Source organism: Lissotriton vulgaris, chromosome 4_1 (assembly GCF_964263255.1).
Source record: "Lissotriton vulgaris chromosome 4_1, aLisVul1.2, whole genome shotgun sequence".
NCBI classification, from domain to species: Eukaryota; Metazoa; Chordata; class Amphibia; order Caudata; family Salamandridae; genus Lissotriton; species Lissotriton vulgaris.
The window spans coordinates 793,406,983-793,551,161 of record NC_141691.1 but is presented as its reverse complement, the minus strand read 5'-3'; positions in this window follow the sequence as shown (position 1 = coordinate 793,551,161).

Here is a 144,179-nt window from a genome sequence, read left to right as displayed (position 1 = left end):
ATACACTGCTTAATTAAAGGCCACCTACACATGACAAATCAGATGCAAAAGATGCACATTCAAAATGCAAAAATAAGTTACAAACGCTAAGCAAAAACCTCCAGGTACCGACACCACGCAAATAACCTGAAGACTGTGGTCCTTTGAAATACTCAATGTGCCTTGTAAACAGCATGATGCAGCATCGGACTAAACCTGTGCATTGTTTAGAACTAACGAGCAGAAGTGAATCTGGAAACCCTCCCCTCCTCACATGTCATAAGGTAAGTGAAATTATGCATGTTTTATTTATATATACGATATGGCTCCTGTTTGTTGATGCACAGGCCGTATCTAGTCAACAGTGTGGTTGGTACACTGGGGGTAGCACATAAATTAAGTGAAAATAAGTTCTTGCTGATGACGTTAGCAATGAAATACCTTGAAACCTTGCCAGTCTTGGCTGAAGTGTCCCAGGCAGTTTTATGGTATTTCAAGGTGCTCCGTGGTGTCCGAGAGTCTGTTGTTAACACAGACTTTAAAGGCATACGATTTACATTTGTATCAGGGTTTACGAACTACGCGTTTCCAGTATAGCGAACTGCACTCATAATGGGAGGCCATGGTGCCGGTAAGAGCGATCACGGGGGAATGCACACATAAATGATAAAGTGACTTACTTGTCTGTAGGACTGATCATAGGAGTACCGTTTGTCGTATGGAGCACACAGGCTGCAAACATTTTTCTGTGCTGTGTGTTCATTAGTCTTAGTATGTGTGTGTGTGTGTGTGTGTGTGTGTGTGCGTGCGTGTGTGCTTCCGTGAGTGTGATTGTGGAGCAAGAGATGTGCAGGCTCCAGGAGGCTCGGCGTGCGCGTCCACGATGTGCAATCGGCGCTTGTGCACCGCTCTGTCTCCGTTGAGAGCGAACTCCGTGACAATAGGTCTCGAAGCCGAGACCTAAAAAGGAAGGCTGCAATACGAGAGTGTGTTTTTCAGGCATGTCCACAATAAAGAATAAGGGAGATAACGTGGGGTGTCTAATTGTGAGCATGAATCACTGTATTCATCTGCGGAATGTTAAAGGGTAAAGAATAAGGGTCATCATAGCAACATGAATAGGGCTTACATGGGGCCTCATTTATGAGGCCGTGCGTCACTTTTACGCCACTGGTGCGTCACTTTTTGTGACGCACCAGTGGCGTAAAAAATGCGCCTTGTTGCGCCATATTTACAAAGTGACGCATATAGGTAGATGCGTCACTTTGTAAACCCCTGCGCCACATTATACCTGCGCCAGGTATAATGTATGAAAAGGGGGCGTATTGATGCAAGGAAGGGTCGTAGAAGTGACGCAGTGAAATCTATGAGATTTCACTGTGTCACTTTTAGGACGCTGTTGCGTCAAAATCTTGCGCCTGCCTCACAGCAGGCGTAAGACTGACGCAGGCGCTTTCACATGGGGCTTGCCCCATGTGAAAGGACACATTGCTGGAGTTGCGTCGCTTTTGTGACACACTCCAGCAATGCGTCACTTTTGCGCTTACAGATACGTCACTAATACTGACATATCTGTAACTCCTTGCGACATGATGCGTCATACATTAAAATGACGCATCGGGAATGTCGCAAGGAGTGCGCACTGAGAAGTGACGCATCGCTGCTTTCACACAGCGTTGCGTCATTTCTCATAAATGAGGCCCATGGTATATTCTGAACAATAGAAGAGGAAAGAAAGGGTGTTGCGTGTTAATCTAGGTTCCTGATCGATACTGTGACCGTATGCCCCTTTTCGGCTATAAATCCCTTTATTCCCTATATTGGCATAACCGTTCAAGTGCGATTTTCTGAAAAGTCATCTCTGGCCTCACACGAACAGAGCCACATTCCAGCATGACTCTCTGCTACTTCCTTTGCGACCAATTAGTGCAATGACAGAGCAGCAGTCACTATCTGATATTCCTAGATAACACTCAGAGTTCTTCAACAAGATAAAAACTTAGCAAACCTGGAAATCCCCGCTTGCTATGTTTTGATTAGTAATGGAACTCTAATGAGCAACTGATAACTATCACTTCCTAGTGACATCTTTAATTGACGTCTTATGTCCAGCAAACTTGCGTCAAACCCGGCACCTGTCAGGTATAAATATTACCAACGTTGCCTTAAGCAATGTTCGTTGCCTGTTGCTGATGCCAGCTGCCTGCATGACCCTGTGTTGGTAAATCTAGCACTCTGTCGCTGCAGCCTGCTATCCTGTGGTGGTGAAGCTGCTGATTACCATTATCGCCGCCAAAGAGCGACCTATGGTGCAGTACGCTTAAGGAGCTGAACAGCCGTCCTCTGCGAAGACATCCAGCAGATTCCAGCTGCCCGCGGACGCTGTCCCCCCTCCTTCCTCGACGCGCTGAAGAGAGCCGCTGCCTTTCTCGTGCAGAGAAATCCAGTCCCGGCGCTTCCGGTTTACCCTCGCGGGTGACTGGGATGTCGAGAGAGACCCCTGAAGGAGATACCAATCCTCCATCATTCTATTCAGAGGTATGGTGTTGACTAAACCCTTGAACGAGAATTCTTGAAACAAACCTTGGCAAAACCAACTTAACTTAAGCTACTTACTTACTCCCCTTTTCACGTGTTAGGCTTAGGTCAGGCACACTGGGGTAGGCTTAGTTAGAAGCACCAGTTGAGTATGTTAGCCTAATGTATATATGACTGTATATATGTTTTATTACTTTTAAACCATTGTATGGCTAAGAAACCATATCAATGCTTTTACAGTTCTATTTCGCAATACTTATCTTACTGTACGTACTTTTTATAATAACAATTATTGCAATTGTGGCAATACATTTCTCTTGTACAAGAAGAAAGACTGTTCAATAAATGTTAACCCTTTATTGACAAACGCCCGTCTCTCTATTCTCTACATCTCGTGAAAGTAAACTGCACTAGACTGACTGAGTGAAATACATGTCTATTGTTTCACACGACCCTAGAGATTGACTCTTGATCTGAGGAGCAAAGTTGTCATGTTGCACGGTTGTTGGAAAACTGAATCCCTTCTTGTCTGTGACAAGGAAGCTGATCACTTCCTATGCAGAGAAGAAAGTTTCCAGTGACCTCTGAGCTAGTTGGTAACACAACCCAATTAAGTTTAGCATAGTCAGTGGAGGCCTGGAATATAAGCAGTTCCACGTCGATACTACTGTTTATGTTATTCCAATGCGCAGGGCCTAGTGGGAAACTAGGAACTATACTACATGGCGCCCAACGTTTGGTAAGGCGATAAACTAACGCAAGACGTTAGAGTAACTCAGTCGTGCATATTTCACACAGACCCCTTTCTCCCGTAAATACTCCAATAGACGTCTGGAGTGGGTGAAAGGTTAAAAATCCGCCCGACCTTAGTAGGAAGAGATTCCTATGTAAAGCTCTGGTTTATTCAACGTTGAAGGATACAGTGTTCCAAAATATTGTGCACCTAATCTTTGTCTCCTTGGAGACCTACTCTGCAAACCTGCATTTTTAAAATGTCAGTAGAAAACAACGGAACCTCTGGGGCCGCAGTAGATGCGACTCAGCAAGGTCCTGAACAAGCAGACCCGGATGCTATAATCATCCCGGTCAACTTAAGAAAATCTATAACTTTAAAACTTATAGAAAACGGACTGACACCTCAAGGTGGTACAGTAATTTTCGTGATAGAGGCTCACGAGTATCGGCAGACAGAGGTATTCTATTCATGGATAAACTTTCCAGCGGCAAACGCTAGAACACAAGAGTTTCACTATTACAAAATAGAGGAACCTCCGGGAGAGTACGCTCCTTTCGAGGAGATTGAAATTCCACTTAAATTTCAAGAGCACCTGCTCTGGTTTAATGGCGCCCTAAAACACAATAATCACATAACTAGGCTCGGTCCACTAGGTAGACCAGGAGCCACGTGGCCGGTTCTAGCCAGCTACACACCACATCCTGACATTGCAAGAATGTCTAAGGAAGAGCTGTTAGTACAACTAAACACATTAATAAAAATACATAGGCAATTAGTCCAATATGTAATGCGGACTGCAACAGTCCAGCCAGCTGTTAATTCACACCAGCTAACCCCTCACCAGGGGAACACAAATAAAATTACACCACAGAACATACAGTCATGTCTTGGTAAAACACCCGTAAAACGGGAACAAATTCCTTTCTGGTTAACACAGAAAATCACTCAAATAGAGGCAGTATTTCCTGATACTACCCCTATAGAGAAACACAGAATCTTGACCATCTGCCTTCCTATGGGAATCGCACCACACGTGGAGGACTGCGACACTTGGGGTACAGTCTTTGCTTCCATTTATACAAAAACACACGGTGTTCCGTCTATGGCGGTAATACCAGAAGTGCTAAAACAGATTCAAAATGAATTCGGTCCAGAGCCCGCTTTAAATCTAGGTATGAAATTACTGAAAGACTTCAAGCAGGTCTCGGCTATATTATTAGCCAACATAAAAGGAGAAGCAGCATCTGTGGCGATTCGCCAGAAGTTGAGGGAAACAGATATAAAAGATCCTGTTGAGCTTGCAAAAATCATAGAAAAATGCTATGAAGAATTAGGTAGAGACAGCTTGGGTGGGAAACCAGTAAAGCCCCAACTGCTCGAAAATCCTGAGAAATTATTTATTAAAAATAATTTAAACACTCCTAAAAAGAGCTGGGATGGAAATAAACAATCCACTCCCAAGGAAAAAGTTTTCCAGTCCAGAGGAAGGTCTCCTCGACGGAGGGAAAGAACTCCGACTCGAGAACGCCAGTCTCCCCAGAGGGAGCCCTCTGAGAAAAGATATAACCTTAGAAATAGGGATAATCTGAAAAAACCTGATAGATATCAAAGTATTGATACACGTCCCTCTCGATCTCTTCCACAGAATTCGGAAAGAAGAGGACGGTCAGACCCAGGAGAGCACACCAGGTCCAAAGACAAGGAACCTGCTCAGAGTAAAAAATCTCAATTTCCTAAAAAGAAGGTAGCCAGTATTAGAGTAATCAACCATACCGAGAATACTGAGGACACAGTTGAAAAACGGGGAGTGGGCATTGACAATGTTGGACAGTGCAGCAGAAATCAGTATAGCGCGCAAGAACTTGATGAGTCATCTGGAGACAGTGGACACGAATGAATACATTCAGGTTGAAACTGCCGACGCCAGACTTAGCGAGCCCCATAAAATATACAAAATAACATTGCGTATGGAGGGTGATAAGACTAGGAAAATTAAGGGTCTATTTTGGGATAAGCTCTCAAAAGGCTATGATATTCTGTTAGCTGAAAAAGATTGGCCCCCGGAGTTTGTCAGGGAGTGCCCTCGTGGCGAAGAAGTGATTATGCCTGCCTTCTCGAATCACATACCGATTCACAAAAAATATACATATGCAAGGAAATGGGCAGTAACCCAGGCTCCGGCATTGTATAAAAATCATGTAGGATGGGATGAGGATTCACCTCCTCACAAAATCCAACTAAAAAGTGAACCAACTGCCCAACGGCAGTATCCCATAAAGCAAGAAGCTAAAAAACAGGTCAGGGAGATCTTAGATCAACTTGAGTACCAGGGGGTGATTGAAACATGCACCTCTCAAATGAACAATCCTTTGTTTCCTGTCTCCAAGCCAGACAATTCATATCGTCTAGTTTTGGACTACAGACATCTTAATACATGTTGCAAAACCTTTGCAGTACAAAACTCGCATAGTGCAGCCCTAATGAATAACATAGTTAGGAAAAAATATAAAACGACATTAGACATATCTAATGGTTTCTTTTGTCAAAACATTGCACCAGAAAGCAGATATTTGACCGCTTTCTCCGCATTTGGGTCGCAGAAAAAATTCTGTCGACTCCCACAGGGGTTCAAGAACAGCCCAGGACTATTCTCAGCTAGGGTAACAGAGTTACTACAAATCTATGATGATGAAGCATTATCTTACGTAGATGATATTTATCTCACAGACGACGACTTGGATACTCACTTGAAGAGAGTGAACACCATTATACTTGGGTTTGCAGCAGAGGGTTACAAATTCAACTTTAAAAAGTCCCGAATTGCCCATCTGACAGTACTATTTTTAGGGTACGAATTATCAAGTGAAGGGAAAAGCCTAGCGGACAAATTCTTAGAGAAGTGCGCTGTACTCCAAGCTCCAAAAACGCTGAAGAACTTACAATCCATACTAGGTTTTCTGAATTTCGGAAGAACTTACATACTAAATTACGCAGAGAGGGTTAAACCTCTCTACGAACTAATAAAACCTGATTTTAAACAAATCAATTGGACTCAAAAACACACAGAAATTTTGAGATCACTGCAAACAGACATGTTAGCAAAACAAAATTAGACACACGTGACAACACGATCGATCTTGTAATCCGAGTCATCCCAGGAAGATGCGGATTCACATACCTAACCTCTAATGAGGGAGAAAAGGTACCAATTTCAATTAAATCTCACTTGTACACACAAGCAGAAAAAACATTCAGTCACACAGAAAGAACTGTGAACGCAGTGCAAATCGCATTAGCAAATGAACAAGAACTAGCACACGGCAAACGGATTAATATCCTTACAGCGGATTCCGCCTTCGAGGCGCTATTCAGCCCAGTAAACCTGCCTACAGTGTCACTGGATCCGAAATGGATACAGTGTATAGATTCTCTAGGAGCGGAAGACGTGAAATACTATTTCGCCCCGCAATACGAAGAACTGAATGATTTAGAGTATGAAGAAGAATATCCTCTGCCAATCGAAATTCTGCCTCTCCCACAATATGCCTGTATAATCTATACAGATAGCTCTGTACAGCATTTCAACGTAGAGAAAAAATCCTACGATGCAGCATGTGCGATCATTAAATGTTGTTGGCTGTGCGGTAAAATCAAACCGAAAATAACAAAAACTGAATCAGTAAAGTACTGTTCGGCTCAAAGAACTGAAATCAGATGTTTAAAGATGGCGCTCGAAAATGCAGAACGCGAATTCCCCACACTTATAGTGTGCGATTCTCATTTTTGCGTCAATTCTTACAACAATAAACTGCAGAGTTGGATCAAAAACGACTACAAAGATGACACTGGTGCCACAATAAAGCATAAAATGCTCTGGAACGAGGTAGCTCTTTTAAGTAAAGAACTACAAAAGACTCACGTGATTCACGCACAGAGTCTTCAACGTGATGGCGTTCACGTTGCAGGGAATTCATTGGCCAATACAGCCACCGCGGAAGCAACTAAACCGGCTTCCGTAGCCACAAAAAAGCGTACAGATAAATACATAGACGGGGAAACCATGCTGGCAGTAAAAACGACCGTAAAAGGCGACTGTGCAGCACTACCCGTAAACTATCCACTCAATTATGCATACATAATCGATGCAAACTCCGTTCCTTTTGCTCGAATCCCTGGAGTGGGGGACAGAGTAATTCCAAACACGAACAGGAGAATATTTTTAATAGCAGACGCACATATGGGTTTGGGTCTGAGACACCAAACAATTAAGGTTTCTCTGACTGAATTACAATCAGTATACTGGTGGCCGGGAATGAGTGTAGAACACCAAATATATGCAAACAACTGTGAAAACTGCAATAGGGATCGCAGTAGCGAACCTTGCTACCGGCTACCAGTCAGAAAGAGCGTAACGCTGCCTGCACCCCAACCTGCGTCCTATTAATTAGTTAAGACGAAAAGCACTTAAAAAATGAGGCCTCCAGCGCTCGGCTGACGCTAGAACGGTTATAAAAGATTTGCGAGTCTTTATCGGCACATACGCAATTACCATGTTCCATTCTGACCAGGGTCCTGCTTTCAGCTCTCGAGCCTATAAGGAGGCCATGGCTAGCATGGGAATTGGGTTGCGGTATTCTTGTCCGTCGCACCCCGAAGGGAATAGTGTGGTAGAAAGAAAAAACCGGGACATAAAGCAATCTATAACAGCGAAGGTATTAGGTTCAGGCGCTGGGTGGGTCAAACATTTAATAAGTGTCCAGACTAGTCTTAACAACATGCCAAGAAATTCTCTAAAAGGTTTCAGCCCATACGAACTATTGTTCGGAATTAGAATGCGAGTTCAGGACCTCGATAGTCAGATGTCAGTGGTACAAGAAGAAACAAAGCACTTTGATGTAAAGGATCGTTTGGCTGTTTTACAGGAACTGAATGAAACAAGAAAATCATTAAGCAACATAAAGTTAAAGCAACAGCCAAGTACCACTGACGAGGCACCACCCGCAACAGCCCCAGCAAGGCCTGTCTGGATTCCAAAGATTGGGGATCTAGTCAGAGAAAAGATCGCGGTTAAGAAGGAATTTGGGCCTTCTTACAGAAAAGCAGTACCTGTCTTGGCAGTCACCGGAACAAGATCAGTTGTGCTACCGCCCCTTGCTGGTAAAAAGGAGAACAGAATCGTGTCTATCGATCTGGTAAAACCACAAGCATGTGGCCTATAATCAACAGTAGGCCCAGTGGGCTCCCAAGAAACAACAGAATACCCAAACTTGCAACAATCCAAGAGGTTCAAACTGAAAGACTAATCACATTCGATCAGCCTGCAGTGCACAATGAAGGACTATGCAATAATGCCATGGAACTCGTGCCTCTTGAAACACAGATTGAAACAGTTCGTCAAGAAACAACACCAGTCTACAATGATGTGGCATCAGAAAGTGCTACCGAGAGACAGATTGAAAGAACAATCCCATCAATTGACAGAACTGCCTCTGGTTATTTCATCAACTTCGACAACTTCTCTGAAGATCTAAACGACCCCGAAGTAATGCCAGAAACAAAAAAGTCTTTTAAAGAAAAAGCAACAGAACCCTTTCATCAACTGAAGGAAATCTACCTCATCTCCCCTTGGCTAGAGTTCTGGTTCGGTCTAGGTGTATTTTTCCTCCTGCTTTGGCTCATCATGGTACTGCGTTTGGGAAAATCCATTGAAGGAAAATATATTACAATGGACACAGCAAGTCAGGACATCAACCTAGTCCTGAAACCACACAGATCATCCCACGTGAAGAAAAGAGAACTGTCAACAGTAAATGTCACAGCAATTCCAATACCTGGTGGGGTAGTATGGGAGAAAACAGACTATGAGATCTATGGTCCGGTCGAAATCCTGAAGTATCCTCAACAACTAAAGGTTTCCTTAAGTGACTTTGTAAAACCGAGTACATTCTCTGATGATTGGGACTTTAACAGTATTAATGACATGATGTCTGATTTAGTAATGTCAGCTAGATTCACAGATCATGATTATTTACAAGGTTCATCTAGTTATGAGCAGTTATTCTGTTACACCCACTATGGGGATCATTACTTGCATAAATCTGCACAGCCTAGAAATGTTTTTATGTATAATCAATGGGAACATTGTTCTACACCACCTAAAAGCAGTTCTAAAGCATTTTTTGAGAAATTCAAATATTTTTCAGGGTTTAACACCAGTGATGCAGAAACGTTTTATTACAAACTGTTAGAAAAAACAGGAATGAAAACAATGCTGACAAATTCTAAATTGATATATTCAGAAGCATTTTATGACAAAATGATGACATTTGGTTTTGATTATTGGAAAAATAATATTGAAACGAAAACAATTTGGGGTACAAAAGATTGGCAGGTGCAGGGCATAGAAGCACTATTTAGGACCTGCATGATACCAGAACAAATGTTGTTTTTAAATGACACAGTACACCAAACATCTTGTCTTGGCCTAGCTAAGATCAAAGACCTTAAAACACCGTCTATACCAAAGCCAATAGCTGAGAATACAACCACAGATATTGAGTTAGACGTGTCACAAATTTTACATTTCAACAGAACACATCCTGATTGGAAAAAGTGGTTAATCTGGTCTACTGACACAAATAGCTGTCAAGATAGATTCCTGAATAAAACACAGGGTTTAAAAATGACCAGATTAGACTCTAGATACTCCCAGAGACAACATCCAGGGATTATAACAACATACAGTGTAGGGAAACTCTGCCTAGAATGGCTAACTACATCCACACTGGCTGAAATTAAGCAACACTTGTCTTTATTAAAAGATGGTGCTGATTTGCGCGATTTCATTCTTGGACCACGCAAACAGCGTCAAAAGCGTTTCATAGCGACCAGTATCTATGCTGCTTACAACGAGGCTTGGAAAGTAAAGCAAATTGAAACTGCTGAGAAAATACGAGAAATTGATCGTATTAATTTGGAGAAATCACTTTCTGTGGTAGACAATGGGTTAACGACTCTGTCTTCCAGAATATATTCGTTGGACAATATTGTATCCTCTGCCTTTGATGTGATAGACAGAGATTTGCTAATGTTACAACATGGCCAGTCTCAATTGCGTTCTATTATAGAATTAGGCTGGACGCTGCAAAATCTTCGTTCAGGCTATGTGCCTTGGCGTTTAATCAACACAACGTCATTATTTTCCAGTTTTAACCTTACTGATAAACAGATCAGTTTGGCACAGAAAGGAGCAGACTATACAATCCTGAGCATCGAAAAACTCGAGAGATTACCATTGACAATGTCAGAGAGTCCTGTCATTGAATGGATAATACACGGGATTATCACAATTCCGATAACAACTTTCCGATTTAAAAAGTGCCTTGAATACATACCTGCTGGCCAGTATGAACAATTGGGTAAAGGATATGTAAAATCCGAATGGAAATTACCATACACTCATTCTTGCTATAGTGACAGCGACAAAAATGTATTTCTTAGTGGTGAGAATTGTAAACATTCACTAAGCGGTATACTTTTGTGTCAAGGTATTAATTTACACGGAGCATGTGATGGAAATTCAAACAACCTTTCATGCCACCAGCTAGTCACACCTGCAACTCAGATAGAGCCCTTCTTTATGCAACTCGCAAACGGGAGTTACATTCTTAGAACGGATCACAGATGTTGTGGCCTGACGCCAGGGAAAAGTTATCTAATAGAAGTAACGTCCATGGTCAAATGTTGTATGCAAGCATTGTTCCCGAGCGGGCCTCCAGACATAGTGACTCCCCTCTGGCCTCGTCTGAATCTCTATTCTATACGAATTGATACATTAAGCAAAATGAAATCTGTACTTTTACAGACAACAGTGCCTATAACGTCATCTAAAGAGACGTATGATCTTCTAGTCGCAAGGACGGCTACTGAAGTTCATGACCTTTTATCAACAAATTGCCCCGTGCATTTCGTAGAAATATTCAGCCAACTCCTTAACATGTCTAGTGCAACAAGCATCCCAGGCATATTTAAGACAGTCTTTACGGGACTGCTAACACCCTTCCAGGCAATTTTGGGAATCTTTCCTAATTTTGTGCACTCCATTTTTGGCGGCATACCATTATTTTTGGGACTCATCGCAGGGATTCTATTTTTGACCCTCCTGCTACGTTATGGCAAGCCTCGGCTCAGACATATCTCCCATGGGAAATGGAAGAGACAATCCTAGCAATGCGCTACCGGGACAGGATAACTAACGTCCTCGGATTGGCCAGGCTGAGAGATCTAAACATGACCTGGTTCCTTTCAGTCAGACCAATATGGCAAAATTGCAATTTACCTGTGCTACGGTGTATGCTTTGCGGCAATGAATGCGTGTTGGACATCTGTCTTTCACTTCCATCAGCAGTACCAATGGACGTCGATACTTTGCTCAGTCCGATAACGGCTCACGCATTGTGTTTTCCCCAGCGGCTACCAATCCTGATGACGGCATTTGTGGAGACTCCTGTACTACAGCCAAGTGGTAACAGTGGAGCGAGTGACAAAAGCAACATCACCCAGGTACAGCGAGCTGTGAGCATTGCTGCTCCCGAATATGATGACAGCAATCATTCTCACACCTGCCAAGTTACAGCGCTATCTAATTTGGTTGAACTATCACCTGAATTTGTAGACCAATTCTTTGAGAGCCTGTCTGATACGATGTTCTCACCCACAGAGAAACAATAACTTTTAGAAGCTCTTCCGACACACAGCGTTCCATGAACTCTGAATTCGGCCTTCAGTTTTGATCAACAATAACTGCCAAGAGCTTTGGAAATCTATTTTTCCCCGTTCAAGCAATAATTCTTTGAATTGGACAATTTTTCTAATATTGACCTTTTTTGGCACAAACAATTCTTTGCTTAACGTAAAAACTATTCTTAGAGAACAGAAGCCTCACACTTCTATTTCTAAACACATCTAGAGACATAACAATACTACACCAGCCTCTAGCACACATGTTATTACAATGCATTTTTATGTGATGATTTATCTCGCATTTCTTCTGTCAGAGATACTTCATGTGTAATTCTTTATGCATAATCGTTCATTGATTTCATATGCAATAATTTTTGAATGATTACTATGCTTTAAAAAACGTACAGTACCTAAAATTCCATGTATTACAAGTACGCCTATTTCGAATGCATTTATGTATTTTGGGGTGGGCAATGTTACACATGCATCTAATTGCTTAGTTTTAGTAATTTTGATGGACATTAACCCGTGGAGTGGGTGTTGCGTGTTAATCTAGGTTCCTGATCGATACTGTGACCTTATGCCCCTATTCGGCTATAAATCCCTTTATTCCCTATATTGGCATAACCGTTCAAGTGCGATTTTCTGAAAAGTCATCTCTGGCCTCACACGAACAGAGCCACATTCCAGCATGACTCTCTGCTACTTCCTTTGCGACCAATTAGTGCAATGACAGAGCAGCAGTCACTATCTGATATTCCTAGATAACACTCCGAGTTCTTCAACAAGATAAAAACTTAGCAAACCTGGAAATCCCCGCTTGCTATGTTTTGATTAGTAATGGAACTCTAATGAGCAACTGATAACTATCACTTCCTAGTGACATCTTTAATTGACGTCTTATGTCCAGCAAACTTGCGTCAAACCCGGCACCTGTCAGGTATAAATATTACCAACGTTGCCTTAAGCAATGTTCGTTGCCTGTTGCTGATGCCAGCTGCCTGCATGACCCTGTGTTGGTAAATCTAGCACTCTGTCGCTGCAGCCTGCTATCCTGTGGTGGTGAAGCTGCTGATTACCATTATCGCCGCCAAAGCGCGACCTATGGTGCAGTACGCTTAAGGAGCTGAACAGCCGTCCTCTGCGAAGACATCCAGCAGATTCCAGCTGCCCGCGGACGCTGTCCCCCCTCCTTCCTCGACGCGCTGAAGAGAGCCGCTGCCTTTCTCGTGCAGAGAAATCCAGTCCCGGCGCTTCCGGTTTACCCTCGCGGGTGACTGGGATATCGAGAGAGACCCCTGAAGGAGATACCAATCCTCCATCATTCTATTCAGAGGTATGGTGTTGACTAAACCCTTAGACGAGAATTCTTAAAACAAACCTTGGCAAAACCAACTTAACTTAAGCTACTTACTTACTCCCCTTTTCACGTGTTAGGCTTAGGTCAGGCACACTGGGGTAGGCTTAGTTAGAAGCACCAGTTGAGTATGTTAGCCTAATGTATATATGACTGTATATACGTTTTATTACTTTTAAACCATTGTATGGTTAAGAAACCATATCAATGCTTTTACAGTTCTATTTCGCAATACTTATCTTACTGTACGTACTTTTTATAATAACAATTATTGCAATTGTGGCAATACATTTCTCTTGTACGAGAAGAAAGACTGTTCAATAAATGTTAACCCTTTATTGACAAACGCCCGTCTCTCTATTCTCTACATCTCGTGAAAGTAAACTGCACTAGACTGACTGAGTGAAATACATGTCTATTGTTTCACACGACCCTAGAGATTGACTCTTGATCTGAGGAGCAAAGTTGTCATGTTGCACGGTTGTTGGAAAACTGAATCCCTTCTTGTCTGTGCCAAGGAAGCTGATCACTTCCTATGCAGAGAAGAAAGTTTCCAGTGACCTCTGAGCTAGTTGGTAACACAACCCAATTAAGTTTAGCATAGTCAGTGGAGGCCTGGAATATAAGCAGTTCCACGTCGATACTACTGTTTATGTTATTCCAATGCGCAGGGCCTAGTGGGAAACTAGGAACTACACTACAATCAGCGGATCACAACCCCATTTATCTGTGCCATCATTCAGTACTTTATCCGGTTGGCCCACTCTTCACGTGGAGAACCCCACCTCCTTCAGTGGTGATTGGCCCTATACCATTGGTGTGACTGCAGTTAAGATGTTGTTTCTTGTTGTCCCCTTGATGCGCTGTCCAGTCTCTGATGAGGAGTCTCCCCGCTTCATCACATGGGCACAGTGCGGTTAATATGCAAGGAGTGAGTGGCCTCTGCTGTGGGAAAAAGTGGATGAGATCTGAGTCCAACCCCAATGCCACACAGCAGAAGTCTCCACAATGGTGGAGCTCCCTCAGTTTCAGTCAGATAATACGCTGGGCTGAGGGTGCTTAGATGTGTTTCATCTGACGTCTCTCCCTCGTTCAATTCAAGTGATGTGCCACCAATATTTGCCCGATCCCCTTTATCTCTGCCATCTGATGAGGACAGAAATATCCATCTCGCAAGCTCCCTTAGGCACACTCGCCTTTGATAACTAAGGGTTACACTGAGATTCACATAGGAGAGGCCATCCTGTCACTGGATAAGCCATTCATTCCCTGGACCAAAGTGGCTCTAAATAAAGTTTCGTAGTTTCACTGAGAGACTTCTCTTTATCAACATTCTTAGAGCAAATTAAATGCTTTTGTATTCAGCATCATTTTGAACGTTTTTGACTTTGAGTAAGGCTTGGTTAACATCCTATGTAGTATTCAAGCAGATTTTTTATACAAATATTTTACATTCCTGAGGTCTCAGAGATTGTTTATTCAAAAGTATCTTGATCCCATGTTACTGATCTTTTGTCACTGGCCTTTGTAGAGACAGACCCTAACACTAAAAACCGTGTAGAGAGAGGCAGTCACATATATTCACCTGATAAACAAAGGTAACACAGGGCTAGATTTAGAATTTGGTGGATGGTACTGCATTTGTCAGGATGACTAGAAGATTTTACGTCTGCCATCATGGTGAACTATTTCCGTGACATTTAGCATTAACCGATGGCCCACGGGTAATCTCTGTATTTTACTGGAACCGCTAGCACAGAAGATCCTGTCAAGGTGCAAAAGATTTGGCAGATGGTTGTTGTCAGTTTTGAGGACGATCAACCAAACGTGAAATAAAAACAAACTACCAAAGTGGGAGTTTGTTTCCGAAAAACAAACAAATAATGAACCCACGCTAGGCGAGTTTTTTTCCCTGCGTGTTGTGGTCATTTTTCGTTTTTTTCTACCCCTCATGCCAGGTTCTGACCTGAATTGAGGAGATCCCACTGATAAAAAAGTGGCACTAGCTTTTTCGTTCAACATGAGCAACACAGAGGATCCATCTTTAGCAGCTAGGTTTATTTTAAACAGTTAGGCTCTGTTATAAAATTATAAAGCCGATGAATTTAGTGGAATTCCAGCAGGAAAATGTATTTTTATAAAATAATACAATGGTATTTGTATTTGTCCAACTTGTGTGCGTCCCTGTCTTGAATTATTATCTATGCCAAAATGCAACTTTATTGAGAATACTTTGCTTCACTGCGGTCCTGAAACTACCACATCAGCCTGTCAAAAGACCAATTACTATTTTACTGCCAGACCTATCAGGCATACTAGACAATGCCCATTCATCAAAAATGAAAAACAAAATGCTGCTTAGGTGAACTGTCAGGACCGCGTTTCTGCCCTGAGCACTTTCATGGGATCTAATTAACCCACCTCATCGGTATGCATAAGCAATGAGTAATTAAGAGAAGCAGAAAGAATATTCACAATATAATTACTTTGACCTGAAGACCTTTTTCAAGCCAGTGGAATATTTTTAATTTTTGTCAAGTCTAATGGCAATGACATGCGTGTATTTTATTTATTTATTTACTGACATATTTGAGTGTATTGATTTAGAGCCTGGTGTACTATTCTTAAATACTACTTTTGTACAATATCTCTGGTACCACCTGTGATATTTCCGTGCTCAGAAGAAGGCAATACTCTGTTCTAGCATAAAAATGTCAATCACAAGAATCAGCTCCACTGATGCTAGTGAGGCCATATACCTTGGGTATAGTGGAATTAGAGAGTAGCAGACTTCCTTACCTATAATCACATTTCAAAACATTTGAACCTCTGTCCCTTACTGAGACAGGGTATCTATTGCAAAAAAAAAGAATTGGCATGATGTTTGGGGTATGAAGGAGAGCCAGCAGCAGGACCCTTGGCGTGCTGTCTGCTTCAGGGGTTAGAGGCGGCAGACCCGGAATCTGAGATCGGCCCTGGACCAGGGTTCAATTCCCCGCCTTGGCGGGTCTTGGGCTCAAAAATTCCACGGACTCGATAATTCTCGCTCCGGTGCCTTCTCGACTCACGGGTTCACACTCTGCGACTCTGGGCAATAGCTTGCTTAATCTCCACAACAGCCCCTCGCGGCGGGATGCCTGGCTTTCACCTTGTGGATACCCTGCCGGGGTTATCTCACAGGGGAATACCAGGACGGGTTCCCTAAGCAAACGCCGGGAAACCCACTGCGGGTAGCTGTGTGCTATATAAGCTCAAATACATTTACAGTTACATTCACCCGATGGCCACACCTGTCATTCATGGACAGCTTCCATTTTGCAAATGCATTATCACAATCATTTCATTTATGCAATGGTTTGCGACAGCATTAGTGGTTGCAAAGCATTGATACGTCCTTGTGAGTAGTAAGGAAGTGGCCACGCCCCTTTCACGCCCACCTTTTCATATAGAGGTACACAAGTGAGCCGCATAACGTCACTTCAGTACATTGAAAGTGATATTGGAAATCAAAAAGCCCGCATGTGTGCACACTGCAAAGGACTGGCAAGTGAAATACATCGGGCCCCAAGTTACCTAGCTTTTCCATTTGTGAGACCTATTCCTTTGTTACAAAAAAGCAGCACTCTCAATTATACACATGATGACGTCATAAACCATAACGGCGAGACCATGGTGTGAATTAGGCGATGAGCAGGGCAATTCACAACTTATCAATCTACATATGTGAACAGTCTCTTAGAGCGCAGCCAATGCGTACTGCCTAGTGCAGTGGGCTGAGTAGCTGTTGTTGATTTTTAACACTTTTATCTTGCAGAAGGTTTTTGAGATCTGCTGAGGTATCTGTTTTGCCTCTGTGTGAGAACGTTATTTTGGGAGGACCCTAGTGTAGAAAATTCACAGGCTCCCAGGAACTATCTGAGTGGCAGACCCGGCCACTCAGACCAATCCTGGTTCTGCTCTCATAACCTGAGAGCAGAGTCTAGATTGGGTGGTGAGCCTGTGCTTTCCCAGTGATTGCCGGAGAGAGAAGCAAAAATGTGTCAGTCGGCAGGGCGACGGGTAAGCTTTTTATTAAATTACAATTTTTCCCTCAAATTCCCCATATCCCCCATCCTCCCACTTTCATTTTGCAGTGGCTGCCACTGGGTAGAAAACCAATGTTAGGGGTAGTTAGGCATTTCTGTGGTGGGCACTGGAAGGACACCTTATCAGTGGTGGAGACAAATTGCTTGAATAAGATAGGTGAGGAGGCAGGGACACTGACTTAACTATTATGATGATGAATCTGTAAGTGGCATGTTGTGTACTCTGAGCTAACTTTTTGAGGTTTGAGGTAAAGTTATGTGTGCATGAATGTAGGTTGAGCAGAGAAAGTCACTTTTTCAGGTGTAGGGAGGAATAGAACGGGGGACAAGGAGAGTACTGCAGTTGTCTAGTTTGCTGAGGTGTGATACATCAATTGGGGACTAAGTGGGTCATGAGGTAGGTGAGCAACATTACATTTTCTGATCGAGTGCCTAGGTGGCAGTTGAAGTGACATGGGTGGAAAGGTGTAAGTGACTATTGACATGCACTTCCAGGTCTCTAGCAGAGGTTCTGAGGATGTTTCAGGAGGAAATTAGATGAAATAGGGCATTGGAATGAGAAATGTACTTTTTAGGAAGTAGCTCATTTCTGTTCGGGCTTTGTGCAGCAGACACAAGTGCACTGGCATCTGTTGATATATAATAGTAAGATAATTGTTCAGCCCTGTTAGAAATGGGGACTAGTGAAAAGGAAAATGTTTGTTGTCCTCAACAATAGGATGCTGCGGATGGTGGCATCATTTAGATCAGTTTGTATGATGCTGCATGTTCAGGGGGGCAGAATCTTTTACCATTTTCAAGGATATCTGTGTATGCAGGTTGTTCTAATCTGCATAACAGTAAAAACCTGCATACCAGTGGTGTCAGGGATTAGGGGTGAGTTGAAGTGTTGACGGTGTAAAGGGGGAAAGTGTGGGGAAGGTAGAACAAAGGGTGCTTTAGATGGATTGAAAGAGCCATTATGGGCAAAGCAGAAAGAGGAAGTAATGATAAACACTGTCCAGTGAACCCATTCTAAACTGAGGTAAGGAGGATTGAGGCTCGGAGGAGGGGTTTATGATTGCCTTGACAATAATGAAGTGATCAATGTCACGCAAACAGGAAAATAGATATTGGTCTGTCTGTATTTATCTGTACAAATCAGTAAAAACTGGAAACTGGAATCATTAACTATAATTAAGCAGGGCAAATAGAACAACTCATGATCAACAACTGTCTATTTTATTATAATGTAGATCATTGCTTTTGTAGTAACTCACACTTTCATAGTTAGTCCAGCACTCCACATAGTCAACCACTAGTACTGCATCACCCTCTCCCCAAAAAATTGAGCTAGAGACTTGCAATAAAACTTCATAAGAAATAATCTTAAATGAAATTAAATTATTTAAAATAGTTAAAAATGTAAATAAAAATAAAAGAATGTTAAAAACATATACAAATAGTACATATTTATCATGTGATTATAATATATTTAACCACTTATTTTTAATGTAAAACATAATTTAACATTACATGTTATTAAAAATAAATACATTCAATTTAATTAAATATTTATGTCACTTTTTACAATTATTTATGCGCATGTAACAATATGGTTTGTTCAGGTGGGAATTTATTTTTAATTTAAACTTCAGAAAAATAATTTTAATTCAATTTGGTATACTTCAATCAATTGAAATTTTAATTCAGAAGTAATTTAATAGGCCTGCACGTTTTTTTCTATTTCGTTCTACATTTAAAATAAATACATAAAATGAAATTCCATGGATATTTAACAAACAAATATTGTATATGTTTATTTTTGAGTCAGATACATTTAAAATATTTCCCTATACTTTAACAGAGGGATACTCCTCAGTCTGGGGGTGGTGTTCAAGAAGGGAAGATCTCCAAGACATGAACGAGGAGAAACATTTTAGCACCATGTTGCTGGAACCCTTTTACAAGGATATGACAAAAGGTTATTAGTGATGTATACTGTTGAATGCCATAGACTGATCAAGGAGATTGAGAGTCTCCATTATCTGTGCTTCATGAGCATAACTCGATCCCTGATTTGGCTTCCTTTAGGTGATGCTCCTGGGGCATAGCCCCTATTCCGAATTGAGAGTATAATGCAGTCTCTATAATAGGTATCAATAATTGTAATTAATTGGTTCGTTCTTAGGGCCTAATTACAATGTTGGCTGGAAAGCATACCGACCGACTCGGTCTAGGAATGGTTTCCGAACAAATTGGATTCGGGGAATCCGATCGACCAATGAGGATGATTCCGAACACCATTCGGTCAGACTCCCATTGACCTTAATCGGAGCCTGTATTTCGACCGACTCCCACTGAAAAAAAGGGGTGGGTGGGGAAAATCATGTACCCTGTGGCAGGCACCCCATGGTGCCTGTCACACTGTGCATGGTGCTGAAGAAGGGCCCCATGGGTACCCCCACGGGCCCCATTCAGAGAGGGCTCCACTCTTTGCTTGTAGGATACAGCACATATTCAATGGGTGGAATCCTCTGAGTTTGTTTAGGCTTAGACATTTGTATTGGAATGGTATGCTTCCAGTATAAACCCTATGCTGCACAGTGCATACTAACCTCTGCACCATGGTTTCTAGGTTCAAAAGTTGTGCAAAGCAGCCTGTTTGAGCTGCAGCAGTGGGGCTCACCCTAGCAGCAGGACATTCTTAGATGATATGGTTCTACACTGTGTTTGACCCTTTATGCAACACAGTGCAGCAAATGTGGTGGGTGTGCTGCATTGGCTGAAAAAATAAAAAAGCTGGCCTTTCAGATTCATCTGATAAGTGTCCGTTGAAGCTGGGTAAGTATTAGTATCAGATACCTAGCAAAGTTTGGGACAATCTGTCAGGAAGCAAAACAAGGCAAGATAACAGGGTTTTGTTTCTGTGTGCAGGGACAAAGACTTTCCAGAGAAGGGACTAAATATAAACAAGAGAGTACCTGAAGGCTGGGATGGAAGCAGAACTGAAGCTGAGGACTGAAGCAGATTGAAAGAGGCAATGAACAGGGACCTGGAAAGTCTGCAGTGAAACTATGAAGATAACATGAGTGCAAGTAACAGGAATGTGAAAGCAGGGAAACGACAAACTAACTACCATAAACTATAGTTTATCTGCTGGGATCTCTCTGTGAGGTTAAAAAGATCTTACAAGAAGGCAAGTAGCAGATGAATCTCACAGAGTTCAAGGAGACACCCAGCAGCTCCTATGGAAAAGATGCAATGGTTAGTTGACTGTGCCAGAGACACAACCCTTGGAGTCTAACTTGCAATCTTGGAAGCAATGGAAATCAGCATAATAAATAATCTAACACACAAGAAGACAAGGAGAACAGTGGAAGGTTCAGAGAAACAGGAAGTGGGCTCAGGGCAAAAGCTGGACTGGATAAGGGTCAAGGTCAGGAATGAAACACACAGAACAGTAAATACTGGAAATCTGCACAGTAACCAGGGCAGGACAGGAATATGCAGTCAGAACAGGAACATAGAATACAAGACCATGAATATGCATATGCAAGACAGGCCTAGATGTGTGCAGGCAGAACAAGAACATGGAATACAGGATTAGGAATCTGCATATGCAAGACAGGCCTGGTTGTGTGCAGTCAGAACTAGGAAGAAGGCACACACTGGAACCAAGAGGTAGGGTGAACAAGAGACAAGCAACAACAGACACAATTAACTAATGAGAACAGGAACCAAACAACTATGAAAACAGAAATCAAAAGGTTAGCCTATGATATAGTAGCAGCCTCAAATACAGTGCAGGGAGACTCTCCAGCAAAGTCATTTGTGAGCAGCTGCACTCTGGACTCAACTGGCAGAAATAGCAAGAAGCTCAAGAGAAGAGCACAGGTGCGGGGAGAGAGCCAGGTGCATGGGAGCAACCGGGTGCAAGGAATCCAAGAACTACCAATGAAGGGAAGGCAGAACTGGGATTTGAAAAGGAAAAGCGCAGCAAAACCAGGAGATACAAGACAAGACACAGGAAAGCCAGTAATGGTGTAAGGATTGGAACCAGGAGACAGAAAGAGTCAGAGCGCAGATATAAAGAGGTCGGAAAGGCAGTGGGATCCTGGAATCAGGATAGGGTATAGAGCACCACCACCAGGATGTGACTGGGCAAGGTTTGGTGACAGAAAGGACTACAAGGACCACGATGCATCAGGAAGGTGGGGTTGAAGCATGAATTGCAATGTAACGTGGAGCTGGAAATGTAAGGTGTTGGAAAAACCTGTCCTAATTTGGTTTTACAGCTGAATCCCCACACGACCCTTCTAATGCTACATGATGGCAGAATCCTGACATTTACTAAGGTAGTATGTAATTGTTTTTCTGAGTGTTTTTTAAGAAAAGAACCGTCAAGCATCAACAGAAATTTGTTAAAGAGGGGATGTAAATAAAGCATGTCTAGATGGTCCTATATATGACTGTGAGCTCACTACTTGTTTTGTGCATGGAGGTTAGTTATGATATGGTGTAGTCATCATGGATGAGCTAATCAGAGATGTGATCTCATGTATTGTGAAGGGGGAAATTGATGAAGTTGATTAATGTTCAGGTGCATTATTGTACTGATGCAAACAGAGGGCAGTGCTGAACTGCGATAGGCTACTCATTTATAGTGATGAGGCACATGATGGTAGTTCTTCGCGAGAGTAGTAAAGGTTTTGGCCCTTGGACCATGCCAGATCGTGAGAGGCACAAACAGGAGTTCTAACCAGGAACGAGTTTGCCGTTGACTGCCATTAGCTGTGGATGCCTTTGCACGTCCACCATGGTCTCACACTAAATCATTTGTAAGTAGTGAACCAAAGAGTCTTCTGCAAATGTTTCTGACCACTAATGCACTTTTGTCTCAGACCTATCTTCATTATTTCCACTAGCAGATACATTTCTAGTTCACAGGACACGGATGAATCATTTAAATTTGCCATATAAGGAATTAATGGTTTCCTTTCCATTTTCCCATTATACTTTTGGGGGCATATTATCAAGAACTGCAATAAAATTATTGCTGCTTTCGTGGCAGGAAACTGCCACTAAAACAGCGATAATGGGCTTGATAATATGCCCTTGTGAATTCCCATAGCATCCCAGGTAACACCAGAACCTGGGCTGCTATGGGAATTCACTTGAGCATCTTATCAAGCCCATTATTGCCGTTTAAGCTGTAGTTTTCTGCCACTATAGTGGCGATAATTTTATCATAGTTCTTGATAATATGCCCCTTAGTTAATAGCAGCAAAAACGTAAAGTAATGGGATGGACAACTGCAGCTAGTATTGTAGGTCATTTCTGCCATGCCCACATGAAGGTCATAGTTCAAATTAAGGACATAATCCTCAAAGACACATTTTCACAATATTTTGATTTATTTCAAGCTTCTCTCCTGCTATTGGTATCCTCAACACCTTCAAAATAACTCCATAGGCAGGCCACAAGAAGTGTTTCTGGTTGATCGTGGTTTCCCTATCTACAGAATGTTTGTTCATTGTTAGCCAAATTAACAATGCATTGAGACAGTATTATATTTGAACTTCTCACAAATTTGATGAGAAGAGACAGTTTCACTACTAACAGAGAAGATGCAAATCATCTAAGCATAAAAGTTGTAATTAATATACCTCACTAGTCTGTTTAATATTTAGTGGTTAAGAATTTTTTGCCAGAGACTGTCTGCAAGATAAATTCTTAGCTCAGTTTTTCAAGAGGAACTGGAATAATGCCTTGCTTCCATGGTTGGGACTGGATGTCTTCCTGGAGGGGACTACTGTGTGACTAAGGGGGACTGCTAAGTGAGCTGAATGTTCTCTAGTAGGACAAAGGTCTGAGAGAGAGAGAGAAACTTGTTTATTTAGACATTGGTCTTTTAAACAATACAGAACACACGCAATTAGGCTCAAAAAGTACGGACAGACAAAATTCTACTACATCTTAAATAGGTAAAATTCAGTACATGTTAAAAGTAAATTAAAAGAGGGTGACGCCCTCAGAAACACTAAATACAATACGCCCTATTTTACAGAAATTTCAAAATCACTAAAAGGATAAGATGAATATTTTCATTTTATAAAACTTTAAAACAATTTAAAATCAGTTCCCTTCTTTCGAAATCACCCTTCCATATTCTTTTAAACTCTTCAAGAATGTACCCAATCCAATTGCAATTTCTAACGTGGGCATATCGGTAAGTAAACATATCGCCTGGGCACGTGAAGTTATCTTATGTGATAGAAATATTGGACGTAAAAACAGTTTGCTTATATCATGTACAAATAAGCAATCAAGTAAAATATGTGACATATCATGTCTTAGTCCACGCCCACAGTTACAATTACCTTCTGGGCCGATCAGTGCAGATTTTAATTTTCCATCTATCTTCCATGGGTTAACCCCAACCCGAGTCCTAAGAATTTCATATCTCAGCACTCGATTGGGCAGAATGTCCAAATACGGGAACCAGCCATCATTAACCCATGACTTTTTTTAACCACTGGACCGATTTTTTCTCTGACAAATAATCTTGGTCCTGCGCCCTGGAGATCGACTGGCCTTGTTCCCTAAGGGTTTTCTTAGTAAACTCGGCTATCAAGGCGTCCTGAGAGAGTTTCACCTTAAGGCGCCCAGTTACTTTCTGGAGGGTTTTGTTCACATCCTTTGCCCAGGCAAGATTACTTATTTGGATCTCATCCCTACACCACTGTGAGACCTTTAGTGTCACTCCTGGTCTTGGCGCTTCCAGAATCTTACCAGGGCCATTTGAGATTGTACGGTCCATGAAGTAAGCCCAAGCTCCATTTTTATTGCTTGAACCATAGTACAGGTTGGTAAGGACAATAACATGTTTAAGATTTTTCCCTCTTCCTGGTCCCACTCATGTTTACCGCTCAGGTATAACAACTCTGCGCCACACAATACTTGGGGGGGGATCATTGCACCAAATGCCTTTAACATTGGTTTATGAGTCATGTCTCCATATTCTTTATTAAACTTTTTCAACCCACATGTGGATGAAAAAGCTTTGGCTCTTTGCGCCTCCAAATGAGTGCGCCAATTTAGCGCACTGTCAAACCATTTGTTATTACCCAAAAACCAATTAAAATTCTTCTTGCTCTTTCCAAATCATAAGACCTTGTTTTTTTTTCCATATTTACAGTCAAAAATGTTCTATCACAATAACCTTTAAAAGCATTTAGTTTCCTTTGAAGTCCTATTTCTGTTTGATCTAGGATCACTAAGTCATCTGCGTATAATAGGCAAGACACTTTGTTCCCGCTCATTCTAGGGCTTGCGCTTCTTTCTACTTCAAGTGTCGCAGGGAGATCTGCAAGAAAGATTGAAAATAACAGGGGTGCCAGAACGCACCCCTGTCTAAGGCCATTCCCTATCTATATCTTCTGGGTTAGTGACCCATGCAAATCTCTTATAACCTGGGCCCAGTTCCCTCTATGGAGATCTTTCAAGATCATCAACAAGCCAACCGGAATTCCGTATCCTATCAAATCCTCCCAGAGTTTGTTCCGGTCCACAGAGTCAAACGCCGCCCGAAAGTCAACAAAACAACAATGCAACTTCCCATTTTGTTCCGTGGACTTCTGGGCCAACGCCCATAGGGCAAAGCAGTGGTCTATTGTAGAATGGCCTTCCTTGAAGCCGCCCTGTTCCACTGGAATAATTGCTCTCTCCTCTACCCAAGTCTTTAGCCTACCTAATATAATTTTCACAAATATTTTTTCTCCTATATCGAGTAGGTTAATTAATCTATAGTTCCTTGGTGCGTTGATGTCCCCTTTTTTATGGATTGGTCGAATTATCGCACCCTTCCAGCTACTTGGAACTATCCCTGATTCTAGGATTACTAAGGACATTTGGGAGAAGAATTTGGCCCACCAAGATGTCCGTGTCTTAATTATCAGGGCAGGCAGGTTATCTGGGCCGGAGGCTCTTGTTAAATTTAAAGTTTTGATTGTATCAAGTACATTTCTTTCTGAGAAGTCTAGTTTTAGGTCATCTACTAGGCCACTCCAGTCCCTTTGTACTTCCTCTTCAGATTCACTCCCCGGCGCTTATAGCTCTTTCAAATAATCCACCCAGGCACCCTCTTCTACCACGCAAATCATTGACCCAGGTGAGGCGTCTGTTGCTGAGCGGACTAGATTCCAGAATAAACGTATATTCTTGGATTCTATTGCCTCCAGCAATTTCTTCCAGCAATTATCCTTATGGGCTCTTCTTGTGCTATCAAGAAGCATGGTATACTCTTTCTTTAATTTTACAAGATGTTCAGCTCTAGATTTATCAAATTTATTACGCAGACTGCGCTGTTCTTGCCTTAGTTCTCTTTTCTTGTTTAAACAGGCTATATTATACAAATTTCCATTCCTAACTTGGGTGGTTTGTATACTCTTGGTGTTCTTTACGTCTGTTCTAAGTTCGACCTTGATACTTTGTACCACTTGCTTTTAATTTTTCAATGTACCAGGCCAGATCTAGACCAACTATGCATCCTAGAACAATTTTATGTTGGAGCCTGGTTAATTTCTCTATATTTTCTTCGGTTAACCGTGTTGTGATGCGTCTGGGATAGTCCATCTGTGGTATAATTACTTTTTCAGCAATGAATTGATGGGAAAATGCCAGTTCCACTTCTAGAATATTGTGGGCACTTTCTTCTATATGGTTAACCATAAAGCCCTTTATTATATCAAAGTTCCATGCTGGGATAAAGACATAATCTATGGGGCAATTTTGTGTACCTTGTTCAAAGGTTTTTTTGCCGGACGATCTTGTGGGTACCTACCGTTCAAACAAAAGAGACATTTATTTGCTAGGTAATTCCCCGAGTTTACGTCATTCATTGTACACAGACTTTCTGGAAACTTTGCTTGAATTATATCATAAGATTCTAAAAAATCCTGATACATGAGATCCTGCCGCTTAGGATTAAGTTTATGGTTAAAATCTCCTACTAACAAAATCAAATCTGAAACGTACTTTTCACACAATAAATCCAAATCATTTTTAAAGTGACCCATTTCGACTTGATACTCCTCCTTGCCCCCCCATTGCATATATACATTTACAATCAGCACATTTTCTTTCTTGTTACTGGCTGTAATTAATGTTATTCTACAGCAGAGCAGCCATTTACATGTTACAGTGAGCCGGGAGAAGTTTTTCACCAAATTTGTAGATAGTAAAGTTAATAAACCCCCTGCCGGGCGTCCTGATCTAGATTTTACTGCCGGTCGATAGGCTTGACAGAAGCCATCCACCACAGGGCGTTACAAAAAGGGGGTTGAACCCATGCAGTCACGGGGACCTGGGCGCTATGTGGTACATATGTGAAGGGGTCCCCGTAAGGAGAGTGTATTGTGAATAACATACACAGGAATAAAATTAAAGGCAAACAGTAAAGCAAAAATTGGAAAAGGCAATTTTTCGATTGGTATTTGTGATTTATTACCAAACACTGCGTGATTGCGGGTGGCAATATATGAATTAAATTTGTAAATAGCAAGCCCCAAGTCGGGAGGAAAAAGGGGGGGAGGGGGTAGTGCTCAAGGGAGTGTTTAGGACAAGGAAAAATAACACAGTATCAAAAATGTAACCAATATATTACAAAGGTAGTGACAGTATAAAAACAGTTATAGTACACATGCCAAAATACAAGGCAAAATTTGAAGCATTGTCAATAGATCACATTCAACGGTCACATCTGAATACTAGATGAATCGGGGGTGTGCCGGAATTTCAACAAAAAGAAAACAGTCGACGTTTCGACCCCTATCAGCAGGCTATTTAAAGTCCTTTCACAGGGTCTTCATCAGGACGTCACACAGGGAGGGGGAAGGGGCAATTTTGTATGAATAGATAGAGCAAATGAACTTTAGTACATGGTAGGGAAGACGATTACTCATCCTATCTAATATATAGACCAAAGGATAAATTAAATTAAAGACAAAATTACCATGGGGTACGGCCCAGCCGGGCTCTGTACATGGAAGGGACGTCACGCTAAGAAGTCGTGGTCAATCAAATAAGGTGGAGATGTGTACTATAACTGTTTTTATACAGTCACTAACTTTGTAATATATCGGTTACCTTTTTGATACTGTGTTATTTTTCCTTGTCCTAAACACTCCCTTGAGCACTACCCCCTCCCCCCCTTTTTCCTCCCGACTTGGGGCTTGCTATTTACAAATTTAATCCACCACAGGGGGCTCGCCACATAGCCAGCTCTTCTGGATACAGATGATCACATTATTTTTTGCTAGATCTTTTAGCCGTTCACGTTTTATTTGGTTTCCTAGCCCATTTATATTCCAGAAGACCATTTTTAAGCCGTGTGGCTGCCCCTTTACCTATTCCACATCACTAAGGGGCCCAAACCTATTGGACTCCTCTAAGTACCGCTGTGAAGGACCTCGGAGGCTTGTATTAAGACTCCAATTCTTCCAAGAGTCTTCCGAAACAGAATTATTTATTATAATATTAAAGTTTCCCGGGCCTTGCCGTAAGCCTATTTCTATAAATCTTACTTGTATAATATTAAAGTTTCCCGGGCCTTGCCCTAAGCCTCTTTCTATAAATCTAACTTGACAAAGTTCTGAATGGCAGGTCATGACTTCTCATCCTGGCAAGGCTAACGCAGCCTCTATCCTCACAACCTTGCATAGAAAGATAAATTGAGTACCATGAGCGGGTAAAAGTAATATCTGTTATTTACAGCACCTAAAATCAGCAGCAGTGTGGTATGAAAATCTGTATTAAAAAACAAGTTACTATCTTTTCTTGACCTAAGCATGAACAGAGTCCCTGAAGCAGAATGCCAGTGAACAAACGTGGTCATGTATTCATATGTGACAATGTCCAATCCCAATTGGTCTGCCATGGATCATTTAAAGAAAGAAAAATAATCTACCATCTGGCTTCCTATCTGCAAGTCACACTGGTATCCTTCTCCTGAGCACAGTCTGAAATGCTCCAATGGTTTTAGAGTTACTGGCTGAGGCAAGGAATAAAAGTAGTAAACCTGAACATGTAATTTCTCTGCTACAAGGGCTCATGAGCTAAGGATGGTCAAAGGGATTGACTTTACCTGACACATTGCTTTAAAGTAGCAAAGCATGCTTCTTTTCCATGAAGGGTATCGCTACTCAAGCTTCAAGATGGAGGCAAAGAGGTATTGCCTCAAGAATGATGTATCCAAACTCTTATAATATGTCCTGGCTGCCACCAAAGCATCTAACGTTAAAGCCATACCTTGAAGATGACCAGATATGCTGATGACAAGAAACCAGTCCTGTTTATCCATATACAGGAAGGCAGCGCACTTTGAGTAATCTGGAAGTGCAGCAAACATTCATTGGAATCCTTCAACAGCACTGAGGCATAAATTCTGCATGATCTTCATGAAGAGACACAATCTTTGGAGCATGAGATTTCTTTCAAGCTTACGAAACATGTCCAAAGCATCCCTGAGGCGCACAACATAAGAGGACAGTGGGATGACACAAAAGAAATTAAATTAGGGAACTTTGATACACAGCCAATAGTGCCTCATACAGACCATACACTTGATCCAACTCCATCAATTTTTTTAAATACTGACATCCTTAATCACCTAGAAAAACTTGACCTTCATGTAGAGATCTGTAGATGCTGGCAGAACAAAACCATTCTACAATGGCGGAAAGAGAAGAGCCTGAAAAACAAAATGGCCACCGAAGTGAGGCAAATTGTGGTTGAGCACTCTTTGCAACCCATAGGAAGCTGTTTCCTGGGTTAACAGCTTAAACTATGAACACCTCAGATACCCATAAAAAAAGATTTTTTACTTGCAGGTTGTGTGAAACTTGTAGAATCAGCTTAAAGACAACGCAAAGATAAGGAAAAGCATTATTTGTATCGCCTTTAGGGCTTGTCGCAACAATCAAAGTAATAGGAGAAATGTTTGAATTAATCCCAGCCACTGGCAGACTGGTTGATATTAATCCTTGTGTTCTTTTTATCACTTTGTTGTCTGTTGCAGTAGATACCCTAAGTGCGACAGGTATGCCCAGATGTGGTCCCTTTGCTCATTGTACCGCAATATACAAGCTATATCATAATCTCACTGATGAGCCCCAAGTAGGCTGAAACCGGCCTGAGGCTGCTTGTGTTCCCTTTTGGAGGTTACCTGGCCTGGTGGTGTTTAAAGCTGGTCTCTGTCTAGAGTGCCATGATGAGTGAAAAAAATCGATTGGAGTGCGTCGCAAGTGACCTCCAGCGGCTGAGATGAATTCAATCATAACTTCCATCACTCTTGACTAATGCTTCCCGTCTTCCCTAAGCGATTGGTAGCTTGGAGGAAATCTAAAAAATACAAAATAAAAAATAAACACAATATTTGCCTTAAAAGATCTTCCTGCCCCAAGAAGGTGCAGATAATCCTATCTTGGCACTAGACTGCATACTTTCGAGCCTCATTTGGAATCACGAATATCTGCCTGGCTTTGGGGGTCACCCACATAGGATAATGACAAACACACAAGAATATGGAACAATATTGAATGAGCTATCAGTAGTCTCCCCTGTCCTCAGGTCTGGACACGAGCTGTTTACCTGAATTCCAAAACCAGCAGCATGCAGGGTGGTTTTGCTTCACCTGGATAAAAGAACCCTGTTGCCAGGGAAACTCCAGTTGGATTTATGCTCATAGGTCCTGGGACCTTGTACAATGTAGGGGCTACCTAACAAACCCACCAAAAGGGAAAAATTGCAAGAAATAAGAAAATTCCGACATACGGTAAACTAGTAGCGGGCTTAACTGCAGCAAATGACGGACCTAAAAATCTGTGTTTATGGTTGTGAATGGTCTTTAAAAGGGCATACTCATGGGACAGGGGTTTGTTATCAAAGATAAGCACTTGTGAGGACGTTGCAGAGTGCACTATGGGGCAGCCCAAGGAGAGAAGGAAAAAAAACCGGCGCGTGACGGTCATTAAGCATGTACGGCAGCGATGTTAAAGCTGGCTCTGATTTCTATTCTACTCCTAACAACACTAATCTATATCCAATTAGACATAAAACCATGCACACAGTGACCTTTGGAATTCATGGGAAATATGTTCGCTTGGGAGAAGAGGATACGCATACACGACTGAACCTACAGCTGCGCATTTTGACTGAAAAATGATTTTCCCGGCTCAAACCGAAAGTGGCCCTCACTGTTGCAGAAGGAACCTTATCTGAGCGGCATCTAGAAATAATTAACTGGCGTAAAAAGGCCTGCCTTAGGGACAAGGATGCTCGAGCCCGAACGTGATGTCTAGACTGAAATTACATTGTGAGGAAAAAAATGTTTATGCCGTTCAAGCTGCTAATCTTTCCTGTTTAAAATTGATGAACAGGGCCTTGGTGCTTTCTGACTGTGACACTCTCTTCAATTTTATGTTTTCATATTTTGATTTATGAAATGTTAATGTACCGTCAGGTACATTTCTCGCCTTCGCTATAATAAACTCTCGCGGCTGGGACTATAGAATACATCATTTGATTTAATCTCCTTCGTAAACGTTGACTGTACACGCATTTTCTTTTTCCTTAAATCAAGGAGCTGTTTTCCCAACCGGACTACTGGTGCTGTCACTCCTAATGGCACATGAATCTGGGATTTGGGCGGGAACTCTTGTTAATGCCTATCGGGAATCGTAGCAAACAGCAGTGTTTTGGAGCCTGCCTACATGAGAATAAGGAATGGCATGCAACATTAGCATGTTATTTCCAGTTACGAGGGGGCACATTTATGAGTCACTGGCGCCAGCGGAGCGTCACTTTTTGTGATGCTCCTGCGGCGCAAACTATAAAATCATTAACAGAATACAGTGGTCCCTAAAGGAACCATTTCAAATTAGTAATTTAAATTCAATGTCATGATCATTAGTTCGATGTATACAAGAGAAAAATATGTACATATACCAGAATATATCAAAAATAATTATTTTATTTCATTTGATGCCTGGCAACGGACACAATACTGCAATTCACAGACCAATTAACAGTAGCGTAAAAACACCTTTTGCTGAGGTTATGGACAACCAAGATACCATATCAAATGAAGATCAAACATAACATTTTATCGAATATACAGTCTAAATAATAGACATATAAGCAAAACGGTGCTGGGCTTCGACGTTTCGGTCCCCCGTTGGTCTAATAGATCCACAGGACCATCATCAGGACGATGTAGTTGCACATGTAAATTTGATCACAATACTTCCAAGGAAGTGTGAAAGGAAAGGAAAAATATCCTCTCCAGGATGTTAATCTGAAGGATATCTTCTTCAACAATGACATATCATCGCAAGGTAGTTAGTATACAAGCATCTATTAGCTTGAGATGAGGACCTGCTATGCTAAGTCCGTGTGCCCGACTTCAAAGACCGAGTCTTTGAGTCGGGCACACGGACGTAACGTAGCAGGTCCTTATTGTATTGTGAACAAATTTACATGTGCAACTACATCATCCTGATGATGGTCCTGTGGATCTATTAGACCTCCTTGAGCCGGGCATTGATGTCTCATGAGACAGAGTGCTCCCGGCTCTCCTTTAAGCAGATGACGGCATTTTAATTGTACATACTGCTAGAAGTTTTAAGAGGCTTTTAGAACCTTTTGTTGGTTTTTGGGGAAGCCTGGATTTACTCACTAATCTTAAAGAGTCACATGTTATGGTTTTGGGTCCAAAAAACCCCAAAAGTGCCACATTCTCTGTCCAAGGTCAGATTTTAAGCAAGGTCGAAAACTTTAATTATTTAGAAATTTTAATAGACTAGGCTCTGCTGGCAGCCCTAAATAAAGAAGAATATTGGGAACCTTATGAGGGCATGTGCTGGAGTCGATGACTTCTCTACATGCTTGGGACAAAAGCCCCCGAGAACTATGTTAGAGATCTATTAAGCTAAGTGTGTTCCTATTTCCACCAACATGAATTTAGACTAAATTGAGGTGGCAGAGAATAAATTTTTAAGGGGTCTCCTGGGGGTTTGGCTATGTATCCCCACTGAGATTCCGCATGAAGAGTTAGGAATGAGATCCATCGTAGATTACATCCGGCTCTGACCTCCTTTAATGTGGTGTGCAGTTCGTCTAAAGGAAGAATGAACTATTAATAGATTAGTTATCTATGATTTTATGCAGTTGGATAATATGTCCAATATTCTCTAGCTGGCCTACGTTAAAGAGAATTTTAAAACCATTGGAAGACCAGAGCTATTCACAACCCCCCAGGGAATTATTAAACAAGACGCTGTTTGGTTAATAGAGGAATTTCACCATAGAGTGGCTGTTGAGAAGGAAGCCTCAGCTCTGGCTAAGCCATTATTTCAAAGATATGCAATTGTGAAAACAGTTTTTGGGATAGAGCCATATCTCCTCCTTGAAATGCCTATTCACCAATATCATTTGTTGACCTATTTTAGGTTGGGTTTATTCAATCAGTTGATCTGTCCAGAGGGTTTCTGGTGTAAGCATTCAGAACCACCCACATGTATGTGTGATTTGTTCTCTAAACACAACACTTTACACATTGTTTTGATATGCCCTTAAATCTCTTCAGCATAAGATCTTAAAACCTCTTTTTATCTCCTTGGAGTTTTTACCAGGCTAGACCTGCTTTTTATATGTACAACTTTTAGCCACACATAAAGTTTGTTTTAATGTGTCAAAGTTTCTTATGGTGTTTTATAGTGCTGCACGATAGAGAATGATCTTAGGGATAAGTGGCCTTTGATTAGTTTTATATTTGTATACTATGTCATTTTTTTGTCTTTTTTTTAAGGTACAATTATGTTGGACCTTTTATCACATCACTTGTATGATTATATTACAAAATCGAATATAGTGATTATTGGTTGATTGATTGCTTGAATGGGGCCAAACTGTACACCCAGTAAATCCTAAATCCCTCTTTATCAATCTTTAGTTACTGGGTGAACAAAGGGGCATATTATCAAGGAGGTTTATCTCCGCTTTTTTGGCTTTAAAAGCCAAGAAAGCGGAGATAAAATTATCTCCCTATTACCTAGCTGTCGCTAACACCAGTTAGCGACAGCTGGTAGGAGATAGCGACCATCTTGGGCCCCACTTTGCATGTCAGTGATATTTATCACTAATGACATGCAAAGTGGGCGTGCCAAGATGTTAGCGACTGGAAACAGTCGCTAACATCGCTATCTCCTATAACCAACTTTTGGAGATATTCGCGCTAAGCGTGAATATCTCCAAAAGCCTACACCTGCCCTGAGCAGTTCTTAGCCATGTTATCCAATAGGAGGTGGATAACATGGCTAAGAGCATTAGCTCGGTAATGCATGAATATCGCTGACTTTTCAGCGATATTCATGCATTGCGGCCGATTTTTATCGCATTTGCGATAAACCTTGGTAATACCAAGGTTTATCTACGATAAAAATCGCCACAGCTCAGCGGTAAATTTTTGTCTCTAACCAAGCAATAGCGATAATTATCGCTATTGCTTGGTAATATGCCCCAAAATTCCTTCTTCTCCTTCTGGTAGATAGGAACTGCATACCTCTTTTTGACTAATTACTACATTTGGCACATAATTTGCCATAAAGGTTTGGGGTGTTGGAGGTACAAAATGCAACACAGTAAAGAGACATACGTTATGTTATGTTACAAGTTTTGTATAGCGCTCAGCTGCCCCAGCAAGGGGCGGCCCACCGCTAACAGATGGAAGATGGGAAGCTACTAACAAAAGCAAGGCCGAAAGCAAAGTGATAAGGTACGTTTTAATGGCCTTGTGGAATGACAGATAGTTGTCAATGCTGTGGATGTGCGCAGGAAGAGAATTTCACAGTTTTGCAACCAGGGTGTGGAAGGAGCGCCCTCCTGCAGGCACCCTCCTCACCCGAGTGACAACCTCCAGATGCTGGCCCCTAGAACGAAGTAGGCGAGTAATGGAGTAGAGTGAGAGTAAGTTCAACAAGATATCTGTGGATGATGAGTTCATGATTTTGAAGGCAATGCAGAGGGATTTGAACTCGATGCGCCTTGCCAACGGCAACTAATGTAGTCGATGGACTGTGTTGGTTGTTGGGCAAGTTCTAGGGAGGCCTAGAAGAGTTCTAGCAGCCGCATTTTGAACCCCCTGCAGGCAGAGGATTCCAGCCTTATTGACCCCCCAGATAGAGTGAACCGGCATAGTCCAGCTTAGACATGATGGAAGCCTGGATGATGACTTGACGGACTGTGGGATCAAAAAACCCCAACAGCGGTTTTAGCCCTCGCAAGAGTCCGAAGCAAGCCCCCGCAACTTTTTTAGTTTGGACCTGAAAGCTGAGTGTCGATTCAACTTATACACCCAGGTTTTTAACCACCTGTTTGGGGCACAAGCACAGCCCAGAGTTGCCGGCCCCCAGCTCTCACTCCACAGCTCAGGATCTCCCCTACTAGCAACATCTCAGATTTTCTAGCATTGAGCTGGGGACAGTTGGAAGTCAACCACTCCGCGACGACAGCAAGATCGCTCCTAAGCTTAGGAGCATCCTGGGTAGAGTCATCAGAGAGAGCTACTACCAACTGAGTATCATCAGCATATGCTACCACCGCTAGAACTCTGCTCCCGGACACTGCTGCTAAAGGTTGGACATACAAGTTAAATAGCTTAGGGCTCAATGCTGAGCCTAGAGGAACCCCTTGTTTAATAGCATGTATCCAGGAGGCGAAGTGAGGAGCCGTCACCTGGAAGGTTCTATCAAAGAGAAAAGAGGCGAACCAGGCCAGGGCCAGGTCCTCAATGCCCGCCTCCTCCAACTGTTGCAGCAGGATCTGATGTTATACCATGTCCAATGCGGTGTTGCGGTCTAGTAGTATCAACGCCGAAGTGAGTCCGACAACTAAGGCCTCCCTCAGATGTTCAGTTAGGGATAGGAGGGCCGTCTCCGTGCTATGACCCGGGGCGGAAACAATTCTGAGAGGAGTCAAGGATGTTGTTGTTTTCCAAGTGTCCTGTCAGAATGGATTTTATGTGAGCCTCGGTGATCTTGGACACCCACGGCAGAAGAAAGATGGGATGAAAATTTTCCAGTTTAGTGCCGTCCAATGCGGGTTTTTTTTAACAAAGGGACCACCATGGCCTGTTTCCTAACCCTAGGGACAGCCGCCGTGGACAGAGACAGATTGATCAACTGACACAGAGGTGTAAGGAGTAAAGGTAAAGATTTTAGAAATTGCTCAGGTTTACGATGATCTACAGGTGAACCTGATTCGACCCTACTGCATAACATACGCATCTCATCGTGAGAGATAAAAGGGAAGACAGCAAGTGTGGAAGTGGAGAGGGGTCTATTTGCAGGACCTGGTCTAATCACGGTGGGGGTGAAGGACCTATAGATGTTATCCACCTTCTTAATAAAGAAGGCGTCCAGATCCTCACATTGCTGGTCAGAGGAAAATGGTGGCGTTATAGGAGACCCTGCCGCTCTGAGATCTTTAAGTATTGAAAAAATAATTTTAGCAGGATTGCTGCTGCTTCTGATTTCATCATCAAAGTAGGCCACCCCTTCCTTCTGGATGGCCCTGTGATAGTTCTTAATGGCTGCTTGATAATGCCTCATCAAGATTGGGTGATAGTCCCGTCTCCATGCCTGTTCCAGTCTTTTGCATGTTTTCGGATATTAGCAAGCTTACTATTGTACCATGGGCTGGATTTACTTTTGTGACTCTTAGACCATTTCACCGGGATGAGTGTATCAAGAGGCAGCCGGATCCAGTCAGCTGAGCTTTATTAGCTGCGTCAGGGTCATCGGGCATGCTGAGGGTGTGTGTAGAGAGGAGAGCATGATATTGATCTGCGTCCAGCTTATGCCAAGGACATTTAAGAATCGACTTCTGGGCCACCCTCTGGGAAGACTCTACCCCCCCTCGACAGTTCCATGGAGACAAGATAATGATCAGACCAGCTCATCTGGATAGGAGTATTCACTATGAGGGCAGAATGATTAGAGAAGACTGGGTCAAGCAAGTGACCTGCAGAGTGGGTACATCCAGGAACAAGTTGAATCAGCTGAAGGGCACCAAGATCTTCTAAGAAATTATATTGTCCAAATGTAGGTTCAGATCACCGATAATGTTAAAGTTGGCAGAACTCATAGCTAGAGAACTGACCGCATCAATCAGTGTCACCCTAAACTCTTTAGAGGGCCCCGGCGGTCGTTAGACCAGCAACCCATACACTGTATAGCTGGCATTGAGGGAAATCCCAAAACGCAAGTACTCACATCCAGCCAAGACCACTTTAATGAAGGATTTAAAAATAACTACAATTCCACCCGCTCTCGTTTCTCTGTTAAGAGTCACAATACTGCAGATGGTTCAGATTATACCATACTTAGATGATGCCAACATGTTTCATCAGGTCGTCTGAATTGAGAAAAACAATAGCCGATTCTGAAACCCCGATTGTTGCCCTGACAAATTTGCTGAAGTAATAGCAATGAAACATGTTGGCATCATCTAAGTATGGTATAATCTGAACCATTTTTAATTGGGACTACTTACAGCAGCAGAATAAATTTATCACAGCCAGCAAGTGGTTCCTCATTTTAACAGCGGTGGCCAGTTTTTTCGCGCTCTGGCTATCGCAGGGGTTTTAGGTGCATACACTCACCTGTTACTTTCAGACATAGATGAGTGGGTGATTAGTTTGTTCACATACATGGCACTTGATATAAGTTGGTAATTTCATTTCCATAATTTGGGTGTTTTTCTCTGTTTCTTTTGTCACGACAAGGAGAGAGCGACCGATGATGAGAAGTTAGTAAACTGGCAATCTCAGGCCAGGAACCCCCTCTGGTGTTTCTACCGTGAGGCGCTCTCTCTGTGTCTCCACATTTTTTCGTACCTCTGTTCCACTTGTGGGAAGTAGATATGACCGTAGTGCATTTTTTTAGCATACACACCACGGCCTGTAGATGAGTGTTAAAATATACACTACGTGAGTGAGAGGTTGACCCTTTGTGCAAATCGACCCCAGGTCTGTTTGACTTATTGGTGTTTGTTAGCGGAGGCATTCCTTATTGGATACTGATTGAGTGGGGGGCTGCCTCCTCCTTCTTAGTGCCTCTCCCCCTCGAGCTCCTTTTGTTGGTTATAGCTGAAACATGTCGACCAGTTATTAGGGTATCAGGGTCATTTTATCCTTCCCCAGCACAAACCTTTTAGCCATACCTAAGCAACCACTATTATAGGGATACCTTTGTTGTTTAGGGTATTTTTATTATACTTCAAGACCCTGACTGAAGTAAAATCCATAGTACTCCCTGGAATAGGGTCTGCTGATCCTGGTTTTTAGGGACAAGGATAAGACCTGATGATGAAACATGTCTCTAATAGAGTGGGGAAGGGTCTAATTAAGAAAGCAATTTGTTTTCTTTCATCTCAGAGTGATAGCTAGAGAATCTAATAGATCCCTATCATGAAATAGTCCGGTATGGGATACTTTCTGTAATGTAACAGTTTACATGGGGAGAGTGTTTCCCCCCTCCCCTTCCATTCAAAATCTCTCTTCCCTTCCTGACGAACGGTGTTGAGATACCCTTCTCATTTTTTTGTTTACAGAATTCTGAGAAATGCCCTAAAGCTCCCCCCCAGAATGGAGGGCGATGCAGAGCGGGGAGTGCAAGACGGCGCTCTAGCTTATGAGAGATCCTTATGTTGGTACTGGCCCACCATATTCGAATACATGGAGCCTGTGCTGTGGGAGGTGGGATCTCGTGACTGCTGGGGGTGACGTTGGAAGTGGCCTCAGGGCAGCTGCAGGTTCAAAAGGTCTCACGCGAGGCTGGAAGTCTTCTTTGACCATCACTGCCAGCCACCAACAAACCTGTAAAGTACAAAAGCCATGTTTTGGAAGGTGCTGTGATGTTGTTAATCTGCAAGTGGCTCCATCCGCGGAGACCAGGAAAGATGGTGGCAGGCTATACTGGTATGTGAGCTTTAGTAGTGTGAAAACTGGTAACCTGCTAGTGTGGTTGGAGGTGCGTCACGTATTCGGGGGGCATTCATCAAATGGGTTCAAGTGGAGCAGTGGTAGCGCACCCGTCTAGCATCATCCCACCCAGGCAATCTTATGCAATTAATTGTTTGTTCTGTCAGACTGCATGCAAGTGGTGAGTAGCAAGACCTTTTTTACTGCGTGGGGGCAATCTTATCTAATCCATGGTTTATTCTGCAGGAGTGCATGCAGGCATTGAGTAGCAGGCATGTGTTAGCAGTATCGCGCTCTGAGGCAATCCAAGATGTAATTAATAGGCTCTAATAAGTTGTTCCCTAAGGAGTGGACTCCTGTCGAGTTAGACCTGGAGTGGGGAAAATGTTTGTATGGTTCATGGCCTAAAAGTATCAAAAAACTTTTTTTGATCTCAGGATCTGCCAGTCATTTTCCTCAAATATTTCCCCTCAGTCACAACAAGCTATTAGATCTCATAAAGGCAATGGGAGTGCTCAAAATCGAATGTACCATTCCATATTTGTACTCATATTGGCTTTAGCCACATCGAAGTTGTGTGAGATCCCCACGATTTTCAAGGACTAGTATGCTTGCACTACTACCGTCTCCATTGCAGCTTTTCTGGGTGTGTCTGTGTGTGTCTGCACAAGTTAGTACTGCACCATTGCTGACCTTGACTTAACAGTGTGTTTGGTGGACGCTTATACCGCTGCTTCCCAGTTTGTGCCCAATATATGTCTGTATGTCTGTGTCTCTGTGTGGGTGTGTTTGAATGCATGTATGTGGGAGTTAACATAGCACAATGGCTTAAATGCTGTTTCTGTTCAGTGTGTTTGGTTGAAGCTTTTAGTGCTGCCGGTAATTATGTGCTTGGAGTGTGTGTGCCACATGTCTGTGTTTTTCTTTGTGTGTGTGTTGGGGTGTGTGTGTGTCAAAGGGGTTAGAGATAGAGAGAATCTTGCATTATTGTTGTTTTCTTTGTTAAAATTGTTCACCCCTGTGCTATGTGTGTTAGTGAACCTTTGTCAAAACATATCACTCTGCAAACGATAAAACGATTGTGTTTTCAAGGCTTGTCTGAGCTGTCGCATTTCAAGAGGAGCTTGTGAATTAGTACATACTTTTGGCAATGTCTTTCAACACTGCTGATATAAATATTTCAGCAATAAAGTCAAATTAGGAAACATCAAATCTATTGTACATTTCAATTGATTACCTCCATAGTGTCAAATAAACCAAGGAAGGATGATTAATCAGGCAATATCCCTTCCCAGAAGTTAGGATGAAGCATAGCAAATATTTCCCTGGCTGTATTTCTACAGGGCACCCTTCCAGTAAGACTTAATTATCTCCAGCCTCTGCCGGTTACTATAAGATATTAGGACAGAGTGCCTGCCAATGAGAAGCTCGTTTAGATTTGTGCGGATTGAACTTGACTGTCATATTTTGTTAATGAACACCACTGAAGGAAACAGTGGTGGCGCCAGGTCTCAGGGCTGAAAACACTGGGGCCGTTTCACAAAGGCATGTTACAGAATTTAAAAGAATACTCAAGTAGTACCTTCCACATACTCTTAGGAGCCTGGAACAAAATGGCAATAAAATAGGAATAGTCCCGTACAATTTGCAATGACTGAAAGGACGGGTTTCTCTTTGCACTTTTATTAAATGTTGATGTTTCAGAGTAGATTCACAAAGGCGTTTAAGAGTATGCAAAATAATAGTCATGTAGTGCACCTTCATTTACTAGTAAATGATTTTGCGTTTGTTCCCCTGCTAAGCCACCAGATCAAAGTGGTGGCTCCTCCATAAGGCGGAGGAGCATCGCCCCACTCAACAAAAGGAAAAATAAAATGATAATAATAAATATTGTTATGATCATTTATTTTTTCATATGTGAACCTAGTAACTAGCAAATGAGTAGGTCAAGGAAAACTCTTCTCCAATATCTAAGACGTCTGTAGATCTAGACATGGTTTTAACATAATAAAAGCCCTTTCCAGAATTTATGGTTTAAAAGTCTTGAGAATTGAATTCAAGATCTTAGAGCTGATTACATTCACTTCTAATCAAGAAATAATTTTTCACTGAGTGGAAATCGATAGATTACTACACAAGAATTCCAGGCTGTACATGGGTCCAATCTGTTGTATTAAGCATGCACAACTGTCAAAGGGATTGATGTCTCTAATGTAAAATGTGTTTTTATTTACAGTTCTCCGATACCCTGGTGGGTCTGGTTAACGCTATACTATACCACTAATAAATTAATAAATAAATACATAAATAAATAATTAATTTGTGAATTTCGGTAAATTATTACATTTTTCTATGCTGCTCAAAATATTCTTTAATAATCAACCACATCAGTCAAAAAATAATGTTTATGACCCATATTCCATAAAGAGATCAAAAGTTATATAAAAAGAGCAACTACAAAAAAGCAACAACATGCTTAGAAGTAGAACCATATTATGAAAAGAATATGTCTTCTTTGAAAATCCCATTGTCTGTACATCTGTGATAAAGACAGGGCAAGACAGTCAAACCCAGGGAATAAGGAAGTGCAATTGAATGCAGCATCTTGGACTGGTGTTCCAGAAGCACACCCTTAAGGACCCCCCATCTGCATTTCCTTCTGGAAGACATGTCGGCATTGTGTTATCTCATGGTGAAAAAATGTAGGGGGATATTCTCAAGAACGTGTGTTAATTGTCGCAAAATTTGCTTAATGCAAATTTGCACATTGCAGTCTATCGTGGGAAAATAACACTGTGTTAATGTTGTCTTTTTAACACGGCGGCAAAATGTGATAGTCTCACGATAATGCGCAAATTGACTGCGTTAAAACTAATGCGATGTAGGAAAAATGTGAAACACGAGCACGAAAAAAGTTGCGATGTGGCCAATTGCGTTATAAAAATCAGCAATAACTAGCGACAGGCCTGCAATTACCCCACATCATGCGGGAAAATGCACTATAAAAGAAGAACAAAAAACAGGCACAAGAAAATAAACTGCGTAGCACCATGGATGCAGGCGGACCAAGTGCAGAGGACAACGCAAACCCCACAAGTCCCAGAGACGACCAGCAAGAAACCCCGGGCTCGGGAAAGGCCAAGGAGAAGAGGAAGAGGAAGATGCGGTTCAGTCGCAGGAAAACAGGATCATTGTTACGTAGGTGATAGGACACTACCAACAACTATTCGGCACCGCAAACGTGTAATTGGCAACACAAACGTAAATATGGCGGTCCATTGTGAACAATGTGAATGCAGTTAGAGTTTTGAGGGTGTCAATGAAGGAGGTCAAGAGGCGCTGGCAGGACGTCAAAAGCCAAACCAAGCCGAAAGTCGCTGCCAACAGGAAGGTAGCAACGGCGACTGGAGGTGGGAGTCCTGCGCCACAGGAGGAGCTGGATGATCTGGAGGAAATGGTGGGCACAGTAATCATTGTGGAGATGGTGGCAGGAGTCGGTGCGCCGGACACAGCTCTATATGACATGACCCAACAGCAACAGGGTGAGTAACGACCAGGGACTGGGGGGACGTGGGAGATGGGCACAATGGCACACGTGCACAATCATGTGTAGCACACTGCACACCACCCTTGGCACACTGCAGCACACATAGAAACACCAAGTAGGCTCCCATCCACTATGTGCACAAAGGGGCCCCCTCAATATCATCAATCACACAACCTACCCATGCACATGTGCTGAATCCCACTAAGCAGCGGCTTTGTGAGCCACACTGACATAGCAAGTGACACTGCATTACCAATAGCATGGCTGCAGTCAAAATGCATGACATGCTGCACGCCACAACACTGAGTTGGCCCAGTGTGGATCACATCCTCCAATGAGCAGGTCACACTCTGACACATCCATGTGCACATGCAACCCCTGACGTCAACAACAAAACTGCAGACAAAAAATGCACACGAGTACAAAAAACGTCCAAGAGCACAAATGACCCAAGTTGCCAACATCTCTGCATCTGCATCTCTTGGAGTATCTTACGCAGATGATACCCAGTTGGTGGTAGCTCTCAATGGTAACAACGGTCTGGAGGCCCATCACTTCAAGCAGACCCTTACTGACATCACCAACTGGATGACGGCCAATTTCCTCCAGCTCAATGCGGGGAAAACGGCGATACTGCTCTTGGGGAAAAACACCGCATCCTGGGGCGAAAATTGGTGGCCTGATACTTTAGGCCAACCTCCTGAGCCCAAGGAATGTGTAAAAAACTTGGGAGTCTGGGTCGACTCAGCATTGAAATTCACTCACCACACCAAAAACCTGGCGGAAACTACCAGACTTCAGAGAGTGCAGAATGCTGCCGCCAGAGCGTTAGTAGGTCTCCCCCGCCACTCCTCAGTAGCTGGAGCTCTGAAAAAACTACACTGGCTCCCGGTGAGAAAAAGGATTCAGTTCAAGGCACTCTGCCTTGCCTTCAAAATCCTTAAAACCGCCTCCCCCCCGATGTTGCGCCCCCACCTGACGGAATATATTCCTGGGAGGTCACTTGGTTCAGAAGTACAACATCTGGTGGTCATTCCCCGCACCAATCTAGCCAGAATGGGCGGGCGATCCTTTAGCCTGCTCGCTGCCAAGCTCTGGAACAGCCTCCCGGAAACAATCCGTGGCATGCAGGACCTTCTGGCTTTCAGGAAAGCCATCAAAACTCACCTCTTTCAGTAATCGCACCTCTTCCCTTCTGGTGCTTTCTTCTTTTTCTGTCTTTAGCTTTGCTCGCAGGGCCGGGACGCCCCTTTGCTGGGGCATCCGAGCGCTATACAAATCCCAATAACATTAACATTAACATAACATTATCATTAACAATGTAAAAGCACACAAGTCAAAGGCACACCTCCTCAAAGGGATAAGGGGACACTAAATTAGAGCTGCAGGGGCGACTCTCCCATAATGCAGCACACACACATAGCAATCACGGCACATCAACATTGACGACAATGTGGTACAAGGTGCAACACTTTCACTACAGAACAGAGGACAAAACTGGTGCCGCTTGTGCGTAGAAACTGGCCAATCACATCTGGCATAGCAGGACACTGTGAGATGAAAATGTAAGAGTACAACCTCACATCCGTCATGTAGTCGAAATGTCCACGGGCGCCTTTCAAATAGCATCTACGCCAAAATAGTCACAATGTACATTTACAAGCAGTCTGTATGTAAACATCTACAATGCGTCAACGTACATGGGGCACACTGTTAACCTGCATCTCCCCTTTACATTGCAGAGGGACAATCAACACCTCCTGCAGAGCAGACCAGACATCTTTCCAGTGATGATGAAGAGGACACCCTGGATATTTGCTCAGACACCCTCCAACGGCTCATGGACAGCCTCCGCACCCGACCCCCAGGAGCAGTGCAGCCCAGCTGCATCAAGGTGACCCCACCCCCTGTACAGATCACACAGCAGGAAGCACCTACCACCATGTCTGGCTCCCAGCACCTCACCGAAGAACACATGACATTCCAAAGCCGTGTGTTAGACTGGCAGAAGAAAGTGGCTGAACATGTGTGTCTGGGGTTCGAAATCATGGCAGCCAAACTCGATGCCATACGTGGGTGTATAAGTCCCACAGGGACCACTTCAAGTCCCTAACAGACACCCACAGTCCGTTTCATGCCCTACAACAATCCTTAGCTGACCTTGCAGAAGCCATTTCTTGGATACAAGTACTGTCTAGTCAGGCAGGCTCCAACGATGACAGCAGAGAGTTGGCACAGATGTGGAGAGCAATGGAGACTCCTAAACTAAGAACAATCCTAACATTAAGACTTTTGGTATTCACAGAAGGATATTTAGGAGTCCTAAAGTTAGGAGTCCTAACTTTACTACTCCTAAACTTAGAAAAATCCTAACTTTAAGACTTTTGGTATTCACAGAAGGCATTTAGGAGTCCTAAAGTTAGGACTCCTAACTTCTGTGAATACCAAAATGAGTAAGTGCCTTCTGTGAATACCAAAATGGTAGTAAGTTTAGGATTTTGTCTTAAGTTAGTTCTATGAATCGGGCCCCCAGTGTCAAAAAGGAGGTTGTAGCATTCTTCTCTGCCATATGGTCTGTTCGTGCTTGGTTCAGCCCTCTGCATCATGCCCTGGAACAACACCGTCCACTTTCCCCCCAAACACTCTGCGACATTCACCTTAACCCCAACATGGACTGCCGTATGTGCACTGGTTACCAATGACACAGCAATCAGGCTGCGGACTGGACTCTTCCTCTTCCGAATAACTAGTCATTCCCCAAAGGACTCTGGTTGGCACTCCACTGTGCAACCATGTAATGTGGGGTGTGCATGGCCATGTACTGCTCCAGCTCCGACACTCCACATAATGTGAATAAAACATTCCAAATCACACAGATGTGTCATGTCTATGTTCAGTCAAGAATAAAAGTATGGATGAATGTAGGGATATCGATTGCACAAAAAGATACACCCTGGGAAATTATATCTATGTGCATGTTTGACAGTGACACACATGGCCAATCATATGTCTGTGAAGGTGTGAACTAGCTGTGGCCTCATTGCTCATTAACAACAATCTCACAACCCCCCAGCGTAGCCTCATGTCCATGTATGAAATATGGCTGTGTGTGAAAATGTAAAAGTCGGTAGCAGATCCAAAGTAGTGTCCCCTATTACATGTGACAACAGTACATCTCTTCACATACCCAAACACACTCAACTGTGTGGACACAGTCTGTTTTGATGGATCATATTGATCCACATGGCAAGTCGTTGGATACCATACTCACATTGCTGAAGACACGTAAGTGCACAGGCCTACCAGCAACTTTCCCAAACACAATGTCTGGCTCACAAAGGTGGAGCTGCCAATGCAGACTCACCCCTAAGTGAAATGCGTCAGTCAGTTCCTTCCTGTGTATGGACAATGCTCATTGAGGCGCACAATTTGGTATTCTAATCAACACTCATCACCGTTGAACACTATTGAAGTTGCGTTCACTTCATTAGCATGTTCGTGTCAGTATGGGCAAGACAAGGGCCACAACATGCAGACCAATGCATTATAGACTAACAGGCAGCATAGGAACATGTAGAGGTGCAAGACATCGGGATGCAAACATGGATAGAAATCATCACAGATGGCAACGGTCGCGGCCCACCTGGCCTTGCTGGACGAGTCATGTGATGTTTGTGGTACGCTCATTGCACCGTTTCAGGGGACACCACTCACAGCCCATAGTCCTGTACCACCGGACTGCGCTTGCAGTCTGCTCTGCTGACAGTGAGCAGGTGACAGAGTCCAAAAGGGTCACATGTAGAACTACATTGCCATGTGTGTTCACTCCCTCCAACAGGGTGTCAGATCAAGAGCGTTGCCATGTGCCACTGTCCACTCATCTTGCACAGGTGTGTGTCAATCCGCAGTGTTGCACGCATATGCATTCTGAGTCCAGGCGAATGCAGCCATGTCCACTGTAATGGTGGGATATATAACCATTTCTTCAAGTTGCAAAAGGATGTTGGGACCTGTGCTAAGGGTTACAATCAGTTGTGGCTGCAGGAACATAGCTACTCGTCCATGAGAGCTAGCGCAGCTTCATAGGCAATCAGTTCCAAGAGTACGTCGTTGTCGACTTAAACGAACACGAGGGTGAGCTAATCGATTAGCTGGTCCAGACAGATGTGCTCCGTCCACGCAGTTTCACCAATCCACAACACAGCCCAACATGGGAGCGCCTTGATGTGGTCACTGCACACGAGGAATTGTGCAATCTCCCATGCCCAACTGCCAGCACATATGCCAAGAAATTTCAAGGCATCCCATGAACGGGTATCACGGTTACACTCCTGGTCATGGGCAAACAGTGAGTGCACACACACATGTCATAATTTAGTTCAGCTACCGTTGTGTTGGATAGGCAGAAATCTATGGGCCACTCGAATATGCATGATCGACAGTGGAACCAGGGCTGGACGCAGGTGACGTACGCAAGTTGGAAGCTCAAACGGTAATTGATCAGCAGCACTGCAAATGGCAGAGCCCCCAACAGACGCAGTATTCGATCTTGGTGCAATTCCACATGACACGGGTTGGGCATGTGCCCGGGATGTCCTGCCATTGCATTGTTGGGTCTTGGAGAACTGGACACTCTTCTGACCTGCGACTGTTGTGTTGATGATATGCCACAGCTCGGAGCAATGAGTCCTGTAGATGTGCAAAATTTGGACTTATGGGTTTTGCTGTTCTTAAGTGTCAAGGGCATTCCATGCAGGAGTATCTCGTGCAAGGTCTTCTGTGTGTGGGGTGTAGATAAGTTGTTCTTTCATTAGCGTTGTGTGGGAGTGTGGGAGTCGTCAGCTGCTATGGTGTATCTTTCAGGGGGTGCCCGCTGCATGCACTGCCAAGGTCATAGGTGCAGATGTCCTTCCGCATTCTGTATTTGGACCAAGGAGCTTTCATCCACAATGTCAGTCTGACTACTGCTTGCGTGCTTGAAATGTGATGTGGCTTTCGCTTTGCAAATGTGGCTTGGCCTGAGGCTTATGGTGCACCAAGGGCGATACACACAAAACAGTTGGTATGTATCAGCCAAGACCCAGAGCGGTCTTGCGCTCCTTGTACAATCCCTTTCTGAGCAGCTGCCCTCCGTGTGCATGCAACAGGGCGACATTGTCAGTTGAGGTCCGTGTGGCACCGACACTGCAACAGAGTAACATGCATCACTTTGGATTCCTGTCCAGCCCATTAATGAACCAAGCACAGGGCCCAGTGATGATTCTGTCCCTTTCTCTCTCCCCCTCTCTTCCTTTAACTGTCTCTCTTCCTCTGTGTCTCTTCCTCTGTTTCTCCCTCTATCCCCCTTTCTCTATCTTTCTCTCTCTTTCTGTCTCTCTCTGTCCTTTGATGTGCGCATGACACACCTTGTTATCTTGAATTATTTTGTCTTGCAGGCTGTGACTTACAGAATGTCTATGGGAGGCCCGCCATGACTCTTCCAAATAGTTGTATTGAGTTACATTTGGATGAATTATTCTTTTGGGGAAATTCAAAGGTGAATGAATGATTTACCTTTTGTTGGACAGGCCTCGTGGAAGGCCCGATCCCTCCCCGCATGGCGGGGCCCGGACCCCTGCTCCTACTGTGTCCTAGACAAGAACTATCCCGGCAACCCACCGGGGCAACCCACAGCCCGTCCCCGACGGAACCCCAGCTCCTGAACACCCCGGTATCGGCTGGCCCGGGCCCCTTCCAGGACCACTGCCCCCGGCCCAGCCGCCATTTTGGACACTACACGACAAGGCAGCGTGGCCTCGGATCAACCCCAACCCCGGGCCTGGCCAGGCCCCGACATCGAGACACCACCATCCACCCAGGGGGTGAAGAGACCACTTGGCAGGTCAATTGGAGAAGGAGTGTCGAGGGCTCCCCTCCGCCAGGTGTCGATCGCCCCCAGCCTCCCCGGGCGCTGGCTCCACCCCCTGCTGGGTGTCTGGACTCCCTCATCCCGGGCCTCCCGACCTCCAAGTGCGAGGGTCCGGACATCAAAAGGCGCCAGACCTATAACTGGGGCAGCTCCAGAGCAGGAAGGCAGTTGTATCCTGGAGTCGAGAGACACTGAGACGAACTCATCCTTGGAGGCCTGCTGGCGCTGCCGCGGCTCCTTCTCGTGAACCATCTTCGAAGCCTGCTGGCGCTGCCGCGGCCCTTCTCATCATGAACCCATCTTCAAAGCCTGCTGGCGCTGCCGCGGCGCTCCTCATCGTGAACCATCTTCGAAGCCTGCTGGCGCTGCCGCGGCCCAACCTTGCGAACCCTCAAGCTCGAGGATAGTGAGCTCCACCTCCTGCTGCTCCCGGACCGGACCGGTACTAAGACTGTCCCGCTACCCCTTTTCCCCAAAGAGACTAGAATTGGCAGGATCCTTGTATCCTGGTCCCGCTGTATCGTTTATCACCTTGCCTCAAGATTTCTATATAAAGTGTGCAGAACTCATCTTTGTGTGGTGTCCATCTGTGGGGGGGAAGTTACTTGTCTGTACGATCACCGGAGAGGGCCCTCACCGGAGGCCTCTCCCCCTGTACTCGGCCGACCCTCCGGGTCTCCGTCTAACACCTTTGTCCACACATGAATGTTAATTGTTGTTATTTGTGCAGCTTCATGTGAACTATCTTTGTCCGGTGAGGGGGGCCCCGGGTAGGGCCCATGGAGGGGGGGAGTTCCTGGGGTGGTGGCAGTGGGTTTTGTGGCCCTCTTGGGTGTCCGGGCAGCCTGATCAATGGCTCTGTGGCATCTGTTTTTCTTCTGGTGTGGCTGTGTGCTGGGCTCTCTTTCATGGTGCAGGTTGTCATTCGACTTAACACCAGGTGAGAGCAGCTGTTAAATTCATGCTGCTAAAGCACCTTATCTCATGTTTTGTGATCTTATCCCCAATCTGGTTGGTCGTTGAGAATGTTACGAAGTGGTGTTGTCACAGCTTTTTGCACGGGAACGCCTACTCTGCATCTCATTAGCGTTAGTTGCCGGTGTCATCCGTGGCATTGGTTTTTGCGGCTACTATCGCAGGAAAATTGGTGATATCAGCTGTTAGCACCAACTTGTGAATGGTGCGATTAATTTATCTCCACTTTGGTTGCGATAAATTGCTGCTAACTCGGCGATAGGTCCTTGAGAATATGCCCCTCAGAGTGGGTTGAAGTGCTTGCAAAGATCACAAAGGGTGAATTTTATGTAGAGAGATGACAGGTGCACCTCGATCTCATGATTATTCAGAAAAGGTCAATGTTTTTAAGCAGAAAATGTTTACCATTTAGGTACCAATTACAGATTAGGTAAATATATGGGCTGAGATTCCTGGTGGCTGTAGCTTGTTTCAACCTAGTATCCTTGCACATTTATCTGCCTATTTCATATTAAAATCCAGCAAAAGAGTAATAACTGTGTGGACCCAGATTTACCTGGCTGAATTCTGCACATAATTCACAGGGTTTAAGGCAAACAATTGGCACCTGCTCTGAGTAGGGAGTCAAAGAACTTCTTGTGAGAAGGTGTTAAATATCTGTATGGTAGCCCATGCAAGGTGGGCAAAGGGGGAAAGGGGTGGTAATGCTGGGTGAGAGAGCAGGATAATGTTAGTTGGCAGGGCAAAGTATTGCATATTCCTTGTGTGCCCTGATAGAGTGTCAGGTGGTACCGGGACCAGAAACAGGCTGCTCTGCAGCCAATTTCGAATGCAACTCAATCAGCTGGATTGGCTGCATGGTGTAATTGAATCTGGTTTACATGTACCTGAAAAATCGGGTGCAGGATCACTCGCCCACTTATAATTGAGGGGAGTAGAATTCCACGTGGAGATTCTGCACTGATCAACTCGTAATAAGGGCCTGATTGGAGCTGAAGATCGCTGCCTAGAGTTGAAATGTGCAGCCAAGACTTTGGTATTTGTCTGAAAGTAGGAACTTTCAGGCAAATACCTCCATCACTCCTTCTGTACTTAGCTAGGCAAGGACTTTGGAGCAGGCAGGTTTCCAGCTTCAAGTGGGGTCACTTTCAGGCCATTATGCCAAGGGACTCTACTCTCCCTGGACTCCATAGCTGTCAAGTTATTGAGTAATCATTGTGTTGGTTTCTCCAGGAGCTGGCAGACAAGCGTGACTCCACTGAAAGTGGTAGTATATCAGGAAATTGCCTCCTCTAGTTCTGATTGGTAGGTTCAGGCCAGCACCCACCCTGGATGCAGTGAAAAACAACTTTTCTGACCTTCTAGGTATAAGGAGTCACCTCGTATAGTGCTACTGGAACTAGGGATGCTCAGGGGTGTAGCAATATATAGTGCAGCATGAGCAGTGGAACCGGGGCATGGCAATGCAAGAGACCTACTTCACCACAAATTAGTGGCTGTTTTTTGCTGCAAAACCAATGTGTAGGGGTCCAATTTCCTTCATTGTGTAGCACAGTTGGTGGAAAACATGGGGTTATGGGGTGCTGTGCCCTCACCCCTCTCCCCTGTGACCAATAGGAAGTTTGGAGTATGGATGCAGACGACAAATGGTAGAAAAACATTACAATTGCAAATTGTTTTATAAATTAGGTTTGAATTCTTTGTCTACCTGCAAATTTGTGGCCTTAAGCACTTCAACTCAATGACCATCTGGCTGTGAACCAGAAAACTGTAAAATGTGAGAAGGGGGTCTAAACGTTTTGTAACATACACACACACACATATGAGAATGTGTTATTCATTTAGACTTTACGCATATTTAACATGTTTCATCTTCTTGAGAAGCTCAAACGAGACACATTACCTTTTAATGATAAAGTGTTAAAGAATCCGCTGTTTTCAGTCGAGTCATAAGAAACCTTTTACCTTCTGTGATGTACACCAGGCTTTTTAATATAGCTTCTTTTCAGTTAACATCGTCATGTAATATTATATTTGTACTCATGAGATTAGTATTTCCCAAATGTTAGGGTTTGGGGTAATGTGTGCATCAGCTGCTTGAAACCACACTCAGTGGTCGACATCCGGCCTTCCAATACTTGGTTTTTGTGGTCTGAGTTCTTCAGTATAAAAAAGGTATTACAAACATGAGGCCTACATCACAGAAAAAGTTGGACAAATGATTGATGCTTAGACTTAATGCCTCATCTTGTTGGCCAGGGACATCACGTAGTTGTCAATGCATGCGGGTGATGTAGAGGAAATAACATTTTATTTGTAAGGGTGCATTATAATCACATGTGTAGAGTGCACCCACATATAATCATTTGTTCTATTAGCATGAAGTGTCAGAATCTTGTAATGTAATAACATGAAAACGTGATGTGTTTAGGCCATTAAAGAATGACATGGAAAAGTAACGTAGAAGGTGAATGTAACTCATGTAACTAGCAGAAAACATTAATGGGGTGAAAGTTGTGTTGTGCAACTGACAATTATTCATTTATTAAATGTGTTCATTAATTAGTTGTTTGCATGTAGGGTGAACCATGAACTGAATGTGCCTTATTTCCCATGTAATTTCATAAAGCTCGCATATTATATTTTCCTATGTTAGCGGAATTTGGTTGGCCTGAAATGCATTTTCCATTAAGCTCTGGTTTTAGAATTACTAGTTTGAATTTCATGTGTGATGTGGAATTTTTCTTTCTCGAGTTTGTGTTGCAGATGATAGAAGCTTTCTTGTTAACTAGAATAATGTCTTTGTTATACTAGTCAGGCAAGGTGAGAAAAAGTTACATTGTACGGGTCGAATCGATAAAGGAAGGATGTTGCGTTCGGCACAGAAAAGGCCTTGGGAACCAAGGACGGATATATTGAAGGAAAAGAACACAGTTGTCCCATGGAAAACTACCTTTAGGACAGTATGAAGAGCAGATGGCGTGATCTCAAAGGGATTCTGTGAAATTTCTTCTCGATATTGAATTGTTGGGAATAGGAAATCGCCCACTTCTCTTGCTGCTTAGGAGGGCAGGCACCTTAGAACAAGCTCTGTCTCGATAGCTTAAGGGTATCTGACCCATTTATGGTGTAGAGATTTCTTAGGAAGACTCCACATACTGTCATCTTCTATCCTATTCCTAAAGATGCTTAAGTAGGGACGTCATCTTAGTGATAGTCTAGGGACAGATTAATGCTTTATATTCATCAATGCTTAATGCAAGGACATTTGGACTCATGCTTTCAGATTCTCTGCATTCTATTTCTTGAGTTAATTGTTATGTTAATGCTGCATCGACTCCACTGGATACATAGGTTTTGCTTCATGCTAAATCCGCTGTACTTTTTACACTCTCATCTTGAGGTGTCTTTATTTCTAGTTATTTTTGCCTTTGTAATAAATTAACTAACCTTACATAGTTGTCTGCGATTATCATGTTTCTAAAGAACTTCCTGTTGAACTAATTGGCAATAATAATGAGCTTTCTCCCATCTACACGTAAATGCTACTAAAAAAAGTCATCGGATTGTGATTCTAGAGTAGGCTCAGAACGTATGGGCCTGGCCCTTTCAGGGGTTTTGTTGTTTAAACTTGTAGCTGTAGATTATTTTAGACAATCGCAGCATGGACAATCAATAGACACACATTTAGGTAACATGTTTTTGGATTTCCCTGTGAAAGAATTTCTTCCTCTCCATCCCTTTAAAAATTGTGTCTGTCAGTGACACTGCCTGCTCAAGCTATTGAACCATTTATGCATCCATTATTTATGTGCACCTTAAAACTGTGAGGTCATTGCAAATGTTTGCCAGAACAGTGTGCCTCTTGGTATTTCCAAGATTACCAGTTACTATGTTTGTGAATTCTCAAGAGTCAAAAAGAAACAAACAGGGCAGAATGAGTTTAGGAACAGTGAAATTGTAGTGGTTTTTACCTTGAAATTCTCAACTGTGCTCTATTTTCCAGGCACACTTGCCTACTTTTCCTCTCCCTAATAGCTCCAACAGACACACTGCACTCATTCATTCATTCATTCCCTCAATCACTTGCTCACTCATTCACACTGCTCCACCTTTACAATCCTCCTCTGCTCCAGGGGCGGCTCCTCCATTAAGGCAGAGGACCGCCACCCACTACTCTCAGGGAAGACAAAAAATAAAATGACAATAACTTTGTCATTATCATTTTATTTTTCTTTGCTACCAGGCTGGGTTAGGGTGGGGGGGGGGGGGGGGGGGGGGGGGGGGGGGGGGGCTGGGGTCACAGGTTTTGGAGTGGCGTGCACACTCTAAATGCCAGTCAAACAGTCATGCGTATTTTGCTTGTTCCCCAGCCAGGCAACATTTCAGCTTGGGTGGAGAAGATGCCCAGCCTCCCAGTCCCCATCCAAGTGCCAGCTCTTAAACCAACCACAACGCTGCATTGCAGCATTGTGATTAGCTTAGGGGAGCCTGGGTGCTTCCTGATTCCGGGACTCACTGGAAGATAAGTAAGGGCGGCGGCAGTGAAACGCTGCCACTGCTCTGATCCCTCTTGTAGGGACCATTGCATTATTTTATGTGCTCTCTCAAGCAGGTGGTCAGAGGACTGAGCTCTACATCATTGAACGTATCCATAACATGCCCAAATGTGAACCGATGCTCCCATAGGGCCTCCAATATATCAGAATTATAGGCAACGCAGGATAAGATCCTATACTTTCCGGTCCTAGCCCAGGCTACCTTCAGCTAGGTATGTCCTAATGCATGCCCTTCACCATTTGCACTCCAATGGCTGAGCAGTTGCGTAGTATGGGGGGGGGGGGTCACAGGGGTGGTTGCCCCGGGTGCAAAATTCTTAGGAGGCAAAATTCTAAAAGAAAAATTATTTGTACTATTAATTATTTTTCCTTTAACATTTTGTGTCAGGAAGTGCTAACAGTCCCCTAGTTAGGGGGATGCAAATACTTGCCTTGCCCAGGTGCTGGCAACCCATGCTAAGCCGCTATGGCTGAGCCCTTAGTGAAATGAAGGACAAGTAACTTTCAACATCAGCTTTGACTTAGGCCATTGCCTTCTCCAACCTGTGGGCCTAACAGATACATTTATCAGCAGAAAGAAACAAAAGGGCTTATTTACAAGCCCCTTGCCCCACCAGTATGCAGTTTTTCCCAAAATTAAAAGTGATGCACCGGCGGAGCAAGGGGTATGTACATAAGCCCCTATGACTGTGGGCTAAGTGTCAAGAATGCCATTGTAGAGGAGGAGTGGGCATCTATTCCTCTGGAATTCTCCTAGACCTTGTAACTCTCTAACAAACTACATTTTTCTTTCTCTCCCTCTCATAATTACATCTACAAATTACTTTTCTCAAACAGTAAACACTGCACAATTTCCCTTACACCATGGTGTATACAACATGGCATCAAATCATTAATTGCAATGCACTGTCACCTCAAGAGCACTGCTCCAAATGTAAGATACTTTAAATACAAATCAGATAATGTTACCCTAAACACAATATTGCTCCATAGCTATTTACCAGGGTTGTGCTGCTATTTAGAAAGTAGTTGTCATTGGCTCAGCTATGGACAACCAACCACAAAGTAAAATAGTAAGCTCCTTTGGTACACTCTTTTATTTACATAAGAAACAACGAAGATCTTTAGCAGGATTGAAATGATTTTAACCAACACAAAGTATTAATAAAGTAGATAGCCAATAAACCAAGCATACATATGCAATCGATCGTTGAAAATACCATACCAGTATGAACAAGATGTCCAGATTAAAAGCGTGATCAGTGCTGTACTAAAGGTAGAAGGTGGTGTGCAAATTCTAATAAGGTAACATATCATGACATGAAACAGCATAACATATTATAACTTAACACGTTAACGTTTAACAGGAAAACCCACCCCCACCACTTGGCCACACATTTGACTGCTGTAAAGTGTTGATTTGGAGCAAGCACTATCTTGGCAAACACCTTTTTGCATATCCTGTTTCTGTGAATCAAGATCTTGGAGTTTCAGTTGAAGATTTTATTTTTAAGATCTCTAAGTTATACTTGAACTTCACAAAATATTTAGTGATTAGGACCCATAGTGCTTAACAAATTCCACAGACTTGAAGACTTTGATTCTAATCAAACATGCAAGCCTTCAAAAAAGGAAAATGTTGAAATATTGAAACAAGGAATAGAAGTAAGGTGCAGAGACTTTGGTTGTAAAACAAAAATAAAGTTGAAAATATAACTCATTATCCTAAGCGCTGCTGGCCAAAAAAACATGAATAAGAACAAGATGCCTTGAAATACAGAATTGTGGTCCTCTACTGCATCAACACATGTTTGCAAATCACTGCACCGTTAGTTGTCAATCAGTCCTAATTAAGGCCCTACAAAATAAGGACTTTGGCGTCGGAGACTGTTGCAAGGAATCTTGCTGCGCTGCCTTACAATCAAAACAAAAGGGCAGTAATGCTCTGTATCTATGTGATACTGTGCATTCCTGTCCTTTTCCTGAGGGCGGCGCATAATGGGCTGCAATGCGCCAACGCAGGCACCCGTTGCACCATGGTGCAAGGTTGCCAGCGTTGCAGGCCGATTGATTTTGTGCAGGAAGGGAGACGTTCCTGCACAAAATCAATCAATTCTGCAGCACACATAGAAAAAGAAAAACAACAAGGAGGGATGGAAACATTTCTCCTCGTTGTCCTTCACTAGCGCCACCCCAGTGGTGGCGTTAGATTCTGATGTATTCCCAGGTTTCCGATTTTTCATAAATCTGGGAATGCTTCAGATTCCATGGGTATTGCGTGGGAAAACCCACAGGAACACACATGGAACGCTCCTTTTACGCAGTGCTCTGCGTGAAAAGGGCACATATTTACAAGCCAATAAAAAGCCATGTAAAGTGGCTTTACGTGGTGTGTAAATATGCTGGGGCACATTGTACCACAAGGACGTCGAAAAAGTGATGTTCCGGTGCCGCACAGGGCCTCATAAATGAGGCCCTAAGTGTCATAGCAAGTTCAAAATGTGTTGACAAGAACATTAGCAAAATGCATATATATTAAAATAAGAAATTATTGTGACAAAAAAAAACAGGGGACATTGAGTGTAAGGTTGTTTGTATTTTATAAATTTCAGACATTACATTATAAATAATAGAGACCATTAAAAGCCTCCTTTTTTCTACATTACCTGAATGATTCGGTCCGTAGCCAAGAGGTCAAAAATGTATCATATAATTTGAGGAAATTGTGGCAGTACATGTTCTATGTTATGTTCAATTTATCACAATGTGAAGGGCACTCAATTTCACAAAGATGAAGGGTTCACTGCTAAATAGAGAAAGTGTTTTTGCATTAAATTTAATAAACTACAAATAAAATCAAATAAAAAACGTGACAACCACTGGTGTGTCATAATGTGATTTCAAATATATAAACAAGGCTTCGCATGGATATGATCAAATGCATGACAAGCATTCCAAGTGATGCATCCAGTTTGTTTTACAACATTGTAATATTGGGAGCGCCATGAACCACAAGCAAGTGTTAATAATAACCATTATAAGCATTCTGTTCCAACATTCCATCATTTATCTTTCTGGTTCTCATTTTTTAATTTATAACATTGCACCCTCAGTGGGCGAAATGCTCTAATAGCCTTATAGCACTTCTGCCTCGGGCAATATTGGTTGTTAAAGGCCATCTCCTCATTATAGGCCTTCGCCCGCAGCTCTGCCTGTAACTCGGAGTCAGGTCCTTTAACAACTGGAATAGGCTAGTATGTGTGCTATAAGGCTATAATTTAGTGGGAATGATACATTTTGACATATGTTTCTCCTTACCTGCGAATAGTATTTTTAAAAAAACAACACCACAAATTTGTGTCTACAATTGATTATAAAATTTGTAAAAATTGCACTAAAAATCAAACTCTTTAAATGTTCCTTTAAGAACTTTTTGATCTTATCCAGACATATTACTTCGTTAGTTACCAGTTTTATCACAAATATTTAATAGAAAAAGCTCGATGAAAGTTGCAATACACATGTCTCGAGAGCTCCTCCGAGCTGGCGAGGAACACCCTGAAAGCAAAAGTCTTCCTGGGTAAAGGGCTTGCTATGATCCCCATTAATAAATTATACTTGGACCTTGCAGTTCTCAACTACAGTCTATCATAGGAAGCCTCAGTGACTGCCCTTGCATTATGTAGGTTGTTTGTCAGAATATAATATATAGAAGTATTGTGCAACATAAATATTGTGCCCTAAATATAGTATACACAAATATTGTTCCATTTTGTGTGGTTTTTTTTGTTATTAAATCCAATAACTTAATATGTCTTTAAATAATAGTTGGCCAAAAACTTTTGTCAAATGATATTCTGAAAATCATATTCCTTTACCAGGCCTTTATATACAGGGTGTGCAAAAGTGTGCTTTTTGTGTGCAATTTTATGAAATTTCACCCCAAAAACATGCTGTAGCACCAATATTCATCGTGTGAGTTTATTTATTTGAAACTTGAAAACGAGGGTGTATCTCACTTTTATAAATCATGTGATATACCAGCAAAAAGACTAGCTTGAGACTGGCTGGGGAGGAAGTGACTCCCACATTACATTTTCTGCTCAGACTAGTCTGGCACTTGACATTCTCTGCTGAAGTTAATACCACACTGAAAATAACCCTGTGCGGTTTCACTCCCACAAAACTGGCAGAATTTCATGAATGTCAGATAATATGAAATTTGTAAATTCGAAGATACTATTCGAAGATAACACTTATACTTTTGCCCATCCTTAATTTTATGACTAGAGCCTGTGTGATTTGTTTCCTGTATTATGAAACTCAAAACTGTTTGTGAAAACAGGGTGTGATCAATACTTACATTTTGGGGCATATGTACAGGCCCCTATTGCCACAGGAACGTCATTTTTTGTGATGTTTCTGTGGCGATAGGGGCTTTGCCTTATTTACAAGGCAGCGTTAAGCCACTTAGCATGGCTTAACACTGTCTTGTATATAAGGCCCCCTTTTATGCCAAGCTTAGCATGAAAGGGGTGGGCAGTGGGTGTGGCAGTTGGTGTGGCAGTGGGTGTTGCAGTGGGTGTTGCACTGCAACACCCATTGATTTTGACTCTGCCCCCTATTTATAAATGCGTAAATAGTAGACAGCGCCAAAATTAGGACCAGGGAAAACTTGGCCTTAACTAAAACGAGGATAAATGCTTTATTTCTCCTCGATTTTGCTTTTTCCATGTGTGCTAAGGTAGCACACATGGAAAAAGCAAAACGCCTTGGATTGTTTATGTTCAGGAAGGTGACCCTTCCTGCACATAAACAATCCTTAAAAAACATGACATTTGATAACTTCCTTAGAAGTAACGCAATGGCATTTCAAGATTGTTTCTGTGCAGGAAGGGGAATATTCCTGTACAAAAGCAATCTTCCCCTGCACGCAGACACCCCTGCACTATGGTGCAAGAGTGCCTGCATTGGCGCTATACTGCTAAGTGTAGCACCAGTGCAGGGGGAAAGCAAGGCAGCATCATTTCCTTGTAATAAATATTGTGCAGCCTTGCATTTCTGAAGTGGTGGAGTGAGGCGTTAAGCCATGACCGCTAATGCCTCACTCAGCCACTTCTTTGTAAATATCCCTCTTTGTGTCATACATAAATCAAAAAGATGCAAGGAACCTTATTTGAATCTATCCCACATTACAAAATACATACAAGTGAAATATTTAAAAACTCTTATAGAATCTGCTTGTAAATAATACAAATGTATTTCCTTGAGCAGGTAACAAGGAAGATAGGTTTCTACTACTGCATGCTATGTGGAAACCATATTATGCTACACAAAATTGTATTTGCATGGTTTTAGCTAAATTTAGTGTGGAGCATAATTCTGGGCTACAATATTCTGAGGGGCATTTTTTTCAGTGTTCAGTCATAATTCAGAGCTTTTTTTCTGATGCCAGGATGTTTGCTGGTACAGTTATTGATGAATTTTTTTCTGGAGAAAACAGTTGTACAGATGATCCTTTTTTTTCTCAAGACACAGTACCTGTGGTAAGTTTTACTACTAATGTGGCTTAATGTTTTAGACCATCTACAATTTGTTACAAACACTGACCATACAAGGTTTCTTGGAGCGACCCTTGACCCTTCTTAGGCAGGTCACTCCCTACGCCGCACAGCACCACCTGTGTGTCCTGCCCTCTTGCCCCAGCTGCCGCTGCTGAGGAGAGTTCAGGGTCCTTCTCCACCTGCAAGCCACCACCTGTGTCTCATCCCTGGTGGCCAGTGGTAGACCGTAGGTTTGTCTTCTGCTGTTATTGTAGTGCTTCTGCCTTATTTGCCTATTTGTCTCTTGTTCCCTCTTTATTTTCTGTGCCCTTTTTGCCTTCTGTTTTCTCGTGCCGTCCCTGCCCCCATTTTCACTGTTATTGTAGTGCTTCTGTATTATTTGTCTATTTGGCTCGTGTTTCCTGTTATTTTCTGTGCCCTTTTGCCTTCTGTTTCCTTTTGCCGTTCCTGCCCCTGTTTTTCCCGCTGCTGCGTCCCCTGTTCGCCCATTCGACCGCCGCCTCCTCCCAGCTGCCTCCTCCCTCCCACCTCCCACCTTCCCTTCTTATGGCACCTAAGGCAAGCTCTTCTGCGCCCGTCCGTGCCCAGAGCCCGAACCCCTGGCCCCCGCGAATGCCACAACACCCACCTGTGTTACGATGCCAGCACCCTCCACGAACTCAACACCGGACGACCACACCCCTGTTTCCTGTCCACCCCACAGCGCCCCCAAGGGCCCTTCTCCTGCCGGAACTGCAGCTTCACCAGCATCCGATTCGCAAACCCACAAACTGTGAAAGAACGTAACCAACTCAGATGCATTCTTCTCAACACCAACTCCGCCAGCAAACACGCCGTCGATCTCTCTGACCTACTCGACTCAACCTCCCAGACATCGCCTTCTTGACGGAGACCTGGCTGAACCCCTCGTCAGCACCTGACATCGCCATAGCCATCCCAGATGGCTACAAGATCACCCGCAGGAACCGCACCAAAGGAGTAGGAGAAGTAATCTTGATCAACACAGACAACACCCTCAGCACTGCCAAACACACGCACTTCCAGATCCACACCGATCCCAACACTACCTTCAGAGGAACCCTCGTTTACAGACCCCCCCGGACCCCGACCACAGTTCAGCGACTCCATCGCCGGCTTCGTCAGTGCACACGCCCTCGCCTCCACAGACTACATCCTTCTCGGAGACCTGAACTTCCACCTCGAGAACAACAACGACCGCAACTCCACTACCCTGATCGCCAACCTCGCCAACCTCAGACTCAGACAACTCATCACTACACCCACCCACTCTGCCGGCCACACGCTTGACCCTATCTTCTCCGGAAGCTCCCACGTCTCCTTTAACCACATCACTGAACTCCATTGGACCGACTATTGCTGCATTCACTTCACCTTCAGGAAACCCACCAGCACCACCGCACACAACAGATCCCAAGCCGCTGCTGGAACAAAGTCACCGAAGACCAGCTAACCACCACCCTCGCCCGGAGCCCACCTGCCGACCCCACCACCCGACTCTGCCTCCCGCAATCTCAGACAATGGATAGACAACGGCACCAACACCCTCGCCCAGATCAAGAAACACTCAAACAGACACACCAGCAAGAGAGCCAGGTGGTTCACTGAAGACCTCCAGGCGAAGGTCATCGAGAAGACTGTCAACAGACAACTGACCCGCTACCTCGAGGAGAACTGCATCCTGGACCCAGTTCAGGTTCTGCAGCAACCACAGCACCAAAACTGCCCTCAGCTCTGCCACCGATGAAATCAGGGCCCTGCTGGACGACAGGGAAACAGCAGCCTTCATCCTCCTGGACCTGTCAGCCGCCTTTGACACTGTCTGCCACTGCACCCTATTTTTGCAGGTGGCAAAAATAGGCTGCCAGTTTGAGCTTCAGGGCATGAGCTGGCCCTAGGTGAAGCGTAGAATTTTTGTCAAAAAATTTTGTCAAAAATATTGACCTATTGCGGTCTTAGTTCGACAAATGTTGCTTGCCCCATGAGCTGGCAGGCGAAGGGTTTTCCACGCGGTAAAGTTTACCGCTTGTGTGCAATGCCTTATTCCTACCCTTGTGCCGCTCCAAGCTCATGCCCTGAAGCTCAAACGGGCAGCCTATTTTTGCCACCTGTTTGTAGGACTTTAAGCATATCACTTTAGAACTGAGCATTGTCTAGTAGGGACCACTAGAAGGTCCTGATGAGTAAGCAGTAGGGGACTACTTACGAAACATGTCGACCAGGTAGCCAGCTAATTGCTCTACCACAAAAAAACCCTTCTTAATGTTTCCAGCCAGAGAAGTGAATAAAATATATTTTTTCTACTAGCCAGGGAATTTTTTTATCCTTTTTTTAAACTTGCACTCACTTATTTAGGTCCCCACACCTCGCTGATATCACCTACACTGCACCAACACATAGCCTTCTGTCACAAAAATCAGTGCTCCCGCATAGTTCGTAGGTCGTAGCACGCCCCGCCCCGTAGAGGGACGGGAAGACCCCCATGATGAAGCATGACACTAAGGGATTCTTAGTGTGTGAGGGGTATTTTAAAAGCTCATTGTGCCCTCGTCATCCTAGGTGCCCCACAAGTACAAAACTTGGGCGCACCCGCTGAAGGAGGACCTTTACGGGCGCTCAAAGTACATCCCCGCCAGCCTGTGAATGGCTGTTGAAACGCCATACACAGGCTGGCGGGGATGCAGCTTCCTAATCTGGCAGACGGTGCCTGCTAGGCACCACCGCCATTTTAGAGATGCTTGGTGGGTCCGACAGGCAATCATAATGATTGCCGGTGGCAGACCAGTGGAGGACGGACTTTGCGTAATATGGCGAGTGGAGAAGTGCTTTACAATTGCGGGGAAAACGGAACCGGCAGTCTGCCGGTGGCGGTTTCTCCGCCATCGTAATCAGCCCTAACATGTCTTGGAGACAGCTATGCTGACAGAAAAAGGTTATTCACCAGAAGCTGAGCTGATGCAGTCATATTCATTTAGCACATACTTAGAACACCCATCTCCTATGGTCAGGATGTAAATGGTGCACCTATAGTTAAGAAGTCTTGTAGCACAAAGTCAATTCCTTGCTTTCTGATGTGCCCTCTCTACAGCAGAGTTTACGGAAGGTGGGACAGCTAGTTTACTATTCTAACTCAGTTTATGGACATTTGGGGGAAAGTGCACCTTCACCCCAAAATCGAAATGGGGGCTAATTTACGATTATATCTCCAGTATTGGAATATTTGCAGATATTCCCAATACATTGTAAGCAGGGTTAAAGAATTACAATGTAAGGTCTAAGCCCAATCCTACTGGCTGCTTCTGTTAGTGTACCGGAGAAGGCTAAACACCAGGTATACCACACATTCTCTAGTATACTAGTTTTTTTGTAGTTTTATCACCAGAACCCAACATTGCACATCTGCCCAACCAAGATTGAATACATTTTTTACATTTACGAAAGTTTTTCATAAAGTAAAATCTGTCTAAGTGTGTGATCATAAGGCACCACATCACATTTTATACTCATACTTGGTGAAAGGTGCTTAAAAATACACAGCCAGATCCTGTTTTTAAAAAAATGCCCCGAAAAGGATGCAAAATACCCTGTACTATGATGCTTTGTGGACCTCCCCATAGGTTTTATGGTAAACAAAAGTAAAATATGGAACATTGAGGTCTCATATAACAGGAGACAACAGATAAATAAAAAGTATTGAAGTATCGCAGAGGCCTAAAGTTATTTGTAGGTGCAGTAAGACGGGGTTGCAGAACACCAATGCTGCCTGGATAGTTGTATGATGGTACAAAGCATGCCTGAACAATGCATGCCTGTACCACATGGTCTCTACCACGATTGCATCTTTACTACGCATGCCTTTACCACTATGCAATTTTGTGGAAAAGACATGATTGGTGAAGGGACATGCGTGTTAAAGATCATACCCCTGCCCTGTAAACTGTCCCTTTTCCCCATGCCCTGAGCCCTAAAAAGTAAATAACGAAGAACACAGCCTAGCAGAATGCCCTGGCCAATCACAACGCTGCCTTAGCAGCGCTGTGATTGTTCTGAGTGCCATGGTATGGCGCTCAGACAGGATCTGGCAGGTTGTGAATGTTCTCCAACCTGACTGTAGTGCAGCATGACGCTTTGGCATGACATCCCGGGCAGCCAAAGCATCATGTGCACTTTTGGTGCTGCCAACACTTCTGCTCCTGGTGAGGTGTGGGGAGCCCAGAGCCCCGCCCCTTCAACTGCAAGATGAATACAAAAAGCAAAATGATAACATTATTAACAATTTGTTTTTTTTATTCAGCTTGCAGCTGAAGCAGTGGGGAGACGCTTGTCTGCCCTAGCGGAGGAGCCGCCATTGGAGTGGTGCCCACCAGGGTGGACTTGCGGGGCGAGATTTTGATCGATACCTTATCACTCTTGATCTAAAACCCCGTTCTGGTCGACTGGACCTTTGTTGCCTGTCATTGAGGGAAGAAAGTGCATCTCTTACCAAGTTAGTTCACCCATTAATGGACTCCGCTCTGAAGGATCACAAACAACTTCTAGCTTTCAAAGGTTTATTATAAGGTTAAGATCAGCTGCAAGTACAGGCATCTCAAGATGAGATTCACAAGATATACGGGCCCAACTACATACATGTGCTCTCTGAAAACCCTCAGACGAGCAAAGAAGACTACGAGTACAAGTTCTAGGAATAACAAAGCTATCAGCATAGACACGTATTGAGATCTCTCCGTCATTTAAGGCTGGAGGGAAGACACAGGTTAGGCTGTCCCTACCCTGTTCTGGATGGTATCCCTACTTAACAAAATCCCAACCTATCAAAAGGTGTCAGCGGTGAGTGACTTCCTAGGAAGGTCACCCACTCTTAGTCTCTTGGTGAAAACCTACAGTTCTCCAGTCATGGCCCCTCTCTGCCTACCCATCCGCTCTCTAAAGGGTCCTCAGGCATCTGCTCTAACTCCACCCAGGGGTGCTGTCCCTAATACAAAACAGTCAACAACATTTGAGACGCCCCTCGTGAGACGCCCCTCACGTGGTGTAGCTTCTGGCTTTTTCCATGCTGCTTTGTGTTGGGCCTCGTGCGTTAGAGTTGACCTTGCTTCTCAGACTCTTCTCCGGCCCGCTGATACCCCTTAAAACATTCCGGAACCCTCCTCCATGTCTGTGCCGGCTCCTGAACAACCCTCTATTCATTTCATTTATAATTGAATCCCCCCTTTCTCTTGCAGACAGACACCTGCAGCCAAGATCCCAATTCTCATAGACTTCCAGCCAAAGTTGCAACATTATTCTCAGCACAGACTAAATACGTGTAAATCAGTGGTTTTAAACGTTTCAGGCTTACAACATTTCTCATAGTGATTATATTCTTCAAATCCTTCATTGATTAATGGCATGTTAATACTCTACTCTATAATTAGGTAAACACATCTATAAAACATATCCTACTATTAGTTACTAAATGACATTAGTGCAATCCATGTCGTGAAAACGAACCCCTCTCCCGTTCCTTTCAGCTCTGGCCCTGAGGCCTACCGCGTTCTATGTTTAACCACATATTGTCCTTACATTTTAGCAGCTACACGACATGGATTCGAGATTAATCACGTCTAATAAAGTTATACATCTCACACATTTCTGCATTAGTTCCACTTCTACATAAATCTCTAGATTAGCTACATTTTCAGACTACAGATGCATATAATATCAGCACTCATGGCATTTCTCTTCATGACTTGTGCTTACTACGTGTAAGTGTGACATACTTATACATTCAGGTCAGTTTGCGCTCTCTCAGTTCCCCCCTTTGATGACCTCTCGGGGTCATCACTAACATTTAAACTGAAGTAATCGCCAATGGACCTCGTTTCCGCGTTTCCAGAGCCCTCAGGCTCCTGTACTGATTGTCTTGTATGGCAGCTAATCTCTGCAGCTGTTCCTCCCGAGCTCTTTCAATTCTCCTGGCTCTGTACCATTTGAATGCCCTCACCAATCCCCACAACATGATCACACAGATCAATATTATGATGATAGGTTTCAACACATACCACACAAGGCTGTTTCCTAAGTTGGCAAACCACCCTCCAGCTTCACTCATTCCATGGCCCACCTTCTCCCAAACATTTTCTCTACTCAGGTCTTCGATCTCTTTGTGAATATCAGTTATGTTCATAATAACTTTCTCAAGGGGCTTTGAATTGTCTGGAATGTAGGTACAACATTCCTGGACCTTCAAAGCCTTACAGACTCCGCCCTCTTTTGCTAGCAGGACGTCTAAGGCAAGACGGTTTTGAAGAACCATGGCCCTTATCGATTGCATCTCTTCCTCCACCAGCATTAAGGACTGAGCAGTGCTGGCAGACAACCTGTCTACGACTGTTGCCAGTCGTCTAATCTTGACATCAGTAAGGATTAGTCCCAACATAGGGAACACAGCTCCAAATACATCCCCGACCATTTCTGCGTCTCCTATATCTCTCCTTCCTCTTGCTGATGCCTTGCCCTCGATGATCTCTAAGTCTTGGGCATGATATATTTTGGGGAAGATAATTGCCAGGTAACATGATCCATACCAGTTATCAGGTAGCATCACGTAAGCATTCCTTCCACAAACAAAATATACATTTGGAATCACTTGCATTCCCTTCAGGAAATCTTTGGTATAGTACTCTAAATTGAAAGCATGTTCACAGCTGACTTCTCCCACGTATACATTTTCATAATACGTTTTGGCTCGGTGAAGACATAGCTTTCCTCTCTGCGTTCTATCCAAAGCTATTGGACCACTACTACCCTTTCTTTTATGTGCCTTCTCTTCCTCGGTCCAATCTGTTTTCCATTGTCCAGATTTTTTCAAAATCTTTTGTCTCCTGTATCGATCATCCACCTGCCCTATAAACTTCTTCTCTATTTCCGACACCTTGCACGTCAGATTATTTCTACGGGCATGTGAAGTATCTAAGGTAATCCAAGGAATGAAAAACTTAGCCAATCTGTCTTCACTCTTCCAGTAGTCCCATTTGTTCATTTGCTTATAATTTGGGACTTCTGGCAACACTGAGTCATAATTGGAGAAATAGTATTCAAAACTATCTCTCCCATAAAATATACTAAGCAATAAGCTACATGTGATGCCATATGTCAACGGGAGGTGATGATATCGAATGCCTTCATCAACAGACGCCGGCAACTGCATGCAGACATAGCAGTCCTTAACCTCCATGGCGTCCACGTATTCATACAGAAGTTTAGCATAAGCATTTGACCTAAAGTCGCCTTGGGACTCATCCACATGTAACCTGCGGGCTTCTGCAGCTAATAACGCTTTTTCCTGTATGTTTACCCCTTTCTCTCCTGCAACAGTGGGTTTAGGTGTCACTACAGATTTCACATTGGTTACCTTTGCCTCATCCTCCTGTCCCTTTACATAAGAAACTGTGACTACTAAAACTATTAATATTATCACTCCTACTATTAGTGTGCCTATTATACATTTAGCTCTGCGATTCGGGGTGCCGTCCTCCATTTCGTCAGACAGTATGGCTCTCTCCTTTTCTCCGTACAAAGTTCTTTTTCTCCTCGTTCCTTTACAGTCCTTGTTACTTTATTTGCACTTGGAACCACACATCTGGAATCTGGCAACCTCTTTGCAGAAAGTTCTTTAGCAATTCAATTTAGACAACCCTAGCCCTTCTCCGTCAACTCAAGGGAAGGTCCCTAAGATTTTCTGCTTCCTGGGCGCTAGGTAATCTTCTTTTTTCTTGCTTATTTACAAAGTCTCTAAGCATCTACAATCAGGCTCGTGCCTGCAGCTTTGACAGCATAGTTCAATATTTCCAAACGAAGAATGTGCTCTTCATGGCTTGTTATCTTTGTACCAAAGTCGGGGAACTGTAATTCTGTGAAAAACATGTGCTTTAGCTTGCTGAGGCGGGGAGGGCTGGGGAGCGTGAAAGTCAGTGACCCTTCTGCCTCGACTCCGGGTACTAACAGTTGCACTTCCACTGTGATGATGGGCTCAGAGCTGGACACCACCACCGCTCGTATCCTCCCTGTCTCCGGTTCCAAAGACATCTGTCGCCAGATATGTCCACTCAGGGGTGGCGTATCTTCTGCTAGGCACACGCACTCTTCTTGACCTTCTCAAGTCCGGTGCTTCAGCGCCCTGAGCACCTTCTTCTGTGTCCGAGTCCTCTGATATCGGAGGAAGGGTTCTCTCTGGAGTTGACCTCAGGCTAGAGCTCCTTCTTTGTGGCCAATGAGCTTCTCCTCGTACCCTTCTACTCCTTCTCCTTCTTGTCTGTTCACGCTCTCTGTCAGACTGGTCAGTCTCTGACTCGTACTCCCAGCTACTTTCTCCTTCAGTAGCGTTGTCTGTTTCGCTGTTGTACTGACCGTCTTCAGCTTGGTCAGACTCGTTCCCTGCTTCTGCTGGCACCTCTTCAGCTTGGATGGCCCCCTCTATGGCTTCTCGGTCCTCAGCTGGACGTCTATCCGAGAGAGGAGCTGATTCTTCCAGAGGTGCTGGTACCCTTCGCGTATGCGACGCGTGGATCCAATTGGGCAGGCCTCCCACCTTCACTGCGGTGTTCGTGATCAGGATGATCTGGAAGGGCCCACGCCAACGAACGTCCAGGCAGCTTCTCCTCACGTGCTTTCGCACAAGCACCCAGTCTCCAGGACACAGGTCGTGGCACAGGTCCTGGCACGACGGAACTTCGGCAGCCTGCACCTGAAGGGACACAGAATGAATGGCGTCAGATAGCCCCTTACAATAGTCCAGGATCATATCATCTGTGATGTCTAACAGTGCAGCAGTTGGGACTGATGGCAACCTCATTGCTCTCCCCATCAACACCTCATGAGGCGACAGCCCCGTTCTTCTGTCTGGGGTACTACGGAGGCTCATAAGGACCAATGGCAGAGCGTCAGGCCAACTCAAGGACGTTGATGAACACACTTTTGCAATTCTGGCCTTAATAGTGCTATTGATCTGCTCCACAATTCCTGAGGCTTCTGGTCGGTAACTGCAATGTAATTTCTGATCTATGTTCAGAGCCGCACAAATCATCTTCACGAGCTCGCTGTTGAAATGCGTTCCCCTATCTGATTCCAAAGAGGCCGGCACCCCGAAGCGCGGAATGAGCTCCCTAAGCAGTAACTTAGCTACGGTGAGGGTGTCGCACCTACGTGTAGGGTATGCCTCAACCCATCTGGAGAATACGCAAACAACTACCAGAACATAACGGAGGCGATTGCACCTCGGCAATTCGATGAAATCCAACTGCATGCGGTTGAATGGGCCCCCCGACCTCCCTATGTGACTCAGTGCAACTGGCGTTCTTTTCCCTACATTCAGCTGCTGACAGGTCACACAGCGCTGGCACACTGCTTCGGCTGCTACTCTGAATTTAGGATTGTACCACGTCTGTCTAAAAACTCTCAACATAGCGTCTCTCCCTAGGTGTACGGGACCATGGATTTGTCTTGCCATTGGGCTCACCATCTCATTTGGTAACACTGCTCTTCCGTCTGCTGAGACCCAGAAATGAGCCTCACCCACCACACATCCTGCCTTTTCCCATGTTTGCTTTTCAAAATCAGGAGCATTTTCTTGCATGCACTTTAGTTCATCCCAAGAGTCAACAGTTTCTAGTATCATAGCTAATTCAGTTCTTACATTTATTCCACCCACTTCCACCTCTGTGAAAGAGTACCCTTGTTCCGCGCAATACCGCGCGACTTCGTCGGCATATCTATTGCCTTGTGACACGAAGTCCATGTTTCTGGTATGTGCGGTGCATTTCACAACTGCGATACCTGCTGGACATTGCAGCGCCTCTAACAACAAGCGCACAAACTCTCCATTGCGAATGGGAGAGCCTGAAGAAGTCATGAAACCTCTTTGAGACCACAACTGCCCGTAATCGTGAACTACCCCGTAACCATATTGGCTGTCGGTGTATATGGTGACTCCAATCTGATTGCTTGCCAGGCAGGCACGCGTTAAGGCAATAATCTCGGCTACCTGAGCGGAGTGTACTCCTTCCAGGCACCCAGCTTCCACAACTCCAGTAATGGTACAAACAGCGTAGGCTGCTCTCAACTGCCCAACTTCGTCTCTTACACATGAGCCATCGACAAAGAAAATTTCATCTGGGTCAGTCAGTGGCTCATCCACGATGTCGGGTCTAGGTTTGGTGCATAGTTCAGTCACATCGAGGCAGTCATGGTCTGTACATTCATCATCGTCTATATCATTTGGGAGTGGCATCAGGGTGGCAGGGTTCAAAACAGAGCATCTCCTGAGTGTCACGTTCTCTGCAGCAAGTATGACTTGCTCATAGCGCGTGAGCCTACTGTTGGTCAGATGCTGTGTTTTGGTCCTGGTCATTAACAGTTCAACGGAATGGGGCACGTATACCTCTAACGGGTGCCCCATAACAATGTTCTCACATCTCTCAATACTGACACCTGTTGCGGCAACGGATTTGAGACATCCGGGCAACGCTGCAGCTACTGGATCTAACGTATCTGAGAAGTAGGCAACTGGTCTACGGGCATTCCCATGAATTTGGACCAACACAGACAGCGCACAACCCTCTCTCTCACAACAGTAGAGCAAGAATGGTTTATCGTAATCCGGCATTCCCAGAGCCGGAGCACGACACAAGTCCTCTCTCAGCTGTAGGAACGCCATCAAACAGTCTTTGTCCCATGGTACCGGATCGCTCACCTCCTTGTGCGTCAGTTTTTGTAGTGGTTTTGCTTTTAGTGAAAAGTTGGCTATCCACTGTCGGCAATAACCCACCATCCCTAGAAACATTCTGACTTCCCTCTGTGTCTTGGGCGCATTCATCTTCATGATTGCCTCTATTCTGTCTGGTGACACCTTTCGTTTGCCCTTCTCAATTCTGTGCCCCAAATACTGCACTTCTGTCAGGCAGTATTGTAACTTTCCCGGGGACACCTTGTGCCCATTTGCAGCTAGGTGATTTAGCAAAGCAATGGAGTCTTCCCTGCAAGCTTCTTCTGTTTCTGACGCCACAAGGAGGTCATCTATGTACTGGACCAGAACTGACCTCTGGGGCAGTACTAGACTTTCAAGATTTTTCTTCAGAAGCTGGTTGAAGATCGATGGGCTCTCTGTATACCCCTGAGGAATACGACACCATGTTAGGACGGGACCTTCCAGCTTAAATGCGAAAAGAAAATGGCTTTCTTCGTCCAGAGGGATCGAAAAGAAAGCCTGACAAAGATCAATCACAGTGAACCACTCAGCTTGGAATGGAATCTGAAACAGTATCACTGATGGATTCGGTACCACTGGACAACATGAAACAACAATGTTATTAATCTTTCGGAGGTCCTGCAATATCCGGAATTTCCCATTTGGTTTCTGCAGACCCATAATCGGGGAGTTACATGGACTACCCACGATTTCTTTCAGTATCCCCTGCTTAATCATGGACTCAATCACGGGCTTTATACCTGCAATTGTTTCTGGAGTCAATTTATATTGGGGTGTTCTCGGAAACTCAGCATGTGGTTTCACTACAATTTTCACTGGGTCTACTCCCTTGACCAGTCCAATCTCTTCCCCGGTAAAATCCCACACTTCTGGTGCCACTGTCTCTCTCAGATCCCAGGGGAGCTCGTCTACGGTCAGAGTGGGGTACAGCTCCACACAGATTCTTGAATTTGCGACTTTGAAGTCAGCATCGTCGTCATTGGTCAATACCTCCACTCTTTGCGGGGTGCAGTATATGGTGCAATTTAACTTGCACAAAAGATCTCTTCCTAGCAGACATACAGGACTAGAATCGTAAACCACAAACTGGTGCTCATCGCTGTATTTCCCTATTTTCACCTGCACTGGTTCAGTCAATGGGCTGGTAATTCTCCTGTTTGCGACCCCCACCACTTGTATTGTCTCTCCAGACATGGGCAGGCCTGGAACTGCGGCTGATCTGATCGTGGATCGAGTGGCTCCTGTGTCCACTAGGAATGTCGTGGGGCACCCTGCTACTTCGGCCTCAACATAGGGTCCCCTTTGATCCACCTCCAAGGCGGCCCGAGGGTACAGTCCTCCCTTTCCACTCTCTGTCCAGTTAGTGGGTCTACGTAATAGCACTCCTCTCCACCTACAAACAGGGGCATCTGTCTATATGTCTTACCCATAGTCCCTACTCTGGGTGGCTGTGGGAACTGGGCTCGTGGAGGAGGGGTCCCCCCTTTGAGCACCTTTCCCTGGTATTGCGTTACCCCTCTCACAGGTGTATTCTGGACCTCTTCCTCCTCTACCTCTTGTTCCCCTATCTCGACATTGTAGGGACACTCGCGTTTCCAATGCCCCACCTCGTTACACTGGTGGCACCGAGTCGTTTTCTTCAAGGCAGCTATGTCTATTCTGGGTCTGAAGGTGGAGTTCTCCTCATTGCCCTTGTTCTGGCTATACTGTTTCTTTCCCCCAGTACCGGTTCCTTGCTGCTGTTGCTGCTGTCCCCCCTTCCCGGCTGCCTGCATCTGTACCACCATTAGTTTCTCCTTTAGTTTCTTTGCCTTGGAGTCTATCTCATCGCAGCAGTACCTGGCATATCTCAGGATTTCATCTAAGGGTTTATTTTGCCAACAAATCAAGTGTTGCTGAATCATTAAACTAATATCCGGTCTCAGGCCCAGGACGAATTTGGACACGAATTGCCCTATGTCCTTTGGATCCATTACATCCAGACCGCTATACTGTTTAAACGCCTTCAGCAATCTCTCATAGTATTCGTGAACTGTCTCTTTGGGTTCCTGTCTAGTTCGATCTATTTTGACCCAATCTATGTCTTGCATTGGCACTTTGTCTTTTAGCCAAGTCATCACTCTCTCGTATTTTGCCATTACGGTCTCGGACGGCCCATTAGTCTTAGCATCCCTTTCTGGCTCTGTTGTGGACCACTCAGCGCTAACCTTGCATGCTGTCCACAAATCTCCTGGTACTACAATGTCAAACAGCGTGTTCAGATCTATCCATAGGACCTTTGAGATTTTTACGAATCTCTCAACTTGCTTGTACCACTCCACTGGGTTCTCCCGCAATTTGGGGAAGGAAGTGGTAAAAGCAGCTAAATCTCCCCTACTCCATGGGACGTGTACATAGTTCCCATTTGAAACTTCACGCAAAGGGTATGCCTCTATTCTCTGCAGTCCTCCTGGAGTCATACCAAGTATGCTTCTCCTTACGGTCCCCTTCTTGGACCACCTCTCTTCCCATTTATCTAGTGCCCTCCACGTCCTTATTCCAGTGATCAATTCCCTTATGTGTGTTTTCAATCCGATTGTTCGCCTCTCATCTAGGTCTCGATCAGAATAATGTAGCCTGTGGTTCCCCTGTAATGCCTTGGTCCTTGACATGTCCACCATATATTTGCCTGCTAGTTCGACTAACTTCTCATGGATTGTTCTCGCCTTTCGGGTAACGTCCTTTGCCATGAACAGTATTTCATCCTGCTCATACATTTCCATTCTTTCTAAAGGCAGGGTACCGTCTACCATGTCATCCAGATCTGACTTTAAGCTGGCGACATCGAGTCTCTTGGCTTTTATCTCAGCTCGCAATATGTCTTTCGAAGGGGGTTCACAAGTTTCTCTCCCATCCCAACTCCGGGCCCTACGTTTGGGTTCGGGAGAGTTAAGGAGTGTTCTCCCTTGCTCCCATCTCTCCAGGTCCCATGCTCGGCCATCCGATCTTGGAAGGTGATGGAACACGGGCCTGTTACCCCCAATCTTACTCTGCCCATTCTCTCTTTCTTCTCTCTTTTCACAGTAGGACTCTCTGCTATTCTCCCTCCGGTCGCCATCCTCTCTCTGTCTAGTATCACTCAGTATCTGATATGATCCTTCTTGGTTCCCCATATTCACTGGACTGCGCTCATGTCCGTCATCGCAGGGACTGTGGCGCGGCCTCTCACAACTCCCATTCTGTTCTCTGGTGCCGGGCACACAGTGGGTACACTTAAAGCTGTTTCTGTACTCTTGCGTTCTCCTCTCTCCTTCACTGAGTATTGGGCGGGACACCCCCCCACTCTCGGGACACCCGTTTTCCAGGTCTGTTCTACCCCCACTCCGGGCCCAGTGGGTGACTCCCCTACTGCCCTTCCCCCTCCCGTCCCACTCCGGGCTGCTCTCCCCAGCCCCGCAGTGAGTCCGGGTTCCGCTATCCTGGCTTTCCCTTTCCGCTTCCGCAGCTATGATGCTCTTGTGAGCCTCTACTGCCTCATCCCACTTCTTCATGTACTCATTTCGCTCCTGAAAGGATTTCCGTCCAGATCCCCTCATATCCACTGGCCATCTATGGCCCCCAGGATCCCCCACTGGATCCTCTGCTGTGTGTACCGGGGTGCTCCACTCTCTTGGTATCGGCATCTGACTTGGGGAATTGATCGTATCGTTTCTCCTTGCCATTTCTGCTCTTTCTCTGTCCCTCCGTACCCGTTCCTCCCCTCTAGCTCTTTCTGGGTCATAAATCGATACTATAGGACCTATGGTAACAGGTACTTGTAGGGCATCGGGCAGTGCGTAGGATGTGGCACACTCCGTTTCCGGCACTCTTTGTACCACAAACCTCCCAACTACCTGCTGCATCGGACTAGGCTGTGACAATTCTTTCTTTGCAGCGGGATCCCAATCTGAACTGGGAAGCAGTCCATTCTCTCCTATGTTGCCCCCCTCCCTTTCACTGTGCTCGACTTCTCCCCCTGCTCTGTTATACGGGGGTGGCCTATCTGTCAATAATCTGTTTATCAGGCTGTCCTCTGTTTCACTCTCATCATCTTCTTCTAGGGGGCTTTTGTTTCCGGGCACCTCTAACACTGGGTACAATTTATTTACTTCCATGTTATGCACTCTCCATCTTTTAGCATCTGCATCCCACTTGGCATCCTGCACTGCTCTTACCGATCTTTTCACCCTTTCCTGTCGTCTATTCAAGTTCTTCTCGTGCGCTGCCCTAATCCATGCATTGAGAGCTTCAAACTGGGTTGGTCTAGGCAAGGGTCTCGTTGCGGTCATAACTGCTTTTAATCGGTGTAGCACCTCTAATCTGAACGTCCCGTACTTCGGAAACGTCAGTTCCTCATTTCCTTCTGTAATCTTACTCCACTCTGTAATCCACAAAATTGTATGCAACCCAACATTTTCCGCCATATAACGAGCTGGCGTACCCTCCGGCGGGGCTTCTTCCCCTTCATAAGATCCCCGCCTCTCTTTCTTAAAAGCCGCTCTTAACCATTTAAAACACTTCATGATTATACGCACAAACTCCAGCCTCAATACTCTGTTTACTTCCTGATGACAATCCACCAATCCTAACGCGGCTTTGCTAGCTGGCCTATCGCAGCGCGGTCTTTCTCCGGCCGGCCAATCCCAGCGCGGCACTTTGTGACGTCACTCGTCTCCGCTTCGCAGCAGCACCCCTCCTTTCTCCGCTCTTCTCCCGGTCATGCATGCGTCCCATTCATACTCCGAAAAATGACTACTTCCGACCAAGCGGTCACTTCCCTCGACTGTACGTCCACAGTCTATCTGTAATTGCCAACGCAACTGACGAAATGTCTATCGTCTCTCTGATAGGTTGCTTATACACACAGTAACTTCCGACCAGCGTCCGTTACTCACGCACTCACTCTTACGTTCCCCCTATCTCGGTCCTGCGGGCGGTCAATGGTACCTCCTGACCCCCTTCACACTGGTTGACAATTACTCTGGATGTCCGATACACCCGAACCACTTAAGCTCTCCTTGAACTTAAGATTTCCACCGGTTGCGCGCGCTCACAACCTGTTCCACAGTCACTCTACAGGCATTCAACTCCGCCAGACATTACAACATAGATACAATACAAAAACACCGCAATCTAACACGCATGACCCTTTATACTCACTCTCGACCGATACTGCTGCTTTTCTGTCTCACGTCATCCGGACCTTCTTCAGCGGGCGGTTCTTCTGATCATCGGTCTCTAGGGGCCTTGGGGTAATCTAACCTGGCCTAGATCACCTTCCTCAAGAAGGCAACCATCCTCTATAGCTACCAACTGCGGGGGCGAGATTTTGATCGATACCTTATCACTCTTGATCTAAAACCCCGTTCTGGTCGACTGGACCTTTGTTGCCTGTCATTGAGGGAAGAAAGTGCATCTCTTACCAAGTTAGTTCACCCAATAATGGACTCCGCTCTGAAGGATCACAAACAACTTCTAGCTTTCAAAGGTTTATTATAAGGTTAAGATCAGCTGCAAGTACAGGCATCTCAAGATGAGATTCACCAGATATACGGGCCCAACTACATACATGTGCTCTCTGAAAACCCTCAGACGAGCAAAGAAGACTACGAGTACAAGTTCTAGGAATAACAAAGCTATCAGCATAGACACGTATTGAGATCTCTCCGTCATTTAAGGCTGGAGGGAAGACACAGGTTAGGCTGTCCCTACCCTGTTCTGGATGGTATCCCTACTTAACAAAATCCCAACCTATCAAAAGGTGTCAGCGGTGAGTGACTTCCTAGGAAGGTCACCCACTCTTAGTCTCTTGGTGAAAACCTACAGTTCTCCAGTCATGGCCCCTCTCTGCCTACCCATCCGCTCTCTAAAGGGTCCTCAGGCATCTGCTCTAACTCCACCCAGGGGTGCTGTCCCTAATACAAAACAGTCAACAACATTTGAGACGCCCCTCGTGAGATGCCCCTCACGTGGTGTAGCTTCTGGCTTTTTCCATGCTGCTTTGTGTTGGGCCTCGTGCGTTAGAGTTGACCTTGCTTCTCAGACTCTTCTCCGGCCCGCTGATACCCCTTAAAACATTCCGGAACCCTCCTCCATGTCTGTGCCGGCTCCTGAACAACCCTCTATTCATTTCATTTATAATTGAATCCCCCCTTTCTCTTGCAGACAGACACCTGCAGCCAAGATCCCAATTCTCATAGACTTCCAGCCAAAGTTGCAACATTATTCTCAGCACAGACTAAATACGTGTAAATCAGTGGTTTTAAACGTTTCAGGCTTACAACATTTCTCATAGTGATTATATTCTTCAAATCCTTCATTGATTAATGGCATGTTAATACTCTACTCTATAATTAGGTAAACACATCTATAAAACATATCCTACTATTAGTTACTAAATGACATTAGTGCAATCCATGTCGTGAAAACGAACCCCTCTCCCGTTCCTTTCAGCTCTGGCCCTGAGGCCTACCGCGTTCTATGTTTAACCACATATTGTCCTTACATTTTAGCAGCTACACGACATGGATTCGAGATTAATCACGTCTAATAAAGTTATACATCTCACACATTTCTGCATTAGTTCCACTTCTACATAAATCTCTAGATTAGCTACATTTTCAGACTACAGATGCATATAATATCAGCACTCATGGCATTTATCTTCATGACTTGTGCTTACTACGTGTAAGTGTGACATACTTATACATTCAGGTCAGTTTGCGCTCTCTCAGACTGGAAACAGAAAATCCGCTGAGGCGAAACTGCTCAAAGCCCCTGTCAGTGCTGAGGACTTGACGAGAAAGAAGCAATGGAGGGTTGGTTGCACAATGGAAGAACATCCCGCGGATAGCGGGTCACTAATTACTGCGTGTTCTTAGGTAAACTCTATGAGTCATATTAACAAGATGTGCGTTAATAAACGCACATCGCACATTTCCATATCACCGGCTATCGCCGGATTTAATCGCCATGATAGCGAGTAATTATCAACGCGCAACACGTAGGAGAAATTAAATCCGGCAATAGTTGGCAATAGGGAACATTAGCGCATGAAAACAAGTGTTGTTTTCACGCGCTAATTTGTGCCTTGATAATATGGGGGGTGGATTCAGCTTTATGATACACACCCCCATGTTATCAATGCCTAACACCTGATCAAAGCAGGCGTTGGGAGACCTGCGATAAACGAGTATATTGCAGGTCTCCTTCTCCCAACGCCTGCCTTGATAATAGGCTGTTACCACCTCCAACCACATTTTACATGTGGTTGGACGTCGAAACGCCCACCCTGCATCCCATTAGCGTTATCTATCGACCCCAGCGCGGGGCGATAGATGATGGCAAGAATACGCCTCTAACTCAGGTTAGAGACGTATTGGGAATAGTGCGATAAAAAAATGCGTTACCGACTTTAAAATGTCGCTAAAGCATTTATCGCGGGCTTGGTGATATGCCCCTATGATCGCTTTGTATGAAGCAATTCTGGCCCATGCTACCTGAGGCCTTCCAAACCAGTATATAACCTGTCAGGAGCCCTAATGCATATAACTGGACATATATTTGCCTGAGCAGTGTGAAGCATGCAGGATAGATCTCATCATATTGTCCTTAAACAGGTGAATTATTGCTTGCAATATAAAAAATCCAGAAATAATGTGGATTATATTTGTTAATTCAGCAGGCACATACCATCCATCTGAGTCACAATTGTTGACATTGGTGATGTCGCATTCACACATATAATTAGGGTGACATCTGCTATGATTCAAAATAGGAAGCACTAAATGTGTTTACATTTTCTGAGAAGCACAGACATGCTGTGCTGAGTTAAGAATGGAAATGAGTTCAACATATGACGTATTTTCGTGTTCGCATTTCTGAAGTATTTATGAGGTAGCCATTTTCTTCAGATTCTGTTGATGGCATATTAGACGACGGACAAGACAGCATGGACAACGATCCATCGTGCAAAATAAAACGTTTGGGTTACAAAAAAGGTTCTAGGCAGGTGTTTTGTCCTGCTTGTGTGCTAATAATATTACTAAACCTAAGATTGGTGTTTCAGAGCTTTTACTTGTGGCACCTGTTGGTGAGAAAATGAGTATAATTAATAGTATTGATACTGGATAATTTATAGTTGCAATTGAGTATTTAACTATGTGTTAGAGAACAGGAGCATTTGTAACCTAAATGCGGTTGGCAGCAAACAAAACATCAGTACAGTGGGGCATATTTACAAGCGCCTTTCGCCACTTTTGCGTCGCTTTTCCCATGTTAAAAGTGACGCAAACGTGGCGCAAGGGGCTTGTAAATCTTCCCCATTGAGTGTATACTTTTAGAGGAGGTGCGGTAACAAAAACTGAAGACCTAAATGCAGTTTTCCATTAAATAAAATCCACTATAGGAAGAATATGCAAATTTCCATCATGAATTTCTCAACATTGAACCGTAAAGAAGACAACAGCTACGGCCATGGAGTCCCACATTACGAAGCATGAGATTGTCACATATTTACGTTATGCAGTGACACTAAAGTATTAAGAAAGCAACTATCGAAATATTCAAGTATACTGCATGTAAATTAACAAGTAGAGTTAATAAAGCCAACAGAGTGTCTCGTTTCTAGGTTAAGAAAAAGGAGTCAACTATAAGGCCTCAGAAGAAACGTGTGCCACCTAGAATTAATAAAAATAGAATTAGAGAGAGAATTAACGGTGAAAAAAAGTGCAAAAACACAATCCAATAGTGTATACAAATTAAAAAAATATTCAGGCTTTCGAAACGGTGGAAAACATGACTTTCTGGAAAAATGTACAAAACGAAATCTGAAACAGATGAGAAAACACTACATGATGCCTCCAGGTAAACAATGAAATGTCAAAATTAACGTTTTACTCTTTTATTTTTTTTAATGGATTATTATATGCCTGACTGAAATATTAGACTATTAGCATGAATAGACAGATTGAAAACGTATATGTAAATGTTCTGATTTATTAAATGATATTAACAGGAGTACACATAGGTATTTCACATGTAGAGGTGACAATCAGACATGGCAGGTGAGTAGTGAGACAAGAGCAATGACATATGTCATATTTCAACACATCGTACAGGGAGCAGAGCTTGTGAGGGATCAGAGTGGCAGGTAGGTGGTGGGATCGGGTGCGTGGCAGATCAACTGTATCAGTCTTCTCGATGGCGGAGGTGTGCTTTGAGGGTGGTCTTGAATGAGCGAGGCAGGACACAACATGGAGTCACCAGGACACGTTTTCCACTCACAGGGCCTCATTTATGACAAGTGACGCATCGCTGTGTGAAAACAGCAATGCGTCCCTTTTCATTGCGCCCTCCCTTGAGACATACTGGATGCGTCATATTTACAGTATGACGCATCATGTCACAAGGAGTTACAGATTTGTAAGTGTTTCTGACGTATATGTAGGCATAAAAATGACGCATTGCTAGAGTGTGTCACAAAAGTGACGCAACTCCAGGAATGGATCATTAGACATGGGAAATGTGCCTGCTTCAGTCTTACGCCAGACATGAGGTAGGAGTAAGATATTGACGCATTTGCGTCCTAGAATTATAGATTTCACTGCATCACTTCTATGACCCTTTCTTGCGTTGGAACGTCCCCCTGCATACATTATACCTGGCGCAAGTATAATGTGGCACGGGGGTTTACAAAGTGACTCATCTACCTAAGTGCGTCACTTTCTAAATATGGTGCCACAAGGCTAAGTTTTTTACGCCGCTGTTGCGTCACAAAAAGTGACGCACCAGTGGCGCAAAAGTGGCACATGGGCTCATAAATAAGCCCCCCAGTATTCACTATTAATGGTGACCAGCAGAAACACATATTGCTCCCCCATGCTAGGGTGTCCTTTCAGCTTTCTCTTGGCATTCAGCCATTGGGCCTGAAAGTCGAGAACGTAAATCAGCTCAATGAAACCCTCAGCTGAGTATATCACTCAATTAATCTGATTAGTCCGATACACAATTGAAAGGGACCAGAAACTCAGTGAAAATAACAAATCGTCCAAAAATTAGTAAGAAAATAAATTATTAGAGGCCAGTGGCTAATTTAGTGTATAAGTGGCATGAACGTCAAACATGGGTAAAGGGGCACCAAGTGCAAAGTAGGGAATAGTATTGCAAGACATGGTGTTGATTTCTTCAGCTAAGAAAGGGATTGGTTGCATTTTTGGTAGCTGCATCCTCAGCAAAATAAATGACCGGCATATGAAAATAGACTGGGGACGGCATGAGAGGTGGATTTTGTACCCACACACAGAAATGATAGCAATGTGTGAGCTTTATTACATAGTTTGGTTCAGGTTTAAGGTTAAACAGAAGATTGGTAATAGTCTGATATGTATGCTAGAAGAGGGTAAGGTGAAATTGCATCAGAATTTGAAGGTATGCGACATTTACAACGCAACCGTTACAACGCCATTCCATTACGACGCGGTCATAAGAACGAAAGTTGTTACAACGAATTGCGCTGGGGGGGCGCTCAAGGATAGTAAATCATTTAATTTACTAACCCAACACCTTCCCTACTATCCACGGGGACTGGTGTTGGAATAGTAAATTAAATTTGTTTAATTTGCGCCTCCCCAACGCAAGTTGTTGTAACGACTTGTGTTGTTACAACCGCGTTGTAATGGAACGCGTTGTAAAAGTGTGCGTGGTAATGACGTACATCCAAATTTGAATGCTGTTTAATCTCGGCATGTGTTTTTTTGGTTAAAAATGATCCAACACAGGCAATGAAGTGGTAAATCTGAGGTGCTGATGAGTATAGTCTATACTAAAATAAATATTAGATCAATATCATTTATAAACAGTCAAGCCATCATTAATTATATTTCAAAACCAAACATATGGTGATTGATTAATGGCTTTCTTGGTACATTTGGGGCTGCAGGAAGCCTTTACATTGCGGACAGACTTGTATGCCAAATAGGGTATTCTGAAATGGGTGCCATTTTTTGTGAGGAGCATGTTTATTGAGGCAGAGTATCCGTGCAGGAGCACGCACAATACTTTGGAGAACCTGTTGCTAATATTTTCAGACACTCTTATGCAGATTACATATCGTTCAGCCTATAAATAAGGAATCTTGCACAGGTGTGTTCCTTTGCAACTTGGATACAACACTGCTGAATTCCCATTTGTTTGCTTCTGTATCACCTAGCAGAGTGCTTTGTCGCTGGATCCAATGGGAGTCTTTGCTGGAATTACAACCCACTAGAGATAGATTATTGGTTTAGAGAAATTTTATGAGGTTGAAGTAGATGGACAGCAGCCAGTCTTTCTGTATACGAATGTTCGAGTTAATATGGTCCAATCAGCTCGATCCTTAGTTACAGAAGCTCTCCCATTGGGCTACATATCAGTAGGCATGATTTGTTCTTCAGCATCACACTCTAAAAGCAGGTGCGCGCCAGTAAGGTATCTCTGTTTCTCGAAATTTCAGCTGGTAATGTGGTTATGAGAAATAAACCTGTATACTAAGGGGACAGATGGGATCTTCTGTCTACACCTTACGTTATTTATTATTTACAAGTCCAAAATACCTTTTGTAATATTGCAATGTATAATGTTACTTTAAGAGGGTCAAAAGTTTTTAATCTGTGAACATGAATCAATGTTCTTATTGTGGAACAAATGATCCAAGTTTTGTACTTAGTGTCTCAAAGATTCTCGACTAGAAATCTTCATAAAAGAGGGGAGATTACAGTTCGAATGGGAGGGTTTAAACCACCCAACCTCAAATGGCAATATAAAAACCCACATGAGTACAAGAAAAATACCACTATTAAGAATAATTATTTTGTATGATTAAGGATTCCTGATTATAGATACAAATAGTCAGACCTTTCCGGTGCAATCCTTCAAACCAGCTGTCATTGTAGAAAGAATCATAGTCCCCAACTCCCTAGCCTCAGGAGGCTTGCCCACTGCTCTCTATCCCTTCTTTATTAGAGCATCCATTAAAAAGGGAACCTTGATTTATGACATCCAACCAACTATCTACAGTCTTCATTGGTCCATTCTTAGGAACATGAAGTGGAAATATGTCTTAAAACAGATTTCAGACTTCATAAAAGAGCACAATACTCTCTTTGAGACCACCACATTGGCTTAACATAGGCAGGTCAATAAAATCCAGCACTTGGAACCTTCCCCACACCCACATACCACATGCAGAACCTCAGCATCATCCTCAACTCCTTGCTCACCATGAACAGCCAGATCAATGACATCTCATCATCAGCCTTCCACAAGCTATGCTTGCTCCGAAAGATCTTCAAATGGATCCACACCTAATCCAGAAAGACAGTCACCCACGCACTCGTCAGCAGCAGAATCGACTTATGGCATCGCATTCTATTCTGGCATCCTCCTCAAGAAACTGCAGAACATCCAGAATGTCACCCCTAGACTCATCCTCAACATCCCCCGCCGCATCCACATCACCTGCCATATAAGAGATCTCCACTTGGTCCCAGTAAACAAAAGAATCACCTTCAAGCTCCTCACACATGCCTACAAAGCCCTACACGACGCAGGACCTGCATACCTCAACCACTGCCTCGCATTCCACGTACCCACCAGAGACCTCTGCTCTTCCCAATTGGTCCTGTCAACAGTCCAACGTATCCGCAAGACCACATTCGGAGGAAGATCCTTCTCCTACCTCACAGCAAAGACCTGGAAGGCCCTGCCTCCCTACCTCAGGAAATCACTGCCTCAATTCAGGAAGGACCTCAAGACCTGGCTCTTCGGCTGAACCACAGCGCCTCGACAGACCTGCAGCTCTCCCTCCCAGCGCTTTGAGACCTTTACAGGTGAGTAGTTGCACTCTACAAGACACTGATTTATTCATTGAATTAACTCTAACAAAAGGACAGTGGGCAGAAGAGGAGTGGCAATGTCTTTACTGATGATACTGTCTGCTGCTTTTGACACTGTCCACCCCAGTCCCTACAATTGTGACTAGATAGTTCAGAATATGCAGAAGTAAGTAAACTGAATAACCTCCTATCTGTACGTTAGGCTACAGAATCCTCTTACTACCCCTATTCATATCACCTCCTTTCACCACACACTGTGGTGTACAAGCTTGATCTTCTCTCCAAACCTCTTCAAACTCTATAACACAGGGCTACCAGACTTAATAATCTCAATGTTCTAGTCACTCTAAAACTCACAAGAAGAGCTTTTCTGAAAACTTAGGGGCTCATTTCGATGGTGGTTGGACAGGCGTCTGACCACAATCGAAGCAGGATTGAGATCAGCCGACAACTAGACGGTGGTCCCACCCACCATATTTTGATCAGACCAACACGTAGGCAGTTGTAAAATGCCTTTTTCTACTGCGGCTTGTGCTGCAGTAGAAAAAGGGTCACAGCACAAGCTGCAGCAGAAAAAAGGATGTTTTCAAACATCCATGCGGTACCTGGCACACAGTGCATGAATGTTTGGGGGGGCACCACATGTGCCCCGCTGGCCACTTTAGTAGTGGGGCCCCTCAAGTCACTTTAAAACAGCCCTTTCATGGCAGTGAGACCACCATGAAAAAGCATTCGAAAAGGGACATTGTAATCCTGATGGCGGTGCCTGAGCAGGCACCGCCTCCTTTCAGGATCATGATTCCGACAGCTGCCCTATTGAGATCAGTAGATCCTGGCAGAGGTGGCGGTCTGTCCCCCGAGATTGAAAAGTCTGACCTTCTGCATTCTAATGCGACGGTCGGCCTGGAGGGCTGTCTGGAGGTTGGGCCGCCACGAGGGCTTGGTGGGACCGCCACCTTTGGCCTGTCAATGGCGGTCTCACCGACATCAAAATCAGCCCCTTAGTTTCTGTCCAAGTGGCAACATTATGGAACAACGTACTTGCTGAGTCAAGAAACATCTAAGACCATTAGAAATTCGGGAAGGAAGAAAAAGAAAGTGACACTGACTTGACTCATGATGCAAAATCATACCAAAATCTTTCCCCTGTTAAAGCTTAATAATGACGGAAATCCACTGCAACACTGACAAAAAAATACAGTAGTGCTACTTAAAAATTCCATGTACTTTGGCTGCCTGGACCCAGTGCATACTGGAGATTAAACATTTGTTGCTGTTGGGTGGACAATACAGAACATCTACCAGGCTTACTGTAACCAATAAACGCTCTTGGTTGCCCTTCTATTGCTTCTTGGCTAAACTTATACAGAATTCATCTTGGTTGCACATAACCATGTATACAATGGGCCGTCCTTTATATAGTCTGACTTGACTCTATCAGGCAAAGCTTGAAATCTTCCCTGTTCTGCTAATTATCAATGGCAAAGCAGGAATGATGTATGTAAGAGCAGCGAGATACCAAAGGGGATGATGGACAGAGCGCTTGAGCAAATCAAACACTCACCCCCAGTCAACTTATCTGGGTTTAATCCATCATCATTCTTTAGCTCACCCCACCACCCCAGTTCAAACATGGCCATATGCAAATCAGTCTGACCCTGTGCGTCATGGGAACAGTCCAGCCGAACTGCCAAGCCATGTCTTCCCTGGACCGGAAACAAGCATCCTGGGACCGTTTTTGGGTTCATAACCCTCATCAGCCAGGCTATCTTGAATCCAGTGGCAACGTGAGCAAGGGACCCACGTGGGGCATACCTTGCCAACTTAAGGCAAACAAAGCGATACAAAAGGGGATCATGGACGGAGCGCTTGAGCAAATTAAACACTCATCCCCGGTCAACTTATCTGGGTTTAATCCACCATCATTCTTTAGCTCACTCCACTACCCCAGTTCAGACATGGCCATATGCAAATCAGTCTGACCCTGTGCCTCATGGGAACAGTCCAGCCCGTACTGCCAAGACATTTCTTCCCTGGATCGGATACAAGCATCCTGGGACCGGTTTTGGGTTCATAACCCTCATCAGTCAGGTTATCTTGAATCCAGTGGCAGAGTGAGCAAGGGACCAACGTCTGGGCATACCCTGCCAACTCAGGGCGAACAAAGCGATACCAAAGGAGATGATGGATGGAGCGTTTGAGCAAATCAAACACTCACCCCCGGTCAACTGATCCGGGTTTAATCCACCATCATTCTTTAGCTCACTCCACCACCCCAGTTCAGACATGGCCATATGCAAATCAGTCTGATCCTGTGCCTCATGGGAACAGTCCAGTCCGAACTGCCAAGCCATGTCTTCCCTGGACCGGATATAAGCATCCTGGGACCGGTTTTGGGTTCATAACCCTCATCAGTCAGGTTATCTTGAATCCAGTGGCAGAGTGAGCAAGGGACCAACGTCTGGGCATACCCTGCCAACTCAGGGCGAACAAAGCGATACCAAAGGAGATGATGGACGGAGCGTTTGAGCAAATCAAACACTCACCCCCGGTCAACTGATCTGGGTTTAATCCATCATCATTCTTTAGCTCACCCCACCACCCCAGTTCAGACATGGCCATATGCAAATCAGTCTGACCCTGTGCCTCATGGGACCAGTCCAGCCAAAACTGCCAAACCATGTCTTCCCTGGACCAGAAACAAGCATCCTGGAACCGATTTTGGGTTCATAACCCTCACCAGCCAGGCTATCTTGAATCCAGTGGCAAAGTGAGCAAGGGACCCACGTCTGGACATATCCTGCCAACCTAGGGCGAACAAAGCGATACCAAAGGGGCTGATGAATGGAGCACTTGAGCAAATCAAACCCTCACTCCCAGTCAACTGATCTGGGTTTAATCCATCATCATATTTTAGCTCACTCCACCACCCCAGTTAAGACATGGCCATATGCAAATCAGTCTGACCCTGAGCCTCATGGGAACAGTCCAGCCCGAACTGCCAAGTCATGTCTTCCCTGGACTGGAAACAAGCCCCCTTGGACCGGTTTCGGGTTCATAACCCTCATCAGCCAGGTTATCTTGAATCCAGTGGCAAAGTGAGCAAGGGGCCCACGTCTGGGTTTACCCTGCCAACTTAGGGCGAACAAAGCAATACCAAAGGGGGATGATGGACGGAGCGCTTGAGCAAATCAAACACTCACCCCCAGTCAACTGATCTGGGTTTAATTCATCATCATTCTTTAGCTCACTCCACCACCCCAGTTCAGACATGGTGTTAGACCTGGCATCTTTGGCGTGGTTTCCCCTGTCATTTTGCCTCTACCTCCTGTATTTTTGAAGATGTGCTGGATTTTGTTTTTGTTGGTTTAGATGCTTTGGGCACTTTGCCACTTCTGACCAGTGTCAAAGTGCAAGTGTTCCATGTGTAAATTGTTATTGTAATTGGTTATCCATGATTGGCATATTTGTATCACCAAGAAGTCCCTAGTAAAGTGCACTAAGTGTGCCAGGGCTGGTGGTACAAATGCTACTAGTGGGCCTGCAGCACTGATTGTGCCACCCACATGAGTAGCCCTAAAATGGTGGCTCAGGCCTGCCACCGCAGTGCCTGTGTGCAGTCTGTGAACTGCCATGTCAGCCTAGTCAGTGTCCCCACTGACCAGGCCTAACCCTTCCCTTTCTGTACACATTGTCACCCCTATGGAAGGCCCAAGGTACCCCCTTGGGCAGGGTGCAGTGTTTGTGAAAGGCAGAGCATGTACTGGTGCAGGTGACATGCTCTGGTAGTGAAATACAGCCATTTTCGTTTTTCACTATTGTAAGGCTATCTTGCCCATATGCTATCATGGGGAATTCATATACAGTGGCTACCTGTATATCTTCCCATAGGAGCAAGATAGGACATAAAAGTTTAATATCCCTGAACTCAGAATTTAATAACACATCTTTTAGGAAAGGTGTTTTTTAAATCCTGTGTTTGAGAACAGCATTTTTAAAAAGTTGCTGTTCTCTTGTCTGACCTTTCTGTGTGCCTTGGCCTGTTTGTGAATTGACTGTCTGGTTTCTGAGTGGCAGGGGCTGCGTAGCTCCCAGAGGCTGAGTGGGCCATCCCTGGCAGAATAGCTCCATCTGTATCCAGAGCAGTGGGAGGGGGTAGCACCTGGGCCTGAATAGGGCTGTGCCTGCCTTCCACAATCCTGGCTCTACCTCCTACTGGGCTGCTGTCGACACTGCCCTTCTCTCTGAAAGGAAAGGAGAGGCTAGGAAAACAAAGTGCTCAAGGAACACCCAGAACTGTTTCAGACCAGGCTCAGAACCCTCCAGCACAAAGGGAACAAAGATTTTTGTGGTATAAGTGTAGGACCCCAGACTACAGAAAATTAGATCATCCTGGAATCAAGAAGGAAACTCTGCCAAGGAGAAAGCTGGAAGACTAAAGAAGGAAGACTGTCCTGCTGTTGCTTTGCTCGACTGACCTGCAGTTGCTTTGCTGCCAAGGAGTGGGGAAGGACTTTGCTTTGTGCTGTGTCCCCTTGCTTGAAGGAATCTCCAAGGGCCTGAAGAAGAGCTGGCTCCCTGTTAAGAGGTCACAGGAACAAAAGGACTTCACCGCCCATCTTCCCTGAACTCTACTGAGAGTGTACTGTCCTTCCTAGAGTGCTTGGGCCAGTTGTGGCGCCTCTGGAAGTGGTACCTGTGTTGTGAAGCTGGTAACCAAGATGTTTGAAGACTTTCTGCAAGTTTTAACGCATCGCTCGCTTGCGGTGCTCATCCTCGTCAGTGCGAAGAAATTCCCGCCGCCGCGAAGGCCGAGATCGTTGCAGCGCCTGTTGCTGCTGCCAGAGTCGGCGCATCCTTGGCTTGCGGGACGCACCAGTCCGGTGCGGGAAGATTACCATTGCTGCGAGTATCGTGGTAGAGCCTGTCATCACTGGGTGAGATCATTGCCCCGCTTGCTTGCGAACCGCATCACTTCGCTGCGAGAGTTGTCGCAGAGCCATCCCATTTAGGGGCCGCGAGAGAAGAAGATCGCCACTGAGCCGCACATTATCACCGCACCAGAGATCATCGCCGCCCCGAAGATCGTTGCATCGTACCTTTTGCGAGCTGCTTCCACCGAAACCTGAGCACAGGAATCCACGCAAGGTATCGCATCCTTCCCCTTACAGACCAAAGTCCCCGATGGAGGATTAAACCCAGATCATTTGACTGGGAGTGAGTGTTTGATTTGCTCAAACGCTCCGTCCATCATCTCCTTTGGTATCGCTTTGTTCGACCTGAGTTGGCAAGGTATGCCCAAACGTGAGTCCCTTGCTCACTGCCACTGGATTCAAGATAGCCTGGCTGATGAGAGTTATGAACCCGAAACCGGTCCCAGGATGCTTGTTTCCGGTCCAGGGAAGACATGGCTTGGCAGTTCGGACTGGACTGTTCCCATGAGGCACAGGATCAGACTGATTTGCATATGGCCATGTCTGAACTGGGGTGGTGGAGTGAGCTAAAGAATGATTGTGGATTAAACCCGGATCAGTTGACCGGGGGTGAGTGTTTGATTTGCTCAAACGCTCCGTCCATCATCTCCTTTGGTATCGCTTTGTTCGCCCTGAGTTGGCAGGGTATGCCCAGACGTTGGTCCCTTGCTCACTCTGCCACTGGATTCAAGATAACCTGACTGATGAGGGTTATGAACCCAAAACCGGTCCCAGGATGCTTATATCCGGTCCAGGGAAGACATGGCTTGGCAGTTCGGACTGGACTGTTCCCATGAGGCACAGGATCAGACTGATTTGCATATGGCCATGTCTGAACTGGGGTGGTGGAGTGAGCTAAAGAATGATGGTGGATTAAACCCGGATCAGTTGACCGGGGGTGAGTGTTTGATTTGCTCAAACGCTCCGTCCATCATCTCCTTTGGTATCGCTTTGTTCGCCCTGAGTTGGCAGGGTATGCCCAGACGTTGGTCCCTTGCTCACTCTGCCACTGGATTCAAGATAACCTGACTGATGAGGGTTATGAACCCAAAACCGGTCCCAGGATGCTTGTATCCGATCCAGGGAAGAAATGTCTTGGCAGTACGGGCTGGACTGTTCCCATGAGGCACAGGGTCAGACTGATTTGCATATGGCCATGTCTGAACTGGGGTAGTGGAGTGAGCTAAAGAATGATGGTGGATTAAACCCAGATAAGTTGACCGGGGATGAGTGTTTAATTTGCTCAAACGCTCCGTCCATCATCCCCTTTGGTATTGTATGTAAGAGCAGGGCATTAGGCCATTACCTCTCTGATTTGTATCGTGTCACAATTGTCTGTCTCCCTCTGTCTAGATTCCTTATTTGTGAGTGTGCAAGCCTAAATGCAGAAATGGGACCACAGTTTGTAGATCACCCCCTGTCAGTCTTGTGTGTCTGTGAAGAGCATTTACTATGTCTGTGCTTCCAATTTGCATCCACATTGGTTACTCTTCGTCGCTTTAGGGTGACTCTTTAGATCATTACTATGGCTGTCTGCATCATTGAATGCCAATGGTTCGCTTCCCTGTCAATTCTGGGTGTACGCTATATGGCACTTATTCAGTGGCGTAACACAAAATGATGGGAATGCACCTGCAGAAATTGATGAGGGGCCCCTGGTATCTCACAGATATTCATTAATTTTGGGCTCAATTAAGACCTGTGAAGGGCCCCTAGTGGGTTGGGGGCCCCCTGCACTACAGTGGCTGCAGGAGCCTGCGCATTCACTTATATTTATTGTGGCTGCTTGTGACATGTGCTATCCTGTGCCCTCCTCCATTGCTCCGAATTAGTGGTTAAAGAACATTACCCCTTCACATGCATGTTGCTTACTCTTCATTAACTGTGGGCCAAAAATCCGTTCCGCTCACGGAATTTGCGGATCAGGAAGCACTTACAGTTAAGGCAGGTGCTAGAGTTGAAGCTAACTTAAACTCTGGCAGCTTGCCAGCGCCATTCTAAAATGGTTACAAAGTTAGCTTCAACTCGGGCACCTGCCTTAACTCTGTAAGTGCTTCCTTTGGGCCAAAAACTAAACCTCAACAGGAAGCACTTACAGATATAAATAAAGCAGGTGCCCGAGTTGAAGCTCAAATTCAGTAACGTTTTAATCAGCCCAAAACATGAGTGAGCACGGTCGAGGCTGGGTAAGAGTGCTTTAAACCCATATCTGCCATCGAAAATTAGCTGTAATACTCGAGGGAGGCCTTTGAATCCATGAGTTCCTTGAGCGCAATCCCTGTGTAGTTCCTGTGACCAGGAGGCTGCTTTCTCCTCACCTGCTGCCCTGCTCGCTCTCTGACCCTTTATACACAAGAGGCATGGTGACACGCATAGAAGCCCCGTACCACACACTAGCGGTATCAAACGTCTTCCCGCCCTTTCCCAACTATGATGGACAGCTCACTCAAGGGACCTCGGCGCCTTTTGGCTTGGTGGAAAAGTTACAGGCACATATGGTCAGTGGAGACAAATCTTCTGGACCTTTACGCAGCTGCAGTGTAGGAAAAGCACTATACATTTACCCAACAAGGTAGCACTTACTGATTAGCCAGTAGAAAGCACTCCAGTGCAAATCGAAAAAAATCCGCGATTTTGCTGGAAAATCTGCAAATTTGCAGATTTATTTGCGAATTCGCATGAATTCGCGGACCGCAGATCCGCAAAATTCGCCCATACGAGTCCTCATAGCTCCAGCATTTACTCATGAGGTTATTCTCCATAGTCACCTGTATCCTCTAATTTCCCACTCCTTTTGATTCTGGGTGGATACAATACAGCTTTACCTTGGTTTCCTACAAACAGTGTACTCAGAGGACCTCTCCTCTGCTGCTCCAATTGCTCTGTGGAAATTGAATAACAGAGCATCTGCCATGACTATGTAAGTCCACTACATTAGATGGGTTGCTCTGTTGCTCTGGGATAAACACTATAGAGAGTTCAGGAACCAGGCATAACAAAAAATGTATACTAACCACTTGCATTCTGTACACTCCTCATCTCTCCACCACATGCCTTTGTGCTGCTACTGAAGACAGGATAAGAGTACCACTCTTGCCAATGACAAGAGATACTAAAATAATTTCTACATATTTTCTAAATTTCATTTACTGCAGTTCAGCAATCTTTCAACAGGGCCCCCCATGTGGTCTTTGATCTGCGATATAAGTTGTCTGACAGGAGGTGCTTCAGATGCACTCAGTTGTCTTCTCAGACATTCTTTGGTAAGGAGGTTGACGGATTTCTCACCTGTTGTTTTTTGTCTGGTAGGTGGTGAGCCTTAGATGTTTCTTTCATGATCAGCTTACTGTATCTGATTATCTATAGACATCTCAGTTTTTATCATCAATCAGGCTGGAATATTTTTTGAAGGTTCTCCTTCTGGTAGTTTCCCTGTGGAAATCATATTTAGCTGTCATGATGAGTTAAGTCATTCTGAATGTTAGATTTTGAAGTGCGTAAAGGAAATGATTTTTCAGACTTGCTTCTGCTTTCATTGTGGTTTTGTAATCAGAATTGACTGTATGTTTCATTCTGTTGAGTGGTTCACGCATAAGCAATCTAGTTTTGATTCTGTTGAGAGTCATGCAGAATAAGGCCACTTTCTTTGTATTAAATGGAGTAGCATAATTTTGGCTCCATCCTTGGATGTTTGGCCAGGCCAAATATATATTTACTTTTGGCCTTATGTACTCGTGTGGCTCAATAAATGAGATGTGGTGTACTACAGGTACAGACGGTGTATCTCTTTTGTATTTTCATAAATATATGTGTGCATGTTAAAGCTTTTTCCTTTTCAGAGATATCCGGACTGCTGACACAAATCTTCTATAGGTTTAGACTGTAAGGTGGTGCGCTACAATGCATTTAATGCAGTGCATTTGCCAGGTAATAGTGTGGGTGGATCATTGCTCTGTTTAATGTTTTTATAAATTGTGATCAGAATGTTGTGTTTGCTGAAAAAAAAGTGTTAGTTGTTGTGCCACATATAAGTGTACAAAAGCTAAAAAAAAAGAAATGATGGACAGAATGCTGAACAATGCAAATATTCACTCCCAGTCACAAAGATCTTTTGTTTTTTTTTGTTAGCTAACCACGCCATCCCAATTTGGACCAAGCCATTTGCAAAACTGTCTTGACCCTGATCTTCATGGCAACAGTCCAGCCCGAACTGCTAAACCAGGTCCTCCCTGAATTCGAAACAAGCAACCTGGGACCAGTTTCAGGATATCACCCCTCATCAGCTAGGCTAGCTTGAATCCAGTACCACATTGAGCACGAGACCAACGTCAGGGCATCTCACTTAAGGTAACAAAAGAAAAAGAACAAATGAGCAGAGTTTTTTTGGTTGGTGCTCTCAAAATGTCGTTTTGCACACATGGGAGCGACTTGCTGGACTCTTCTAATCTTCCACGAGATTCTCAGGGATGTTCGCGGGTGACACGAGATTTGCTAGCCGGCTGCATGTTCCAGTGAGATTTTGCGATCGCCAACATGTCATTCCGGCATGGCAGCGACTTCTGGCAGATGTTTTCTTCTGTACGCAATCCCAAACGCACAGGATCTACCGTGCCTGCAATCTGGGGAAGAATTCTCCTTGAGAAGCATCAAAATCTTCTAGACGATTTGGAGTAAAAAACCTCCTTAAATTGACATTTGGCGTTGTTTTTTTTTGTTGAAGGAGTTTTTTTTTCAACTGGAAAAACGTGCCCTAGAGTCTCCAACTTTCTGTTCCTGTACAGCAGACTCCTCCCAGTGCTCTGTCCATCTCCTGGTCGCTTCTCGTTTGGACTTGGAGCTGGAAGAATTACTCTTTGTGTTTGCTGCAAATTGAATTTAAGGACTTTGTATTTGAGATTTTACAAGTTGAAAAACTGGTGTTGTTTGTTTGAATGGGGACATGCACCTGGATTTATTTTTACTTTTAATGGATTTTTAAAATGTATTGTGGTGGGTGGCCTGTTTTCTCAGTAGGGGCCTAGTGATTTCTTTGCATTTAATTTTTCTTCTTTTGTAAAGGGAAAACATTCAGAGTTTCACTACATTTTCTATATGTTTTTTTAAGACATTTGAAATATTGATTTAATTCACTATCAGGCCTAGTCTTCCAATTGGCCTTCCAGCCAGTAGGCCCATTGCTAGTCATGGGTGTATAAAATTACTGTTTCTTCGGTGTCTGTTGAATTTGAAACAGAATTTCGGTCATAGATGGATTTGGATTGAAATACAATATGTTTTTTTTTTTACCACTAAGTGTATTTTTGTCTTCTATTTCTGCCATTTTCTCGAATTTGCTAGGAGTGGGTTACAGTAGCCAGCTCCTGATAGTTGGATATGGTAAGACCTTTTTAAAGTTTTTCTAGAAGGTGTTTGGTGTAGAGGGAACATGGATAGAACTAGTTCATGTAAGTTATAAGGTTATTTTTTATTTTGAGCATTAATTAGTTGAAGAATTATGTTCTACTGTTTAGTAGTGCCTACTTAGAGATTGGTGGTAGTCTAGTGTTCTTTTAGATTTTGTCATGTTATATTTTCTGTCTATTACATTTTTTATGTAATCTTTATGTTGAATTTGAATACAATGTTTTGTGTACATGAGTATTCAATGTTTGTTCACAGGTTTACGAAACTGAAACCATAATGAGACTCGGACAGCCTCCCGGTTGTGGTAGGAGGCTTTCCGACTCTCATCGTAATTAGGCCCTAGGAGTTGTGTTATTTGGATGTCTTTGTAACTTCTAGGGGCAGCTGGAGTGTCACTGGTGGCTTTTGTAGTTTATAGTGGTAAGTGTTTTAGAGTGGGTATAGCTGGTAGCAGACGTGATATGTTCAGGTACAAGTACTTTTTGGAGTTTATCTCATAGAATTTTAGTAGTGGGCTCTTGGAAACTAGTGTTTGCCTCATTCAAATCTTATAATACATGCCTTGCTTCAATTTCAAAGATATTTAACCCCTTCCACGCTGATGACGAGCTGGGCTCGTCATGGCGTAGCCTCCTCGCACGCTGATGACGAGCCCAGCTCGTCACATAAAGTGCGGTTTTAAAAAACTCAGCACAGGAGCGGAATTGCGCTAGCGCGCATGCGGTTAAGGGGTGGTTGTGTTCTCTCATATCAATAACATACACAATACTTTTTCATAGTAGCTCTCTCATAACATGCTTTAGAGTATTATTTTCCACATTTCCAACTAACGTTTTTGGCGCTTGTACTTTCTGGGCTGTCAGTTTAGCCCATGTGCGAGGGTAATTGTTTGCCTTTATGTAAGATATATCTTGCTCTTTTTGTCATTCTGTCTGGAAATAATTTGATAATACAGTTAAATACATTGTAATAATTTTACTTTTGCTTTGCAAATCTACATAAAATATTATGAGAATCATTGTGTACTTTTTACTTACATATGTGTTGATTATAATTGCAGTTTTTTCATGTTTTTGTTGGAGGTCTTCTAATATGGATCAGATGGATTATTTTTAATTGGGGAAAAAATGTTGTATTAGTTGTATTCTATTAATCCTTTGGGGTAACTGTTCCTGTAGTGTAGTAGTGTATAATTGCAGGGTTTTAGACTATTAAGAAAGCCTAATGGGCATATCCTTACTAGGAATTGGTGCCCTCAAACACCCGTGAGGGTGTCATGCTTCATCATTGTGCTCTTTTTCTCGTGGTGTCAGCGCTGCTATACCCCACAGGCCCCTTGAGAGGGGTCTTTGGCAGAGATCTTTTTAAAGTAAGCTGAGATGTGAGTTTAAGTGTGTGGCGAGTGGTAGATAGCGAGTTAAAATGACTTGCTGACTAAGTTAGATCTCAGAAGGCAATAGCATAAAATCACCTATAAATCTATGGCTCCTGCGCTCTCCCATACCCCCCCTCAGACGGTAGGAGACCATGTCTCTGACTCACTATACTTCAACTCCTGGCTCTCGTGTGCATTGGACAATGTTGCGCCCCTTAAACCCATTAAATCGGCTAGACTAAAACCTTCAGCCGCGTGGTTTACCCGTGAGCTGAGGGCCGAGAAGAGCCGCTGCAAGAAACTGGAACATCCGATGATCTAACAGGAAAATCAGCATACAACGTCACTCTAAAAACATTTCACAAACTAAAATGCTCCACGATGAGAGAGTACTTCATGAACAAAATCCAGACCACCGGCAATTCCCCTAAAATTCTTTTAAAAATTGTTAAAGATTTCACCAAGCCATTGGCCATTTCAAGTACAGTCCCTCCCCGTCATGACCTATGTAATGGGTTATCTAATGTCTTCCATGAAAAAATTCTGGATATCTATTCTACATTTACTCTGCTCCCCTGCACCTCCGTCCCGAATAGCTCAGTAACCAATTGCAAGGCTATGACCTCTTTTTCTCCCATTTCGTCTGACTACTCCCTTCAGAAACTACTCACCTGTGAATCTGGCTCTCCTAAGGACCCCTGTCCTGCTAAGCTCCTTAGCACCTTGGCCCCACTCATAAACCCTTTTTTAAATCAGATCTGGAATTCCTCCTTGGTACCGGCATCTTTCCCACTTCCTATGCCAACAGTCTTTATCTTGAAGCACCCGCTTTTTTGATTAGGCATCTGCAGATCATCCAGAATGCGGCTTCCAGGTTGATAAGTAAGATCCCCTTTCACCATTCGATCACTCCCCATCTTAGAAAACTTCACTGGCTTCCTGTGACAAAGCGCATTCAGTTCACGGCGCTCATTCTAACTTTTCGAGCTTTCCAAGGACGTGGTCCTACCTATCTTCAAACTCGCCTTAAACACTGTCAACACTACCGGAATCACAGATCTAATTTTCTCCATCTTCTGACAATGCCCCGTTTTAAATGCTCCAGGATGGGCGGCAGAGCTTTTGCAATGCTTACCGCAAAAGCTTCTAATGGCCTTCCTCTTTCCCTCCGTATGATTGAGTATGAAGCCCTCTTCCGACGTGCTCACAAGACCTGGCTCTTCACCAGCCCCTAGCCCTTCCCTTGGTTCTTCTGTTGCCGTCTGCTACGGCACCGGGACACCCCTGCTGGGGGTAGCTATTGCGCTTTACAAACCTCTAAATAAATAAATAAATATGGGATTCCCCAATGTCTTAATTTTATTCCGAGGTCCCCACGGTAGGGTTAAAAAGTGATGGACATAGATTGTGAATTTCTTGTGATGGAGGTAGACAATCTACTCATGTGTGTGAGATCTGGGTCTTATGTGTGGAAGATCTGGGTCGATATGTTTCACACCTTTGTGCTCCAGGAGGGAGCCACAGCGTTCCTTCAGGCCCATAAACTGGGAGAGACATATTCCCTACCCTTACTTTGGGCTGTGTACAGGAGTAGCTTGTCTCATAGGGTATTCATTGTTACCCCAGCATGAAAATCTACTGGTCATTTAAATACCTTGTGATCAGATGATCTAAATATGTCTTGGTTTCCAACCTGCAGGAAACCAGTACAAAAATAAACATTTTATCAAACAAGTAATGATAAAATAGAGTCAATAGCAACAAATCCCGGGCACACGTGATCAAGGTGTCAATCAAATTAAAGTCCATAAAAAGTTCCAAACACAAAAGTCTTAAAGTTTAATCTTCTCTATATTCTTGTTGTTTATTCAACGCAACACACGAAAACCAGCCGACACGTGTTTCGTCGCCAATGGGAGTTATCCCGCAACTTCCTCAGGGCCTTAAGAAAATGCTGATGGTATCGTAGAAATGCTCTGCCGGTGATATTTCCAACCCGGGTGGTCAAAGCTGATACCTACTTATCAATATCTGTGTAGCTTCAGGAAAAACTTAACGCAAGCAATGCCGTCCTCCTAAAACTCAGTGAGAAGATCACCCGTCTATGTTGCTAAGGTTAATAGTGAAAATATCCAAAAGAATCCATAAATACAGTCAAAACCATAATCTGTTGTAATCTGTATAAACAATATGTAGTCAACATAGTCTTTCTGGCGTAAAAGTTCAAAGAAAAAAGTCAAAACGTGATTGTGCAGGGTCAAAAAAAGTCAAAACGTGATTGCATAGAGACCTGGACACTGCACTACTGCTGGTTCAAGGTTAGAGCACACCCGCTTCTAGAACCACGTATTATCCTCCATTCTACTCATAGCTGCTAACAGCTTTCTATGCTTGGGCCGTCCAACATGATATTTTTCACACAGAGCCACAGCGTATCCGCTGAAGTTCTCTACAAATGAGGGATCTTGGCAACTGTTGAATGATTTTTCTTGGAAGACTTTGCCACATCTGAATTCCTTTGACCCTATACAATCACGTTTTGACTTTTTTCTTTGAACTTTGACGCCAGAAAGACTGTTTCCTTACACTTACAGAGGGGTTTTAGGGCAATTATCCTCTTGCCTGGTGGCACCATACACACGCCATCTCTTGACACTACCGTAGAGAGAGCAGTGCACCTTTTTTGTCCTGAATTACTAAAAAAACCTCCACATATATTGTTACAAAGATAAAAAAGAGTGTTGTGTTCCCAGATGCAATCACCTGGGTAAGCTGCAAATTATGACGTGCAAGGAGCAATACAAATATGTGGTGCTTCTATTGCGCAATGTGTCACATCACTAAGGCAATTAAGGTGATCGGCTAGCACCACTCTCGTGGCCAGTTAAGACATACATAAACATAGCTATTTACAAACCTATAGTAATGCCACTAAGTTAGTGACAGGTCAAGCATGAGGGTAGGGTTTCTGTCTCTTACCCTTAAATGAAATGTACAGGGCATCTTGGGTCAAGACAGGGGCCTACAACTTTATCTACGGTTCTAGTTACTGCTGTTGCGTTTATTTAGAAAAGGAAAAAGAAGAAAAGAAGACAATTAGAATCTTCTTGGTTGTCTCGTTATTGTGCTTGTTTCTAAATGTATTCAATCTCTAAATCTGTTCAGAGCATTTGGTGGTATCATTCCTCAGTTTTTACAGTAAAATAGAACCCTGAATCATGTGGTTGATTTTCAACTCAGGAAATCTATCTTAATTGAATAGGAGGGCTATATATTCTACTGTGATACACCAGTGTCGTCAAGATAGTCATGATGTGTTGGTGTATGTAGGGTCATTCTGAGAGTGATACAGTATTAGGTGCAGCTACACCTTGGAGGATAGATCTAAAATGATCGATCCTGATTTACTAATGGGGTAAACATACTCCCTGTGGTATTTCATGGCCTAGAGCATTCAATCCAGGGTATTTCATCATTCAAGCCTCCTATCTTTGTGTTCAAATGGAGCACCCAACGTTGTTCCCTGTTGAATAAGGTTTCGCTATTCCAGTTGTCATTAGCTTCAAGAATGGGCCACTTGATATCATCAGCTGTTGGATTCTTGGTGATGAAGTGGGCAGCCATTTTCGTTGTGGTTCTCCTACACTGGATGTTGCTTTGGTGCTCGACCACTCTTATTTTGATCATATGTGTTTTCATTCCTACATAGCGCAATGAGCATGGGCAAGTATTGAGGTAAATGCAGTTCCTCATGTTGCAGTTGGTGTGTCTCCTCTGTTGCCTTTGTCTGTTCTCTCCTATGTCAACCTCCTTTGTAGACTGTGTGAAAACACAGCTGGTGCAATTGCCACAAGGTTAAAGGCTTGTCAATGGTGGAAGCCCCCGCTGTGTCTGTTGTGTCTCCTTTTATATTGATTTGAGACAAGTATGTACCAGGTGAACCTTAAGATTCTGTGCTCATTTTAAGGAGAATAAAGGGTCTTGAACATCTAGTGATCCTGTCCTCAGAATATGCCAGTTCTTCTTTATGATCTTCTAGATCTGATTTGAAGATGGTGTGAAGGTTATTACACAGGTGAGATGGTGGATAGATGCCTTCACTCTGGGTTCCAGTACAGCTACGCTGTGATTATTCCTCACCCTCTTGTATGCTCCTTTGATGGCTCTTGGGGGGTAGTGGCATGCTGTTAAATTGTTCTTGAGTTCTCTTGCTTGTGAGTTGTATTCTCACATAGTGTCACAATACTGACGTAGTAGTAGGAATTGGCCTACCAGAAGATTATCCCTGAGGGATTTGTGGTGGTGACTTTCATACAGCAGAAGGCTTTTCCGGTCTGTTGTTTTTTTGCAGTTCAGTGTAGTGAGGGTGCCGGCTCCTCTCCGAATCACTAGATCCAAGAATGGTACTGGTTCCGAAGATTCCTGGGAACACAACACTCTATTTTATCTTTATTTGTTTGATAAAATGCTTCTTTTTGCTACTGTTTTCTTGCAGGTTGGAAACCAAGACATATTCAGTTCATCTGACCACTAGGTATTTACATGACCAGTGGATATTCATGTGGAGGTAAGAGTGAATACCCTGCGAGACACGATTCTCTTGCACACAGCCAGAGTAAGGGTATGGACTGCGTCTCCCCCTGTTTATGGACCTGAAGAAACGCTGCGGATCCCTCCTGAACCATAAAGGTGTGAAACATGTTGACCCATATATCGCACACATAAGACCCAGATCTCACACTCATGAGAAGATTGTCTTTCTCCATCACGAGAAATTCACAAGCTACGTTTATAACCTTTCAACCCTACCGTGGGGACCTCAGAATAAAAATATGACATTGAGGAATAAAAAAGTAGTTTTAAGCCATTATCTAACACTCCCCACACACCCGCACCCACCATCAAAGCTTACTATAAAAAGAGCTCTGCCAAAGAGCCCTCTCGCTGGGCCTCTCGGGTATTGCAGCGCCAGCCTCATGATGAAGCATGACACCCTCACAGTCGTGTGAAGGCACCAATTCTGAATAAAGATACGCCCATCAGGCTTTCCTAATAGTTTAAAAACCTGCAATTATACACTGCAGAAACAGCTACCATATAGGATTAATGAACTTATTCTTAGGAGCAAGGGTACTGGACCTCTTATTCGGCTCCCTGTCCCCCATCATTTCTTGAAACTGTTAGCTATATTTTAACAATTTATATACGGCTACGTTGTAGAGGGTTACGGCCTTTTAAATGTATTCAATTATTTTGAAGGGTTAGCTGATATTTAGAAGTGGCTTGCTTTTACTTACTTCTTGTGCCTTTATTTAGGTGTTTGATTGTTGACATTTATTGGAGGGTCTCTAGGTTGTAGATGGCGTTGTACTTTTTTTGTAATACCTAAAGTTTGGTAGAGAAATACAAATAGGGAGTTTGGTCAATTATTTCCATTTTTCATGTTTTCAATAAGTTACTTTCGACTATGCCGAAATAAATGTCTTATGACTTGTGAAGGTAGTTTTTATTTTTTGATTTTCTGTTGGCCATTCAGCAGAGAGTTGTCATTTTTCAGCTTTAGTTTTTTTGGTGTAGTAAGTGATTTTTATTGGTTAGTTTGCTTTGCTGTTCTTTTTATTGGTTAGTGTTTGTTTAGTGTGATTTATTTTTGTATCAGTTATTACCTTTTATGGTAGACTCTAATTAGTGTTTCTGATTTCATGTGAAATAATTTTCGTTTTTTATAGTTATTTTGAATGTCTTTGTCTAATTGTATGTATTATTATTTATTTTTATATTAAATTAATTGTTGAAAGTATTTTTTATTTGGTAAATATTTGATGATTTGAAATGTATTTTTATATATACTTAAAGTTTATTTTATTGGTATACAAAATTATAAATCATAAAATACACAGTATAATATTTTATAGGCATAAGATGTAAATAATGTAGTTAGATGATTTATTTATTTATGTAGAGATTAGTTGTAAATGTTGTTTTAATCAAAATTGTGCAATAAACGTTTGTAATATTTGGGTGTATTTTTTGCAATATTAGTGTAGTTCATATGTGGTTCAATCTTTTTGACTTTTTATATATTTGTTTATAGGTAACTGTATTTTTGTTTATAATATTTGTGGTTTTCATATTAGTAGAAACAGATCTTTTTTAACTACGACATTTTGATTGTTGTTAAGTATACAATGGCAATATTTTTGTAAACAATATTTTTTTCTTACATTTTTGTGAATCGATATTGTTTTCAGTGACATTATTTCATTGATCCTCTGGGCAGTCAAAGCTTGCAAAGTACTTGCAGAGTGTTTCAACTTTGCTGCTGAGTTTAATATTGCTCTAAGTAGCGTGATGGATGTCAAAGGGGCTCCCACTAGTATGCCTTTTCCAAAGTCTGTTCTTGAGATAACTAAAGAATGGGCAGTTGTTTCAAAATGGTTTTAGGAGATGAAGGTGGCAGATTTTCTTAAAATATGAAGATGAAAGGGTGCATAATTCGCCACCCGGTGCATATAAGGAATTATTGTGAGAGAAGCGTCTAGCGTGACTATGAAGGATCTGGGAGAGGGGGCTAGTATTGGAGAAAAACCCTCTAGTTTCAAAAAGTACAACAGTTTGGAGTTGAACTTGAGGAATGTTGCGAGGAAGAGGAATTCAGATTCCTGTGAGTTTAGTAATAGTAATAGAAATTCTCTTGTATCTATATCTGTAACTTGAATAAGCAATTTTTTAGATGCATATCAAAGCTTCCAGTTTCCACAAGCTTGAAGCAGGCTTTTGGATACTTGACAGCATGTCTATTTTATCTTTATTTGTTTGATAAAATGCTTCTTTTTGCTACTGTTTTCTTGCAGGTTGGAAACCAAGACATATTCAGTTCATCTGACCACTAGGTATTTACATGACCAGTGGATATTCATGTGGAGGTAAGAGTGAATACCCTGCGAGACACGATTCTCTTGCACACAGCCAGAGTAAGGGTATGGACTGCGTCTCCCCCTGTTTATGGACCTGAAGAAACGCTGCGGATCCCTCCTGAACCATAAAGGTGTGAAACATGTTGACCCATATATCGCACACATAAGACCCAGATCTCACACTCATGAGAAGATTGTCTTTCTCCATCACGAGAAATTCACAAGCTACGTTTATAACCTTTCAACCCTACCGTGGGGACCTCAGAATAAAAATATGACATTGAGGAATAAAAAAGTAGTTTTAAGCCATTATCTAACACTCCCCACACACCCGCACCCACCATCAAAGCTTACTATAAAAAGAGCTCTGCCAAAGAGCCCTCTCGCTGGGCCTCTCGGGTATTGCAGCGCCAGCCTCATGATGAAGCATGACACCCTCACAGTCGTGTGAAGGCACCAATTCTGAATAAAGATACGCCCATCAGGCTTTCCTAATAGTTTAAAAACCTGCAATTATACACTGCAGAAACAGCTACCATATAGGATTAATGAACTTATTCTTAGGAGCAAGGGTACTGGACCTCTTATTCGGCTCCCTGTCCCCCATCATTTCTTGAAACTGTTAGCTATATTTTAACAATTTATATACGGCTACGTTGTAGAGGGTTACGGCCTTTTAAATGTATTCAATTATTTTGAAGGGTTAGCTGATATTTAGAAGTGGCTTGCTTTTACTTACTTCTTGTGCCTTTATTTAGGTGTTTGATTGTTGACATTTATTGGAGGGTCTCTAGGTTGTAGATGGCGTTGTACTTTTTTTGTAATACCTAAAGTTTGGTAGAGAAATACAAATAGGGAGTTTGGTCAATTATTTCCATTTTTCATGTTTTCAATAAGTTACTTTCGACTATGCCGAAATAAATGTCTTATGACTTGTGAAGGTAGTTTTTGGAGAAAAACCCTCTAGTTTCAAAAAGTACAACAGTTTGGAGTTGAACTTGAGGAATGTTGCGAGGAAGAGGAATTCAGATTCCTGTGAGTTTAGTAATAGTAATAGAAATTCTCTTGTATCTATATCTGTAACTTGAATAAGCAATTTTTTAGATGCATATCAAAGCTTCCAGTTTCCACAAGCTTGAAGCAGGCTTTTGGATACTTGACAGCATGTCTTATAATAAGTTACTAACAGAACATAACATGACATAACATACCATAACAATACATAACATTACACTACATTCACAGGCTTTCACATCTGAAGTCTTGCAGATTGCAGTGCACAGTCGAAAGCTTCCTTAGGAAATTCCTTGTACTGAAGTTACCAAATACGAAGACTAGTCTTGATTAAACATCATGCCAATTTCTTCACCCACCCTAAACTTCATTTCTCTTATCTCGTGCTTGTTAGTTCTATTTCATCAGTGATTTCAACCTTTGTACGCCTCTTTTTCTCTGTATTTCTCTTTTTTCTGCCCCTCTATCTCTTCCTCTGTGACAAAATCTGATGATGAAAAATAAGTCTGGGATCCCAAAAATAAGTGCTGTGCCCACCACTGGCAATTACCGGCAGGAACTTAGTACTACCTCCTAGGGTTAACTATACGCTCACAGACGAGAAAGTACATTTTGCAAAATTGTGACATTTAATGTAGTCAAATTTTAAAATGCAGTTTGTTCCAAAACACTATGGGTATATTTCCTTTCAAAGATAATCACTTTTAACATTTGTTACAACTTCCTCAATGTCGATTCACATGTCCCTGAAGATCCAGAATGCAGTTTGTTTTTATTTGTCTATCGAGATCCAGATTGAAACAAAATTAAATACACTGAAAAAGCAATTAATTTCATACAATTTCATAAGGTTATCCGTGAATGACCTATATAAACATGACTTTACTAAGCAAAAACTTAAAGATTGCATACATCCTTTCACCTTTAAAAAAACGACTCCCATAAACCATACACAATTAAAAAATCTACCCTTTTCAACACACTCACCCCACCAAAACCAAGAATTTGCCTCACATTTTATTAAACCTTACAACCCCTCCACATTGGATAGCATAGTAGCTCTTTCACTCTTACTTGCTTCATTTTCCCAATCCACTCTCAAATGGAAGGGATTAATTGTGATTTCCACCTTTGCAACAACAGTGTTCAGGCCACCAGCATTAAAACATATTAAAACCTTTGGTATCTGGGTGTTAGTTTTAGAATTGGACCTTATCCCAATATTACGAGCGAAGCATTAGGAGCAAGCTGTGTTTGCCAAACCGGCTCCAAATGCTGAAAAATTGCGGGGCATATTATCAAGGGGGTTTATCTCCGCTTTTTTGGCTTTAAAAGCCATGAAAGCGGAGATAAAATTATCTCCCTATTACCTAGCTGCCGCTAACACCAGTTAGCGACAGCTAGTAGGAGATAGCGACCATCTTGGGCCCCACTTTGCATGTCAGTGATATTTATCACTAATGAGATGCAAAGTGGGCGTGCCAAGATGTTAGAGACTGAAAACAGTCGCTAACATCGCTATCTCCTATTACCAACTTTTGGAGATATTCGCGCTAAGCGGGAATATCTCCAAAAGCTAACACCTGCCCTGAGCAGTTCTTAGCCATGTTATCCAATGGGAGGTGGATAACATGGCTAAGAGCATTAGCTCGCTAATGCATGAATATCGCTGACTTTTCAGCGATATTCATGATTTGCGGCGATTTTTACCGCATTTGCGTTAAACCTTGGTAAAACCAAGGTTTATTTGCGGTAAAAATCGCCGCAGCGCTGCGGTAAACTTTTGTCTCTAACCAAGCAATAGCGATAATTATCGCTATTGCTTGGTAATATGCCCCTGCATTCCAAAAGTCTCGAAGAGCATGCAGTTCCAGATTACATGAGGCCAGTTTGATACTTTAGTTGATTTACATTTAAAACATTGGCCTAGCAAAATGAAATTGTAGAGTACGATAAATCAACCACTTCGCGTAGACCTGCATTCTATACCAATAAGCTCCTCTGAGTTCTGTGAAATTCTATTTTTTATTTTTACCTCAAACTTCCCTTAATAATACAAAAATGTATAATCTCCCCACTTATTTACACCTTTTTGATAGGTATCCGTCCCTCTACTTAAAGCAAGAATGTTTTTAAAGCCACCCACTCGCTTCAGGGTTAATGACTCAATTAAATTAACCTTCAAATGTTTGCTACTCAGTAGTGGACTTATATACTATTGTCTAATCTTAAGAATTAAATATTATAAGATGCACTGCAACAAATAATTTCCAACTATCTGATATGATATGAATAGGCTTTTATAGAGCGCAGCTTACACTCCATGGAGCATCTTGGCGCTAGTCATAACGTGTCACAGATGGGAAGAGGGAGAGTTACCTAAACGGACCAGGGGAGGGGGGAAAGGGGTGAGAGTCGGGTGTAGAGAGTGAAATTAAATTAGCGCTAGGCAGAGTGTGTCAGTGGCCTTGAAAATCCATGTTTTGAGGGCTTTTCGAAAAAGGTTCTCTGAATGGATCAGGCGCATCTGGGGTGGGAGTTTGTTCCAGGCTCTGGCTCCTAGCACTCCGATGGATTTTCCACCTTTTGTGGTCAGTCTGAATCTGGGAACTGTCAGTAGGTTTAGGTTGGATGATCTGAGTGACCGGGAGGGAATATGTCTTCCAAACCTTTGAGCTAGGTATGTGGGGCCCGATTGGTGGAAAGCTCTGAAAGTGATGAGCAGAATTTTGAAAAGTACTCTCTTGTGGATGGGTAGCCAATGCAGGGTTTTAAGTGCTGTTGAGGCAGATGATTTCCTAGGTAGTCTTAGCACTAGACGGGCGGCAGCGTTCTGAACCATCTGCAGTTTGTGCAGAACAGCTTTGTTGGAACCTGCATAGATGCTGTTGCAATAATCTAGACGGGATGTGATGAGGGCTACTGCTACCGTCTTTCTGGCTGTCACGGGGAGAAAGTCAAAGAACCTTCTGAGGCCTTTGATGATATTGAAGCAGGACCCTGCCACAGTGCCTGCTTGTTGTTTGAAGGATGGGGCTTCATCAAACCTTATCCCGAGGTTGCGGGCCGACGTGATGGTGTTGGGTGGTACTTCGGCGTCTTGGGGCCACCATTGATTAGGGGAAAAAAGGTTGTTTTGGCCAAAAGGGAGGATTTCAGTTTTTCCTGAATTACATTTTAGGTGGTGAGTTCTCATCCATTCAAAGGTTGCAGTGAGACAGTCTCTCAGATTTTCTTCTGCATTAGTTGAGTTGTTGTCCAATACCAGGATGAGTTGGGTGTCATCCGCGTAGGATATCGTACTGATGTTGAAGGATGTGAAGAGTTCAATCAAAGGGGTCATATAAAGGTTAAAGAGAACCGGGCTCAGGCTTGACCCTTGTGGTACTCCTGTTTTTAGTGTTTTTTCGTCTGAGCAGTGGCTTCCTAGTATGGTGACTTGTTTCCTATTGTTTAGGAAGTTTTTCAGCCATTTGAAGGCGGTTCCTGCTAGCCCCGATTCTGCCAGGCGGCCAATTAATACGGGGTGTGAGACCGTATCAAAGGCCGCCGACAGATCGAGCAAGATCAGGACGGCCTTTTTTCCTTGATCCAGTGCCATCTTAAGTGTCTCTACTGTATGTAGAAGGGCCGACTCCGTGGAGTGTTTTGCCCTGAAACCTGCCTGGTTGGGGTGTAGGAGGTGGTTTTCCTCCAGATGTTTAGTCAGCTGTTTGTTTACTGCTGCCTCAGTAAGTTTGAACAGCAGTGGAAGCAGTGAAATTGGGCGAAGGTTGGAGAGCGTGGTGGGATCAGCTAGGGGCTTTTTCTGCAGTGGTTTTACAGCAGCAAGCTTCCATTCAGATGGGATGGCGGCAGTGGTCAAGGATGAGTTTATGATGGAGTTTATAATTGGATTTACCGTGTCTACCAAAGTGTGGTACAGCAGTGGGGGGCACGGGTCAAAAGGGGAGCCTGATTTGCTAGAGAGGATGGCTTGTCGAGTTTCGTCGAGGCTGATGGGGGTAACGTTTTTTAGCTGAGGTTTGCTGTTGGTTAGTCCTAAATTATCATACGGGGAGGTTCTGGAGAGTCTGGGAAGTCTTTGGTGAGGTTCAGTATTTTCTGTTCGAAGTAGTTTGCTATGGAGTTACAGAGTGCCAGTGAAGGCGGTATCTGTTGCCTGAGGATTCTGGGGTTCATGAACTCATCCACTATTTTGAAAATTTCTTTCTGTTTGTTATTGGCCTGATTGATTCCTTCTAGGAAATGGTCTTTTTTGGCGCTTTTTATCATAGAATGATATTGTTTCCTAGCGGTTTTATAGGAAAGAACTTCCGTTGTATCATAGTTGTGGCGCCATTTCTTTTCAAGGGTTCTGACTTCTGTACGTTTGATTTTTAGAGCGGGTGAGAACCAGGGTGCCGACTTTTTATTCTGTTTTTTCCTTACTTTTTCTGCGTTAGCCGGACCACAGAAATCTGTGACCCAATTACAGAAGTTGTTATAGTCAGTTTCGGTACACCCGGTCAGGGGCGGTTTGGATTCCTCTGCAATGAGGTGTAGATTGGGTGAGTTGACCAGTTTTTTCCAGTCTTTCTGCATCGAAACATCGATTTTAAGGTTGACAGAAATAGGTCTTTTCTTTTTGGTGGATAGTTTGAAAGGGATTAAGCAATGGTCGGTCCAGGTTTGAATCAGGGGAGATTCGACGGTTAAAGTTTTGATGTTGGTACAGATGCAGTCTAATATATGGCCTGCTTTGTGTGTGGGCATTTTGGTCAGTATTTCCAGCCCCAGGATATCAGGTAAGTCGTTGAGCCATATTGCATTGGGGTCGTTTGGTTTATCTAGATGGAAATTTAGGTCGCCTAAAATTGTAAAGTTAGCGTATTTCAGGGTAAGAGTGCTGAGTGCATCTTCGAAGCTTTCGAAGAAGCCGTTCTGAGGTCCTGGGGGGCGATAGATTAGGGCTCCCGCAAAGGTATTTTCCTCATTTATCTGAAAGCAGAAATCCATGTTTTCTGCCCCTTTAACGTCCGTGAGTTCGAACGTCGAGCATTTCAGAGAGTCTCGGTGGATAATGGCTAAGCCACCTCCTCTCAGTTCCTGTCTATCGGTCCTCTGAATGTGGTAGCCTTGGGGGACCGTTTGGGCTATGATCGGGTTGCACCATGACTTTAGCCAAGTTTCCGTTACAAATAGCAGGTCAATGTCATTCTCTGTAATAAGGTCATGAATATGTTCCCCATTCTTACATATTGACCTAGCATTGATCAGAGCTCCTCGGAGAGAGGTCGCGTTTTCCATCATGGCTGACTGTTTTTCCGGGGTGAGGAGAGTTCTGCAGATGTAGCAGCATGCAGGTCCTAACCACTTCTCAGCGTCAATCCTGTTGTGGCAGTGATTTTTGTCATGATTTAGGGCGAGTATCTTATCTCTGGTGTATGTAGGTATTTTGTTTGTACATACCGTAGATTGGACGGTATGACAGGCCCTGTGGCCGGCCGAGGCGCGTACGGTAGAGACACATTTTTGTAGGGACAGGAAGCGAGGAACTGGGGGCGTGGCCTCGTCAAGGGGGCGTGTCCTTGCTTCGCGCCGGTGACGGCGGGGGAAGCCTCTCTGTGTTTTTGAAGTCCGAGTCAGCGCTAATATCCGCTGCGCGGGTACTTCTAAAACGTGGGTGGAGGTAGGCGAGTGAAAAGTAAGTGGTACAAGGTACAATTCAAGTGACTCTCAAATTTTAAAAAAAGTAGCTGGCCTAGCTCCCGGCTTCCGCCTCAGGAGCCACGCAATGTTTCTGGGGTCGCTTGTAATCAGCGGCGCTTTTGTAGCGCGTTTGTTGTGGGCGTGGCCTCGTCAAGGGGGCGTGTCCTTGCTTCGCACCGGTGACGGCGGGGGAAGCCTCTCTGTGTTTTTGAAGTCCGAGTCAGCGCTAATATCCGCTACGCGGGTACTTCTAAAACGTGGGTGGAGGTAGGCGAGTGAAAAGTAAGTGGTACAAGGTACAATTCAAGTGACTCTCAAATTTTTTAAAAAGTAGCTGGCCTAGCTCCCGGCTTCCGCCTCAGGAGACACGCAATGTTTCTGGGGTCGCTTGTAATCAGCGGCGCTTTTGTAGCGCGTTTGTTGTGGGCGTGGCCTCGTCAAGGGGGCGTGTCCTTGCTTTGCGCCGGTGACGGCGGGGGAAGCCTCTCTGTGTTTTTGAAGTCCGAGTCAGCGCTAATATCCGCTGCGCGGGTACTTCTAAAACGTAGGTGGAGGTAGGCGAGTGAAAAGTAAGTGGTACAAGGTACAATTCAAGTGACTCTCAAATTTTTAAAAAAGTAGCTGGCCTAGCTCCCGGCTTCCGCCTCAGGAGGCACGCAATGTTTCTGGGGTCGCTTGTAATCAGCGGCGCTTTTGTAGCGCGTTTGTTGTGGGCGTGGCCTCGTCAAGGGGGCGTGTCCTTGCTTCGCGCCGGTGACGGCGGGGGAAGCCTCTCTGTGTTTTTGAAGTCCGAGTCAGCGCTAATATCCGCTGCGCGGGTACTTCTAAAACGTGGGTGGAGGTAGGCGAGTGAAAAGTAAGTGGTACAAGGTACAATTCAAGTGACTCTCAAATTTTTAAAAAAGTAGCTGGCCTAGCTCCCGGCTTCCGCCTCAGGAGACACGCAATGTTTCTCTGTGCCTGTATTACAGTCCAAGATTCCACCTATCCCATATAATGCCATGGATGCAGATGCCTCAGTACTACTGAATATGTTAGAGGGGGTGTTAAGTGAGGTCAAAACAATTACAAATACTCAGAAAGAGATGGCGGACGAGTTGGTGAAGGTCTCTACCAGAATTGGCGAAATGGAGCACAGGGTGTTTGAGTGTGAGGATTAGGTACACTCACATGATAACATTATCAAGATACTAAGCCACTACTTTCAATGCAACATAATTAAGTCCCTGCCATATGATGTTTTCAATTGATGTATTGAGACACATTGTCTGTTAATAATCACTGTTTGATCATGGTCATTGATATGTATTGATGTCTATATATGGTGTATGACTGCTTGCTTGACTGAAGGTTGATTGTGTTATGTCATGACTTAAACTTGCCAGAAATTCTGATGTCATTCTGTGCATTAGTGTTTTTAGATTTTTGTAGAACTAACAATAAAGGACGGTCTTTTTTCATTGTATTGCTTGCTTGGCCCCTATATATCTGTATCATAAAGCTTGATTAATCATTTAGTTGCCAAGGGGTTATTTTCCAATTATTTATGTTTTTCCCTGCAATAGGAACTTTCAAAAATTCGCAGGGATCCCTCTTTTTGTATTGTGGTTAAACATAGGTAGGAACATGAGTGGGTCAGAAACCCAAGAAGTATATTGAAGATTATTACATACAATGTTAAGGACTCAATAACAAAAGGAAACTGCACATAACTGAAGCTTGGATTGTGGAGCATAATCCATCAGTAGTATTTTACAGGAAACCCATATCGCATCGACTGAGCTGGCTAAGTTTTCAATGTATAAGAAATGAGGGGAGTTTTAGAGCCTTTTCAGCAGCCGCCTCGGCTCATCGAGGTGCCTCGGTTAATTGTTCCATCTGTTCAGCGTGGCTTACCTTAATCAGTTTCTATGCCCCAGTTGAGGATAATATTATCCCGGATGCAGTTTTGGCTTCAAGATTCATCAATGATAATTCAGCGGTGAGAAAGAAAAAAATAAGATAAAAGAGAAAGCCAGTGATGGAATGCTCAGCTGTGGCCAGTGGTGGGAATACCTGCCGGGCGGTGACGTGGGGAGGGGAGGGGCAGGGTGGGGGGTAGTAATGTATGGATTTCGGAGTTTAACAGGTAAGTAAACATATAAATAAATAAAACGAATTTCGTTACGTGCACTGCTTCCCATTTGGTGATGTAGTGCACATACCGAAATTCGTTACGTGCACTGCATCGTATTTGGTGATGCAGTGCACGTAACAAAATGTGTTTTATTTATTTATATGTTTACTTACCTGTTAAACTCCGTAATCCATACATTACTACCCCCCACATTGCCCCTCCCCCTCCCCACGTCACCGCCCGGCAGGTACTCCCACCACCGGCCGCGGCTGGGAATGCTGCCCGTGGCAGAAACAGTTATATTACAGAAGTAGTTAAAGAGTATACAGCCAGCAAGTGTAGTAAGGTTACTGGTGGGTCTGAGTGACACTTTGCTTCACACAGAAATGTAAAGGCTCAAACTGGTATCAGTCCTTCTACATGATATGAAGCTAGTCACCACTTTCAATGTCATATGGTAGGCATGACAGTAATGCCATTACCAGGAGTCATTTCCTCAGTATTTACCATCAAGCTGATGTTTTGCTGAATAGCCAGCAGAAACATAATTTGAGCATAAATGTCTGCTCCATTTGAGTGGGACTACTGGGTTATCTGCTAGCATTACCACTGCATCATGCAGAAGATATTTGTAACTATGCACATGGAAAAGTGTCCGGTAACCTAAATACTATACATTTTTTCTGTCATGCTTGTTAGAAGTGGGGTTTCTGGTTGACTATGGTATGGTTAGAACGAGACGAGGTGCTCGACGTACGATTTCACAATTGCTACAAGCTAAGTGAAGGCGGAGACTCACGTTAGGAGTACTTCTGCATCCCCTTTGATTCCCAGGCAGCGGGTATGAGCAGTCAGGCTGTTTCTGGTTAACACAGAACAAGTGTCCAAGAGTGAAGTGGCAGCATATAGTGCAGCCCTGATGAATCTGCCAAAATTGTTGTGGCAGAGAAACATGTCGGCATTGGCAATAGGTAATGGTATGCATGAATAGCTACCAGCCTTTTTATCTCAACAGCAGACATTCATTCCTCTTGAATAAAGTTATTGAAGAGAATTGGATGCTGTGTTTTATGCACTAATTTATGTTATTGTTTGTCACTAGCAGATGCTTTCTGCTTCCACTGTTTGTTGCACGTTTTCGTTGTTTGTTTTGGACACTTTCCTTCTTCTTTCTTTGAGAATCGGATGACAACCGATGATGAGACAGGGGCCTGTCTGGAGATTACATACCAGTTACCCCGTTAGTGGTGTTTCCGTGAGGTGTCCTTCGTTTCTTGCACATTTTTTCTAAGTAGAACTTGGTCTAACACTGATGGTGTGGATGTCAGGTACTGATTAGAGGTGTCAGACATTATTTATATGGTGTTCTGTGTATCTGTCAAGGAAGATTGGCCTTTTAGTTTGAGTTTAGAAACCTATGGGCGAGGTGAAGTGACCTTTCCCTTACGAGTATAAAAATATGTAGGGGAAGATAATAGTTATCAGTAGGCACAGACTGTTCTAATATTTAAATAACTGACACAATTAACGTCCTGTGGACAGGGTCTTTTGTTGTTGGTTTATGTCTGAGTGGAGGGCGACCCAGTCTAATTTTTCCCTCTGAGCTCCCATTTAGAGTTGACTATGGTATGCACCTAAGCCAGGCAGAACCCAAGGTAAGGGAGTTACACACCCAAGATAACATCTGCCCACCCCCTTGGTAGCTTGGCACGATCAGTCAACGTGTAGAGCATTTGCTCAACACACACCCACCAGTGACACAATAAATACACAGCAAAGGAAACTCCACACAAAATTATATAAAAATATAATGTGTCTTGTATATAAATATAGACAAAAAAAACAATAATCGCTTTGCCGATGAGGAAATTGTCATAACATCCGTCATCACTGTGCCCATTTATGTAGCTCCTGAAAGCGTATTCATTATCCTGTCAGAATAAGGCATAAGCACAATGTATATCTTCAAATCAGGGCATGAATATGAGGCAATTTATGACCAGTTATAGGAATCACAACCTGTCATAAGAAACTTCATAAAAAACCATGTTACTATGCATTTTTATGCAGACCCATGATATTATTGTCATTATCCTCACCTGTATAGGGTATAAAAAATGACACATCCCAATATCAGGGCATGAAATGCAGCAAAAACATAGGACAGTGCTCCTGCGCTCTTTTTACAAGTCATACGGTAACCAACACAAAGATCTCAGGATCAGTATCACCTGCGCGCCTATAACAGGGAATGTCGTAAAACTCACAGGGAATCAGGGGCCTCTGTTGAAGTTTCTTCTCATCGCGACAATCGAGCAACAGTGCCCAAGGTATATGCCCGAAAGGGGGGGGGCACCAGCACTTCCCACGTTGGCAGCGAGACCTTTACTCACACAAGGCTGGCTGCCCAAGACCTCGCGGTGCACCTTCTGCAACATAATATCCTCCTGCCGTTAGGGCACCGACATTGGCCTCACGGGGCTCGTTGAAGGGCCACGCTACCCTTTATGGCAGGCTACCTGGGGAGAAGGGCCCGCACCGAGGATACCACAGGGAGACCTCGCCAGGTCCTTTCCTCTCCAACCGAAGTAGAAGCAACTTTCTCTCCCCGAGGCTTTTGTTGCTGGCTGTGAAGAGTGGGTTTGGCCTTCCTCACCCCGGCCATGCCTACAGCTAGACAAAAGCAAAACATAATTCAATGGGGCTTTGTCAGACACCCTTCGCTGCCACCATGTCCCTCGCTCCTTCTGGGGATACAGCAGCAGTAGGATCAAGAGGACCCTGGTCCACCCCACCATGAGGCAGTTTAAGTGGGCCTGTCAAGGTGATTCGGGTGTGCCCAGTGTGCCGCACTGATCTCTGTTGTACATGCCTTCCCTCACCCAAAGCTCTCAGCACAGTAAACTTCAGGGCCAGGCACCAAATGAAATAAAGTGCTCACCAGGCACTAATTTGCAGAGACAAGGGGCAGAAACAGCACTCCTTGGAGAGCACTGGGGGCACCAAAGCAAGAGTGCAGGCAGTAGTCCATCACACAGGGTATTTTTGGGCAGGTCAGCACAACAAGCAAAGTCTCATGGTGGTTCTTCTGGGCAGCATAACAGTTCCTCCTGAAAATGTGCAGTATGTAGAGCCAATAGCTTCTGGTTACAAGTTCATGCAGAGTCACAAATCATGGGGTCACAGTCACAAATCATGGGGTCACAGTCTTTGTCTTTGTTCTGGGGGTGCAACGAACAAACTTTAGAAGTGCACAATACCCCCATTCAATCCCCAGCCCTGCCTCCAGACAAACTACAGGTAGGCGGTGACAACATTGTGAAAGGCAGGCACATCCATATTCAGGTGTAGGTGACAACTCCTCCCAGCCCTCTAGCCCAGGAAGCCTCATCAGGATATGCAGGACAGCTCCCTCTGTGACTCTGTAGAGTGAATGCATAAAACAGGCGACTGGCAGTCTAAACCAGACATTAATTGGAGTCAGGCTGCAAAGCACAAAGAGTCATAAGCACACAGAAATCCCCACCTCTAAAAGTAAAAAGAACAATTGATGGACAGAATGCAGACCAATGTCATACATTCACCCCAGTAGGGAGATCTGGGCTAAATCCATAATTTTTTTTCTCACCATGCCATTCCAGTTTGGACCCAGCCATATGCAAATCAGTCTTGACCCTGCGCCCAATGGGAACAGTCCAGCCCGAACTGCCAGGCCAGGTCCTACCTGGACTGGAAACAAGAATTTTCGGAATGGTTTCAGGCTTTCCGCCCTCATCAGCCAGGATAGCTTGACTCCAGTGGCATGGAGAGTATGGGACCCACGTCTGGGCATACCCGTCCCACTTTGGGTGACAAATGCAAAAAGAACAATTGATGGACAGAATGCAGAACAATGTCATACATTCATCCCAGTACAGAGATCTCTGCCTAAATCCATAGTTTTTTTGCTCACCATGCCATTCCAGTTTGGACCAAGCCATATGCAAATTAGTCTTGACCCTGCGCCCAATGGGAATAGTCCAGCCCGAACTGCCAGGCCAGGTCCACCCTGGACTTGAAACAAGCATCCTAGGACTGGTTTCGGGCTTTCAGCCCTCATCAGCCAGGATAGCTTGACTCCAGTGGCACGGAGAGCATGGGACCTACGTCTGGGTATACCTCTCACAACCGGGCGCCGCAGAAGGACGACAGGTCCAAGGAGGAACCAGATCGACAGTTTCGGTCTTTTTCTCTGCCAGGCAACCCAAGGAGGCTTTGAACAGCAAAATACTGTCAAAGCGAGAGGGAATCCCCTTCTCACCCATATAGCACTTTAGGGAGTGCTACACATAAAAACAAAAAACACTCACTGTAAATTAACCTTTTCAACTCCACACATACTCACTTGGTCCTGAGGAAAGCCTGTTTTAAATTAAGAAAGGCCAGGCTGAAACATGTAGACCACACAGGACACTGGAGGTCATAATCCATACTCCACCGTGTCCGTCTGCCTTTTAATATGCCAACAGAGACCCAGTTTATTAAAATAGTTTTTTTACCCTCGGGTGCTGGGATTTTTGTATGGCTTTTTAATCTTCACCTTCACACTCACCACACTGCACACTCAGTAAATATACCAGCTCCGCAGTAATCTGGCGTCGTAGCACACCCGGGGCACGCTAGGTGCCACTGTGGTGGGCCCGATGATGAAGCATGCCACCAACTAGGTTGGTGGGTGAGGGCTTTCTAAAAACCTACTGGTTTTCCTTGACATACGTACTCCATTGAGTCTTCCCTGTAAAAAACCTAGCTAGTCTTTCTTGATTTTTGATATATAAAAGCGAGGATTCAGACTAGCTTTCCTAGTCCTCCCTCTCTCCTTTGATTCAGTGAAATGCAGACACACTACAGGTGGGCGGTGACAACATGGGAAAGGCAGGCGCATCCATATTCAGGTGTAGGTGACAACTCCTCCCACCACTATAGCCTAGCAAGCCTCATCAGGATATGCGGGGCAAACCTCAGCTCCCTCTGTGACTGTGTAGAGAGAATGCACAAAACAGGCCACTGGCAATCTAAACCAGACATTGGTTGGAGTCATGCTGCAAAGCACAAAGAGTCATAAGCACACAGAAATTCCCACCCTATAAAAGTGGCATTTCTAAAACAGGAAAACAAAATCTGCTTTCACCAATAAGCAGGATTTATCACCACTGTTCCAAACATACCAAACATGGGAACTTCATGGGAATTTCATATCCGAAATTACCACTGAAACACAAATCAGGGAATTCCCAATCCAAACCTATGAGAGGAGCTGCCTGATAGCAGTGATAAACCAAATAGGGTGTTTGTCACCACTAGGACATGTCACAAAACAAATGCACATGTCTTACCTTTTACCAACACAGCACCCTGCCAAAGGGCTACCTAGGGCCTACCTTAGGGGTGAACTATATGTAATAAAAGGGATGTTTTCTGGCTTTGCAAGCACTTTAAATGCCTGCAGTTGCAGAGGCCTGAGACAGGTACTTCTGTTAGTGGCGCAAACAGCGCTGCAGGCCCACTTATAGCATTTAATTTACAGGCCCTGGGTATAAGGGCTTCCACTGTACATGGGACTAACAGGTAAATTAAATATGTCAAACAGGTGTAGACCGATCTTACCAAGTTTACAGGAGAGAGCACATGAACTTTAGCACTGATCAGTAGCGGTAAAGTGCCCAGAGTCATAGAACCAACAAAAACAGGTCAGAAAAAATACAGAGGAAGCCAAAAAGTTTGGAAATAACCCTGTATAAAAGGACCAGGTCCAACAATGCAGGTACCACCCACATAATGAGGGGGCAAATCACTAGCTGTGCCTTCCTTCTCTCAGGTAGGAAGAGATTCGCTCCCACATTGCATTAAAGGCAATACGATAAAGTCAAAGTAAAACAGGTCAAAACTTTTGGGTCAAATTACCTCTCATTATTCAGTGGCGCATATAGCAATTTTGTGAGCAAGGCAGCAAGTTGCTGCACTGCATTGCGATAGGGAAGAGAGCTTTGCAGGCCCTTATCTACAAAAATATTGTACTGCCGAACATGCCTGCACAATTAGGCTGCCTAATACCATGCGCATACCTATACACCATAGTGTGAAGGTAATGTGAAGGGGTGTGTGTGTGCTGTCTGATGTAAGCCTTTTACTGGAAAGTTAGCCCCCCGGAACAAAATACTATGCCTAGAAAAAATGTTTAAAGCATTTCCCACATGGGAAGTTTTGTGTACAGTGCAGAACACATATAGGGCCTCATTACGATAAGACTCCGAAGGCCTCCGACCGCAGTTCGGAGGCTTTCCGAGTCTCATCAAGGGTTTCACTTTCGACCGCTACATTACGATGCAGGTGGTCGAAAGTGAAACAGGCCAGTCATTCCAGCTGGATTCAGATGGGCTCAATGAGCCCATCGTTGGAGGCCTGACCATAGTCCCTATGGATGGCGTTTCCATTTTAGGGATTATGATGTCGATTTCCGACAGGCTTTCCATTTCAGGCTTTCCAACATAAAAAGCCTGTCCAAAAGTGCCTTTGGGGCCACTAGCAGGGCCCCGTCACCCTGCGGCCTCAGGTTGAAGGCTGAGGGGGTACGTATGGTTCCCACCTCCTAATCCCTGCATCGTGTGGCAGGCACCTTGAGTCACGTGATGCAGTGATGAACAGATTCTCCTGTTTCTCAATGGGAGTTTGTGCTACCGCCGGTTTACGGCCACAGCACAAGTTCCCATAGAGAAATGCGAATATCCGACTGCAAGATGTGCGGTCTCATTGTAATGCTGCGGTTGGGACCGCTGAACGGAGGTCGGTCGATCCGATTCCGCAACAGTGTTTGGTGGACGTGAGTCTGTCCGCCATCGTAATAAGGCCCATAGTGTTTGAAAACCTTTGAAAAATGTTCAGATTTCTCAAATATAACACCTGAACCAAGAAGGCTTTATTTTTTGGTGCAGAGCCTGGCCTACCAATGTTATTAGATAGGGCTTTGCTTCAGAAGCCAAGGGTGGTAGTGGAGAAACGTTCATGTGTGACCCATTGGATGACCTTTTGAAGCAAAGTAGCAAAAAAGTGCTCTTTGCAGTACTCTGTAGACTACATTCCAGTGCAGATTTGTGCTGGGCAGTAAATAGTGCATCAACACTTTGCACATGTTTGTGTTATTTTTAATGACTTTGCACTGGCGCAAGTTTTGATAAAATATCCCCTGAGTGTATTGAAATATATATTCTAATGAAAAATATAAAGAAAAATAAACTATGACATCTATGAATTTCTGTCTAGGCTTTTCCAATTTGTTTTGATGTGACATGTACTTTGCATCACTTCCATCTTACACACAACTCGTTCTTTAGAAGACAGCCCCACACTGAAGCTGCAAGGTTGCATTTTAGTACCGTTTCAATGCAATATACATTCATGCAAATATGGAGTATTTTGGTTTCTGCAAGTATTTCAAATTTCAACATGTACTGTGCAAGAAACATTTTGGCTGTTGTTCCATACTTTCTACAGGAATCCAATTATTTTCAAGTGCCTATTACTCCATGCCAATTAGAGCACTAAGGTCTACTTGCTTGTACATCACAAGGTTGGTGGGGGGAGTTAGCAGACAACACAGTATAAAAGTTTTACATCTGAGATTCCAGAATAAATCCTTAGTGGTGTTGGGAAAGTATTAGAAGGCAATGTATTGCAAGGCTTCCGAATTCCTAGCACATAGCCAGCATTGAGTTTGTGACCTAGCTTTGATGCCTTCAGTCTGTGGTTGAATCCTGACCCTCAAGATAAAGAAACTTAACAGGCACATGAGGACGCCTAGTTTTTATCTGGTTTGTGGTTCGTGTCAGAGCTTAATTTGTGCAAGTGGTCAGCACTGGAACTCATTTTTGGTAACCAGAACTTAAGTTTCATCATTAGACTTTGACCCACAGCAAGAGAGAGAAAGGCAGAAACAGGGGAAAGATGGAGGAATAGAAAGAAAGGGGCACAGAGGTAAGAGAGAAACCATAGATAATAACATAACTTGCAACAAGAGATATAGAGTCTGGTAGTGCAGGGTGTTGAAAGTAAGAGACCCTATGCATTCAGCAAATCCAGAAACCAGCATCACAGGCTGTGAGCGCTTAACAAGAACTCTAGGCCCATCCACTTCCTTTGCTTCACAAATGTGCCCATGCCAAGGTGCTTGTTTTGTTTTGGAGGGTTGTAACCATGACTTTTTGCATCTTTTATGTAATATTTGTTCAACAGATGGGATATAGATGAAAATTGTATTTTATGAGTGTTATGATGGGTCAGCTTGGTTTATTAGCAGCGTCAGCTCCTCCACTATGGCAGAAGAGCGTCGCCCCCACATAAAAGTCAGGAAAGGAGAGAAAAAACGGTACTCGTTCTATTTCTCCTTTCCTGCTGAGTCTTGGGGGCGGGGCAGTGGGGGTGACAGCACTGAGGGGAGTGGTAGTGCACTCCCTTCATTGCGCATGATGGTTTGGCCGGCCGTCTTAGCATTGTACCTGCTTGTCCACTGTGTAGTCACATGTTGATGTTTTAATTGCAATTAACATTTATTTCCAAATTCAGAATAATGTAATTCCATACTTTTCTAGCGTTTCACTATTAATCTCTAATATGCCTTTCAATGCCATTTATTGAATGTATACAAATAATAAGTCTGTATTTTAATTGGAAAGTAAACCATGAGTAATGCAGAATTTACAATTTTTATTCGAATCAAACTAGATTTCCTCTTTCTTCTTTCAGTGAATACGAGAATTGTTGGAAGTGTTTGAGCTGGTGCTCTTCTAACACTCTTTTTATGTAGGCGGTTCGCGTGTTAAACCCCATCTATTGCAGGTCAATGGCGAGGCAATCACTGTGGAAGCAAGTGCCTGCTCCAGACATACAGGCTGATTGATCTACAATGTCATGTCTGTCTTGAAGATTTAGAGAGGCAGGTAAACTAATCTGATCAGTTAATCCCCGAATGGATGCCGCCAGTTCGCCTGAACATTAGGTGTGCATCTTGTCTGCTAACCAGTTAGTTCAAGTATTGAATGGTTGTGAAACAGTCCACTTGCATCCTTTAGCAACATCTTATTATCTTGACAAAAAGCAAGTAATTTAAGTAGACAAAGAAGAAAAACTGGGGCCCTGTTGCATATTGGAAGTGTACTCGCGTTTTGCACCTCGCTTTGTGTGCACTAGGTGCAGACCAGCATTGTGCGCCCAATTACAAAAAACACTGCTCCCAGTGCTGGCCTAATCTCGAGCCTCAGTTGGGAACAATGCACCAGTGTCCTCTATGGCCCCCTCAAGGGCACCTGCAGGGACTGAGGGTGCTCCTTCCATATAGTGCACCTCCCGACATCTTGTTAGCTCCTGCTCCCAGCGCAAGCTCAGGGGCAAAGGCATTCCTTCATTTGCATGGGGCCACCCCAGACGTGTATTTATTTCTTTATTAACAGCATGAATCCTTATGCAGGAATTGTCTTTACTGCTCTACTCATAGTATAGAAATTAATGTATGTATGTATGAAGCTGTAAGTAAATGCAACAGAGCACTATAATAGACGAAGGGAGGGAGGGCTAGAGCAGTATGCAAGTACAACTTGGTTCTTGGTGATGAGGACATGCTGTTACTTTGCATTAAATGTATAGCAGTCATGCCAGTAGTACCAAGTTAAACATATAGTACCATGACTAAAATGTCCTGTTCTAGTGTATGAAAAGTAGACCGTCCCTGCTATGAATGGCCAACATTAAATCACTTAAAATAGCGCATCTTGGTTGAGCTATGCCGAAATTGTTAATTAAATTCAGGGTTCTGGAAATAAGTGGGATAGGAAGATTAAATTATGCGGCTGGGGTGATTAAATTATGCAAGAGAAATGACAAATGATATGGCATAATGCAGCACAACCTGAAACGGTACTGTATCATTATGTTGGCGTTTTTCACAACTATGTATACTGTTGGTGCTAATCCACAATCTAATCAGTACCAGTTTAACCACTGAATTTGCAAATGAAAGGTAAACAGCTAATTTTCCCATCGTGTCTGCCTCTGCGCACTAAAACGTGTGACTTTATTAGTAACTTTGGAGCTGTTTGAGCTTTATTTTTGGTGAAACCTGTGCATTATGCAGCAGATGGTTAATTACGCCTCAAATACAGCAAATCCATAATCATGTGGAAAATGCTGCACCTGAAGTGGGGAACAACCTTTACAACGAAGGTTTTACAACGCAGTACTGTTACCACTCAACTTTTACAACGCGGGCGCTCCAGGATAGTAAATACTTTAATTTACTATCCAACTCCTTCCCTACTATCCAAGGGGACGGAAGTTGGAATAGTAAATTGAAATATTTACTATCCAGCACCCCCCAACGCAAGTCGTTGTAACGACTTGCGTTGTAAAAGTTGCGTAGTAACGGCACGCGTTGTAAAAGTACGCGTTGTAACATCGTTCATCCTCCTGAAGTATCATATATGTCCTTTGGCCCTGATGAAAGTCTGACAGCTCTGCTGGTAAGTGCCTCTGATGACCCAATAAAAGAATGGCAGACCTGTTAAGAAATCCCAGTAGTCTTCCAATAAAAATTTAGAAAGCCTTCTGATCATTGTTGGCCCGTCAAGAGAAGTACAGCAAGCCTGAAGAGTGATACATGCTGACAACCTTGTGCTACCTTGCTAGATTGCTGAAGCATATAGCACTCAGGCATCCCTATCATCTGTTAATATTATATTACTCTGCAGCCCTTTCCATAGCCCATGACTTACCACCCTCTCCACATGCAACCTGTGTAAACTATTGACAGTGCTTATTTGCATGCTGTGTTGAGGTGGGTCAATTTTCGTGAAATTTCATGAAATGTACTTGTCAGTTTCATGTGTGAACAAAATTAATGTAATGGCAACTCCCAAACACAGTCCAGCGAGATGCCGTTTAGAGACTGGTTCGAGTGAAAATTATTCTCAGCTGCCGTCTAACTGTTCTTGCAAGATATTTTCTGCTCACACCAGGCCCAACCACAAGAAATTGTTGTGTTGAAATCTTTAAAACTTTTGGGAAATTCACATAACGTGAAAGTAGAGAATTTCATGAGATTAGCATAAATTCTCCTAACCACACGCATCAGTCAACTCACTTTGCCCTGATTTATTTTTGGCCGATCAGCCCGCTGTCTATCCAGGGCAATGGAGTAAACTGACTAGTCGGAGGTACTGGCATGTCCAGTAGCCCAGCAGACATTTCTAGCAGTGGCAAGAGCAGCCAGCACTGCAGGGTCAATGTATTGTAACATGGCGGAGCCATATGGCAAACCTACCAAGATTTTTTTCAAAAGAAAATCCTAAGTGGGATTTTCTTTAAAAAAAAATAAAAGAACTATGCGCGCCTCGACATGGGAGTTTCCTCTATTGGCACTGGGATATAGAGCGCTTACAGTGCCCCTTACTCAGAGGTTTTTCTTGCCATTGATGGGCATTGAGAAAAAGTTAAATGTCCAATCATCTACATTAGGTGGTGAGACATGTAGCCAAACCTCCAACGGTCTGAAGGAGTAGTCTACGCTGTCCTCCAACTATGGTCCCGCCAGCATTTACGTCGAGCGGGCATGCCAATGTCTTGGCCTCTCCAAAAAGATGTAAATCAGGCCTTTGTTTTGGGATATTAACACTTGTTTCCCCAACCTCACCTAAGATTAATAAGCCAGGTCTGAATTCAAGAAACACGCTGAAATCAGTATCACAGAGGTCGATCTGCAGCAGATATATTGATCTACAGAGTAACCTTGCCAGATGCTTTACTTTATTTAGAAATTTGGTATTTACTGATGACAATTTCACACTGATACTCGGGCACTTCACAAAGTACGGGAAAATCTCACCAAGGTAGTAGTGTTGGTGTGACGATTGTTATCAGGTGCTATGAAAGAGAAGGGTAATAAAGGGAGAACGAAGGGCATTTGAGATAGGAAAACATTAAGTAAAGAAGAAAATGTGAAAAGGGACAAACAAGAGTGAGCTGAAGATACAAGAAGTGTAGAGTGGTGGTATAAAATAGAAATGAGAAGTGATCAAGATAGAAAGTCTTGGTATTGGGCAAACCCGGCATTCAGCAGCCGATGCCCAGCTCACAAGTAAAAGTGGCCCATGCACTTTTTTTTTTTTTTTTACAAATCAAGGCCTATATTGGGGCCTCTGGAATTCAATTTCCAAAAGAACAAAACACCGTAATCATTGTTATTGCTAACGTCCTTGCATGGTAATGTCACAAATGCATGAACTCATGGGTGCACGAGTGCACATACTCATGAACACTCGCGCATACACACACACAGTGCACATACTCATTCACTCTTGCAAACACAGACACTTGTGTACACAAACATAACTTGAAGCAGTTACCTTCTTTAAATATTTTTAAAAATCTGTTGGAAACTCTTTTCTCCCACTCATTTATGAAGGATAAAAAGGTAGGATTCGTTTTCCACCAAGTTTTCATATAATTTTGCACATGACACTTTATACACCATGGGGCCGATGTATCAAGTCTTTTGCGACTCGCAAAGGCCGAAATTCTGCGAATTTCGGCCTTTGCCAATCGCAAAGGGTATTTTTGCATGTTTTGGCGTGCATCAAAAATTTGCAAAATAAGAAATAGCAAAAATTTGCGATTTCTTATTTTGCCATAGCATTTAAGGAATCACAATTTTGCGATTCCTTAAATGCTATGTATGAAGCATTTTGGAATTGCAATTAATGTGTAAGAATTCGCAAATTACCACCAAGTTGTAGTTGATGCACAATTTAGCATTTATGATGGTGGCATGTGACGCACATACATGCCCATAGGGCATGTATGTGCGCCATATGCACACACATGTACATTTCAGGGGTGCAGCAGGGTGTCTTTGAGACACCCCTGCACCCTTGAAATAATTCTCAAATTGCGATTAGCAAATTGCGAATTCGCAATTTGAGAATTACTTCACAATCATTCCTATGGGCCTCCTGGCCCATAGGAATGCATGGGAAATTATTCCTTATTTGCGAATTCGCAAAATGCGAATTCGCAAATAATGAAGATTAAGGAATCGCTAAAAAACTGCGATTTTCTTCATACATTCCATTTTGCGATTTCTAAATACCGATTCCTCACTAATCGCTATTTAGGAATCGCAAAATGGAATCTTGATACATCCGCCCCCATGTTTTTTAATAAGGGTGCCCGTATATAGTGTTTGCTACGGTTTTGAAAAAGGAATCCCAAACAATGTTAGCAGTTTAAAACAAGCATTGGAAATGCAATAGGTCTCGCAGCATTAGAGTTAGTGCTTTTAGAATTGTTTATGGGTTTTTTTTGTAAATCTTTAGCATTTTTGTTTCCTGTAGCCAATGCTAAAGAATTACAAATAAAAAAAGCCATAAACAATTCTAAAAGCTCTAACTCAAATGAGGGTGAGGGGTTGAGGGTGAGTGAGGGTGAGTGAGGGTGAGGGTGAGGGTGAGTGAGGGTGAGTGAGGGTGAGGGGTTGAGGGTGAGGGTGAGTGAGGGTGAGTGAGGGTGAGTGAGGGTGAGTGTGGGTGAGTGAGGGTGAGTGAGGGTGAGTGAGGGTGAGTGAGGGTGAGTGAGGGTGAGGGGTTGAGGGTGAGGTGTTGAGGGTGAGTGAGGGTGAGTGAGGGTGAGGGTGAGTGAGGGAGAGGGTGAGTGAGGTGTTGAGGGTGAGTGAGGGTGAGGGTGAGTGAGGGGTTTTGGGTGAGTGAGGGTGAGGGGGAGTAGTTGAGGCTGAGTGAGGGTGAGTCAGAGTGAGGGTGAGTGAGGGGTTGAAGGTGAGGGGTTGAGGGTGAGTGAGGGTGAAGGGTTGAGGGTGAGTGAGGGTGAGGGTGAGTGAGGGTGAGGGGTTGAGGGTGAGTGAGGATGAGTGAGAGTGAGGGTGAGTGAGGGGTTGAGGGTGAGGGGTTGAGGGTGAGTGAGGGGTTGAGGGTGAGTGAGGGGTTGAGGGGGAGGGGTCGAGGGGGAGGGGTTGAGGGTGAGTGAGGGTGAGTGAGTGAGAGTGAGGGGTTGAGGGTGAGTGAGTGAGGGTGAGGGGTTGAGGGTGGGTGAGTGAGGGTGAGGGTTTGAGGGTGAGGGGTTGAGGGTGAGTGAGTGAGGGTGAGGGGTTGAGGGTGAGGGGTTGAGGGTGAGTGAGGTTGAGGGTGGTTGAGTGAGGATGAGTGAGAGTGAGGGTGAGTGAGGGGTTGAGGGTGAGGGGTTGAGGGTGAGTGAGTGAGGGGTTGAGGGTGAGTGAGGGTGAGTGAGGGTGAGGGGTTGAGGGTGAGTGAGGATGAGTGAGAGTGAGGGTGAGTGAGGGGTTGAGGGTGAGTGAGGTGTCCTGCAACATGGAACCCTGTGGCAACTCCAAGATATGTTAAAAGCAAGTGTCAGCAGCATTGGCAGAACGTCCCATTACCAGTCACAATTCAGCAGTTCTGTGTTAAGCTCTAGTACAGTGGGAGTGAAAAAGGGGGCTGGGGAACTACATCCCTACTCTCAGTCTCAAGGGCCAAATAAAGTGCAACATTCAAGGACATTGATAGGTTCAGGCTGCACCCTAAATGGAAAGAGATTAAAACATGTAACTGGCAACTGATACAGCCAATAAGTAACATTACACCTTTCAGAAAACAAATACCAACAGTGATTTTCTGATTAAAAACAAATCTCTCTCCGTGCTAACGAAAAGACAGCAGGTGATTGACGGCAAGTTGACTGGACTTTAACAAGTACTGAGCTTCCCAAAATATGGAAGATATTGTATCGCACGGGGCCCAACCACCTACTACAGTCCCCATGCTCAAAAGCCAAGACGCTGCACTGCAGTGATTTACGTCTGAATCTAAAAATAGTGGACATATAGACTCATAAAGCACAAACAAAGGAGAGAGATTTCACTCAAATCTTTCTGCTTTCCCTTTCAACAGGATACATAAAACCCAAGCAGCAGTACGTGGACATCTCACCAACAACAGTGACTTCGTTCAAACAGCATCACCAGCTCTGGTTAAGATCACAAGCTTTCAAGAATGAGAAAAAAACATTAAGTGGGCTGTACGTTATTCGAATCCAATTAAACCAGAAAGCAGTTAGCTTAGGATCATGGCCAAGGTTCAGTTTGTAGGACTAGACTAGACTACACCCATTCAAGTACACACATACAAGCATTAAAAAAAAGATATCCCCTACTATTCACAAAAGCTCAATGTACAGACAGTATTTTCAAGTGGGTTGATCTTTCTGTTTCAAAGAATAAACTTCCTCAAAGAGAAAAAGTCATAAAAAGTCAATAATGTCTGCATAATGACAGTGCAGTTACTTCACTGCACAAGGCCATGTTTTAGAAAAAAACAATGAATTCATATGGTACATGTTTTCAGACAGCTTATTGAACAAAATCGAAATCGTACAAAGGGTGCTCTGTTTTACCAGGAATACGGATGAAACAACCGGTAAAAAGGCGCCACACTGTCTATAAACATCAGAAAACAGAAATGCGGTTCCGCACTCCCTTGAAACTCGACCAAATGTTTCTATTAGCATTCTGGTCGTAGTGGTTACCTCTATGATCAAAATCAATCATTAAACACGCAAACTCAAGGCCGGTCTGCGGAAGAGGTGAAGAGCGTGCTACCACCCAAAATCGGAGACGCGCAATGCGAACAGGCGAACAGCAGCAAGGACTCAGACAGAAACACTAGACCGTAATCTTGAATTCGGCGGACATGTTAGGTGAGGAGAACTTTCCAATGGACTTTAGGAGGCTGGGCGGTGCTTTCTTTAGAGGATGTAATTATCTTTCCAGACCCATATTAACAGTAGTTGAAGTGGGCGGTCCCATACTTTTTTAATGTAAGGAAAATATTTTCCCTACTTTCAGTGAAAAGATAAACGTTCTTAAAATTCCGAGAGCTAAAGTGCTTCTGCAGTGTAAGGCAGGTGATGCCGGTCATAACGTTGATTAGTTGTCTCTCCTTGTCTTTTAACATTCAAAACATTGTAAATAGCAACAAGACGGACGGACGGAGGAGAGGGGAGGGGGGAGGAGAAATGCGACACGGCGGGAAGGGGAGGGGGCGGAGCGGGTAAACAAAGACGGACGGAACAAAATCAAAATCGTACAAAGGGTGCTCTGTTTTACCAGGAATACGGATGAAACAACCGGTAAAAAGGCGCCACACTGTCTATAAACATCAGAAAACAGAAATGCGGTTCCGCACTCCCTTGAAACTCGACCAAATGTTTCTATTAGCATTCTGGTCGTAGTGGTTACCTCTATGATCAAAATCAATCATTAAACACGCAAACTCAAGGCCGGTCTGCGGAAGAGGTGAAGAGCGTGCTACCACCCAAAATCGGAGACGCGCAATGCGAACAGGCGAACAGCAGCAAGGACTCAGACAGAAACACTAGACCGTAATCTTGAATTCGGCGGACATGTTAGGTGAGGAGAACTTTCCAATGGACTTTAGGAGGCTGGGCGGTGCTTTCTTTAGAGGATGTAATTATCTTTCCAGACCCATATTAACAGTAGTTGAAGTGGGCGGTCCCATACTTTTTTAATGTAAGGAAAATATTTTCCCTACTTTCAGTGAAAAGATAAACGTTCTTAAAATTCCGAGAGCTAAAGTGCTTCTGCAGTGTAAGGCAGGTGATGCCGGTCATAACGTTGATTAGTTGTCTCTCCCTGTCTTTTAACATTCAAAACATTGTAAATAGCAACAAGACGGACGGACAGAGGAGAGGGGAGGGGGGAGGAGAAATGCGACACAGCGGGACGGGGAGGGGGCGGAGCGGGTAAACAAAGACGGACGTGCACGCGCTTTTAAGCTCAATGCGCATGCGCATTGAGCTTAAAAGTCACGGGCACTGCAAGGAATCGCCACGATTCCTTGCAGTGTGGATAAAGAGTGGATAAGTCCCAATACTCTCGCCTTGCTCGATGCGCATGCGCATCGACAGTCGAGACCTAAAAAGATATATATAGTGTGGTGAAATAGGCATATCAAAAGCTATAAGAAATGGTTAAATCTATTCTTCAGATGTTTCAATCTTCACTGTATACACAGTTCTATAATGTAATTTCTTGTAAGGCACAGTCAAATTTAAATCGGCAATGACATTCAAAAGGAGCTTAACAATTCTAGTTTAGACTAACATGTCTCTGTAGCAAGACAGGATCGTTTCTCACTGTAAATGCTTGACATAAAGTGCTTGTGCTGTCACAGTTTCATTAATATCCTATGGCATTCATGCTTCTTTCTCACCTCTACATCTCAACAAATACTCAAAAGCGTGTGCTCTGTCACTCAACCCAGCATGCACCGATGTGGACCTAAACCTTTCTTTGATAGGCTCTTCAAGGGAAGTGGTAAGGCATGATGAAATATATTAGATTTTCATTGTAGCTGTTTTATATTGGCCATAGATCTAAAGGGCTTACAGCATTCACGTGGGCAAGACCGATTTGCATATGGCTGGGTTTAAACTGGAGTGACATGTTGAGCAAAAGAACAATGGATTTTACCCAGATTTCTTGACTGGAGGTAAATGTTTTGATTTGTTCTGCATTCGGTCCATCACTTGTGTGTCTTTAGCATTCACATGGTCTGAGGTTCGCACAAACTCCTGTTTGCTCAGTGATCAAAATTTCAACCACTGTAGGGTATTCTGCAAGCGGTAACTGCATGGTGTGATTAACGCTACGTTTGGCGCACATCAGTTTTGGCAGGACACCCTAACGAAATTTGCAGGGGTAAATGCTGTAGGTTACAGACACATATAGAATTATATAGGGTAGGTGCCATATTCCACAAGTTAATGCTTATTTGTAAGTTAAAACTAGGAATAGGAGGTATTTATGGGACCCACTGAATATCTCATTTATTTAACTCTCCTCTGCATAAATTCATGACCAAATTGACAAAAAATGTAATCTTAAGTCTGGCAGATTTATACAATAAAATATACATACAATTGAGAAGGTATGATGTGGTCCTTCCACAAACATGCAGGTGGGAAGTAATCATAGAACATTTGGTGACAATCCAGGCAACACAGTGACTTGAAGTGCTCACAAACAACAAAGTCAACATAAGTTCACATTGTCATTCTGCTGCTTCCAGTGCAAGACATTGGGAGGACCTAAAAGGTAGGTGTTATGAAGTTCAGGCTTGCTTGGTTCTATTGCTGCATAAGGCTATAATTTGACGAAGGACACCATAAATGAAGACCATATGAGAGAATAGAAAATCTGATAAAGAGGTGCACTCACATATTCATATAAGAATTCAATACTTTCAGTACGAGAGGGTCAAATATTTGGGCTGTTTTTGTTAGATATATATAAGGAGATATACAGAGGTGGTGGTTCAACAAATGGAGGCGACTTGACATTGTAGCAGGTGACCCGATGTGAAGCAGTACAAAGGAGGATAACGTGGAATTCTTATAAGATCTTATGATGGCACTTCAATCATTGCCCTGTGGTCTGCACCCTCAGTATGACACCTTTTGAGATTACCATGCAAGTGGTGGAGGAAGACACTCTGCCCAGAGTAACATCAGACTCTTGCTGGTGTTGATTTGGCCAGTGCTTTAAGTAGCAACAAGAGGTCAGTCTGATACCTGCTGGGGTGTGAGACCAACATAGGACAAGCATCTGTCAAGAGATGACCCCACAGCCACTCATCTGCTTTTTGGCCGGCAGAACTCAGGAGTGATTGGTCATTTACGTTAGGTTATGTTATGTTATGTTAAAATTTATTTATTAAGCGCGCGTTCGCCAGTAGGCTTCAAGGCGCTATCGGAAGAGAACATAACACAAAATAATACTCTAAAAGTAGGCCTGTTTAAAAAGCCAAGTTTTGAGAGAGTGTCTGAAAGTAAGAAGATCAGGACTCTGCCTTAAAGGCAGGGGAAGAGAATTCCAAAAGGTGGCTGCAAGATGATCAAAACAGTTGACCCCCAGACGTTTTTTCTTGAAGGTAGGGACAACCAAAAAACTTTTATGCGCAGAGCGAAGGTTTAATGAAGGGTTGTACCTAGAGACGAGTTTCTTGATGAATTTTGGACCTGTATCCTGTAAAGCTTTAAAAATAATACATCCAGTCTTGAACGGAACCCTTTGTTTTTCAGGTAGCCAATGTAATCTTTCCAGGCCAGGTCTGATAGGCTGCCATTTAGATTGTCTGCAAATCAGCCTAGCTGCTTGATTTTGAACAAGCTGAAGTCTTTTCAACTGGCCTGCTGGGAGTCCCAAATAGAGACTGTTGGAAAAATCCAGTCGGGAAAGAACAAGGGCAATGATTACCTGAATAAGAGCAGATTGTGTCAGGAACTGGGCTATTTTTATTTTCTTAAGTTGGAAAAAACTAGCAGAGACTACTGTTCCAACTTGTCCTTTCAAAGAAAGATCTGCGCTCAGCGTGACCCCCAGACTTTTAACAGAGAGGGATATTGTGGGTGGGGCTCTCATGTCAGATGGCCAGAAACGTGGGCCCCAACTCAATTCACTTTTCCCAGGCAAGATCAACTCTGTCTTGCCTGGGTCACGTTTTACCTGGTTAAGGTTCATCCACCTCTGTATATGTGTCATAGTATTCTGAAAATCTGTCACAGAATCTGCAGTGTTAAGAGGGAAGACAAGTTGGAGATCATCCGCATAGTTGTAGATAGTAACTTTGGAGTTCCTTAAAGAGTATATTAATGAGTGGAGGTAAAGATTAAATAGTAAAGGTGATAATGAGGATCCTTGAAAGACCCCACATGTAGCAGGAGTTTTGGGAGCTGTGAAGGTGCCAAGTCTCAATCATTGCGAACGTCCTGTTATAAAAGAGGTGATCCAGTTTAAGGCAGGTCCCCTGAGACCGGCCTGTTCGACACGGTTGACAAGAATGGTATAATCAACTGTGTCGCACGCGGCCGAAAGGTCAAGGAGTACAAGAGCCTGATGTATGCCTCTATCAGCATTAGATCTTAAAGTATTTTGGACAGCCAGGATCACGGCCTCCGTCGAATGACAGGGACGGAAACCAGCCTGATTTGGTTCCAAGTATTCAGATTTTTCGATAAACTTGGACAGGCAGGAGGAGACATGGGCTTCCAAAATTTTAGACGCATAGGGTAAAAGGGATATTGGCCTATAATTTATCAGATCAAGTGGATCTGCTCCTGGTTTTTTAATCAGTGGGATAAGCAGGGCGTTCTTAAAACTACTAGGAACCTTACTTTGTATAAGTGATTCATTCAGCAGTGAAAGCACAACTTGAGGAATGGCTAGCCACACCTCTCTAAATATGTGTGGGGGACAGGTGTCGTCGGGTGATCCAGATTTAACATGTACACAAAGATCAGACAATGTTTTTGCATCAATGGGAGGAAGAGTATCTAATGTAGTAGAGTTGTAATAGCTGTCATCCAAAGGAACAGGGACAGGGAGATTAAGTATACTCTGTTTTATAGTAGTAATTTTGTCTATAAAAAAAGAGGTTTAAGGAATCGCAGAGCTCTTGTGCAGGAGTGACAGAGGGAGTTGTTCTGTCATTGTTACAAAGATCATTCACTATATTGAATACATCTTTTGATTTGTTCTGTGAGTTTAAAAAAAATTCTGAAAAGTAAGTAGTTTTATGTTTTAAAATAGTTTTTTGATAATTCTTCCGGGCCAAGCAATAGATCGCTTTGTCATGTGGTAGATACCTAGTCCTCCACTTCCTTTCTTTTTGGCGGACTTCAAGTTTTCAGTCTTCAATTGTGAAGTAAACCATTTATGTGCGTCATTAGAACGTGAGCGAGAGAAGTTCACGCGAGGAGCATGAATATCCGCTGCCGTTTGAATCCAGTGAGAAAAGGTCTCCTCCATGACATCAATGTCTTTGGTCAGTGAGGGCAGGGTACTGGCCAAGGTGTCAAGAAAAGCCGGTGTATCAATACCCGTCCATTTCCTAATTTTCCCACCAGCCTGAGATAACTGTTTCATGCTCGTATCGACAGTGATTGTAAAATAAATAAAAAAGTGATCAGACCAGATGCAAGGCTTTATGGCAGGGGTGGTTAGTGATATGTTATAGGACCATATTTGATCTAGACTATGGCCTTTCTCATGAGTGGGAGAGTGAATATGTTGAAATAAATTCAGGTCAGAGAGTAGATCCTTCAGTTCTGAGGCCTGTGGGTCTGCCTCAATGTCATCAAACCAGAGGTTAAAGTCCCCAATTAGGACAATTTTAGAATAGTTTGTTACAAGGGGGGCCATTTGTTCGGCCAGTAATACTGGAAAGCTGGGCATAGATTGAGGGGGCAGATAAATCAAAACTAATAATAGTGCTCCACTATCTGTGTCAGTCTTTAAAACAATATTATCTGTGGTGGTCAAAAAAAGAGAGTGGAATGTTGTAAATTTATGTGTGTTATGGATGATAACAGCCACTCCTCCACCCTTTTTTCCAACAGATCTATTAACGGTCAAAATATAATAGTCAGCTGGGAGAGAGGCTAGGATATCTGGCAATGAATCCTGGGTAAGCCAGGTTTCAGTTAGAAACACAATATCAGGTTTCTCAGATGTTAATAATAAAAATATATCAACTTGATGTTTAGCCATAGAGCGTGTATTAAGGTAGATACAACGAAGTTTGACCTGGGGTTTTTGGGGTAACTGACTAAAAGTATGTAAGTGTTGATTAGGAGTAAAATTGGAAGCAGAGTATTTAGTTTTTGAGAGGCCGTATGAAGAGGTACGTTTTAATACGGGCAAGGGTAGGGTGGGGCAGAGGTGTTCGGGAGGCCTTAATGTAAGTAAATCATCTGTAGTATAAGTAAAATTTTGAGCACTGTTATTGGCCCCTGACCCCGGCAGGCCGCGGACGGGCACAGACGGGCTTACCTTAGGCGCACCTTCGGCGCGCCATCGTCGCGCCCGCTGCGCTCCCGGATACACATTTCGTTTTAACCCTGCCTCCCCAGAAGAGCTAGACCGCTAGCTCCGGTCCGGCCCGATCCAAGATGTCGCCTCGCCCTCCACACAAACGGCATAGTCAGCCGCGGTGGAACGGTGCAAGGTACAATGCTATAGAAGCTTTCCAAACAATACAGTGCACAAAATGGTAAGTGGTGTCTTAAAATTATTTGTAAAATTGGCGAAGAGGCACCGGCATCTTAAATCATGCCCGCGCTACCTAAGGCTTTTCAAAGAGTAATGTGCGCGATGTAGCGCAGAGTATTGCGATCAGTTCTCCAATCGGACCCCAGGAGCTGCCACCAACCTGAGAGTCCTCCTATGATTTTATACTCAAAGCCAGGTTTTACTGCCCTTGAGGAGGGCGATTTGTTTATGTGATGCTTCTATGCTTGAGATTAACTGCTGGTTTGGGCAAGTGATATTTTTATGCATTTTATGATGGGCCCCTTCATCTGCTTTCAACTATGATTTATACACATTTAGTGCCTGTTGAAAATAGTATTAATTCTTTACAAATCATACAAAGAGCATCTTAAAAAGTACAGTACACATTGATTCATCACATGGACATATAAGTGGCTTCCTCCACCTAGAAATAATTGAAGAGAGAGGTGGGCGAGTCCCTAAAAGGTCGAGCCAGTCTGGAGCCAAAAGTTCATCTCAAGTTTTTGGACCCTTGACCCTGTATCAACTTGAGATTAAATGTGGCTTTTGTCTGCCACCACACTCTAACCTAAAGTATATATAATGATAAATAAATAAATATGTGTATGCACAAATACACACAGATTTAGAGATATGTATGGTAAAGGTCCATAATGTAAAGCCTTAAGTTGTGTACATCAATGCTCAATGTTACATGCACGGTAAAGACAGGCAAGGTAATGGCATGCATGGTAAAGTCATGCAATCCCAAGAATCAAAGAGAAGCTATTAACCTTTCATGTAACACAGGAGACTAGTGACTGATTCACACAATGAGAAACAAGAAAACCTGTGCTCAATCCCGGAAGCCTGCTTGCAAATAGTGTGATCCTAGGCAAAAATTTAATTTCATCAAGCCTCCCTTTTTTTTCATTATCACATAAGAGAGGACCTTTAAATATGTAAGTCCAGTATATGTTCTGTACAACAACCTCTTGTATTTGATTTAATATTCTATAATTCTAAAATGTTGTCTGGGGTGGCAGCAGTAATGTTTCCAAGTTGAAGTTCAAAAATTACTTTCAATAATTACCTCTCAATGCTGTTATATAATCTGATGTAATAAAATGAAACGCTTTCCAATTTAAAACAAATGCACTTTTTTAATTTGGAAGAGACTTTATCATATTTTACCAGAATTTTAAGCATCACTGAAATGCCAAATGCTTCCAAGGCTCGGCTCGTGCACAGGTTCTGGGAGCCAAGCCAAGCCCTGTACTCAAATCTCACTCAGTTCTCCCTGTTAATTTGTTGGCTTGCCCACTTTTAATACTTTTAATCGGAGAACATTTTTCATGAAGCTATGCAGACTAATGTCCATGACTACAACAGATACTATGACTATAATTTATTCGTTCTTTGGTGCTTATGTTTACAATAATATGTATTCAAAGTTATATGTTCGTTTGAAAACAGAATAATGAAGAATGGTTAATATTTCCTAGGCAGACTCCCTGTTGATATGTAAGGATAACAAACGCTAAACAGAACTCACACAAAATAAACATAAAACCTACAGTAGTGAAGAGTGGTGAGCATTTCCAAGGCACATTTCCTGTTGATATGTATGGGTAACAGGCAATAAGCAGAACCCACACAAATTGAACATAAAGCCAAAAGAGATACAATTGTAGCTACGTTATAACTGCACAGTCAATCACAGGCGGGAAGCAAGTTCAAACAGTAATAAAAAGAAAGAAACAAACAGCTGAATGTATGGACAGAGACAGGTAACAGAGAACTATGCAAGCCCAGCATAATAACCATGGGGCAGATTCACAGGACTAATCTGAGATACAATCCAAACTTACTACTTTTGGTATTCACAGAAGGCATTTAGTTTTAGTAAAGTTAGAACACCTAACTTTACTACTACTAAACTGAGACAAAATCCTAACTTTACGACTTTTAGTATTCACAAAAGGCATTTAGTACTAGTAAAGTTAGGAGTCCTAACTTTACTAGTATTAAATGCCTTCTGTGAATACCAAAAGTAGTAAGTTTAGGATTTTATCTCAAATTAGTTCTGTGAATCGGCCCCCATGATGGTAAATGCACAAAAAAATACATTTTCATAACATTTCAAGTAAACTACCTGCCCATTTGCATGTAAGTTAGGTTGTTAGATAATTGTGGCAAGCATGTGGACAAAGAATGGCGAATATTCACATCAATTCTTTGCAGGTGTGGATCAAAATTTGCGTTTCTTGACTTTGGCCACACTAATCCTTTTTGGAGAGTATTCACGTCAGAAAATCCAATCCGATTTCACTCGCAGGTAATACACATATGTTATATACATTGCAAAGAAGTTTACATTTTTGACGAAAATTTACAACATGGCAATGTAGAAATGCATCTTTACTTAAGGTTGGAAATGTATATCAATTAGAGGCTAGACAAAAATGTGCTTTTATTTAACCTGTAGAAAGAGAAAATGCTGCTTATTTCTGCAGAAAGCTCCCATTCCTGAAGGTCTTTTATGGTTAGGCCTCAATATTTTCTGTTATTCGTTCCTTTCCTCTTAATAAAATAAATGCCTTTTTGTAAATGCTAACTTAACATTAGAACCTAACGTCTTTGCGAAATGTGCTGTTTGCTGCAAAATGTATCTCTTTCCTTCCGCACATCATATGACTTCAATGTATTTTAGGTAGCTACCTCTGCCACATGCTTATAATGAACAAGTCTATTGCTATAGATTCGAGTCTCATGATCTAACAAGCACATGTTAGATATTAATGTTTCACTTCATAGAGAAGCCCCTTGTTACACAATGGGGCACTTAACAGCTAACAGAGTTGGCTTGCAAAGGTTCTCATGAGAATCTTCCTAGATGCATCTTTTTGTAATACGCTGTAGTAACTTTCATATAACAACATGTTGACATGGACATTTAGCGCAGGAAATGAGAGAGAAGACAACTGACACTGAGAAGATTCAACATTCAGAGTTTGCAATATGTTTTGTGCTTTTCTATATAGTACATGTGCCTGGTTTGAGAGTTATTGCATTTGATGCATTCTACGCACAAATTCACCCTGCCATGCCCTCTAGCACTTGACGGTGCTAGTCCTGCCTGCAATGACTGTGAGCTAACGCTAATGGTGATTTTTCTGTTAGTCTGATGTTTTTTTGGAGACTTTGTCCATGCTGATCATAGCTACTGCTTTGATTATTTCCTTACAATTGTGTTAACGATTCCTACTGCACATGTTGGGGCATTCAGCTGAGTTTCAAGAACGTCTCTCTATGGCGAGTTTGACCTCTTACAGCTATTAGCCTGATGCTCCATATTTTCTCCTACTCTTTTACAAAGGAACTCTTTATAGGTTATGGCTAGAATAGATTAGGTTCTTTAGATTAAGATAGGGATTCATTCCTTTATGGAATACACTGTCAAATTATATGCTAATTCTAACTACATTTTTCTTGATATTTCTGTAAATAGACTTACATGACTAACCTAAATGAAAAGAGTAAAATTCAAACTAATCTCTTAAAGAGAAAATAAAACTTTCAAAAATTCACCAAACTTCTCATCCTTGACTTAACACTATGGGCTTATAATGACTACAATGGTCCATGGGACCGCAATAGTTGTGGTGGCAGTCTGACCACCTCCAGCCGTTTTATAAGTTTGGCAGTCGAACTGCCACTGAACCACTGCTACTGCCGTGGATTAAGGATCCTGCAGCAATCTGGCAGTGGTTCGGGGCCAAAATATGCTGGTTGTTCTGCAGCAGCACCGCCGAACATATTATGAGTTGCCTCATAGCCACCCTTTTCATAGCAGTTGCACCGCCATGAAAAGGGTGGCAATGAGGCAACAAAGGGGGACCTACAGGCCCCCTCTTGTGCCTCTGTGCATGTCGGGGGCACATGTTGTGCCCCCTTGTAGTTCTGCACCCCCAGTTCCTGCATGTGAAGGAATGCATAACATGGTGAATTCTTTCTCATGCAGGAAGGTGCACTGGCAGTCCTGCAGTGGTGCTGTTTAAGGCTCACAACGAGCCTTTAAACAGCACCACAGCAGGACCGCCCCCCATCCGCCAAGGCACAAAATTACTTGAAATCTGGCAGGTGGGTGACAGTGAATTTCAGAGGTTCTGGCGAGGAGCACTGGTGTTCTGCCCACTCCAGGACGGCAGAAATTCATAATAAAGTCCTTTATACTGTAAATTGATGATTAATTTAGAATGTATTTGGGTTGAGCTCCATTCTAACATGATGGCAAAATGAATCGTCCTAAAGAAGAAATTTGCGTGTATTGGAAGTTTTCTTTGTAAGTTTTAAGGTGGAGCCATTCATACCCTGTTTATGAGATTTCCGTGTCGCAATTGCGTACACATGAAATACACACACATGTGCATATTGAGGTTCCCCTGAAAAAGAATCTATTTCTTAAGACAGGTAAAACACAATCTACTGTACTGAAAATTTCTTAGGCAACTATATGCTTCAATTATGGCTGCATATTACATGTTATTCTTGGTGCATCCTAACCAAAAAACCTGAATATTTTCGAATCTAGTATATTTAATGTATCAAAAAACAGTTTTTAAATATATGTACATCAATTTATATACATATTATACTTTATACTTCTACTAAAACATACCACCCATGCTGTTTGTCATACATATCTCAAACATCCCCCATTCATTCTTCAATACTATTGTTGTATGGCATTTTAGGATCCGATCGAAGATTACTGATTAATGCACTTATATAGGTACAATTCACATTGCCCTTATATAGGCATAGAAATCATAACCTTATTTAGACATAGCTCATGCAGTCCAAATACAGGCATGACTATTTCAACCCGTTCCAAAAAGCCACAACGATTTCTTGGAAAAATCAGCTTAAGCAGTCAGGGACATCCCCTTGCTTGAATATTAATTTGTCCAAGAACTCATGGAGTTTTCAAAGAACTACCATTCCCTTGGGGTTCTTAGATGACTCTATTATGCCCGACTTTATGTCAAACTAGGCACCTTCAAGGTATAAATATGCCTACACTTGCCCTAGCAAACACACAGTGGTTCAGAGCAGCTCGACTATCTACTTGTCCGACGCTGCTCGCTACAGCATGTACCGAAGGAAGCAGACCCTCCAGCTGACACACTGATCGAGAAGCTGTCCTTTCTCTCGCTGAGAATCCAGCTCCAGTGTTTCCAAGCTCCCCTTGCGGGGTGTTGGGAAATCGAGTCCAGAGACAGAGATACCAGACCTCCTTCATTCTAAAACTAAGGTACGGAGCTGATTAGACCCTAAGAGAAATCTTGGATAGATTATTGGCAAAGAAAACTAAACCTATGCTACACCACACTTACTTCTTCCCTCGTACTAGACTTAGGTACATCAGGGTAGGTGTATTTTAGAAGCACCAGTTGAGTACTTTTAGCCTTTGTTATTTATGTATGTATTTATCTATGATTTAGAAACCATACAATGCTTTTACAGTACTATTTTATAATACTTTTCATGCTATACGCATTATACTTTGCAGCCTGTATTACGATTGTAGCAGTTCACTTTACTTGCATGAGAAGGAAGACTGTTCAATAAACTTTTTATTGATACGCCCGTCTCTCGTCTCTCTATTTCTCTGCACCTCTGATTAATCAAAGCATGCACGATTGACTGAGTAAAATAGTTTTCTATTGTTTCCAAGACTCTGAAGATACGTTTATTCTTGGGGAAACAAAGTTGTCATGTTTATGCGGTTGTCAGAAACTAATCCCTTCTTGTGTATTCAAGAAAGTTTCTAGTGACCTCTGAGCTAGCTGGCAATCACAATTAAGTTTAATATATTCGATAGAGACCCAGTCGACATAAGTCCTACGTCAAATCTATAGGATATATTATTCCAATGAGCAGAGCCTATTGGGAATATAGGAACTACACTACACTATACAGTGTAACACCACCATATGATGTTTCAATGTCCATACATAGATACAACATGACTTTCTTTTTAAATTAATAAAGGCTTAAACGGCTGGTATTCAATAAACGAAAAGATTTCTTATATTTGATTTTAGCACACCGTCCAGAATCCTTAGTATTTAATGTCTGTCCCGAGTGATGGGAAACAACTCTGAGCCGTTCGAGAATATTCATAGGAGACGATCTGTGCTGTCTACTGCTGCTGCCTGTATGTTGTTCAATGCCACGATTCTTGCCAATAAACTGCAAACTGGTATAGCTCGTCTCCACGAGGGTCTAACCGCTGCAGCAGGACAGATTTGTCGTTCAGAATTATCGACTTTAATCTTGTATCCCTCGGAAGAGTCCATAGAAGAGGTACCAGATCTGGGATCTGTACATTTGAGCATTGTAAATTTATCAATTTAAAAACATCAGATAGATGTGGTACAGCAGGCTCTGTTTGGATACTTAGGGTCTGATTTAGAGTTCGCCAGATGGGGTACTCTGTCACAAACATGACATATATCGACCGGCCATTTTACAAGTTCCATTGGCTGTAATGCACTTGTAATACTGCGGGCAGGATATCCTTCATGTTTATGATGGAGGAACCTGTTGGCTGAACTCAAATCGGGCCCTTATTATGTAATTCATAAAAAAAGGGAACACCATGTACTGTTAGCCACCAATTTGTTTATAGATTTCACATGCTATGTTTTCAGAGCTAAGATTAGTGTATTCAATTGCAACAAGAGAACTGCATGGACTGTGAGCGTCTTTCCTGTCTCTTCAAAATGTATGTTCCTCCCACTATGACTGGGCTTCCAACACAAGCATTGTGAAGATGATGTTGTTGTCGATGAAAAGTTAATGCATTTTTTGTAAGGGAAAAGCCAGGCAGATGCAAAAACAGCAACCTTAATTTTGAGTTCAAAACATCTGCTACTAACAGTTTTGCTATCATTTCATAAGCCCTTCTGCACCTCTATCATTTCCTGTGTACCTGCACTGCACAAAGATATGATTACAACATCTTTGTATTTGAGTGAATGTGCTGGAGACTGTATATCAGTGAAATCCTAGGCTGTGTACATAAAAAATGGATTAATTGCCAGAAAACAAGGTTTAAAAAAATCCTCTTCTTTCTTAAATGGAGAGCTTCAATGTGTGGAAGAGTTTTACTTCTCAGTTCACTGTTGTCACCTGGGTGTTTTATTTTGTGCTGAGTGTTTTAAGATATTTAGTGGATAGATTTATATGGGGAAACATCCTTTACGACGCAGTACCTTTACAACGCAGGTTTTTCAATGCACTGGGGGGTGCTCTAGGATAAGTAATAGTTTAATTTACTATCCAACACCTTCCCTACTATCTACGAGGACTGGAGTTGGAATAGTAAATTAAACTATTCACTATCCAGCACCCCCAACACAAGTCGTTGAAAAACCTGCGTTGTAAAGGCATGCGTGGTAAAAGCATGCATTGTAACAACGTACATCCTTTATATGTGATGCTAGTTGTTTTCTATGAACACCCTGATTCCATAGGTAGCTATTTGGGTAAGGTAGAACAAGTGTTATGTGCCAATATTGATAAATATTCCAGAAAAGTCGAGCAGCAAAGTGGAGAAAGGGCAATTTGTGCCTGAGGGAGACCAGTGAGGAAATCATTCCTTTGGCCAATTCATAAGCAGTCCCAGCTTGAATTGCCATTTGTAAGTTGTTCTTAAACAGGAAATGCCCGCTAGTTGGATTCATTGAGAGATGATACCACACACTCTCAGAAATGTCTTTCATATGAGAATTGAATTGAAAAATGGAGTCGAGGTGGAAACCTAGATAATTTGATTTGTGCCAATCTTATGGCCCTGTCTTAAAAAAATAAGCTTCTATAACCATTCAGATGGATCCTTGCCAATTTGGAAACATTAGAATATATTTAGTCTTTTTGTGGATTATGTTTTAGTTTAATAAGCTTCTATAACCAATCAGATGGATCTTTGCCAATTTGGAAACATTAGAATATATTTAGTCTTTTGTGGATTATGTTTTAGTTTAATCTTCACCACCCAGGGCTCTATTTTGGTTGCCATGTTGGTAGGGAGAGGTTCATTTCATAGTGTGTCTTATTCAGTAATTCTCCACACAACACAAAGGGGCCCGTTATGTGGCCACCGCCAGCCTGGCGGGGGCAATCCACCTGACATCCACTCTTGATTTTCCCCCCACCATATTAGTAAGGCGGGGGGGACCTCGGCGGACGGAAAGACTGTCCGCCGCTTTTCTGCCCCGGTCACCATCTTCAGGACTATACAAATATACAGAAGTTGACCCCTGATATCAGGTGGTGGCACCCGTATTCGAGAACGTCATACAGATGTACTTGAGTAATTTTAGGTCTAATCTTTGTTTTTCATCAAAGGTCCATTTGCTTGTTTGATTCGGGTGATGCTTTAAAATTCGGAAATATAGCGTGCACACGGCAACAAATTGTTGCCGTTTGAATCCACGAAGCCTTTAGCTGCTTATAAGATTTTCAATTAAATTGATCCGATCCAAGAACGCTCTAACAACAAATAACAAGGCACCAGAAAAGATACGTGTTCTCGTGCTGGGCTAATAAGAACCCAAGTGCACGCTATATTTCGGATGGTCTCTGTATTGAAACGATAGAGACCGAAACGTTGACCCACGCTTTTTTTGTTTGTATTCAATTTTAACAAAGAAGAAAAGCGTTACATAATGTTACAGTAAATGTGTCTTTATTGTGTATTGTTTCCCTTCTTGTCACATTGTTTATATACACTCTAGTACCCTCTTTAAAATACAATTATAAAGGAATTTTTTTATATACACCGGTTTCTGTGCTCTCTTACTTTCTTTATGCACTTTCTTTATGTAATGTTTAGTGTTTTATTTAAATCAAAAAGTCACTGTAAATTTACATGTTGATTTGCTATTGTTTAGCTTGGGCCAAAAGTATTTGGGCCTGTGATTTATTTCTTATAAATAACTTGTGAAATATTTTGGCCAAAAAAAACCCTTGAAGGCAACCCCTACCTTATCATTTACATAGCCCAAGCCCTCAAGGGTATATTGGGTTTCCCACTTTGTGTATAGCTCCACTGTGGCAGGCACATCCTAATACCCCCCACGGGACCCCCACCCTTGTGGCGGGCGGTCCCTATTACCACGAGGATGGCGGGCGGGCAAAGTCCGCCCGCCATCCTAATGTCCCCCAAAGTATTAAATGCATTGTACACAACAAAACGAGGTGAAACAAAATGGAAAGTCAAACCCAACATGTCACACAAGCCCCTTTTAGTGCCCCGATGACTAGGGTTTTGACACTGTACAAACCCACTAAAGTGTATAAGAATATACTAGGAAGGCAAGCTGCATAATAGGGAGTTTGTTTGGAATACTGAAACCAGAGTCATATGCCTAAACTTTTAAGGTGGTCAATCGCTATACAGATATAGACAGTCTGTTAAATATTAGTTGGACAATGTGCATTACTTAACTGAGTGGCACAAGATAGAACACCACTTGATAGCACTTCCACTGTGAAGGAGTCAAAGAGGCAAACACACACATCTCATTGAAAGTAATGCTCAGCACAAAAGGATAAGAGACCACAAATAACTTATTTGCTTATGCTCAAATGTCACATTCCAAAACATAAATGAACTTTGTGACAAAATACCAGCATATTTGCCTTCCTTCTACTCTTGCATTCGCATCACATTACGTTTGGCTTACCACTCCAGGTCCACCCACTGACCAGTAATTCCTGTACATATTCTTAAATTAACATATTTTTTCATACAGCAGCTGGAACATCATTCTGACACAAGTCCAGCACATGACATAGATTCCTACAAAGAATGTATTGTTGCACTATTTAATTGATGAACACGGTTTGTATTACTGTACCACTGAACCTTAGCACTGGTGCAGTTCCTTTTAATGACCCACCCACTTGAGGTTAATAACTATCTTGATGGAAACTGTTGCAGTACTCCTGACCATAAACATTAATACTAAGGGATAAAGAGATGAGTGAACGGCTGCCAGTATCCATGATTCTCTACAAGGTAATGGCAATGTAAGAATATTCTTATTAATTAGAAAAATAATGCCTAATTCAGATAAGCTTAAATTATTATGACTGGGCCACAGCCACCTTGCATCGACATCCATTTATATTTGCAATAAAACAGTGTACTTTTATTTTATGTGAACACATTTTTCCACATGTACGTGTTTCTTTTTTTCCCTTTTTTTATTTCAAAGTATTGTATTAGTTTTATACAAACAAGTACAATAGCATTCTATCACGGGGTTATCCAAAAGTAGTCTGTATGCATTGGTTACATGTACTTTACAGTAAGATATCTGTTTTAGCTAATCCCCTCTTACATTGACTTGCTGGGAAATTAGGCAAAGGCTGATAGAAAGAGAGAAACAGGAAAGAAAGAGGTGAGAGAAAGGTATGAGAGAGGTTCTGTAGCCCTGAGTCTAATAGGGGTTTTAGGCATGTGGCAAAGCTGACACCTCACTAGTTGACCTATGGCGGGAGAGGCTGTCTAACAAGGCAGTCCAACAAGCCCCCCCCTATGTCCCTTCGGCCTGTGGTGTTAACCTCCGATTCACTCCATCCTCTCCATAGGGGAGGGGAGGAGGGAGCCAGACTGGCCTCAAGTGGGTTCGTAAGAGTCTAAGTATGCATCGAGTGACTTCCACATCCTCCTGGTTGCTGGTCTCCAGGGAGTGTTCTGCAACGCAATGTTATCCTCGCCGCTAAGGTACGTCACCCAGTTGAGCCAGCCCTTGTATGAGGTCTTAGTTGTGTCCTTCCAACTGGTGAGGACCATTTTGACTGCCGCAGTGAGAAGCAGGTCCAGTAGGTCTTTATCATGTTCTGATCGTAGTGCTGTGGTCATGAATGCAGTGGCGAGGGAGGAAAATTCAGTTGTTAGTGTGCAGCCCAGTACGTTATTTATGAACACAAAGATTTTCTCCCAGAACTTTTTGAGTGATGGGCAGTAATAGATAAGATGTGCTAGGTCCGCCTTTTCCTTGCTACAGTTCCAGCACAGGTCATCTTCTCTGAGTCCTAGTGACAATAATCGATTGGGGGTCCAGAAGGCTTTGTGGAGTTGCCAAAACTTCGTTTGTGCTAGTACTCGGGTGATTTTATTAAGTGAGGCAGAGGACCATAAAATCACCTGCTCTTGCTTATTCAGTGGGGTATTGCCTTGTTTTATCCAGTAGTTAGTTGTCTTGTCATTCATTTTGGAGGTGGTTGGGCGTAGTCGTTTGTAGAGGTGTCATACCTGATGACCTAGTCTGTTGATTTTTGCTAAATACTGTGAGATTGACAGTTGGGTTTGTGATAGTTTGGCTTTGGATAGGGGTGTTTTGATTTTCAGGAAGGTGTAGAACTCGATGTCTGATAGGTTATGTTTAGATTTCAGTACTGCAAATGTGATAGGGTTCCCCCCTTCCTCTAGCTGGTCTGGGTGGAAGATGCCTCTCTCTATCCATGTGTCGAGGGTGAGGGATTTCCCCTTGTATCTGATCTTTCTATTGGCCCAGAGTGACTCCATCTTTGAGCCCTTTATGCTGTGCTCCATTTTCTTGTCTATTTTTAGAAGGGCAATGTTTGTGTTCTTAAAAATAGGGCTGGGGGCATGAGGGTGTTTGTAAGCTGTTAACAGCGTCAGTGGGTTTAGATTGCTCAGTATGGCTCTCTTGACTTGCAGCCATACCGGTGCGTAGCCTTGAAGAGGTGCTATCCAGTAAGCCCCTTGTTTTGCCAAAAATGCAGTTTGGAAGGTCCTAACGTCTGCTAGGTTTACTCCT